Source organism: Eleutherodactylus coqui, chromosome 2, assembly GCF_035609145.1.
Source record: "Eleutherodactylus coqui strain aEleCoq1 chromosome 2, aEleCoq1.hap1, whole genome shotgun sequence".
NCBI lineage: Eukaryota > Metazoa > Chordata > Amphibia > Anura > Eleutherodactylidae > Eleutherodactylus > Eleutherodactylus coqui.
In genome coordinates, this window is record NC_089838.1 from 47,979,416 (window position 1) to 48,095,983 (window position 116,568).

Genomic DNA, 116,568 nt, shown 5'->3' on the forward strand with positions numbered 1-116,568 from the left:
ACAAGAATGTAAATACTATAATACTGCCCCCTATGTACAAGAATATAATAACTATAATACTGCTCCCCTATGTACGAGAATATAACTACTATAATACTGCCCCCTATGTACAAGAATGTTAATACTTATAATACTGCCCCCTATGTACAAGAATAGAACTATTATAATACTGCCCCCTATGTACCAGAATAACACTACTATAATACTGCCCCTATGTACCAGAATATAACTACTATAATGCTGCCTCCTATGTACAAGAACATAACTACTATAATATTGCTCCTACAAACAAGAATATAACTACTATAACACTTCCCCTATGTACAAGAATATAACTACTATAACACTTCCCCTATGTACAAAAATATAACTACTATAATACTGCTCCATATGTACAAGAATATAAATACTATAATGCTACTCCTATGTACAAGAATATAACTACTATAATACTGCCCACTATGTACAAGAATATATCTAATATAATACTGCCCTCTACCTATAACTATATAACTACTATAATAGTGCCCCCCTATGTACCAGAATATAACTACTATAATACTGCTCCCTGTTTACAAGAAGATAACTACTATAATACTTTAGTATTATTATTATATTAATAATAATATTAATATTATATTAAAGGGGTTGTCCCACGCCGAAACAGGTTTTTTTTTTATTCAATAGGCCCCCCGTTCGGCGCGAGACAAACCCAAGGGATGGGTTAAAAAAAAAAAAGGTTTAGTACTTACCCGAATCCCCGCGCTGCGGCGACTTCTTACTTACCTTACCAAGATGGCCGCCAGGATCTTCACCCACGATGCACCGCGGGTCTTCTCCCATGGTGCACCGTGGACTCCGTGTGGTCCATTGCCGATTCCAGCCTCCTGATTGGCTGGAATCGGCACACGTGACGGGGCGGAGCTACGAGGACCAGCTCTCCGGCAATAGCGGCCCCATTCACCAGGGAGAAGACCGGACTGCGCAAGCGCGTCTAATCGGGAGATTAGACGCTGAAATTAGACGGCACCATGGCGACGAGGACGCTAGCAACGGAGCAGGTAAGTGAATAACTTCTGTATGGCTCATAATTAATGGACGATGTATATTACAAAGTGCATTAATATGGCCATACAGAAGTGTATAACCCCACTTGCTATCGCGGGACAACCCCTTTAATATTATAGTAGTAATATTTTTGTACAAAGGGGCAGTATTATAGTAGTTATATTCATGTACATAGGGGAGCAGTATTATAGCGGTTATTGTCTTGTACATAGGAGCATTATTATAGAAGTTATATTCTCGAACACAGGAGCAGTATTATAGTAGTAATATTTTTGTACAAAGGGGCAGTATTGTAAGAGTTATATTCATGTACATAGGGGAGCAGTATTATAGCGGTTATTTTCTTGGACATAGGGAGCAGCATTATAGTTTTTATATTATTGTACATAGGGGGCAGTATTATACCAGTTATATTCTTCTACATAGGGGGCAGTATTATAGTAATTCTTTTCTTGTACATAAGAGCAGTATTATGGTAGTTATATTCTTGTACATATGGGGAGTAGTAGGGAGCAGTATTATAGTAGTTATCTTTTTGTACACATGGGGCAGTATTCTAGTAGCTATATTCCGGTACATAGGGGGCAGGTGTTATAATAATTATATTCTGGTACATAGGGGGGCAGTATTATAGTAGTTATATTCTTGTACAAAGGAGCAGTATTATAGTAGTAATATTTTTGTACAAAGGGGCAGTATTATAGTAGTTATATTCATGTAAATAGTGGAGCAGTATTATAGTGGTTATTTTCTTGTAGATAGGAGCAGTATTATAGAAGTTGTATTCTTGAACATAGGAGCAGTGTTATAGTAGTAATATTTTTGTACAAAGGGGCAGTATTATAGTGGTTATATTCATGTACATAGGGGAGCAGTATTATAGTGGTTATTTTCTTGGACATAGGGAGCAGCATTATAGTTTTTATATTCTTGTACATAGGGGCAGTATTATAGTAGTTCTTTTCTTGTACATAAGAGCAGTGTTGTGGTAGTTATATTTTTGTACATAGGGGCAGTAGTACAGTAGGGAGCAGTATTATAGTAGTTAATGGTCTTGTACATAGTGGCAATATTATAGTAGTTATATTCTTGCACATAGGGGGCAGTGTTTTAGTGGTTATATTCTTGTACATAGGGGCAGTATTATAGTAGTTATATTTTTGTACATAGGGGGCAGTAGTACAGTAGTTATATTCTTGTACAAAGAAGCAGTATTATAGAAGTTATCTTCTTGTACATAGGAGCAGCATTATAGTAGTTATATTTTTGTATATAGTGAGCAGTATTATAGTATTTACATTCTTGTACATAGGGTGCAGTATTATAATAGTTATATTCTAGTACATAGGGGGCAGTATTGCAGTAGTTATATTCTTGTACATAGAAGCAGTATTATAATAGTTATATTCTGGTATATAGGGGAGTAGTAGTATTGAAGTTATATTCTTGTACCTAGGAGGCAGTACTATAGTAGCTATCTTCTTGTACACAGGGAGCAGTATTATAGTAGTTATATTCTGGTACATAGGGGGGCAGATGTTATAGTAATTATATTCTTGTACATAGGGGGTAGTATTATAGTAGTTATATTTCTGTACATAGGGGGCAGTATTGTAGTAGTTATATTCTTGTACCTAGGGGTCAGTATTATATTAGTTTTAATCTTGTACTTAGGAGCAGCATTATAGTAGTTATTTTTTGTACATAGGGGAGCTGTATTATACTGGTTATTATCTTCAACATATGGAGCAGTATTATAATAGTTATATTCTTGTACATAGTGGCAGTATTATAGTAGTTATATTCTTGTACATAGTGGCAGTATTATAGTAGTTATATTCTTGTACATAGGGGGCAGTGATTTAGAATTTATATTCTTGTACATAGCAGGCCGTATTATAGTAGTTATATTCTTGTACATCGGAGGCAGTATTATAATAGGTATATTCTTGTACATAGAAGCAGCATTATACTATTTATATTCTGGTACATAGGAAGTAGTAGTATTGTACTTATATTCTTGTACCTAGGAGGTAGTACTATAGTAGTTAGCTTCTTGTCTACAAAGAGCAGTATTATAGTAGTTATATTCTTGTACATAGGGGGCAGATGTTATAATAATTATATTCCTGTACATAGAGAGCAGTATTATAGTAGTTATATACTTGTAAATAGGGAGCAATATTATAGTAGATATATTCTTGCACATGGGAGCAGTATTATAGTAGATATATTCTTGCACATGGGGGCAGTATTATAGTAGTTTTCTTCTTGTACATAGGGGGCAGTATTATAGTAGTTATATTCTTGTACATAGGGGGCAATATTATAGTAGTTATATTCTTGTACGTAGGGGGCAGAATTATAGTAGTTATATTTTTGTACATAGGGAGCAGTATTATAGTAGTTATATTCTTGTTCATAGGGTGCAGTATTATAGTAGTTATATTCTTGTAAATAAGAGCAGCATTATAGTAGTTATATTCTTGTACATAGGGAGAAGTATTATAGTAGTTATATTCTTGTACATAGGAGCAGTATTATAGTAGTTACATTCTTGTACATAGGAGCAGCATTATGGTAGTTATATTCTTATGCATAGGGGGCAGTATTATAGTAATTATATTCTTGTACATAAGGGAACACTGTTATCATGGTTATTTTCTTGGACATAGGGAGCAGCACTATAATAGTTATATTCTTGCACATAGCATGCAGTATTATACTAGTTATTGCCTTGTACATAGTGGCAGTATTATAGTAGTTATGTTCTTGCACACAGGGGGCAGTATTATAATAGTTATTTTCTGGTAGATAGGGGGGTAGTAGTATTGTAGTTATATTCTTGTACTTAGGAGGCAGTATAATAGTAGTTATACTCTTGTACATGGGAGCAGTATTATAGTAGTTATATTCTTGTACATAGGGAGCAGTATTATACTAGTTATATTCTTGTACATAGGAGCAGTATTATAGTAGTTATATTTTGGTACATAGGGGGGAATGTGTTATAGTAATTATATTCTGGTACATAGTGGGGCAGTACTATAGTATTTATATAGTTATAGGTAGTGGGCAGTATTATAGTAGATATAGTCTTGTACATAGAAGCAGTATTATACTAGTTATATTCTGGTAGATAGGGGCTAGTAGTATTGTAGTTATATCCTTGTACCTTAGAGGCAGTATTATAGTAGTTATATAGTTATAAATACGGGGCAGTATTATAGTAGATATATTCTTGTACATGGGGGCAGTATTATACTAGTTATATTCTTGTAGAAAGGAGGAGCATTATAGTAGTTATATTCTTCTACATAGGAGCGGTATCGTAGTAGTTATAATCTTGTACATAGGAGTACTGTCATAGTAGTTAACAGTAGGAACAGTATTATAGTGGTTATATTCTTGTACATAGTGGAGCTATATTGTAGTGGTTATATTCCTGTACATAGGAAAGAGTATTATAGTAGTTATATTCGTGTACATAGGGGAACAGTAATTTAGTGGTTATATTCTTGTACATAGAATGCAGTATTATAGTAGTTATTTTTTGTACATAGGGGGCAGTATTATAGGTTTTATATTATTGTACATAGGGGGCAGTATTATACCAGTTATATTCTTCTACATAGGGGGCAGTATTATAGTAATTCTTTTCTTGTACATAAGAGCAGTATTATGGTAGTTATATTCTTGTACATATGGGGAGTAGTAGGGAGCAGTATTATAGTAGTTATCTTTTTGTACACATGGGGCAGTATTCTAGTAGCTATATTCCGGTACATAGGGGGCAGGTGTTATAATAATTATATTCTGGTACTTAGGGGGGCAGTATTATAGTAGTTATATTCTTGTAGATAGGAGCAGTATTATAGAAGTTATATTCTTGAACATAGGAGCAGTATTATAGTAGTAATATTTTTGTACAAAGGGGGCAGTATTATAGTAGTTATATTCATGTACATAGGGGAGCAGCATTATAGTTTTTATATTCTTGTACATAGGGGGCAGTATTATAGTAGTTCTTTTCTTGTACATAAGAGCAGTGTTATGGTAGTTATATTTTTATACATAGGGGCAGTAGTACAGTAGTTTTATTGTTGTACATAGGGAGCAGTATTAGAGTAGTAATATACTTGTACGTAGGAGCAGTATTATAGTAGTTAATGGTCTTGTACATAGTGGCAATATTATAGTAGTTATATTCTTGCACATAGGGGGCAGTGTTTTAGTGGTTATATTCTTGTACATAGGGGCAGTATTATAGTAGTTATATTTTTGTACATAGGGGCAGTAGTACAGTAGTTATATTCTTGTACAAAGAAGCAGTATTATAGCAGTTATCTTCTTGTACATAGGAGCAGCATTATAGTAGTTATATTTTTGTATATAGTGAGTAGTATTATAGTAGTTATATTCTTCTACATAGGAGCGGTGTCGTAGTAGTTATAATCTTGTACATAGGAGTAGCGTCATAGTAGTTATATATTTTTTTACATAGGAACAGTATTATAGTGGTTATATTCTTGTACATAGTGGAGCTATATTGTATTGGTTATATTCCTGTACATAAGGAAGAGTATTATAGTAGTTATATTCGTGTACATAGGGGAACAGTAATTTAGTGATTATATTCTTGTACATAGAATGCAGTATTATAGTAGTTATTTTTTGTACATAGGGGGCAGTATTATAGTAGTTATATTGTTGTACATAGGGGAGCAGTATTATAGTAGTTATTTTCTTGGACATAGGGGGCAGTATTATAGTTCTTATATTTTTGTACATAAAGGCAGTATTGTAGTAGTTATATTCTTGTACATAGGGCAGCATGCTAGTAGTATTATTCTTGTACATAGGGGGGGATACTATAGTAGTTACATTCTTGTACATAGGGGGCAGTATTATAGTAGTTGTATTCTTGTACATAGGGGGCAGTACTATAGTAGTTACATTCTTGAACATAGGGAGCAGTATTATATTGATACTATACTCGTACATAGGGGGCTGTATTATTGTACTAATATTCCTGTACATAGGGGGGCAGTATTATAGTAGTTGTACTCTTGTACATAGGGGGCAGTATTATAGTAGTTGTACTCTTGTACATAGGGGGCAGTATTATAGTAGTTATATTCTTGTACATAGGGGGCAGTATTATATTAGTTATATTCTCGTACATAGGGGGCAGTATTATAGTACTTATATTCTTGTACATAGGGGGGCAGTATTATAGTACAGGTGTCATGTTCATCTGTTTTTAGTGTGTGTGCATTGTCAGTCTTGTTTTTGTATATATGGTCCATAATTCCCTCCCCCTCCAGGTAATGTATATATTCTATAGGATGCTCCTTATTTCTGACCCCTTTATTGTATTTACAGCCCAGGATTTTTCTATAGGTTCAAAATTTCCTTTAGTTCGGAGTCGTGGCTGCGTCTCTTACCTGTCCGCTGCTGGCTGTGATGTTGTGGGTCGTACAGTCAGTGTCTCTCTGTGCGCTACATCTGCTCTGAGGTTTCTGGTGAGGTTATCTCAGGTACCTGCAGAGGCCACACCCCCTATACTCACCTTCTTAAAGGAGAAGGAACTGTAAAATGAAGATTCTGACAGGATGGAGAGGTGGTAGTGATGCAGGTGTAAAGCTAAAGGCTCAGCCAAAGTAATGGCAGCTGTGTTTCCATTTCTGTGTCACACCCCATATGCATCTGCACTATATACCATAAATATGGTATGCTCTATATAAGATGGTGGATTAGACTCCAGTCTCCACCCTCAATACCCCCAATATGTGACCCCAATCTCTGCACACCCAGTAGGTGAATCCATGGGGCTATAAATTTACCGCTTGTTTACCATTTATTTCGAATTGACTGCAAAACAGATTTCATAATCAGACAATGTTCTTGGTTTTGGTCGTCTGATGCAGCGTCACTTTATATACCCCCCACATTGTCGCAGTAAGACCATCTGCATGACAAACAACACTGGCAGCAGAAAACTATCATTATCATTGAGATGTGCTAGTAAAGGAGTAACTGTCCACAAGCAACACGTAAAAGAGACCCAGATTACAGACCTGGGGAGGGGGGAGAAGAGAAGGAGCAGGGAAGGGGGTCGTTACTGCCCCCTGTGTACAGATAAACTCCCCAGACTGCAAAACCTCATGGAACGGAAACAAAATATTCACAATTTATATGACACTAGTACAATTCTTTAGAGCAACTGGAAGCCATTCATGAGAAAATTCTGTCTGTCTGCAGCCACCACTAGGGAGAGCTCACTACATAACCATATATACAACCACTACTAGGGGGCGCTCACTACATAAACATGTACACAACCACCACTAGGGGGAGCTCAATACATACATATATATATATAGCCACCCCTAGGCAGAGCTCAGAATATATACGGATATATACAGCCACCACTAGGGCGAGCTCCATACATACAGATATGTAGGGTGGTTGTATATATCTGTTCATCATGAGCTCCGTTTATTGGTGGCTGTATATATCTGTATATACAATGAGCTCCTGAAGTAGTGGCAGTATATATCCTTATGCATCGAGCTCCACCTAGTAATGGCTGTATATATCTGTAAGTAGTGATCTCCCTCTGGTGGTGGCTGTATATAGCTGTATGTACTGAACTCCATCTAGCGGTGGCTGTCTATATCTGTATATACAATAAGCACCCTAAGTAGTGACAATATATATCCTTAGGTAGGGAGCTCCCCCTAGTAATGGCTGCATATATCTGGATGTAGTGAGCTCCCTCTGGTGGCTATATATATATATATATCTGTGCACAGTGAGCTTTCTCTAGTGATGCTGTTGTATATGTCTGTATGCAGTGAGTTTCTCTAGTGGTAGCTGTATATATCTGTATACAGCAAACTCCACTAGTGGTGCCTGTGTATATCTGTATGTCGGGAGCTCCTCCTAGTGTTGGCTGTATATATCTATGTACAGTGACCTCCCCCTTGTGATAGCTGTATATATCTGTATGTAGTGAGTTTCTCTACTGGTAGCTACATATATCTGTATACTGTAAGCTTCCCTAGTGGTACCTGTGTATATCTATGTGTAGTGAGCTCCCCCTAGTGGTGGTAGTATATATCCCACTACAGGGAGCTCACATGTAGTGAGCTCCCTCTAGTGATGGCAGTATATATCTGTATGTAGTGAGCTCCCTCTAGTGATGGCAGTATATATCTGTATATAGTGAGCTCCTCCTAATGGTGGTGTATTTATCTCTATATAGTGATCTTCTCCTAGTGGTGGATGTATATATCTGTATGTAGTGAGCTCTCCCTAGTATTGGCTGTATATACTTGTATATAATCAGCTCCCTCTATTGGAGGCTGCAGGTAGCTGTATAAAGGTATAGTGAATATTGACTAGAATTAGAAATTGCAAGGAATCTTTTGCACAGAAGTTATGGTGCATCTTCATGACTTTGTGGGGAATTGTTTTTACAAAATGTACGTACAGCTGTCGCAGCCGCCATTTTCTTCTTTTTCACGAATCTCTGCTGGAGATTTTGGTCCACTAGTTGGGAGAGTCTCACGTGTTCAGTGTAAATGGAATTTACCGTCTCCACCTGAGACTGAACAATGGGGCGATTTATCCGAGGAGACTTTATATTTTAATCTGCAGAAAGTGGTGGTTATTATGTTACAGGACATTTATATAACCGCGGATCAGAGGCAGGAAGACAACACCACACGGTCGTCTTTTCACCGCTCCATACAGTCAGATCCCCGCGGCACAAGGAGTCCGTACAGCCCATGTCTGGGGGTTTATGCGAATAAAGTTTAAACTCTGTAGAAATGAAAAATTTTATGACCTTCCAGTAGACTTTATGTCTCAATTCTTCACCATTTTCAAAATCTCTGTTTGCTGTCAGTGAATGAGAACATTCCTGTTTGCACTCAGAGGCAGCAAGCCTGCATGTGCATTGCTAGTCCTGCTGTCAGCTGAGGGTTTGTTGACTAGACATCTGTCTGTGAGCTAAACACCCTGGACTCCAAACTGATACATTGTAGCAAACAGTCAGACAGAGTTGTGCAACTGCTGATGTGTGCAGCTTACAGAGTATTGTCCTGACTGGATTGTGTGTATTCACTGCTCAGCTAAGAGCAGGACAAGCTGTATACTGGGTTACTGCCTCTGAATGGAAACATGAGTGCTCTCATTCACTGACAGATAGCAGGTATATTGAGAATGGTGAGGAATTGAAACAAAGTCTATTAGAAAATGACAGAACTTCTCATTTATACAGAAATTAAACCTCATTCCTACAAAATACTGCTAGAGTGGCTTCAGGGTTTACATCTACAGTATGTAGATTTGTTGCTCTCTGGAAACCGTCAGCAATTTGCTGCTCATAAACTGCTATTAGATGAATGATGTGTCGGATGTTATGCTCTGCTAAAAGTTCTTCCACCCAAGTTCAGCAGCTCTGAAATCTACTTTTCATATGGCAAATCATTATGATAATATCATAATGTTCTGTTTACTCACTTTTTACTAGAGCTACATCTAGCTTTATGCTTCAGTTGCATCCAGAGCTGTGCTCATAATTCTGCTGTTACAGTGCCTCTAACACTCGGTCACATACACTACTGCACTTGATAATCTGTTGTTGCATCATCTTCTACTCTGGTTACATCCAGAGTTGTACTTACAATTCTGCGGTTACAGCCTTCTATATACTCCAATCACATCAAGAGCTGCACTTAGCATGCCACGGTTAGATCACATAATTCATTGTATGTTACCTATTTCTGCCACATCCAGAGCTGTGCTCACAATTCATGTCACAGCCTTTTTTATACTGCAGTCACATCCAGAGATATGGTTGCAATTCTGACTCACAATTCTGTCATTACACCACATCTTATACTACAGTTACATCCAGAGTTGTTCTTATAATTCTGCTGTAGCAGCCTCTCATATGCTCCAGTCACATCCAGAGCTGAACTAAGCATTCTTGTTACATGATATATTTCATTTTATGTTTACATATTTTTGCCACATGCAGAGCTGCACTCACAATTCTGTTGTTACTGCATGTAACAACATGAGACTCAAAATACCCTCTCTTATACTCCTGCTACATTCAGAGCTGCACTTAGCATTCCCCTGTTACATATTATATTTATGCCACATGCAGTGCTGTACTCATAATTCTGCTACTTCCGTTACATCTAGAGCTGCATTCACTATTCTGCTGCTTAATTATGTCCTGCACTCCAGTTTCATCCAAAGCTGCATTTACAACACTGCAGTCTACTGCTCGCATTGTGCTGACATACACATGTGTAAAATCTGCACTGCACCTTATGTGAATATTATATCCTCACAGTAGGTTTTATACAGACACCGAACAAGCAGGAGAGGCAATAAGATGGGAATTTCTGCAGCTTGAGAGCTAACAGGAAAGCAGCAGCATTATGAATTCAGATTGGCATGTGATTGGAGAATAAGACATCATTTAATTCTAGATGAGAATGAACAAACACTGCAGGAAAAGAGGCGAATGAGACAAATGAGGATATAAAGGATTTATTATAAGGACCAAACACTTAAAAAACATGGCGTCCAGCGCGGCATCTCTTGAGCATTCAGAGTTCTTCAGTCCTGTCTAATCATCTACAGTCCCCTCCAAAATGCGCTGGAAAGCGAACGGACTGAAAATGTATCCAGCGCCAGAGTAAAATTTGTTCTGGAACTCCACCCTGAAAAGAGATAGGAGGTGAGCGGAGGGAAGGCCATTATTACTGTGTTCCCCCCAAAATAAGACACGGTCTTATATTATTTTTTCCCCAAAAAGGGCACAATGTCATATTTTCGGGAGGGGGGGGGGGGGGCTTATACTCACCTGGTCCATGGCATCCCGATGCCTCCCGATGGTCTTCGGCAGCAGCGCTGCGGTAAGCTGTGTACTCCTCGTCTCACAGAGGAGCTTCTGCTGGTGACAAGGCTTTGAATACCCTGCCTCCATCAAAGCGAGCGCTGTGATTGGCTAATTGAGTGCCAGCAGCCAATCACAGCCAGCGCTCGATGAGCCAATCACAGTCATTCACTAAATGGTTGTGATTGGCTCATTGAGCGCCGGCTGTGATTGGCTGCAAGCACTCAATTAGCCAATCACAGCGCTCACTTTGCTGGAGGCGGGGTATTCAAAGCCCCATCACCAGCAGAAGCTGCGCTGCGAGACGAGGATGACGCAGCTTACCATAGCACCACCAAAGACCACAGGGACGCCGCGGAGCAGGTGAGTATTATGGGGGGTTTTTTTGTGGGGCACCTGAGCTAGGTCCTATTTTCAGGAGAGGCCTTATATTTCAAGCCACTCCCGAAAACCCAATAGGTCTTACTATCAGGGTAGGACCTATTTTCGGGGAAACACGGTACATCACAAAAAGCAAAACTAGGATAATTTTGTTGTGATTACTGAACCACAAAATCAGTAACAATATGTATCTCCTGCATGAGGAGCACAGGCTCCGCCCCTGAGGATCTGCCAGGCTGTTCACTGGTAAGTGTGAGACATTATGGACCCTCCAGATCACCATGTGAGGTCATCGAGATACATTCTTTACATTGACCTGACACAAGTCTACACAATAATACGGACCCCTATGTACTTACCAGTGGAGACGCAGGGCATGGAGGAAGGCGGACAGACCTTCCATGACCAGCAATATGGCTATCGTGAGGACGGCAAAGATAGCAAAAATTATAAAAACGCCGATGAGGCCACCCCAACCGCTATTGGAGAGACCAATGTGCATCACCATGGTCCACAAGACTTCAGAGAGCTCTGCAGGGGAAGAACAAAAAGTGGGACAGTGCCAAGCAACCAATCAGAAAGTCAAAATAGAGGAACATGAGAGGAAGGAGAATGTACAGAATAAAATAAATAAATAAATCTTGGTATTTGTATAGCGCCAACTTATTACGCAGCGCTTTCAGGTAATTATTACTTAATTACCCCCCACCAAGCTGGGTTCTCATTTTACCGACCTCGGAAGGATGGAAGGCTGAGTCAACCTTGAGCCGGCTACCTGACGCAACAGAAACATTACACTGTTTATTATGTACACGCAGGGAGGGGAACCTTACGGCAGATCTTCCAACTATCTTGGATTCAACAAGACAGTCCCAAATTTGGGAGTCTGTCCCACCATCCTGGGAGGAATTCTGTATGTCTTGCCCCCTACCACTGGGTCCCACCACTAGAAACACTCTTCATCAGTCACTGCATTGATCGCTATATACCTCACACTCTGGTGCCAGCCACTGATAACATTCCACTCTATACACGGACTAACTCCTCCCACCTGACTCCTGTCTAAATCCAATGTGTTCAGAGTCAGGCGGAGGAGTCAGGCAGTAGTACTATGGGTGATACTGAGAGGAGAGGTGCATTGAGAGTAGCAACAAGATGGGGAGAGTACAGAGATGAGTAGTGGTGGGAAAAAGTCTTTATAGTAATCAGCGCCTGGATCAGAGGAGATGCCACCTGTGATCACTAGAGGTAACTGCACTGTAATCACTATAATTAGAAGCAAATGCACTGTAGTCACTATCACTGTGTAGAGCTGGTATCTGACCATTATTTACAGGCATACTTGTACTGTGTGGGTGTCACTGAGGAGCAGGATTACTGAAAGGGGATCAATGAGGGGCACTATTACTGCGAGGGGGACATAAAGAGTATGCCTTAGAATAAAAAATTGCGGCGTATTGTAAAAAAAAAAAACCTGAGCAGCGCGCTATCCTAGAGTTGTCCCTTTATTCGTTTTTCTGAAGTTGGGAGGTACGGTTATGGGTATCAGGTGAACGAATTCCAACTTCTTCTCAAGATCAGCTGTACTCTGTTGGGACACCTGGCAGCAAGTGTTTGATTTCCCTGCAGCGCCTCTACAGGTGAAACTAAGTATTACAATGTATATATTCAAATCCATGGGCTGCATGTGAAATATACAGAGGTGTCGGGTCCTCCAGAGAAAGAGAGGCGCTTTTTATATCCACTTTCCCTGACGGATTGGGATGCTGAATGGCGCCCCATGCAGTCTATTATTTTAAAAATGTTCTATGAAGCCAGCGAATTGGGTGGTGTATTAGTAAGAGGCAGTGAATGGGGGAAGGGTGAGAGGTGGACATCACAGGTTGGTCTTACGTGCATGCGCCAGACTGAGGGCCCAGAGGCGCAGGTAGGAGGCTGTATTGGAGATGCAGCCCAGGCAGTACTCAATGGTGTGGATGGCCTGGTGGACAAACACGTCCCCAAAATTGAACTGTAAAGACAAAGGAGGAAACATTGCGTCACCTTCTGCTGACTGGGAAATGATAATCTTGTTACTAAGCGGCTCCTGCGATTTTACCCATAATTGCTTCTCACGGCCGCCACTGTTATCATATTTCTACTTAAAGGGGAGGAGTTTGCAAGTTGGCACAAAGAGAAGTTTTCCTTTTCAGTTGGGAACATTTCATTAATCATGTGACCTGCTGTCTGGATGCTTTTCTGCAGAGGGTGGAGTGCAGGATTTATCTATCCTCAGATGGGGTCAGGCCATAAAACATTAGATACAAACCCATGAATGACAAAAACTTGCATCATGGTGGCTCAGTGGTCAGCACGGCTGCTTTGTAGAGTTCTCAGTTTGTATATTTCACCGTATCTGCTAGGAATATAGGACCAAAGTTCTGCTGCCACCAGCCCACTAGGACTAAACTACTACAACTCTGCTTCCCCCAGCCCACTTGGGCTATAATGCTACAACTCTGCTGCTACCAGCCTGCTAGGACTTAAGTATCAAAATTCTTCCGCCACCAGCCTGCTAGAACTATAGTACTCTAACTCTACTGCCACCAGCCCACTAGGCCAATAGTACTACAAGTCTGCTGCCACCAGCCCACTATGACTAAAGTAATACAATTCTGTTGCCACCAGCCCTCTAAGACTATGGTACTCCAATTCTGTTGCCACCAGCCCACTAGAACTATAGTACTACAACTCTACTGCTACCAGCCTGCCAGGACTTTAGTATCAAAAGTCTATTGCCACTAGTCTGCTACGACTATAGTACTGTAACTCTACTGCTACCAGCCCGCTAGGCCAATAGTACTAGGACTCTGCTGCCACCAGCCCACTAGCACTAAAGTACTACAATTCTATTGCCACCAGCCCGCTAGGACTATAGTACTACAACTCTTGCTTCCACTAGCCCACTAGTGCTATAATGCCAAAACTCTGCTGCTACCAGCCTGCTGGGACTTTAGTATAAAAAGTCAGCTTCCACCAGTCTGCTAGGACTAAAGTACTGTAACTCTACCGCCATTGGCCCGCTAGGACTATAGTACTGTAACTCAGTCACTACCAGCCCACTAGGGCAATAGTACTACAACTTTGCTGCCACCAACTCACTAGGACTATAGTACTACAACTCTGTTGCCACCAACTCACTAGCACTCCAGTATTGTAACTCTGTCACCATTAGCCAACTATAACTACAGTACTGCAACTCAGCCACCACCAGCCCACAGGGACTATAGTACTGTAACTGTGCTGCCTCTAGCCTGGTAGAAATATATTACTGTAACTCAGCCACTACCAGCCCAATAGGGCAATAGTACTACAACTCTGCTGCCACTAACACACTAGTTCTATAGTACTACAACTCTGTTGCCACCAACTCACTAGCACTACAGTACTGTAACTCTGCCACCATCAGTCCACTGGTTGGAGCTAAGCTATGGACAAAAGGATAGTCTGGTGGTTTGGTTTAGTTATCTTAAATTTCTGCCCTAGAATGTTATGGGTGCAGTACAATAAAGTTTGTTTCCTATTGAATAATCTCCGCCCCCGCGGAGCAGACATTTGTACCTCACCACCGTGTCCTCCATGATCATCGTGTCCTCCATGTCCAGCCCCGTGTTCACTCTTTTTGTCCTCCTTCTTGGAATGATTTGCATTTTCCAAGTCTGAAATCTCAATCTGTTCTTCTGGAGAGGATGTGGAGTGCAGCTGTGGAGGACACACAAAGCAGGTGAATGCTATCTACTGCTTCCTGTTATCAGCCATTTCAGATTTCAGTGCATTCCTATGGGAAAAAAAATTCCAAGCTACTGCAAAATATCTGACTTGTGGGCAGCGCTGTGTCACCATCGCCGGACACATACGAGCCCTTAATACTTAGTAAATACTCACCCATAATAAGGTTCAGTGACCCCCCCCCCCCACGCACTCACCATTCGCTGCTGCTTGCGGTGATTGGCGCGTAGAATAAAGGGTTTTATCAGAAGCATCCAGGGAACTGCGATTAGCGCGAATATGACCAGGAAACTCTGAACTTCTTTCTGAAACCATGAAGATGTTATATAATATTAAAGTCAGCAATAAACCACGAGGAAGGGGGAGGGGGGTTGCTACAGGGAATAAAAACTGAGACCAGACAACAGGGGGCAAACAGAACTACAGGTCACAGCAGGCTGGTGTATAGACATCTGCCCTCTGCTGGACAGAAGAAGCTATTACATTGCAGTTCAGACTTGCACAGATCCCACTATAAATGGGGTCCTAATGCGTCTAGACCCCCCAGAACTGGTACTTGTGCAGCACCAATGTGGATTCTCCAGGTCACCTGGTGCTTGTAGAGTGGAGCGTTGGACGGGTCGTTGTAGTTAAACAGGAACATGTTGATGAAGTGGATGAGGATGCTGGGGGCTTCCTGCGAGTTGGACACATTGTACACGCACCACTTGAAGATGACCATAAACACCAGATAACCGAAAAGGCACAAGATGAAGATCATCTCCGGGACAAACTGCAGGATGATGTTAATGTAACGCCGGAAATTTCTGGGGAGAAGTAATAAAACGTAACAGCGAATGTCTGAGGAACGAAACGCAAGTGACATAAAGCGGATTATCCGGAATGAAAGCGACTTCTGAGAATATTTCCACTCTCACAGCATAAACGTACATGTGGTTCACCAGGCCGAGGACCACCCCGAACACCATCTGCGTGATGCCCATAACCACAGACATCTTCATCTTGTAGGAGTTCAGGAACGTCAGCTTGTTCTTCGCTAAATTCCAGATCTGGGGGAACACAGCAAAGAACTGGGGTGAAACCCCTGAGGAAGGAAACAATGGAAAACAATATGGAAAAAAACTTACCGGGTCGATACCAAACGGGTAGGGGTTCCCAGAAAACACGCCGGGGACCTTCGGATCGAGTTGTAAATCAAGTCCCTGATGTAATAACTGATCACTGAGAAGAAAGGAAACAAAATGCAACAATAAATATATCCAAATGTAAACTCCAACCAAGTAATTACTATCCACTGCTATAATACCGCCCCCTATGTACCAGAATGTAACTTCACTCGTTGTCAGTAACATCCCTCCCCCAGAAGGAGTATATATATCTACACTTACTTGCTTGGATGCAAGATGTGATACAGGTGGGTATGGAGGCTCTAGTACACTGTTGGGCCGCCTCCAGCTAGGACGTCAAGAACATATCGCTGAGCTGTCATTGTCCCTCGTACCACTACTACAGGGGACCGACTGTCGTATGCGATGGCCCCCCAGATCATTACACCAGCAGCAGGCAGGATTGAGGTGCTCACCCCGAGGTTTCCAGACAAACCTGGATTTGTCACTGAAGACAACCTGGTTCCCCTCCGTAGCGTCGAGTTTCATCATTTATGACATCACTGCAAACGGAGGCCGTACCTCTAATGGGGGCTGAGAGACCAAATGTCCTTCATCCAAGTGCCTGGAAATGGTTCCGACAGACACCAGGGTGTAAGGATGGCACCCCCTGTCTCTAGATGGCGGACAATGAAACAGTTGGAGCTGCCAGTGCTTGTCGGACAATCAGACGCTCCTCTATACTGGTGGTCTGTAAGGGGCATCCTGAGCCCAGTCACGTTTTGTGCTCCCATCCACTGGTCCCAACACCCCCTAACAGTCTTGGCAGAACGGCCTGGTGGGGGACATTTCATCGATACGACCATCCGGCTTCTCACATCCCAATAATGTGCCCGCTCACAGACTCTGGTAATGGGGTGAAATCTCTTCTCTGTGTTGTTGAGAGGTTTAGTGGCCAACAAGCTCTACACAAGCGGAAGAATCATAGAATGGTAGAGTTGGAAGGGACCTCCAGGGTCATCGGGTCCAACCCCCTGCTCAGTGCAGGATTTACTAAATCATCCCAGACAGATATTTATCCAGCCTTTGTTTGAACACTTCCATTGAAGGAGAACTCACCACCTCCCGTGGCAACCTGTTCCAGTCATTGATCACCCTCACTGTCTAATATCTAATCTGTGTCTCCTCCCTTTCAGTTTCATGCCATTGCTTCTAGTCTTTCCTTGTGCAGATGAGAATATGGCTGATCCCTCTGCACTGTGACAGCCCTTCAGATATTTGTAGACAGCTATTAAGTCTCCTCTCAGCCTTCTATTCTGCAAGCTAAACATTCCCAGATCCTTTTACCGTTCTCAATAGGATATGATTTGCAGAATGCTCACCATCTTGGTAGCTCTCCTCTGAACTTGCTCCTGTTTGTCTATGTCTTTTTTAAAGTGCGGTGCCCAGAACTGGACACAGTATTCCAGATGAGGTCTGACTAAGAAAGTAGAGGGGGATAATTACCTCATGCGATCTAGCCTCTATGCTTCTCTTAATACATCCCAGTATTGTGTTTGCCTTTTTGGCTGCTGCATCACATTGTTGACTCATGTTCAGTCTATGATCTAATAAGAGGTCACTACACACAAGGAGCCTTTGAGAGCCTTTTATAGGCCAAGGGGGAACCACTTTTAGGATCTTCAGTGACAAGACTGTTCATCTAATCACCACAACTCTCATCATTTACATATCTGCCTAAGATGGAAATGCAGGCCGGGTTCTGCAGCAACAGGACAACTTCTTCTGGGGCCGGAGTGTTTCTGACAGAGTGTAATATAATACTGCCACATATGGACATAAATCATAACAGTATATGACAGGGGGGGTCACTTACTTCCAGGTGCTGTTGGTAAACATGGGGCGCACTCTCCATGAAGACCCAAATATGTTAAATGACTTGGCGAAACAATCATTGTAGATGAATCCGGTGTAGATGGAGAATATCGACATGAGGAAGATGAGATATCGCCCCCCGAAGAACGTGTTCCAGATCTGGAGAAGGAAGAGGACAGCTTAGTTCTGGTTTCAGGGGCCACGCAGCGCCTCCTGCTGTGGCCCCTGGTCTATTATAAAACTCTAGGCAATGAGTCGATAAATTCTGGATCATAGATCGTTATAATCTCTGGTATTTTCCCATCCCCCGCCCGCCTCTCACCTCGTTGTCAGTCTTGGTAGCTAGAAGCTTTTTTTCATTGAGGAGCATCCAGGCCACGAACCCCAACATGACGACGCCGTGACCGCAATCGCCAAACATCACCGCAAAGAGGAAGGGGAAGGTGATGATGGTGTACGGGGCTGGACAAGGAGATAAGATTCATCATGAAGACGTCTTGGCTTGTAACTTCCCTCCCCCACCCATAGAAGGTGACTTACTGGGGTTCATCTCTCTGTAGTTTCCCACGCCGTAGGAGTCTATGATGTTCTGGAAGCCGGCGGTGAACTTATTGGTCCGATTGAAGGTTGGAGGTTCCATATTGGTTGGTATATCAGTCAGAATGGGAGCGATGATGGAACCGCTGCGCTCCTGCGATGGAAGAGAAATACATTGTATTACATGGTTCAGAGGGTGACTAGGGGCCCTGATGAGGTTTAGGGCCCCAGCAGTCATCGTCTATGGTGGGCAGCAGTGCAGCACTCACCATACCGCAGTGCAGCGAGCGCTTGATGTGCTCCTTGTCGTCCACGGGGCACCAGATCTCAGCAATGACGCACTGCTGGGTGACGTCAATGTTGCACAGGTTCAGCACGTGGTAGACGGCCTTCATCTTCTTCACCTTAATCATCCAGTTGGCCAGATTCTGTGCCGCCTCCAACAACACGCGCTGGCGGTGCGACTCGGTTTGTGTTATGACCTGGAATGGACAAGAGGGGGGGGGAAGAGCGGCGATAAAATGATGGCCATCCTAGTCTGATAGGAATAGAACAACAGAAGGGCAGCGATGACTGACACAGAGGGAGGGACAGCACAAAACACGTCAGTTGTGCGGACAGAGTGTGCTGATGGCCACTGATAAGTTACTGAGTGCCCCTCACCGCGTTCAGATCCTCAATCCTGGTGTTCACATCTGCGGCCATGTCACGGCGCTCAGTGGCGGACTCTGGACACGGGTACACTGTCGCTTTAAATCTGTAAAATAAGAATATTGCAACCCATCAGTGGGAGGGCACTGCTGGGGAGACAATATCCCCCCCCCCCCCCCCCACACACTCTCCACCAGTCTCTCCCCCTCCCTCACATTCTCTCCTTTTCCCTACTCCCCGCTCTCTCTCCATCACTGTTCTCATCCCTCTCTTCTCATCCTCTCTCACTCAGTCTCTCCCTCTCTCATTTCCTCTCTCCTTCCCTCTCCCTGCTCTTTTCCCCCATCCTTTTTTCCTTCCTTCTCTGCCCTTCATTCTCATTTCCTCTCCTTCCCTCTCTTTCTCTCCCTCAGTCTCTGCTTCCCTCTCCCCCAGCTCTTTCTCCCCATCCCTCTATTTCCTTTCTTCTCTCCCTTCTGATTTTCTCTTGCCTTCCCTCCCCCCTCCTTTCTATACCCTCCTCTCATTTCCTCTCCTTCCGTCCTACTCTCTCTCTGTCCCTCCTTCCTTCTCCCCCTACTCTTTCTTCCTATCCCCTCTCTTTCCTTCCTCTTCTCTCTGTATTCCCTCTCATTTCCTCTTCTTCCTCTCTCCTCTCTTCCCACTCTCTACCTATGCCTCTCCTTCCTTCTCCCCCTGCTCTTTCTCCCCATTCCTCTTTCCTCCCCCCTTCTCTCTGTCCCCTCCCCCTTCTCTCTGCCCCCCCCTCATTTCCTCTCTCCTTCCTTCCTACTCTCTCTCTGTCTCTCCTTACTTCTCCCTCCTGCTCTTTCTCCCCATCCCTTTCTTTCCTCCCCCTCCTCTCTGTCCCCCCTCTCATTTCCTCTCCTTCCCCTTCTCCTTCCTTCCTTCTCTCTCTCTCAGTCCTTTATTCCTTCTCCCCCTGCTCTTCTTCCCTATTCCTCTCTTTTCTTCCTCCTCTCTGCCCCCCCTCATTCCCTCTCCTTCCTTCTCTTCCTCTCTCCCTCAGTCTCTCCTTCCTTCTCCCCCCTGCTCTTTCTCCCCCCCCCCCCCCCCCCCCCACACACACACACACATTCCATATATGTATTATGGACATACATGGACACACAGGTTGTATTACAGAGTGTACGCCCAGACTGCGGTGGGCAGCTTCATGGTTCTCCAGTCAGTTGAAGCTCACAAAGATGATGTCTGTTACATTATATCCATTTCCTCTCCTTCCCCTTCTCCTTCCTTCCTTCTCTCTCTCTCTCTCTCTCTCTCTCTCTCTCAGTCCCTTAATCCTTCTCCCCCTGCTCTTTCTCCCTATCCCTCTCTTTCCTTCCTCCTCTCTGCCCCCCCCCCTCTCATTTCCTCTCCTTCCCTCTCTTTCACTCTCCTTCCTTCCTACTATCTCTCTTGGTCTCTCCTTCCTTCTCCCCCTGCTCTTTCTCCCCATCCCTCTCTTTGCTTCCTCCTCTCTGCCCCCGCTCTCATTCCCTCTCCTTCCTTCTCTTCCTCTCTCCCTCAGTCTCTCCTTCCTTCTCCCCCCTGCTCTTTCTCCCTATCCCTCTCCCCCCTCTTCCATATATGTATTATGGACATACATGGACATACAGGGTGTATTACAGAGTGTACGCCTAGACTGCGGTGGGCAGCTTCATGGTTCTCCGGTCAGTTGCAGCTCACAAAGATGACGTCTGTTACATTATATCCATGCACATAATCCTCTACCATACACTGATACATTGTAACAAACCCTCAGCACTGACAAGCATTATGTCAGGCCAGGTCCCAGCCTCTGGAAGGATACAATTTTTCCCTTCATTGACATCAAGTAGAACTTGAATATGGTGAACTGAAAGAATAAGGCTTATTTTAGACAGTCCCAGATGCGCCAAATCTATTGAGCCACGCCCCTTTAAATAAATCCAACACAAAATACTCAATCTTTTTTTCTGGGACTGTTGTAAGAAAACTGCGCCAAAGTCAGTTAGAGGGGTGAGAACTCTTCCATCTACATATGAGTCACAGGCAGATTGCGAGTTGTTTTTGTGGGGGTCTTTGCTGCATTTTTCTGTCACAGTTTTCATAACCAATGCGAGACCGCAGGGATCTTTATTAAATGGCACATTTTTGCAATGATTTTAAAAAGTGCTGCAAAAAAACGCAACAATAACCTCCACAAAAATGACTTACGGATGAGCGCTTCAACATGCTTTTTGTTTCACTGTGTGAGTGTAAAAAGTCTGCCCATAATTCAGGGCGCGTGGCACCTCTATTCCATAGTGGATTTTATCTGTGGATTTCACAGTTTCCAGTGAAAGCCACAGCAAATTCCACAGGTGATACAAAGAAGGTGGCAGTGTGAAGTTCTGTTGCAATGCATAAAAGTGACCAGCAGAGGCCCCCAGCGCACCCTTCGCAGATCTTCCTGGTCTTCTGCTTGAGCTGCTCGCCCTGGTAGAAGATGATGAAGACGTTCTTTTTCACCTCTTCTTTCTGGAGGAGAAGGGAGACGAATCATGTGACCAAGGAGTATTAAAATGTGTCAGTGTGCCCATGGCAACTCTGCAAATCACAGATACCAGTGTTGCTGTGTTGTCAGAGGGTCTCAGTAGTGTAGATGGCGGATCAGTGTGTGGTGCTGCTTATCCAACCCTTTTCACCCCCTACAGCATTAGGCTGGCACTACAGGTGTGTGTGGGCCCCCAGGAGCCACATTCTTACAGTGACGGGGTCCTCCAGCGACGTGTCCAGCTCGCTGTACTTCAGGTAGATGTTCCCCCTACAGACCCTCCACAGCAGCCGCTCGAATGACGCCATGCGCTCCCTGCCGATCACCCCGGCCGTGAACCTGAAAACAGAGACCGAGTGGGTCAGAACCAGACATTGAGCCTCTGTTCTCAGGGGACACCGGAGACTGCCGTCCGCACACAGGTTACACAGAGCAGTGCATTATGGGAGAGGAGTGTGTGACAGCTGAATTGTGACTGCAGCTCTGGAGGTGACTAGAGTGCTGGTACACTTGTGAATGCAGTTTGTAATGCAAGCATGATGTAAGAGAAGAGTGACTGCAGCTTTAGATGTGACTTGAGCATAAGACATGATGTAACAGCAGGCTAGTGACTGCAAGCTCTGGAGGTGACTAGAGGATAAGACATGATATAACAGCAGAATAGTGATTGCAGCTCTGGATATGACTTGAAGTTAAGACAGGATGCAAAAGCAGAATAGTGAGTGCAGCTCCTAGGTGTGATAGGAGTTCTCAGGATATCGGTCACTAGATGAATATGACCCACAATGCAACACTCACCCCAGTTTGCCGGCGGCAGCGGCTGATGGCACGGTGCGGAGCTCCAGGAGGCTGCTGGTGTCTTCATTGAAGAATTCATCTGGAAGATTCGCTTCAGCCTAGAGTAGAAATCCGGATCAGTATAAACCGAGCAAAGATACCCAGAGGATGCTCTATGTGTGTATATCAAAGGTCATGTGACCAGCGATTATATGAACCTCAAAAAAATCCTGCGTCTTCTTCAGCAGATGCTTCAGCTCCGTCAGCTCCAGAAAGTTCTGCTTCAGGGTCTGCTGGTTCTGGTTCACCTCCTGCAGCTCCCCCTCCAGCTTCTCCAGCCCTGTCTGTTACACCACAGTGATAAGAGAAGTAGTCAGATCTCCGCCCCATCTATTACTACTGACAACCAGCCTGTATATCCTGTCTGAGAGATAGTCACAGCCCCGCCCCATCTATTACTACTGACAACCAGCCTGTATATCCTGTCTGAGAGGTAGTCACAGCCCTGCCCCCATCTATTACTGCTGAACCCAGTCTGTATATCATGTCTGAGAGATAGTCACAGCCCCGCCCCGATCTATTACTGCTGACACCCAGTCTGTATATCATGGCTGACAGGTAGTCACAGCCCTGCCCCCATCTATTACTGCTGACACCCAGCCTGTATATCCTGTCTGAGAGGTAGTCACAGCCCTGCCCCCATCTATTACTGCTGACAACCAGCCTGTATATCCTGTCTGAGAGGTAGTCACAGCCCTGCCCCCATCTATTACTGCTGAACCCAGTCTGTATATCATGTCTGAGAGATAGTCACAGCCCCGCCCCGATCTATTACTGCTGACACCCAGTCTGTATATCATGGCTGACAGGTAGTCACAGCCCTGCCCCCATCTATTACTGCTGACACCCAGCCTGTATATCCTGTCTGAGAGGTAGTCACAGCCCTGCCCCCATCTATTACTGCTGACAACCAGCCTGTATATCCTGTCTGAGAGGTAGTCACAGCCCTGCCCCCATCTATTACTGCTGACACCCAGTCTGTATATCATGTCTGAGAGGTAGTCACAGCCCTGCCCCCATATATTACTGCTGACACCCAGTCTGTATATCATGTCTGAGAGGTAGTCGCAGTCCCACCCCCACCTATTACTGCTGACAACCAGCCTGTATATCATGTCTGAGAGGTAGTCACAGCCCTGCCCCCATCTATTACTGCTGACACCCAGTCTGTATATCATGTCTGAGAGGTAGTCACAGCCCCGCCCCTGGCTGTACATTCTATGCAGTGCTCACCTCTAGATCAATCATCTCTCTTGGCAGCGGCGTCTGCGGCGGTTTTTCAGGGTTTCTTACAGTTATCTTATCGTTTTGCATCTCACTCTCCAAAAATCCTAACAAACAGATGGGAATCGCTCATCATCGGGTTCAGTACAGACTTTGTGTTTCAATTCCTCCCCATTTTTCAAAATCTCTGCTTGCTGTCATCGAATAGATGCATTCAGGGACATTTATTAGGGTTCAGAATACTAACGTAGAAAAGTTGCAAAGTTTTGACACACTTGTTCAAAAATTTTGTGAAGTTTTTTCTTACTGCGCCGGCCTCACCACTTTTAGGAAAAGTGGGTGGGGCTTGTTAGGAGGGGCCAATAGATGTATGTGTTACACCAGAAACTGGCCTCAGACGTGGGCGCTGGGCTGGAAATGTTGGTCTTAGTCCGCAATTACACGGGTGAGCGTGATATCGGTCCAATATCTTGCTTGTGAGAAGAATACATCACATCGCCGTATCGGCGCTTTTCATGTTTGTGAAAAAAATTGTATGCTGCTCTAGTACTTATAATGGCGAAAATTGCATCGCAGTAGTACAAACAGGCGCCATACGAGCATGATGTGATTTTTGCCTCCTGTAGAAAATAATGGGTGATATTGCCCAAAAATAGAACATTGCTGCCAGAGAAGAATCGCTCACAAAAAACTCACACGATAAAATCAACCGTGAAAACAACCTTAGTAAATTTTTCCCATTATGTTTTATCGTCGGCCTCCTGTGACTTCCTCCAGCTGAGGGTTTGTTACAATGTATCCACTGTAGACCCTTCTGAACTCCTGATTGATGCAGGACAGGAGAGATATTTGTACTGCTGCGCTTACATTACGAGGACTGCCTGCACTGATACGCTGTCTCAGACCCTCAGCTATGAGATGTATGAGGTCAGGATGGTTTGTGGATTTACAAGTTAACCAAAATGTTTCCACCCACTGACACGAAGCAGAGATCTGAAACAGAAGAGCCAATCCGAAAATAGCGGCACCTGGCATGATTTCCAGCGGACATCGGCCAGGATGCGGTCGCACAAGGCGGGGGCGCTCCAGAGCATCCATACGGATGACGCACAGGGCGGATTGTTAATCTGCAGCATCTCACCTACAGCTCTGGATTTTCACAGCAGCCCCCCCCCCCCCCCCCCCAAGCAATGCAGTGGGAAAATTGCGCAACATCCACATCATGTGTACAATAACAAGCGCACCACTAGGTGTGATTTGCGTGCCGTCGGATTTGCAGCAGATCTACCTTGTGTGGCTGCAGCGCTAATGTCCTGTAAGACTGTAAGATCAGACTGCGCTCTGCAGCGCCTCCTCTGGGCAGGAGTACTCTGTAATTTAATATGTACATACATGTGGTCATATGACCCCTCATATAACACCACCGCAGTCATCGGTACTCACGCAGGATGCGCTCCATCCCCTCGCAGCGCCGAACCTCATTCACAAACCGCCGCTGGAAATTGTTCACATTGGCGTTCAGCTGGAAAAGCAAGAAAGTGTTAAAACATACAGTATGAAGCGCGCTAGAGATCTGCAGAACATCACTCCTCTCTACCTCCTGATACATAGTGATATATGCTGCAGATTATTACACCACTGACCTCTAGAGATCTGCAGAACATCACTCCTCTCTACCTCCTGATACATAGTGATATATGCTGCAGATTATTACACCACTGACCTCTAGAGATCTGCAGAACATCACTCCTCTCTACCTCCTGATACATAGTGATATATGCTCTTTCACAGTGGTGACTTGAATTAAAAAATATAATTTTTATTTTGAACTTTTTAAAAATGCACATATAGGGGCACAACACATAAAACAACAAAAACAAAAAAAGTAAGTAAGGGGCGTGGTAAATACCATCCAACCACACCGTCACTAAAGATGGGCATCCAATTGTGCTGTGTGTGTGGGTGTTTGTGTGATCTTGTCACCGGCGACCACGAAGTTTTTTTGTCCTGCTTAAAGCCGGTAATGTATGAGGCAGGGGTATATTGGTACTTGGGGTTTGTAAGATTATCCCCAGTTGTTTTGGTCTTTTTTATTTATAAAGCCCACACACCGTAGATGGATGCAATTTTTAGTGATTTGAACGTTCGTTTCTTCACAATTCTTTTTTGCCCCCCCCCCCCCTTTTTTTCAAAGGAGGGTAGAGGTACCTGACCAATTCCTAAATGGATAGTCGGAATTGGCCTTGGCCGTAGGGATCATCTCCCGAGGTTGCTAGATATGTATGATGCCAACCTCCAGAAAGAGTCTCCCGGTTAGTATAGGACGGCCTCGCCTCAATTGAAGTGGTGAAACGCGTCGAGCAATTAAATACGAGAATCAGCATACTAAAAAGGGAAATTCGAATACGCTTGGGTCAAGTATTTACACTACGACCCTTATCTATAGAGGCGAGGCCGTCCTATACTAACCGGGAGACTCTCTCTGGAGGTTGGCATCATACATATCTAGCAACCTCGGGAGATGATCCCTACGGCCAAGGCCAATTCCGACTATCCATTTAGGAATTGGTCAGGTACCTCTACCCTCCTTTGAAAAAAAGGGGGGGGGGGGCAAAAAAGAATTGTGAAGAAACGAACGTTCAAATCACTAAAAATTGCATCCATCTACGGTGTGTGGGCTTTATAAATAAAAAAGACCAAAACAACTGGGGATAATCTTACAAACCCCAAGTACCAATATACCCCTGCCTCATACATTACCGGCTTTAAGCAGGACAAAAAAACTTCGTGGTCGCCGGTGACCAGATCACACAAACACCCACACACACAGCACAATTGGATGCCCATCTTTAGTGACGGTGTGGTTGGATGGTATTTACCACGCCCCTTACTTACTTTTTTTGTTTTTGTTGTTTTATGTGTTGTGCCCCTATATGTGCATTTTTAAAAAGTTCAAAATAAAAATTATATTTTTTAATTCAAGTCACCACTGTGAAAGGGCTACTCAAGTTAAATTTGGAGACTTTTTGCTCTGCCTACTCTGTGAAATATAGTGATATATGCTGCAGATTATTACACCACTGACCTCTAGAGATCTGCAGAACATCACTCCATCCTCTCTACCTCTTGATACATAATGATGTATCCTGCAGATTATTACACCACTGACCCCCTGAGAGATCTGCAGATTATTGCTCCCTGTAACTGCTCACACATGGTGATTTACGCTGCAGATCATTGCACTTGGTACTTACATCTCTGAACTGTACGAGGCCCAGTTCTCCCAGCTCAGCGATGCAGCAATATCCGGCTTCTACCTGCAGGATCATTTGGGTCAGGCACATCTCCTCGCTCCGGAATAGGGACCCCATTGTGTGACCTTTAAGAGATGATGGGGGTTATTTTCACATTCAAAGGGGAACTCCAGCGTTTAGCGGAGCCGCAATTTGCAGCTGTTCTCCCACAGCTACTTTTCATAGACGCTGTTTTCACATTTTCCCAACATTTTCAAGATCTCCGCTGGCAGGCAATAAATGGAACAAACTGGAAACTAGTCCTGCTCACACAGCTAAGGGTCTGTTACAGTGTATCAGTGCAGACGAACCTGTGTAAGAGTTCATGTGCAGGGGTGAATTTGCATTGCGGAATCCGGAGTGGGCGTCCACCTCTGCATTCCACAGCAAATACCGCCACTAGCATGCTATGGAAAGGTGATTCTTCAAGCACACGATCTAAAACCAACTGCGGTTTCCGCTCGTAGATGAAAAAATGCAGAATGCTCCATTTTTGCATGGATTCCACACCAACGGCTTCCATTGAAGCACACATGAAAAACACATTGAATATTATGCAACACGGATGTAAAAACACGCATACGCACTATAACCGTATACACACATGCAGCGAAAATGGTGCATTTTTCATGTATCTAAATTGCATACACCAGTGTGAATGTGGCTTTAAGTATAACAGTGCAGGATAGTGTATCAGTCTAGAGGCCACAAAGGATTGTCTAGACTGGATACATTGCAACAAACCCTCAGCTGTGATTCGTATTAGTTTAGCGTGAGTTTCCATTCACTGACAGCAAGTAGAAGTCTTTAAAATAATTACGAAACGGAATTCAAAGTTGCCTAGAAAGTCACAGAACTTTTCATTGTACAACGATGACGCTTTACATAGATGCGGCCTGGGCGGTATTTGCTGCGGGATTTGCGGTGCAGTCGCGAACGCGGATTCCGCAGCAAATAGACACCCATGTGAGGGAGGCCAATGGTGACATCTGACACGACTCCTGTCACCAGGAATCAGCGCTGCTACTAATCATCATTGGTCCTATCATCTCATTGCCATATTAGTGATAACGTGCGGACATGTTCCGATGGGAGTTGCAGTCTGTGATGCTAGTCCAATATTGCAGGCAGGATGAGGCCCCTCCAGATTATAATCCCACAATCTCCATAGAAAAATACAATGTCATCTGGAACAGTTTGCTGCAGAAATTGGCAGATTATGGGAATTTGGGCGTTTACGTAAAAGTACACAAGTGATGCTTGGTTGCAAATGGGGAGAGCAGCAGAAATGCGCCGCGTTCGGTCTGCACTCACCTGCTGTCAGTGTGGCTTCTCTCCTGCGCCCTGTCCTCTGCTCAGCTTTTGTGGCGCCCTGTGTGGCCGCTGTGCCCCCTCCTCCTGGGATCTGCACTGAGCAGCATCCGACCGGCTCCCCTCCAGCCCTGCAGAGCGTGTGTGTTGTGGCATCACAGGTGGAGTTATAGGTAATAACACAGCAGGTATGCGGAGCGGCACAGCCCCCCCTGGCCGCCACTCGCCATCTATTAACCCTTACAGATCCAGAAGGGGGATGGAAATAAAAATATAGTTTAACCTTTATGCCACCGGAATTCTACCGAATTTCGTAGATTTTCATTGTGGATTTTCATGTGACGATGCCGCGGTTCTGCATGAGGATTTTCCAACATGGAATCCAAGTCCAGAATTAACTTGTCAATTAATTTTAGCTCACACTGCGTATTTTTACGTGAAACCAATACCGATTCTGCACAGACTCCGCATCTAACTCGCGCTAAATCTGCAACACTTATGTTCACACGGAGGAATTCACCACAGAAGTTTCCACATGAGTTCCGCCTTTAAAAACCGCAGCAAGATCAGTGGCTTTCTGCTTCCGTTTTTAGGGGGGGATTCAGCACTGTCAATGGGCAAAATCCGCGTGTGGAAATTAGCATCTCTGCTTCAAGTAGTAATATATCGCTTCTTGACGTGAAAACTCGCTGGAATTCAACATGCAGTTTTTGCCCACTGACAGCGCTGAATCCCACACCAAAACCGTAGCAGAAAGCCTCGGCTTTTGCAGTGGTTTTTAGCAGCAGAATTCACGCGGAAAATACCTTGCGAGAATGTGTAGATGGTGGAATTTCGCTTAAATTCATCATCTAAAATCCATGTCAAAACCCACATTTTATAGTTGCCAATGGGCAAAATTCTTGTGCGGATTCCGGAAAAGTGCTCCTGTGTGAAGAAGTGACAAGTGACTCGCAGAAATGCCTTATAATTCTGTGTGTGTATTTTGCCCATTGCAAGGGCTAAGCCAATGCGCCAAAAACTGCGGCAAAAAGACGCAGATTTTTCTGTGGTTTTTAGAAGTGGAATACACATGCCGCAAGGCTCTATCCACATGGGATGAATTTGCTACAGAATGTCCACAGCGAACTATCTGCAGCAGATCCACAACTGAAAATTAGCGCCAAATCCGTCACGTGTGGACATAGCTTAATGGGTTGTCTGGGACTTTACCGGCTGCGGACGGTACTGGTAGCAGGTAGCGCTGTCTGTATTGCAGGTTGGTATTGCATTGAATACAAGGGGAGCTGCGTCTGCAATATCAAACTGTGCTGCTGTAATACGGACAGCGGGATCAGCTTCCAGCGCTGCCCGCACTGACTCAGTTACTTAAATTGGAAAACCGTGTCATAGTCTACACTGCGTGGATCCTTTCTGCATGCAGAAAGGAAAACAAGTAACATGACGCTTCTTGAGACACAATCCGTGTTTTCTGGACGCGGATTATTCGCATTGAATGAGGCTCATCTGTGGCAGATGTTTCCAATGCAGATTTCAAATGATGCAAATTTGGGCACGGATGTTGGCATGGTGTTGGAAATTGCGCAAATAAAACTGCATGTTTTAGCATAAATTGGCTCCTGCAGTTAGTTATGACCATTGCCTTCCATGAAGACTACAACTTCCAGCATTCTGCTCTGACAAGTGTAAATACAGTCCGTGCCGCCTATTCCATCCCCCCCCCCCCCCCCCCATTGGATTTGTTTATACAGCAGCGGTCACCTTCACCGCCCTATGTTTAGGAAACACAGAACTGGAGTGTGGTGGCCCCGGGCCCTCGCAGCTGGCTCTGGGCACAGAGAACAATATCCCAGTGTAACCAGCGCTCCCAGTACAGAATCTGCTCCTGTCGACTTACTAATAAACTTTGTTTCATTTTTTCCACTATTTTCAAGATCTCTGCTTGCTGTCAGTGAACATGAACATTCTTGCCTACATCCAGAGACCCATCATAAGCTGATTCTTCTCATAGTGGAGGGTTTGTTACAGTGTATCTCTGCGGACAATGCCCTATGGGGTAAGGGCTCATTCACACGGGTGTTTTATCAGTGTATACTCTTTTTTGGTTATGTTCGCCTATTCTGCGCCAAAATACACTTACCTTAGGCATCTTATTGATTTGCAATGTGAAATCGTGACGCTGTCCTGACGTTGCATTTTTTTCCTGCCGCATATTTTATTTTCCACATCGGATTTAGGCTTTGCAATGATATGGGACTTCAAAATATTCATCACCAGGTAGGGACGCGTATTTTCCGGCGTATTTGCGCCTAAAAATCGAGAGCTCACAGGAGCGTATTTTGACATGGTTTTTTTCACCACATCAATTCCGTCTCGCGAACGTGCTCCGATACGGACAGTAAAATCCCCATTCATCTGAATTGATATTCGTTTTTTCCACGTATATTTTACTACAGAATGCTCTATTTTGGTCCACGAACCGAAATAGCCCATTAAAGTCTATGGGATTGTGTAAAAATGTAGCAAATTCACAGCTGAATGCGTATTGACTGCGCTTTAATGCACGTTAGCAGGAGACGGTGGTTAAAAAAATAGTACCATTAATTAGGCCTTATTGCTTTTTTATTGAGCTCATGAAAAAACGCAGTGAATAGGTGCGCAAAGATATTTCACGGATCGAATACGTCCGTGTGAAAGAGCCCTAATCGCATCAATTGTACAAATCTCCCTCCTGCCCTGATAGTTTGTTACAATGTGTCAGTCTGCCGTGGAGATAATAGAGAATTATCTAGACTGGATATATTGTAACAAACCCTCAGCTGTGAGAACTGTCAGGTCTGTACAGGTTACGAGGACGTTTCTATTCTCTGACAGCAAGCTGAGGAACTGAAACACACCAAAAGCCAAGCAACTGATCACATATGTGCGCAGCGAGCAGCGACGGGAAAAGATCACAATTCTCATTCCTGGAGACAGAACAGGTGAGGAGGGGGCGGGCTATGATGCTAGAATCTCAGGTAGCTCCTCCCCCAGCAGGCAGCTTGTAACTCCGCAGTCAGTGCAGGGAATCCCGTCTGATCCTCAGTATGAAGCGCAAGGATCTCCTCATCGTCCTCCTCCAGCTCTGCTACATCCAGGAGTCCTGGGCAGGTGAGTCACTGATATCACAGGTACACAGGGGTCTCTGCGCCTGCTGTGCTCTTACTTAGCTCTGCTCGTAGGAACAACGAAAACAGAAAGCCAGATCCGTCCTATGACCAAGTGAACGGCGCTGAACGACCACCAATGGCTATAATGGGGTCCATCTGGCTTCAATTATGGCGCCTGATATTTTCCCTGACAAAATAGCGCAGCACGCTTACGTGTTTTAGCAAACAGTCGCTACCATTGCGATGTATAAAGCTGTTTGCGAAGCGCGTCAGCGGCCATTTATTGCTGGATGGGTATTTTATGGAAGTAAAATAAAAGTTAGTGTTTCTTCCGTCCCGCATCTGTTCCTGAAGTCTGCGATAATGTTCCCCTTACACTCCAACATCATGCACCCTAATCTGATATCATGTACCCCATAATCTGAGAGGTGTACCCCTGTAAAGTGATATAATGGACCTTTAAATGAGTCCTTGTAATCTGCTATAATGTATCCGGACACTCTAAAATAATGCACCAATATGCTATATCTCCCCAGTGTAGCCAGTATACCAGTCTCCCTCTAGTCCTATATAACGAACCAATCTACCATATTCATAATCTGTGTCCATAATCCCATTATGCTGCTAATCCTTTATTCTGTAAAGAACATAATGCCAACTGATAAAACCTTTCCAATATCAACATATGTGATGTACCTATCTAATCTGTTAATGTATGCATTACTATATGTACAGTTAGGGCCAGAAATATTTGGACAGTAACACAATTTTCGCGAGTTGGGCTCTGCATGCCACCGCATTGGATTTGAAATGAAGCCTCTACAACAGAATTCAAGTGCAGATTGTAACGTTTAATTTAAAGGGTTGAACAAAAATATCTGATAGAAAATGTAGGAATTGTACACATTTCTTTACAAACACTCCACATTTTAGGAGCTCAAAAGTAATTGGACAAATAAACATAACCCAAACAAAATATTTTTTTTTCAATATTTTGTTGCGAATCCTTTGGAGGCAATCACTGCTTTAAGTCTGGAACCCATGGACATCACCAAACGCTCAGTTTCCTCCTTCTTAAGGCTTTGCCAGGCCTTTACAGCCGCAGCCTTCAGGTCTTGCTTGTTTGTGGGTCTTTCCGTCTGAAGTCTGGATTTGAGCAAGTGAAATGCATGCTCAATTGGGTTAAGATCTGGTGATTGACTTGGCCATTGCAGAATGTTCCACTTTTTTGCACTCATGAACTCCTGGGTAGCTTTGGCTGTATGCTTGGGGTCATTGTCCATCTGTACTGTGAAGCGCCGTCCGATCAACTTTGCAGCATTTGGCTGAATCTGGGCTGAAAGTATATCCCGGTACACTTCAGAATTCATCCAGCTACTCTTGTCTGCTGTTATGTCATCAATAAACACAAGTGACCCAGTGCCATTGAAAGCCATGCATGCCCATGCCATCACGTTGCCTCCACCATGTTTTACAGAGGATGTGGTGTGCCTTGGATCATGTGCCGTTCCCTTTCTTCTCCAAACTTTTTTCTTCCCATCATTCTGGTACAGGTTGATCTTTGTCTCATCTGTCCATAGAATACTTTTCCAGAACTGGGCTAGCTTCTTGAGGTGTTTTTCGGCAAATTTAACTGTGGCCTGTCTATTTTTGGAATTGATGAATGGTTTGCATCTAGATGTGAACCCTTTGTATTTACTTTCATGGAGTCTTCTCTTTACTGTTGACTTAGAGACAGATACACCTACTTCCCTGAGAGTGTTCTGGACTTCAGTTGATGTTGTGAACGGGTTCTTCTTCACCAAAGAAAGTATGCGGCGATCATCCACCACCGTTGTCTTCCGTGGACGCCCAGGCCTTTTTGAGTTCCCAAGCTCACCAGTGAATTCCTTTTTTCTCAGAATGTACCCGACTGTTGATTTTGCTACTCCAAGCATGTCTGCTATCTCTCTGATGGATTTTTTCTTTTTTTTTTCAGCCTCAGGATGTTCTGCTTCACCTCAATTGAGACTTCCTTTGACCGCATGTTGTCTGGTCACAGCAACAGCTTCCAAATGCAAACCCACACACCTGGAATCAACCCCAGACCTTTTAACTACTTAATTGATTACAGGTTAACGAGGGAGACGCCTTCTGAGTTAATTGCAGCCCTTAGAGTCCATTGTCCAATTACTTTTGGTCCCTTGAAAAAGAGGAGGCTATGCATTACAGAGCTATGATTCCTAAACCCTTTCTCCGATTTGGATGTGGAAACTCTCATATTGCAGCTGGGAGTGTGCACTTTCAGCCCATATTATATATATAATTGTATTTCTGAACATGTTTTTGTAAACAGCTAAAATAACAAAACTTGTGTCACTGTCCAAATATTTCTGGCCCTAACTGTATATAATCCCTCATCTGCATCCTTTTTAATCCAATATACACAATCCCTAATCAATGTATTTCCTTAATCCAATAAATATAATCCTTCATCTGTATCCCCCTAATCCCACACACTATATTCTGTAGATCTCATCTGTGTAGCTCAGCATCATATTCCTGACCGTAGTGGGTACCTATAATGTATCCCTCTAATCCAATATAAACACCTGTCAGGGTATGCTGGGAGTTGTAGTTCCACAACAGCTGGAGAGCCATAGGTTGTATCCTCATCACGTAGCCATGAATAACAGTCACTCCTTCTCTTCTCATTTCAGTGTCCAACAGCACAGTGGAGGGTCTGCTGCAGTGTCCAGGTGAGAGGCTCCGTCCTGTGCCAGACTTGGCTGCAGCTGCTGCAGAACATGCTTCTTCCCAATCAGGAGATCTTTTCTCAGGGATGATATCTGAGTAAGGTTAACATCATATGGGCGAGCGCGCTATGGGGCCCTGAATCCCGCCCCCATAACACGCTCGCCAACATGTGAATTCCCCATGGATGCAATACTTTTTTTTTTTTTTCAAAACAGCCTCGCGGAGTTTCTCCCATTGTTTGCAATGGGAGACCTCGAATCGCATCGCGTGGACCGAGCATGTGGTGCGATGCTGCCGCCAGCCCCATTGAAGACGCTGAGCGCTGTGATGTGAGAGCGCACAGAAAGGTAGAACATGCCGCAATGGCTTCCTGCATTGTTTTGTGGTGCCATGCGGGAAAACATCACTCGTGTGTATGACCCTATTCGAAAGAATGGGCTTCAAATTTGAGCGTCTCGCAACGCACAAATCTCGCACGATTTTCTACCAGTGTGCAGGCGGCCTAATGGACAACGTGCGGCTAGGATCCGCGGGCACTTTGTGCGTGGAGCTGCTTTTACAGTAGGAGAGCCACCAATAGGGGTAGCAGCTCTCTACATAGATATATACAGTCACCGCTAGGGGGAGTTCACCGTATGCAGATATACCCAGACACCGCTCGGGGAAGTTTACCGTATACAGATATATCCAGACACCGCTAGTGGGAGTTTACCGTATGCAGATACATACAGCCACCGCTAGGGGGAGTTTACCGTATACAGTTATATACAGCCACCGCTTGGGGGAGCTCACTGCATACAGATATATACTGCCACCACTAGGAGGGGGAGCTCACTACATCGATATGTACACTCACTACTAGGGGGTACTCACTACACAAAGATGAATACTCACTAGAGTGAGCTCACTATATACAGCCAGCACTAGATGCAACACTCTGTGAGCCACTCCGTACGTACAAATATATACAGCCACCACTAAGGGAGCTACTCCGTACGTACAAATATATACAGCCAGCACTAGGGGTGCCACACCGTACGTACAAATATATACAGCCACCAATAAGGGAGCCACACCGTACGTACAAATATATACAGCCAGCACTAGGGGAGCCACTCCGTACGTACAAATATATACAGCCACCACTAGCCGGAGCTCACTACATATAGAAATATACAGTCACAGCAAAGAGAAGCTCATTGCGTACACATTAACACATTCACAACAAGGGCTAGCTCCCCCTACTGGTGGCTGTATATATCAGTATATTGGGATCTCCCACTAGCGGGGCTGTATATCTAAAATATCTAAAAATAAAATAAATGAATCTTATTTGTATGGCGACATCTTATTCCACAGCACTTTCTGGTAATTTATTACCCCCCAGCAAGCTGGGTACTCCTTTTACTGACCTCAGAAGGATGGAAGGCTAAGTCAACCTTGAGTCGGCTACCTGAACCATGCAGAGATTGAATTCGCAACCTTCAGGTCGTGAGCGAGAGTTTAGGACTGCATACTGCTGCTTGCGCCAAACGGGGCTCTGTGTATGTAATCAGCTCCTCCTACAGTTGACTGTATATATTTATATAGCTGGCACTTCCACCCCCTTTCCCAGTGGTGGCTATATAATTGTGTGTAGGGAGCTCCTCCTGCTTGTGGCTATATACAAGCTGCTTCCACTAGTGTCGGCTATATAACTCTGCTTGTAGCGAGTTCCCCCTAGTGGTGGCTGTATATATTGGCATACTGGGTCCTCCCCCTTGTGGTGGCTGTATAACTGAGTGTAGAAAGCTCCTCCTACTGATGGCTGTATGTATCTGTTTTCAGGACGCACTCCTGCCATGGTGGCTCATAGCTCTTTATGTAGAGAGCTCCACCTAGTGGTGGCTGCAGGAACAGACTTTTATCCTGTTCTAGAACTGTCGGATGTGCAGTCCTGCCCCCTATGATAATAAATGTAATAGTAATCCGCATGTACTGGAGCTGGGACAATTACCTTCTTGGCATTTTGCGGGTTCAGCATCTGTACAGGAAGTATTTTCTGCTATATTCATCAGAGAGTAGCGATCAATCCGAAGGATGCCGTGGATCCCGGGCGGGTTCCACAACGCACATCTGCAGAAAGGTACGCTACAACACGTGCGGATGGCGTTCTGAAAACCCAACTCGTAGCAGAGCACGGAAAAACGAATATACTGTAGCTATTAGTCCTTCAATGAATGGGGGATCTGGTGAGAACCAACAGCACCCCCCGCAGGCAAGGTAGGGCATCATATCTCCTTAGGGAAAGCACCTGGAATGTGTGAGGAGACTTATAAAGCCATGCATGCTTCTCTGGGAAATATGCAAATGAGAAGATGGAACAATACCTCTGCAGCACCACCTGATGGAAGGCAGCATTACTGCAAGGCCTGTTAGAAGGTCTGACACTGACTACCTTCCAACAGGGGGCGCTGTAGGTGCATTGATCCATCCTTCCATTTGCATAGTCGCCGTGGATGTCGCCCGCGGTGTACCGGCTACCGCCACGTTCTGCACATGACACGATGTTTCCTCTCACCCCACAGCGAACAATGATTTCTGCGACGTGGCGAACCGCTGCTGTGTGCCTGGGATGGACAGTTACGGATGGATCGCGGCCGCTGTCGGCTGGAGCTTGTGGTTCTTCACACTCATCCTCCTGTGCATCTGTAAAGTCATGGACCTGAGACCGAACGAGGCCAAATACATGCCAGCGTGAGACGAGGAGACGCTCCATCCCCGCACAGGCAGAATATACAAATCTACCGCCACTGATACGCAGAAAATGATGACTCCGCCCATTATATCAGCCTATGAAATGTGACCTTTATCTGGACACAGAAGACGCCGGCGCAGCGGCAATTTTATCACGGACACTCTAGAACCAAAATGGCCGACCATATCTCATGTAATATACGGATTCATGTATAAAACCTACCTGAGAGATCAGGCCTCGTTGCCCTAGTGGCCGGGCTCCACAGTGTTACCTGAACTACAGGGTAATGACCAATCACAGCGCAGCTGTATAAGAAATGAGAGCTGCGCTGTGAATGGTTGCTATGGGCAACAAATATAGATTTTCTTTCAGACAGCTTTTATAATAGCGTGGCCCCTGTAAATGAGATGTCCTCAGCAACCAATCAACTTCCAGCTTTCCTGTGCTGGTTAGGAAATAATAGCTGTGATCTGATTGGCTCATTTCAGCTGCTCCTCCTAAGTCATGCTTGGAAGGTCTTCTCTGACTGGTTGCTAGGGGCAACAAGGTCACTTCTCTCAGTATTCAAACATGGGGGCTCCTGTATTTTTCCTAAGCTTTGGCCATTTTACCCCTTTAGTGACCGGCCTATTTTGTGCCTTACGGGCCAAGCGATTTTCATCATTGCATTGCAGGAGCCGTAACTCCTCGACAGCTGTATGAGGGCTCGCTGTCTTGTTGTGGGAGGAGGCGTATATCGAACCGGCCGCTCTCCGGGGGCCATAGAACATTCATTATATATTTTTGATGTGAGTGTTGGGGAGAGACACATCCCCACTTTAGAAATTCCACCATTGTTTTGGGGTTTTGTTTTCAGGGCGTAACCTGATGACTTCATCAGATCAGTGCGATTCCAGCGACAGCGAGTTTATGGAGATTTTCTTAATTTTTATTTATTTTTTACCATTTTTCCACAATGAAAACACATTTTTAAAGAAAAACAACCGACTGCATCGCTGCGTTCTACGACCCAGAACCTTGTTATGTCCCTTGTTATGTCCCGGCAGCGCCGCTCTGTGGGGGCTTCGTTCGTTGTGGGGAGAGATGTAGTTTATATTGGTACCAGTTCGGGGTACGAGTGACTGCTGGGTTGGTTTTTATTACGTTTTTTGGGAGGCAAACAATAAAAAAATAATTCTGCTTTTACGCTAAGCGGCGCCCTTTGTGTTCTTTCATAGTGCTCACTAGCGCCCCTCTGATGATATTACTGCCCCTGTACCCCCACAGTAATTAATGCTTGATGCACTTAAGAACAGGCTATGTCACATCTTTCGCTCCCTGCGCCAATCCGGTCCCGTGTCACTTCGAAGAAGCACAACCGAGTGATCACGGCAGCCATTCCTTGGTCTCAGCGTTCACTTACACGCTTGACGCACATGATCACACTACCTGGAAGTGAGCGAGGAGCAGAGCGGCGGGAGAGCAAGAGGCCCGAGAATAGACATTTGGTTTTGTTTACCCCGGTGGGAGACGCCTCCCAAGACGAGGTGACAGTCCCAAAATCCAGGGTGGTCCTACCAAATGCAGGACGGGTGGCAGACAAGGATAATATGAATGGACTATACTGATGCTCAGATTATTGGCCACACCCACAAAATGGCTGCCAGCAACTCCATAAAGGCGCTTAGTAAAAATAGTGAATGCAAAAATGGTAATACCGACTGCTAGCGAACGCAGTTGTGTTATAAACCCCCTCGCTACTGCGCCGCACTTTGCCATTCTTCACAATGAAATAAACACTTTGCCACTATTTTGTACAAAAATAAATAAAACCTGAAGGCGCAAATAAATAATTTCATCTTTATTACTTTATTGATTTATAACATGCGCCAGTGACACAACCACCAAACACCATCCCAGAGCCCCTCGTGGACCCCCAACGCTACGTGCACATAGTAAAAAAGAAAAGACTATTACAAAAGGAAAATAAAAAAAAAAAAGATCCCAAAAAACTGAGGTCACCACAAATCCCCCCTCCCACCCTCACGGACCGGACCCGCCGGCCCCCCACAAAGAAAAAAAAAAATACAAAGATGTTCATAGACAGCTGTGTTTATGGGAATACAGAGCTGGGGGCCCCGGCGACACACGAATACTCCAGGGGCCCCAACACAAAATAGTCCAGAGGTTAACCCCTTCACGGCCGCACGGGCCCGCACACAGAGCCGTGAAGAGCTAAAGGGGAACGATAGAAACGGTGCAGAAATGATTATTATTAGCCGTTGTTGTTCGTTTGGTTCATTGGGGGAAAAAAAAAAGTCCATTTCAGTTTTTAATTTTAAAATCGAGTTTTGCAAAAAAGTTTTTGTGATTTTCCTCAAAATCTCCCAAAACAGTCCAGTACAGAGCTGCAGATTGTAACCCCTTTACGATGACGCAGAGGGCCGCTGTCAAGTCGCCGGACAGTCGTCGGCGGGTTGTGTATTGCTGTGTTGAATTAGCACCTTATATTAACTCCTTCCCAGCCCGATGGGTCAGCAACATCAGAGAACCAATCAGTGGGATCATGTGGTAGGATGGGATTACCCATACTGCCCTGCGGTTATAGGATCAAGCACAGGCCTTACCAGGCTAGTCACAGGGGAATACCATGGAAAACGGTAGTAGGTAGCTATACATCACCCCAATAACCTAAACTGGAGTCCAGAAGTGGACCTAGTAGCCTCCTACAGGCAGTAAGTAGTCACAACACCCATGACTTCCTCTTTGGCTCATGCAGAGGTAGTAAGTAGGTACTACACCCCATGATCAAGTATTATAATCCCTCTACTGGCAGTGAGTGGGTACTACACTCTGTATTTGCTCTTTGGGACACCTCCAGACAGTTAGTAGGTACTACATCCCATGCTCTGTATTATAATCCACCTATAGGCAGTACACTCCAATTTGCTTCTTGGGACACCTACAGGTAAGTAAGTAGGTACCACACTCAATGATCATATAATAATATTATAATTCACCTATAGGAAGTCCTACACCCCATGATGTATATTATAATCCACCTACAGCAAGAAAACACTACACCCTCGATTTGCTCTTTGGGTCACCTACAGGAATTATGTAGGTACTGCACGCCATGGTGTGTATTATAATCCGCCTACAGGCAGTGAGTGGGTACTACGCCCGATTTTCACTTTGGGTCACCTACAGACAGTGAGTGGAAACTACGTCCAATAACTGCAGCTGGCTCTATGTACATACAGTCAGTAGGTACTGACCCATAATTTCCATCTGTAAGTAGGTGCTGCATTCTATAAGTAGTGGGTCACACAGACTAAGTGGGTGCTGAACCCCACAATATGTTCTTCTAGCAGGTACTACAGCTCAGCACTCTCATTACAAGCCACGTCCATCATGTAGGCTATCCACTGATCCCCTACCCCACGTGGTTCATCCATTAGGACATAACATAATCATCCTGCATCGTCCACCGGGCAAAATCTATAACTATACCTCATTCAGAAGAACACAATCCATAAACTTTCCTCCCAATCACTCGGCACCGCATCTTGTTTATGGATGAAACATCCAAACCACAAACAAGTCCCTCCCGAACCGGCGCAACCTGCTCCGGGGTTCCCCCCCCCGGCCCCGGCCCCAACCTGCTCCGGGATCCCCCCGGCCCCAACCTGCTCCGGGATTCCCCACTTCTGACTCCTTCTCTGCTAAATCCTTGTCTCGCATCATGCATCAGTATTACCGTCCTGAATCTGAAGACCTGTTCCAGTGCCCCTCTCCTGCCTGTGGACCCTACAGAACGTCCAACTGCCTCCCCTGCTACGGTTACCCTCCGAACTTGTGATGCTGACTCATTTAGGCGACGTACGTTTATGGGATTCTCTCCTCCTTGCCTTCCCCCGTGGCTTCCATAGGAAGCGGACACTAAACTAGCGGCGGCGAAGCCCCCATCAGCTGTGGTAAGCAGGGACTACAGCCTGTTTCTGGGAGAGTCGCAGTAGTTCTTCCCGAATGGCCTTGATGAGGGAGGCAGAGGAGTGACCGGGGTGGACATCCTCCGCGGAGCTAGAGGGGTAACAGATGGAAGGGGGCATGTGGGAGCTGGGCTGGCGATTAGGGCCCCTGGTCACTGGGAACATCTGGGGACCGCCATAGTCCTGGGCTCCATGTGTGTGACCCTGCAAAACAGAGAGGCTTCAGTAAGTGGTTCCTGGATTAAAGCAGTGTTACCATTCACTGACAGCATGCACGCACATTGGTGACCACCCAATGTTTGCAGGCGGCTATAGAACGTGCAGTGCAGGCAGCAGCGGCTCCCGCACGGACACTTACTGCATCTCTGTGCGGCGCATTTCTCGACGTCTCTTCTTCATGATTGTAGTACGAGGGCCAACCGTGGCCGGAAGAGGGCTGAACAGATCTGCCAGGTGCCATCTCAGTGGACTGTGCCCCCATGCGACTTGCGATGCCCACCTGTGTCAACTGCTGGATCTGGGCGGAGCCTGAAAAGTGATTTATTGTTATGTGATACAGATAATATTAAAGGGGACATTACACTTATAGCCAACATATAATAGGGCGGAGCATTATAACACTACAGTCACCCTCTAATGGCTCATAACAGGGAGTAATAGACTGGGTCCACACGGGGCGGATTCCCGGCGGAAATCTCGCGGTTTGGCCGCAGCGAAAAACCGCAAGATTTCCGCTGGGAGCACCGCTGCTTCAAAACCCACGGTGGTTTTGAAGCAGCCCGGCCGCTCGCTCTTCCGCTGCAGCCGGTGCTCCCATAGAAGAGAGCGCGGCCGCAGCGGAAAAAAAAAAAAATGAACATGCTGCAGTCGGCAAATCCGCATGGCTGGCTAATTCCGGGATTAGCGGCCGCATGCGGATTTGCCGCGGCAAAATTCCGCACGGAATTTCCGCGGCAAATCTGCCCCGTGTGAACCCAGCCATAGACTGTACTCACATCTACTACAGTCAGTTTCCCCAGCCTGACATGGCTGATAACAGGGAGTAATGAACTGTAATCACCTATCCTACAGTCCCCTCCCCCGTCCTAATATGGCTAATAACTGCAAGTAATAGACTGTACTCACCTGTTCTACAGTCACTTACCCAGCCTGACATGGCTGATAACAGGGAGCAGTAGTTTGTGAAGTAGCACCCATTTGTATTTACTCACCAGAGTTGCTCCCGAGCGGCCGCGGTCTCGCAACGGAGGGGGGTTCCTCGGGGTACATCCGGCCAGGATACTGCCCTTCTGCCTGCTGAGTCTCAGTCGTGGCCGTGTCAGACGGTGGCAGGAAGCCGGAGCCAAATCCTGGGCTTCTACAAAAATAAGACTAGCGCATGCATCAGTCTGTACACGCTGGAAAAATGGCGCAATTATATAGGAAAACACAATGCTTCAAAAATACGTGTGAGATTTATCACCATGTTGCACCATTTTCAGGTCAAGCCTATAAACCCCCCCCCCCCCCACATGGAGGTATGAGGCGCAGAATCAGGGAGGGTGAGCGGTCCGGCTGTGATCAATCTGTTTTCCATCTCGCTGCTCCGGAGTCAATGGGCCGTGAATGCCGCATCATTAATCCCAGCAGAAAATTTCCAGCTCCAGTTCCAACCTCAGCAGCATTCTGGGTAATTGCTGACCCGGGCTGGGGTGTTGTTCCAATGTATCAGTGCAGGGGAGTCTGTGCTCATCTCACAGAGGGTTGTCGGCACTGATACACTGTAACAAGATGATCAGCTATGTCAGCAGGATGGGTTTTATTCACGGATAGAAAGCAAGAATTAAAACTCAAACTACATCAGAGTGTTGGTGCAAATCACAATACAAAAGACTAGATGAGCCCTGCGTGCTGCCCTCTGCTGGCCGTATGCATAACAGCTGTTACCTTGTCAGAAGGCTGGGCGCTGAGCTCTGTGGCCCCCCGAAGTCCGAAAATCTCTAAACGGGAAGGAAAAAGACGAGTTATGAAAGCTGACATTACAGATTGTCAAGTGATTCAGAGTTATATACTTCATTCACATCCTGAGTTGCACTCACTACTGTCCAGTAACCTCCAGAGCTGCAATCACTATTCTGCTGTTCCATCATGCCTCATCCTCCAGAGCTGCACTCCCTATTCTGCTGTTACATCATGCCTCATCCTCCAGAGCTGCACTCACTATTCTGCTGTTACATCATGCCTCATCCTCCAGTCACCTCCAGAGCTGCAGTTACTATTCTCCAGTCACATCCAGAGCTGCATTAAAAGTATACATGGTGGGAAACATTAGGTCATACAGCCTGACAGGGATGAAGCAGAATTGTGAATGCAGCTCTCCAGAAGTGATATAGGGAGAGCTCCAGCTACTCCTATTCCGTCAGTCATGTGACCATTTAAGGCCAATGACATAAGAGTACGGACAGTGGTGGTGATGTCACAGCGTTACTCACATTGTAGTGGGAGGACTGATGGGAGTTGTACTGCCCCCGCCATGGTGCTGACCCTTGACCGGTCCGTGCTGACGAGCTGTTCCCCTGCTGTCCTGATGGCAGCGCCCCGGGCCCCTGGCTGCTCGGGGCCACCAGTGCAAAGGCATCATCCAGCAGAGACTGCATGGTCTGACGCACCTCTTCAATGGAAGGCTGCGGGGCCACATATTGAGCTGGGAGGCGCGGAGGTGGAGAACCGGGATACTTGCCGAGGTCCGACACCGGGGTCGGGTTATCGGAGGGGATGTCGGGGTCAGACTGATGAGAGAGAAGGAGAATACAACAGGACCACGTAATGCAAGGGTAATCTGTTATCAGCCAGTGTAGAAGTCCATTTAAACAGGACGAATGTCGGGCAAATGATGCCCGACACTGGTCCCTGTGTGTTCTCGCTCCCATGCTACTGCACGGGAGCAAGAATCGCTAGCTCATTTACAGAGCGGCCAGCAGGGGGGATTTCTCTCCTCTTGCTCCCCTCCATTGACATAATACAGCGACCGTTCACTACTGAACGGCTGCTATTTACACTGAGCGATCAGCTCGTCATCCAGGATGTTATGCTGCATAAACGATGGATGATGAGCTGATCGCTCAGTGTAAATAGCGGCCGTTCAGCACTGAACGGCCCATGTGTTATGTCAATGGAGAGGGGCGGGGGAGCGAGAGGACAGAAATCTCCTGCAGCCTCCCCGCTGTGATCCAGCGATACTAGTTCCCATGCAGCAGCACGAGAACTAGCATGTACGGGGACGAGTGTTGGGCATCGTTTGCCCGACATTCGTCCCGTCTAAATGGGCCTTAATACTGTTCTCGGTTATCAGCCAGCTCCATGACAACAGAACGAGGCGTGTCATTGTGTGATAACAGAGAGAAATAGGTAACATTCAGCACTACATTCTATGCTGAAACTAATATTCGCTTACGCACCACGTAGGCGGAGTTACTGACGCCCGGCGGTCTCTTGTAGGTTCCATCGCTGTCCGTTGTAATCAGGCGATCTCGATCCGCATCTGGCGGGCTTGAGGAACCTTGTTGCTTGCGGCGTTGTTTTGGAGAGCGTCTCGCTCGCGAACTGCAATTAATGGTTGTGGTTAATTAATGCAAAATAACACAATAGGCCTAAAATAATATATTTAGGTTCCTCCTCCATGAAAGAGGATGACCTGATGCTGCTCTGCTTTGCCGTGCAGTTGTGCTCCATTATTAGGTTCCTCCTTCTTCACAGATGAGGATCACCAAAAGCTACTCTGTTCCTTCATTATGCTCTACACTGCAGCTCTGCTCCAATATTAGGCTCCTCCTCCCTGGGTGAGATGCTGCATTGTCCCTTTACCCATGCTTTACACTACAGCTCTGCTCCATTATTAGGGTCCTCCTTCTCCAAGCATGAGGATCACCAGAAGCTGCTCTCTTTCTTCCATGTGCTTTACACTGCGGCTTGGCTCCAGTATTAGGCTCCTCCTCTACAAAAGAGGATTACCTGATGCTGCTATGCTTTGCAGTGCAGCTGTGCATTAATAGGCTCCTCCTCCTTCATAGATGAGGATCAGCAAAAGCTGCTCTGTTCCTTTCTTTATACTGCATTTCTGCTCCAGTATTAGGCTCTTCCTACTAGGGCGAGCATAACAAGATGCTGCTCTGCCCCTTTACCCATGCTTTACACCAGTGTTTCTTGACTCCAACAGGTCATGTTTTCAGGATTTCCTCAGTATGGCACAGGTGATGTAATTATTGTCAGTGCCTCAGACATTGCCACAGGTGTTCTTACTATAGGACATCCTGAAAACATAACCTGTTGGGGGTCCCTGAGGACTGGAGTTGAGAAACAATGCTTAACACTGCAGCTCTGCTCCAGTATTAGGCTCCTTCTCCCTAGGTGAGAATCACTAGATGCTGGTCTGCCTCTTTTCTCTTGCTTTACATGCAGCTCTGCTCTATTAATTGGCTCCTCCGTGGATGAGGATCATCAAATGCTGCACCGTCCCTTCCCTTATGCTTTACACTGCAGCTCTACTCTATTATAAGGCTCCTCCCTGTAAGAAGGTCACTAAATGTTGCACCGCCCTTTTATCCATGCTTTACACTGCAGCTCTGCTCCACTAATTGGCTCCTCCTTCACGAATGAGAAATCACAGTGGTATAGAAATCTATATATAAATTTTGAAACCCTTCACAGATATAGATAAAAATTAATAACGTTTATTGAGTTATTTAAAAGAACGTGGGTTTACACTGACACGAACACACACACAAATAGGAGACAAAAACAAGAAAGAAACCAAAGAATAAGACCCTGGTTTAGGGTAAACTGGGAGATTCAGCTCTTTGATGATGGAGAGGTAAGTATATTTATCCCTTTATGGTGTACGAATGGATAACCTTACGGGATTAATATGGACATAGTTTGTTGAGGGGTAGGTGATATCCAATATATCAGATCTGGATATATCGTTCGTACTAGGATATCCTCAAACCAAGTGTGTATATGTCCTTATTGAGAAAGAAATATCAATCTAGACCTCTATTTATATATTGGATCCCCAGTAGTGCCACATTAATTTGAAGGTTGTTTTTAGCTAGGGTCTGGTCATGGTGCACTATGATAGTATTGTTGACCAGATCCCACAAAAAACATACTCTTACAATGCCAAAATTGGCTTTGGCGTACGGTAGAAGTAGGTCTACCGATTAAGCGTTCGCCAAAAGGTAATATAGTGGCGTAGAAAGTAGACTTATGCTCAGAGATAGACTCAAAAGCCAAGATTAGTTTTTGCGTTTGGCAGGTGTAGGTCTACCAGTTAGTCGTTCGCCAAAAAGTTATATATTGGCGTTTAAAGAGTAGACTTATGCTCGAAGATGAGCCCATCTTCGAGCATAAGTCTACTCTTTAAACGCCAATATATAACTTTTTGGCGAACGACTAACTGGTAGACCTACACCTGCCAAACGCAAAAACTAATCTTGGCTTTTGAGTCTATCTCTGAGCATAAGTCTACTTTCTACGCCACTATATTACCTTTTGGCGAACGCTTAATCGGTAGACCTACTTCTACCGTACGCCAAAGCCAATTTTGGCATTGTAAGAGTATGTTTTTTGTGGGATCTGGTCAACAATACTATCATAGTGCACCATGACCAGACCCTAGCTAAAAACAACCTTCAAATTAATGTGGCACTACTGGGGATCCAATATATAAATAGAGGTCTAGATTGATATTTCTTTCTCAATAAGGACATATACACACTTGGTTTGAGGATATCCTAGTACGAACGATATATCCAGATCTGATATATTGGATATCACCTACCCCTCAACAAACTATGTCCATATTAATCCCGTAAGGTTATCCATTCGTACACCATAAAGGGATAAATATACTTACCTCTCCATCATCAAAGAGCTGAATCTCCCAGTTTACCCTAAACCAGGGTCTTATTCTTTGGTTTCTTTCTTGTTTTTGTCTCCTATTTGTGTGTGTGTTCGTGTCAGTGTAAACCCACGTTCTTTTAAATAACTCAATAAACGTTATTAATTTTTATCTATATCTGTGAAGGGTTCCTTCACGAATGAGGATTACCAGATGCTGCTCTGTCCATTCCTCATGCTTTACACTGAAGCTCTACTCCATTATTAGGCTCCCCTTGTCCCTTCTCCATGCTTTACACTGGAGCCTTGCTCCATTAAGGCTTAGTTATGGTCAGTGACTACATCTAAGCTATATTGTTTATTGGAGGGAGCTTGAAATTTGATCAGTGGCTCAGGCAGCTGCTATATTCCTCCCTCATGCTTTACACTGCAGCTCCACTTGTTGTGCTTAGTTGCGGTGTACAATCACAATCTCAGCAGGAGTTCAGGAGCGAGAATACAAGATTACATATAAACAACCAGAACCTATTCAAGGAAAAAGCTTCAACGGGAGGCACAATCAGGGAAGGGGTCTCAAGGGAGGGGACTCAGTCAAAGGAGAAGTTGGGGAGGAGCTTCAATTATGGGAGGAGTCTAAACAATGCAAAGAAGTACAATTATGGGAGGAGTATAAACCAAGAGACGTATCAATCAGGGGGAAAAGCCTCAATGGGGGCTCAATCAGAGGCGACATCAGGGAAGGAGCCTCAATACGAGAGAGGCCTGGAGATATACCTTATATCTCTCACTTCTGCCAGGTTCTGCACAGTGATATTATAACCTCAACCATACGGTCTGCAGGTAGAGGGTTCTTTAGCGTCTCACCTTTTGCGCGGCTCTATGAACACAGTTGGGACGCCCAACACAGGATCCAGGATCTTATCGAACTGCATTTGCGCCCTGCGGTACATGCGCTGCCGCTCCTTGGTGTCCGCCATTGCCACCACATCCACCAGGGGGAACTCATAGTGCCCCTTCCTCTTGGCTCGCAGGCGTATTTTATTGCGGTGGTGCTCGATCTCCGACTTGTGCCGTAAAGTGGTCTGAATCTGCACAGGGATAAGAGGACACATGTCACATGACCACATGCAATCAACTTGTGCAATTTTTCAAAGGTGTGTTACATTTTCATTCCACTGTATCCTATGGGAGCGAGGAAAGTGTTGCTGCCCGCTCGTCACCATAGAATGTCGCTCCTCTCCTCATACCTACCTCTCTGTTTACCTTATTCGCCTCCACTTCCCGCTCGGCAGCGGACAGACCGTGCATGGGTGGAGCCGCCATTGGCTGCATGGCGATGAGCTGAATCTTGCTGGGCAGCCGCCGACTGGCTTCGGAAGACCGCGACATCCGATCCACGTGTTCAAAGATGGAAGCTGACGAATGTTGTTCAGCTCCGCTGCTCAATATAGGCATCTCTGCTGAAAATAACACAAAACGTGCCATATATTAAAACACTTATCAGCCAGTAGTCGTAGTCACTGAAGAAATCTACCTCCCTTACCGGTCGGTCGTAGCTTGGTTTCCCGCGGTGGAGCTGAGGGTCGCAGAGACCCTTCTTCTCCCGACTCCTTCCCACTGGACGGGTCGCTGGCGGTGGATCCTGCGTCAGACGGCGTGACCCTACTGTCGGGATAGGAAGAGGGGAATAAAATCAGAACGACTGATAACCTCGCCACACGGTTCCGTTGCATTACCGGATGTTCCAATAGTTATGACACAATAGCTGCTCCAACCTCACCTGCTCCGATGGCGGCCGACCTTGTGGGGTTTGGTGGAGCACTTAGACCTCGGCGTTGGAATGTCACCATTTTCGGAGGGGGTAGAGTCCTTGAGTGGTCCGTGCAGCACCGAAGGGGGAGGTTCGTGGATCACGAGGACATCATCTTTATTGTGCTGACCCAGGTGCTGCTTGGCGAAGTCAAAGCCTTTGACGTTGGGAGCCTGGAGCTGCGGAAAGCCAGGTAACTGGTCAGCGGAATGATCGCCCTCATAAGATGTGGCATGACCCTGCCCCCCCTCCCCTAGTCCCAGGGCATCTTCTCACCTTCTGCCGCTGCTGCAAGTTACTGATAGTATCAGGCTGGAAGTCCAGCTTGTCCGTGCGGCACAACTTCCAGTACAGGATGACTATAATGACAGTTACCACCAGCACCGGCACCGCCACGCCCACGATGATCCACAGGTTCTGCGCCTGCCGGTCCGATTCTGGGGGCTGATTAAGAGCTGCAAAAACAAACAGAAGTCAGTACCGACCGCTGAATGTTCAATGCCAACTCCTCCGTCAACTACGCATCACTCACGTTGCGCCACCACGCCCTGCAGGCGATACCCAAGGATGATGGCGGCACGCTGGATGTTCACCTCGTTAATCAAACTTGAGGCCTTGTCCGCAGCCAGACGGCCGCCATACTGGTCCTCGATGAAGTAGACCAGCTGAACCGGATCATCCTGACCGTCCAGACGCGAGACGTTCACCACCTGACCAGAGAGGATAATTCATGACACCATCACTGAAAGCAGTCACAGCCCCGCCCCCTGCTGATGACATCACCGAGCCCCTTCTTACCTGCACTGTGTTGCTCCCAGCGTTGCTGGCTCTCTTCCACCTGCGTTTCTGTAACGTGGCCTCACCAAGCAGCTGCGCAAGTTTGCGCTCCATCTCCATGTGAAACGCGTCATCCCTCAGATGCAACTCCTGGACGCCCAGCAGAACTGACAAAGGGATCAGGACATGCGAATGGTAGAGAAGATACAGAGTTATGTGTGATGTATACACTGAGGACGATACACTGCAACTCTGGGCAGCACAGAGTATTTCAGGAGGGGCTGACAGCGGTTACTCACTTGTGCGGAGCCAGGAGTCCTTCAGAAGCGGAGAGACGTTAAGCTGCGGGTAGGTGGATGCTGGAAGAGAATACGATGAGATGTGAATCCGGCTCTCTGACTAACACGATGGAGGGTTCGGAGCTCCGCCCATTCTCCTATACGGTCATGTTGGATTTTTGGCTGGATGGGATTAAAGATTCTGACGCTTTCTAATAGACTGCTTCAATTTCTCATCACTTCCAGGATCTCTGCTTAGAGTCAGTGAATGGAAGCACGCAGTGTCCACATGCAGGAGCTAAAAACTAATCCTCATCTTACTTTCGAGATTTTGTTACAATGTGTCAGTGCAGGAAATTCTCTGTGAGGTGAGCACATCACAGCAGCACTCACTCCCTTGTTCTGATGGTTTATTACAGTGTATCAGTGCAGGTATCCTGGATGCATACCTTACAGAGGATGGTCTAGACTGGCTACAATGTAACAAACCCCCAGCTGTGAGCAGTATGAGGTCTGTACAGATTTCAGATCACTGACAGCAAACAGAGATTTTGAAATAGTAATAAAGCAAGTCTGTTAGAAAGCTGCAGAACGTTCGGGATACGTCTGAGACTTGTGATTGCCTGACTGACATGTACCTGTGAAGGTGACACAAACCCCACCTCCGGTCACATGACTAAAGCTGTCAGAAATTTCTTCTGACCTAAGGCTAGCTTCACGCAGGCAAGCGTGATATCGGCCGTGAATCCCGCCCTCCTATTGTGTTCCCCACCATGCGAAAGACCCGTGGATGCGAGGAGTTTTCATGGGAAGACAGCCTCATATCATGTTGGGGATGCAGGGATCCTCCGGCGCGGCAGTCACAGCCCAGCAGAGGATCGCCGAGTTCTCCCATTGCTTTCAATAGGGCCACGCTGCGAGATCACGCAGATAGGACGTGCTGCGATGTGTTTCTCGCACAGCATCGTATCACAGTGCCACGTGGGAAAGCATCACTCGTGTGTGGGACCTCTTTCAAAAGAATGGGGTTAATATTTGTGCGTCTCAAAACGCATAAATCTCGCTTGGTTTTATCACCCCATGTGAAGGCGGCCTGAGGAATAGGGAAATAACGGTCCTGGAGGAGAAGAACGGGGAATTCTTCTAGAAGAGGAGGTTGAGATAGTCATGGAAGAGAAGGAGAAGTGGAGACTCCTGGAGGCAGAAGAAGAGATGGGAGATATAGTCCCGGAGTAGGAAATGAGATAGCTGTGGAGGAGATGGAGGGGGGCGATATACTCCTGGAAGAGAAGGAAAGGGGAAAGCTCCTGGAAGGAGTAAGAGGTTGGTCAAGGAGGGGGATATGCTCCTGGAGGAGTGAGGGGTTAGTCGAGGAAGGGGATACTCCTGGAGGAAGAGGGGGGGAAAAGTAGTCCTGGAGGAGGAAGAGGAGGCGGAGTAGTCCTAGAGGAGGAGGGGAGGGGGAGTCCTGGAAGAGGGGAAAAGGGGGATAGTCGTGGAGGAGGAAATGAGGAGGGGGGTGGTAGTCCTGGAGGAAAAAGAGGGGGGGTGAAATAGTCCTAGAGGAGAAAGAGGGGGGGTGAAATAGTCCTAGAGGAGGAAGGGGGGGGGGAAAGGGGGAGTCCTGGAGGAGGAAGGGTGGGGGGGAAAGGGAGAGTCCTGGAGGAGGAAGGGGGGGGGAAGGGGGAGTCCTGGAGGAGGAAGGGGGGGGGGGGGGGAGTCCTGGAGGAGGAAGGGGGGGGGGGGGGAGTCCTGGAGGAGGAAGGGTGGGGAGGAGGGAGTCCTGGAGGAGGAAGGGTGGGGGTGGGGGTGGGGGGGGAGTCCTGGAGGAGGAAGGGTGGGGGTGGGGAGTCCTGGAGGAGGAAGGGGGGGGAAGGGGGAGTCCTGGAGGAGGAAGGGTGGGGGGGGGGGGTAGTCCTAGAGGAGGAAGGGGGGGAGGGGAGTCCTGGAGGAGGAAGAGGGGGGGGGGGGGGAGTCCTGGAGGAGGAAGAGGGGGGGGGGGAGTCCTGGAGGAGGAAGGGTGGGGGGGGGGGGGAGTCCTGGAGGAGGAAGGGTGGGGAGGAGGGAGTCCTGGAGGAGGAAGGGTGGGGGTGGGGGGGGAGTCCTGGAGGAGGAAGGGTGGGGGTGGGGAGTCCTGGAGGAGGAAGGGGGGGGGAAGTCCTGGAGGAGGAAGGGTGGGGGTGGGGAGTCCTGGAGGAGGAAGGGTGGGGGTGGGGAGTCCTGGAGGAGGAAGGGTGGGGGGGGTAGTCCTAGAGGAGGAAGGGGGGGGGGGGGTAGTCCTAGAGGAGGAAGGGGGGGAGGGGAGTCCTGGAGGAGGAAGAGGGGGGGGGGGAGTCCTGGAGGAGGAAGGGTGGGGGTGGGGGGGGAGTCCTGGAGGAGGAAGGGGGGGGGGAAGGGGGAGTCCTGGAGGAGGAAGGGGGGGGGGGTAGTCCTAGAGGAGGAAGAGGGGGGGGGAGTCCTAGAGGAGGAAGAGGGGGGGGGGGGAGTCCTAGAGGAGGAAGAGGGGGGGGGGGAGTCCTGGAGGAGGAAGAGGGGGGGGGGAGTCCTGGAGGAGGAAGAGGGGGGGGGAGTCCTGGAGGAGGAAGAGGGGGGGGGGGGAGTCCTGGAGGAGGAAAAGGGTGGGGGGGGAGTCCTGGAGGAGGAAGAGGGGGGAGGGGGGGGGGGAGTCCTGGAGGAGGAAAAGGGTGGGGAGTCCTGGAGGAGGAAGAGGGGGGGGGGGGAGTCCTGGAGGAGGAAGGGTGGGGGTGGGGGTGGGGGGGAGTCCTGGAGGAGGAAGGGTGGGGGTGGGGAGTCCTGGAGGAGGAAGGGGGGGGGGGAGTCCTGGAGGAGGAAGGGGGGGGGAGTCCTGGAGGAGGAAAAGGGTGGGGAGTCCTGGAGGAGGAAAAGGGTGGGGAGTCCTGGAGGAGGAAGAGGGGGGGGGGGGGGGAGTCCTGGAGGAGGAAGGGTGGGGGTGGGGGGGAGTCCTGGAGGAGGAAGGGTGGGGGTGGGGAGTCCTGGAGGAGGAAGGGGGGGGGGAAGTCCTGGAGGAGGAAGGGTGGGGGTGGGGAGTCCTGGAGGAGGAAGGGGGGGGGAAGGGGGAGTCCTGGAGGAGGAAGGGTGGGGGGGGGTAGTCCTAGAGGAGGAAGGGGGGGAGGGGAGTCCTGGAGGAGGAAGAGGGGGGGGGAGTCCTGGAGGAGGAAGAGGGGGGGGGGGAGTCCTGGAGGAGGAAGAAGGGGGGGGGAGTCCTGGAGGAGGAAGAGGGGGGTGGGGAGTCCTGGAGGAGGAAGAGGGGGGGGGGAGTCCTGGAGGAGGAAGGGGGGGGGGGAAGTCCTGGAGGAGGAAGGGTGGGGGTGGGGAGTCCTGGAGGAGGAAGGGTGGGGGTGGGGAGTCCTGGAGGAGGAAGGGTGGGGGTGGGGGGGGAGTCCTGGAGGAGGAAGGGTGGGGGTGGGGAGTCCTGGAGGAGGAAGGGGGGGGGGAAGTCCTGGAGGAGGAAGGGTGGGGGTGGGGAGTCCTGGAGGAGGAAGGGGGGGGGAAGGGGGAGTCCTGGAGGAGGAAGGGGGGGGAAGGGGGAGTCCTGGAGGAGGAAGGGTGGGGGGGGTAGTCCTAGAGGAGGAAGGGTGGGGGGGGTAGTCCTAGAGGAGGAAGGGGGGGAGGGGAGTCCTGGAGGAGGAAGAGGGGGGAGGGGAGTCCTGGAGGAGGAAGAGGGGGGGGAGTCCTGGAGGAGGAAGGGTGGGGGTGGGGGGGGAGTCCTGGAGGAGGAAGGGGGGGGGGAAGGGGGAGTCCTGGAGGAGGAAGGGGGGGGGGTAGTCCTAGAGGAGGAAGAGGGGGGGGGGAGTCCTAGAGGAGGAAGAGGGGGGGGGAGTCCTAGAGGAGGAAGAGGGGGGGGGGGGGAGTCCTGGAGGAGGAAGAGGGGGGGGGGGAGTCCTGGAGGAGGAAGAGGGGGGGGGGGGGAGTCCTGGAGGAGGAAGAGGGGGGGGGAGTCCTGGAGGAGGAAGAGGGGGGGGGGGAGTCCTGGAGGAGGAAAAGGGTGGGGAGTCCTGGAGGAGGAAGAGGGGGGGGGGGGGGAGTCCTGGAGGAGGAAGAGGGGGGAGGGGGGGGGGGAGTCCTGGAGGAGGAAAAGGGTGGGGAGTCCTGGAGGAGGAAGAGGGGGGGGGGGGGAGTCCTGGAGGAGGAAGGGTGGGGGTGGGGGTGGGGGGGAGTCCTGGAGGAGGAAGGGTGGGGGTGGGGAGTCCTGGAGGAGGAAGGGGGGGGGGGGAGTCCTGGAGGAGGAAGGGGGGGGGGGGGAGTCCTGGAGGAGGAAAAGGGTGGGGAGTCCTGGAGGAGGAAAAGGGTGGGGAGTCCTGGAGGAGGAAGAGGGGGGGGGGGAGTCCTGGAGGAGGAAGGGTGGGGGTGGGGGGGAGTCCTGGAGGAGGAAGGGTGGGGGTGGGGAGTCCTGGAGGAGGAAGGGGGGGGGAAGTCCTGGAGGAGGAAGGGTGGGGGTGGGGAGTCCTGGAGGAGGAAGGGGGGGGAAGGGGGAGTCCTGGAGGAGGAAGGGTGGGGGGGGGTAGTCCTAGAGGAGGAAGGGGGGGAGGGGAGTCCTGGAGGAGGAAGAGGGGGGGGAGTCCTGGAGGAGGAAGAGGGGGGGGGGGGAGTCCTGGAGGAGGAAGAAGGGGGGGGGGGAGTCCTGGAGGAGGAAGAGGGGGGTGGGGAGTCCTGGAGGAGGAAGAGGGGGGGGGGGAGTCCTGGAGGAGGAAGAGGGGGGGGGGGAGTCCTGGAGGAGGAAGAGGGGGGGGGAGTCCTGGAGGAGGAAAAGGGTGGGGAGTCCTGGAGGAGGAAGAGGGGGGGGGGGGAGTCCTGGAGGAGGAAGAGGGGGGGAGGGGGGGGGTCCTGGAGGAGGAAAAGGGTGGGGAGTCCTGGAGGAGGAAGAGGGTGGGGAGTCCTGGAGGAGGAAGAGGGTGGGGAGTCCTGGAGGAGGAAGAGGGTGGGGGGGGGGAGTCCTGGAGGAGGAAGGGGGGGGGGGGGAGTCCTGGAGTAGGAAGAGGGGGGTGGGGGAGTCCTGGAGGAGGTGGGGGAGATGTGGAGACTCCTAGGGGAGGAGTGGGATATACTCTTGGAGGAGGTGGGTTTTAGTCCTGGAGTAGAAGGTTACATCACAGAAGGGGTAATATAAAAACAATTACAGAAAATGGCCACATACTTACTGACTAAGTTGGGCAGATAGCTGCATTATCTCACCATGCAGGTAGCAAACTACCAAATGAGGGAGCTAATTACACCTGTGAGGGACACCGATGAAACAGCCACTCACACAACCTAATATAGAGGGGGTGGCTGCTTGGTGTAGACTCCCACACAGAGTGGATACAAAGTGGCAGACCTTCTGATATATGTAGTCCACCATGCAGACCAGCAACCTATTAATGACGCCATAATAGTTCGGCAGGTTGCCCTGCACCTTGAAAAGTGAACCACATTGGTACTGCCACCCTGGGCTCCCCCTGGCGTTTTAAAGCGACACTGCATGTGAATAATAGATAATAAGAGTAAATTAATGGATAATGGAGTAGAAGGTTGGATATTCCTGGTGTATGAGGGCGGACAGTCCTGGAGGAAGAGGACATGGGATACTCCTAAAGTAGGAGGGGAATTACTCCTTGTGGAGGAGAGGGGGTTTGTCCTGATTGGGGTTTACTACTTTTGGAGGGGGTGGGGGGTGTAGACTTAAAGGAAGAGGTTGGTAAGTCCTGGAATAACGTTAGTCCTGGAGGCAAGGAAAAATTAGTCCTTTGGGAGGAGGAGTGTTAGTTCTGGTGGAGGGGTATTAGTTCTAGGGGTACTGGAGCACCTCCCATTCCCCTCCACCCCTGTGTTTGCCCCTTCTCAGTTTCTGGGACTGTGGGAACGTCTCGGTGAGGATGAAGCCGTGTTTGCTCAAGTCCTTTATTACTCTGAGTCAGCGGAGCGGTCAGGCTTTGTCTGATTTCACATCCACTGTGCGCACAATGACATCAGCTGCCCTGGCCGGCGTGGAACCCCCGAGAGGATTAATCAGCGCCTCCAAAATAATGAGCAAGGATGACTTCACAGATCACAGTCCGGTCCTGAAGACTCGCATCTCCGCTGTCAGCGCAACACACAGAGCGCTTCATACCACATCTTATCCTCCAGTCACCTCCACAGCTGCAGTCCCTATTCTGCTGTTACATCCTGTTTTATCCTTCAGTCACATCCAGAGCTGCATTAACTATACAGGTGTAACATTATTTTTTATCCTCCAGTCACTTTCAGAGCTGCAGTCACTATTCTGCTGATACATCATGTCTTATCCTCCAGTCACATGCAGAGCTGCAGTCACTATCCTGCTGTAACATTTCTTATTCTCCAGTCACAACCAGAGCTGCAGTCACTATTCTGCTGTTACATTGTGTCTAATTTAGACAGTATTTTAGCAGGATTGTGAATGCAGCTCTGGATGTGCATGCAGTATAAGTCATGATCTAACATCAGGATTGAGTACAGCTTTGGATGTGACTGGAGGCCAGGAAGTTAGGATTGATAGATGATGTTCAAAGTCCAAGCTTTTATGTTCACTTGAGTTGATACTACATAACACGGTGTCCGTATGCGTCACGTGACCCTTCTAAGCCCCACCCCCATGCCATGGCCCTGCCCCCTTCCCTACAGTAGAAATTTTTGATACTTACGTTCTGCAATTTGCTTCACTGGAAACCCCAAGAAGAAGCTGAACTCCACGAGGCTGAGATTCCGCAGCTGATCGCTGACATCAGAACCGTTCAGAAAGCCGTGGCGTTCCCTGACCACGTATGAGACGGTGACTGGCACTTTCCAATATCCCCCCCGCGGCGGGCTGAAGCTGATGTTCACTATCTGCAAGGAATTGGGAAGATCTGATTGAGCAAAATCTATAAACCCCTCCCCCTTATTGAAGCACTCTAAAGAAGCAGAGCTGCAATGTAAAGCATCAGAAAGGACTGAACGCTCCTAAGACTGCACCATACTGCAGTGATGATGCAGGAGCGCCCTGATATTTACCTGGACAGTGAAGTTCTCGCTCTCCTGACGCAGTCTCCGAACTTCATACAACGCCATTGTTAACCCCTTCTGTATCTGTTCGCTGAACGTGCAGAGTCTGATGTCCACTGACTGCGGCACAAACTGCAGCACTACGCACAGAAGGGCAGAGGAGCAAAACGTCAGCAGAATAAGTGGATACAATAAAAACCTGTCACATTACACAGGAATGATAGTGATATCAGAAGGTATGGGGAGTAGGGCATGCTGGGAGTTGTAGTTCCGCAACAGGTGACTTGCAGCAAGCCCAGCAGTGCATCTCACCTGTCTGCACGTGGAACCTCAGGTCTAAGCCCATATATGGCATCTGCAGGGAGAGGATGGGGGCGAATCTTCTTGCAACCAGACGGCTCCTTCTCAAGATGTGACCAACAGCGACGGCGGTGTAGACAACAGGACCCGATGTCACCATGAACGAGTAGGTGTCAGACATGGAATAGACCTGTCAGCAAGAGAAAAACACGATGGGGGGCACAAACTTTACACTTCACCATAGTACCAGACAGCACCAGCAGGTGTCAGCATGGAACCCCTTAACACGGACAGAAAGTAAGGAGAACTGCAATCCGTCTTCACGCAGCCGCCGCCATCCTCTGCGCCGCTTCTCTCTGGTGGCTGCGGGTTTCCACAGCGCTATTTGAGTTTATATTATAGCTCTATGGAAAAGCAGTTGCTAGTCATGGGCATTAGGGCGCCGCGTGCGTAAGTGATGGCACAGGGCCCACGGGGCGAGAAAAGAAGCCCGAGGGAAATCGGATACATATCATCACACACATACCACACATCATCACACACCTCTGCTGACATCTTTTGTGCTGCTGGAGACTCTGCACCTACCACACATCATCACATTCCTCTCCTGACATCCTCTGTGCTGCTAGAGACTCTGCACCTACCACACATCATCACACTTCTCTCTGGACATCCTCTGTGGTGCTGAAGACTCTGCTCCTACCACACATCACCACAATCCTCTCCTGACATCCTCTGTGCTGCTATAGACCATGTTCCTACTACAAATTATCACACTTCTCTGCTGACATCCTCTGTGCTGCTGGAACTCTGCTCCTACCACACATCATCACACTCCTCTCCTGACATCCTCTGCACTGCTACAGACTCTGCTTGTACCACAGATTATCACACTCCACTCCTGATATCCTCTGTGCTGCTGGAGACTCTGCTCCTACCACACATCATCACACTCCTCTCCTGACATCCTCTGTGCTGCTAGAGACTCTGCACCTACCACACATCATCACACTTCTCTCTGGACATCCTCTGTGCTGCTGAAGACTCTGCTCCTACCACACATTACCACAATCCTCTCCTGACATCCTCTGTGCTGCTAGAAACTCTGCTTCTACCACACATCACACTCTTCTCCTGACATCCTCTGTGCTGCTATAGACCATGTTCCTATTACAAATTATCACACTTCTCTGCTGACATCCTCTGTGCTGCTGGAGACTCTGCACCTACCACACATCATCACACTCCTGTCCTGACATCCTCTGTGCTGCTGGAGACTCTGCTCCTACCACACATCATCACACTCCTCTCCCGACATCCTCTGTGCTGCTGGAGACTCTGCACCTACCACACATCATCACACTCCTGTCCTGACATCCTCTGTGCTGCTGGAGACTCTGCTCCTACCACACATCATCACACTCCTCTCCCGACATCCTCTGTGCTGCTGGAGACTCTGCTCTTACCACACATCATCACACTCCTCTCCCGACATCCTCTGTGCTGCTGGAACTCTTCTTCTACCACACATCATCACACTCCCCTCCTGACCTCCTCTGTGCTGCTACAGACTCTGCTTGTACCACACATTATTACACTCCACTCCTGACCTCCTCTGTGCTGCTACAGACTCTGCTTGTACCACACATTATTACACTCCACTCCTGATATCCTCTGTGCTGCTGGAGACTCTGCTCCTACCACACATCATTACACCCCTATCCTGACATCCTCCGCGCTGCTGGAGGCTCTGCTCCTATTACACATCATCACACTCCCCTCCTGACCTCCTCTATGCTGCTATAGACTCTGTTCCTACTACACATCACACTCCTCTCCTGACATCCTCTGTGCTGCTGGAGAGACTGATCCTACCACACATCATCACACTGCTGTCTTGACATCCTCTGTGCTCCCGGAGACTCTGCTCCTACTACAGATCATCACACTCCTCTGCTGACATCCTCTGTGCTGCTGGAGACTGCTCCTACCACACATCATCACACTCCTCTGCTGACATCCTCTGTGCTGCTATAGACTCTGTTCCTACTACACATCATCACACTCCTCTCCTGACACCCTTTGTGCTCCTGGAGACTCTGCTGCTACCACACATTATCACACTCCACTCCTGACATTCTCTGTGCTGCTGGAGACTCTGCTCCTGCCACACATCACCACATTTCTCTCCAGACATCCTTTGAGCTGCTGGAGACTCTGCCCCTACCACACATCACACTCCTCTCTTGACATCCTCTGTGCTGCTGTGAACAGTCTGGCGGTTGGCTTAGCTAGGTTTTCACACTTCCAAGCGTTTAGGGCTTCCTCGCGGAGACTGCTGCGGTTCCCACGCTGCGGATGTGGCGGAGATTCTGCCACTTATCTATAATGTATCAGACGGTTTCTATATTTGTCTTCCAATAAATAATGTATGTGAGATCTTCTAAGGTTATTCAGGGGGGGAGCGACTCAGTGGGACATCGAGATGTGATCACTGTGATCTGTGAGGACGGACCACCGCAGGCCTGAGGCCTACACGTGTTCTGAGGATGAACGACGAGAGCGCGGGACGCACAAAAAGCAGTATAAACATTAATGATACAGTTTCTGCTGTGCAATCTAATCCTCCTCCTACCACTTCCCATAATGACACCACTGTCACAAGCTGCAGCTCAGGTGCCCTGCTGGGAGTTGTAGTTCTACTGCAAGATGCACCTTGTCCGCAGAATCCCAGGTTGTCTACACTGATGCACTATAGGAAACCCTCAGCTGTGCTGCTGCTGCTCACTATTCATATATGTCAGGAGAATGATACGTGTTCGCTGGAGGGCGCTGCGGGACACTTCCGGTAATTAATAATTGGAAATACTGGCAAAGAGGGGAATAAATCAGCCGATATGACGTACACAACACGGGAGCGATGACGATGGAATGTACGCTACATATAGCTGATCCGACCCGACATGAGCGATACACTATTATGATAGCAATATCCTTACTGACAATGATCCTAAACCCCCTTCACCATTATCCTCCAGAGCTAAACTCGCTATTCTGCTAGTGGAGTCACTGTGTACCTACATTACTTATCCCGTACTAATCCTGGGTTACATCCTGTATTATGCTCCAGAGCTGCACTCACTATTCTGCTAGTAGATTTACTGTGTATATACATTACTTATCCTGTACTGATCCTGAGTTACATCCTGTATTATCCTCCTGAGTTGCGCTCACTATTCTGTTGGTGGATCACTGTGTACATAGATTACTTATCCTGTACTGACCTTGAATTAAATCTTGTTTTATACTCCAGAGCTGCGCTCACTATTTGGGATGTGTTATCTTTACACCAGGCTCTGTACACTTTCTCTGCCCCCTGCATTACAAGAGTAGAACTAGTCTGTTAGCTGTCCAGCAGCTTGCTGCCTCAGTACTGCTCTCTAGCCTTGGGGCTGAAGAACTCCATTATATTTCAGTACACTCACCTCCAGTTCCACAGATCGATTAAAATGTACTGTCAGCGTTTCCTTGATTAATTGGGTGACATTCACAATATTCGATCCTCGGGCCAGAACTGAAATAGAAATACACAAGATGGTCAATGCAGCATACAGCACAGATGGAGACGACCACTGGGTCATATAATGACCTCCACAATCTAGTGGCATGTTGTGACCTCCATTGCTGATGGGTTTGGCACTAAGTGGATGTCTATCCACAGCAGAACTGTGATTGCATCTCTGTAGGATCAGTATAACCCCGGAGTATGGCACACTGGACTACTCACCAACAGTGACCAGATAAGGTTCTGGATTAGAGACGTCACACACGAAACTTGGCCTGGTTGTGGTCGCAGTTGTTTTAGCCGTGAGTCCAGAAGGAGGAGTGACTGGTGCAGACAGGGTGGATGTAGCTGTTGTTCCTCCAGGAGTGACAATGTTGGTTGTAGTCACCTGTGAAGTGGTTGTATCTGGTGTTTTATGGGTGACAGCTGCCGGCGTGGAAAAGCTTGGCATAGAAGTGACAGGTTGGGTTGAGGAAGGGCGGACATCTGGAGTGTTTGGAGTAATCGGAGGAAAGACCAGACTTGTGGCTGGCTGTGAACTTAAGGGCGCTGGCACACTTAGTGTAAAGGCTGGATTTATAGATGGTTGGCCCAACGTGGCTGGAAAGTCTATGGTAGATATAAAACTGCCTGTAAATGGTAAACTGATGGCAGATGTGGGTGGCATGTTGGGGGCAGAGGTAAAACTGGGTGGCATCAAAGTAGTAAGTGAAAACAGTGAGGTATAGACCCTCGAGGCATCTGACTCCGGAGGTAATGTCATCGTTGGAAGCAGGGTAGGTAAAGAGGTTGATAGTGCTTCCTCAACCCAAGAACTGCTGCCATGATCAAAACCAAAGGATGAGGTGGGCAAGGCAGATGTGGTGGGATTTAGTGCAGGTGATGACAGTAAAGGCAGCAGAGAGGTAGCACCAGTGAAAGTACTTGAGGTATAGAGGATGCTCGATGCCATTATGGTGGACGTCATCTCCCACATCTCCGAGAACTCGGGTGAGATATATGAACTGCTCTCAGTCCAGTCAATGCTCAATGATGGAGTGAAAGACAATAGTGCAGTGGAATTCAAGGTGCCCCAAGGCGTGGTCTCCATGCCCATTGTTTCCAGTATGGATGTAGCGGAAATCTGCAACATGGAATTACCGAGTACGGATTCAGACATTGCAATTAGAGTCGTCGAGTCCTGACGTTCGAATACTGACACGTGACTGGACGCCAATGACGGAGAGGAGGAAACTTCTGCTACCAATGAAGTAAAAAGCCCACTAAGCCCAGGTGTGGAAACTAACGAAAAGTAAGTGGAGTCCACAGCAAACACCTCCGTGGACTCCACAGGAGGGGATATGGTTTGGGTAAAGTACATGCCAGATTCAATCGGCACAAATGCAGGAGCTTCAGCTGTGTTCACAGTTTCATAAATCGAACCGTCTAGAAGAAAAGGGGTGGATATTGGTAGAGTAGAGAACGTGGACTCAAGATCGACAGATGGCATAGATGGGATGAGCAGTGAAGGCATTAGAGTTGACTCTACTGAAGAAACCCAAAGAGTCTCCATCTCTGAACTCTGTGAAGGAGACACAGAAGTTGCATGGACTTCAGTAGAGTCTATGATGTTGGTGAAGTCCATAGAAAAGTCTGTAAGATCTGGATAACGTGAAGACACGGGGGGAATCTGTTGAGATGACAAAACTTCAACAGTAGAAGCCTTTTGATCGGTGACGATACTGGTAGGAAGTAGATCTTCAGGAAAGCCTGAGGTTTTAATGCTGATGGTTTCTATATAATCCTCAGACGACCACCACTGAGTGTACATGACATCGGTGGTCGTAGCGTACAATGTCTCAGGAATGGCTGCAGGCACTGAACTTTGGAGAAAGCTAAAAGTGCTCGCCAGAATTGATGTCACTGGACTTTCGGCAACATCTGGAGTGTTAATGTAGGAGGTTTCATATGATAGAGATGTGATGGATGAGGACTCGGTAGGGCTGGTGGTGGAATCATGCACAGCAACAAGCCCTAAATTCGAGAAGACACTATACAAAGGATATATGGTTGCAGTGCTAGTATCCTCCAAGGTTACAGACATACTTGGCATATATACACTACCCACAAGGGTATATGGCCAATAAGTAGGAGAGGTCTCTGGTGTGTTAGATGGAGCCATTGAACTTTCTATCGAATCCCTAAGATGAGAACTGGTAGAAAGTTGCCCAGATTTGGAACTCTCCACAGCAAAACTCGAGGTGACAACTTCCCCATATTGACCGGACGATGGAAACATTTGTGTTGTCCACGAAATTTGGTTGATGCTACTAAAAGACTCTGGTGGTGGAACAGTCATAAGTTCTATACTTCCCTCCACAACAGCGAGGGACCGCTGAGACGCTTCATTTATGCTGGTTTCCAGGGGAACAGGAGTAGACATGACATAGACATAAGAAGACAACCCCACAACATCAGAGTGAACGTCACGCATCTCAGGCAATTGAATTGTCAAGGAGTCTTGTAGAATGGGAGTTGTGGATAACAGTGGGAATATCTGAGTCGGAAGACTTGGAGTTAAAAGGACGTCATCTTGTCGGGCGGTTTCACTGGGGAGAGACCAGGTGGACTGTGTGGGTTCCATGGTGAAGACTGAATTGGTGTGCTGAAAAGCGATGGTTTCTGAAGGAACCGCCTCTTGTAAGGAAAATGTTACTGGGAAGACGTCTTCAACTGTTTTCTCAGGGACTGATGCATTTTTGGTTGAGTTCTCCACTTTCAAGATCAGGGGACCAAAATGAACAACTGCAAGAGAAAAAAAAAACACAATAACAGCATAGTATATAATATAGTGCTGACAAATAACGTTAGTTCTAATTAAAGAAACCCGCCAGTTTTGTGGGACAAATTTATCCAGCGTTCGAGAGGGGAGTTCTATTACCGGGTGCCCTTTTATCTCCCTATTCCGCTGCAGATCCAGCTGTTCCTTGGGGCCCACTTCATTCTTCTAAGATGGTGCTCCCGTCACTACTCGATGCACACTGTCTCAGTAGTCAGACACTGCATGCTGCCTTTGGATTGGCCACGCTGCTCACAAAAGCAGTATTAGCCAATCAGAGAACAGTATTGAGTCTTAGACCAGTGTTTCTCAACTCCAGTTCTCAGGGACCCCCAACAGGTCATGTTTTCAGGATATTCTATGGTAAGAACAGCTGTGGCAATGTCTGAGGCACCGACAATAATTACATCACCTGTGCAATACTAAGAAAACCCTGAAAATATGACCTGTTGGGGGTCCCTGAGGACTGGAGATGATAAACACTGCCTTAGACTACAAAACAGGTGATAGAACAGAGGGAATGGAGGGCTTCAGGTAAGATAAGACCCTTTTCCGGTCTGTGGAATGTGACTCAGAACTGGGACGTCACATTTTTGTTATCTTTATACATATATTATATATTCATTAATTTTTGTTGTCTGCTCTTTTTGTACGGGCAAACAACTGAACAAATCCGCACCAAACTTGCTACATAGGTAAATCAGGTGCTTGTGAAGGTTTTAGACCGGGTTTCAGCTCTCAAGGACTGACGTCAGCAGAGTTCCAAATAATCAGAATAAAAAGGTTAAAAGGGGTGGTTCAGTTACTGGAGACCCCCACTTCAACAAATCCCATCCCGTCCACTAGAAGGAGTGTGTACATGTATGTATGTGTATATATATAAAAATACACACATACATAACATCCCTCCCCTGCTGGGTTCACACAGGGCAGATTTACCGCGAAAATTCCGTGCGGAATTTCGCTGTGGCCGCTAATCCTGGGATTAGCCAGCCATGTGGACGAGATTTGTCAAAAATCTCATCCACACGGGACGGCCAATCTCTGGCCGCAGCATTTCTATTTTTTTTCCCATTGAGGCCACACTCCTCTCTATGGGAGCGCTGGCAGCAATGGGCCAAGCTGCCCCAAACCCGTGGCTAAGTGCTGCGGGTTTTGAAGGTGCGCTTTCCTGGCAGAAATCTCTTGTTTTTTTGCTGCGGCAAAACCGCAAGCGTTTCGGCGGGATTCCACCCAGTGTTAACCCAGCCTAGAAGTTGTCGGATGGATTTAAATAAACGACCACTTTTAAGGCCTCTGGTGACAAGACCGTTCATCTAATTACCACAACTCTTAGCATTTGCATATCTGCCTGAGATGGAACCGCATGCCAGGATCTGCAGCAACACGATAACGTTTTCTGGGACCACTAGGTGGTGGATTGCTTTTTGACAGACTGTAATAAACTAAACTGTAATAATCTATACTTGCCCCTCCATGGCTGCCAGGATCCAGCACTGCAGCCCCACTGTGGTCCCAGTGATTGCTATGACAGATGATGTCACAGGAAATCAGGTACCAGCTACAGCCAATGAAAGGTGGCAGCGTCGACTTCCTCAACTTCTAGCATGGTACTTAATCCCCTCAATGACGTGGCCCCTTTTTTCCCCCCATTTTCGTTTTTTCCTCCCCCTCTTAAAAAAATCATAACTCCTTTATTTATTCATCGACGTCGCTGTTTGAGGGCTTGTTTTTTGCGGGACGAGTTGTATTTTTCAATGGTGCCATTTACTGTACCATATAATGTACTGAAAAACATTTAAAAAATTCTAAGTGGAGTAAAATGAAAAAAAAAACAACATTCCGCCATCTTTCAGTGCGTCCTGTTTCTACGGCGCACAAACTGCAACAAAAATGACACGATAACTGTATTCAATGGATCAGTACGATTACTACGATACCAAACGTGTATAGTTTTTTTTTTTACTATACTACTATTTTTTTTTTCAAAAACATTAAATTTTTTTCAATTATTTTCTGCGGTCATCTTGTGCGCGCAAAAACGTTTTTATTTTTCTGTCGACGTAGTTCAGCGATGGCTCATTTTTTGAGGAATGTCCTGTAGTTTTCGTTAGTACTAATTTGGAATACATGCGACTTTTTGATCGCTTTTTATTGCATTTCTTCTAGGAGACAGGGTGACTGAAAAAGTGCATTTCTGGCGTAATTTTTTTTTTCCAGACGACGTTCACCGTGCAGGGTAAATAATGTGCTACTTTGATAGATCGGACTTTTACGGACGCGGCGATACCAAATATGTATTTTTATTTTAATATTTAGACTTTTTAATTATAGATTTGGCAAAAGGGGGGTGATTTAAACTTTTGTTACTTTTTTTTTTTTGTTTACAATTAAAAAAAACTTTATTGCTCTTTTTTTCACTTTACTTTTAAGTCCCCCTGGGGGACTACAGTATGCAATACTTTGATCACTCCTGCAGTATGACGTAATGCCATAGCATTACGTCATACTGCATTCTGACAGGCAGCCTATCAAGCCACCCTACGGGGATGGCTTGATAGGCAGTCTCTCAAGGCAGCCCTGGGGCCTTTCACCGCGGGGAGGGGCCATGCGGGACCCCCGAGCAGCGTTCGGGGGCTTTAAATGCCGCTGTCAGAATTCGCAACGGCATTTAAAGGGTTAATAGCCGTAATCGGCCGATCGCGGCTATTGCCCGCGGGTGTCAGCTGTACTAAACATCTGACGCCCTCTCTGCATGCATACCCCGACGCTCCAGGACGTAAATGTACGTCCTGGAGCGGGAAGGGGTTAAAGGCCCATTTAGGCACAACGATTATCGCTCAAAATCCATCTTTTGAGCGATAATCGTTGTGTCTAAATGCGCTGCTATCGTGCACTGTTAATTCATCGGTGATTTCTAGCAAGCTAAAAATTACCGATGACTTATCAGCGCCGCACACTGATTTTCTCAGGGGGTGGTGCTGATAGTATTCTTTCAGCTGGTATTCCGCTGGCAGTTCTCAGCGGGACACCAGCTGAAAGCGCCGAGAACAATGCAGATGTTTGCATATACAAAACAGCTGCTTTATTCTCAGAGCTATCGCGGCGGTATCCCGCTCCGCCTGCATTAACTCTTAAGTAGCTACTTAGAGTTAAGCAGAGAGGATCGCTCAAAACTGTCACTCAAACTGTAGTTTGAGCGATTATCTTTCAGTGTAAATGGGCCTTAAGATGTGAGCACCGATGCCAGAAGAACAGATGGTGACGCTACCACCTCTCATTATCTGCAGCGGTAACATTATCTGCCACAGCAATCACCGGGACCACAGCAGGCTGAAGTGTTGCATCCCGGCGGCAATAATCACCGGGACCACAGCGGGCTGAAGTGTTGCATCCCGGCGGCAATAATCACCGGGACCACAGCGGGCTGAAGTGTTGCATCCCGGCGGCAATAATCACCGGGACCACAGCGGGCTGAAGTGTTGCATCCCGGCGGCAATAATCACCAGGACCACAGCGGGCTGAAGTGTTGCATCCCGGCGGCAATAATCACCGGGACCACAGCGGGCTGAAGTGTTGCATCCCGGCGGCAATAATCACCAGGACCACAGCGGGATGAAGTGTTGCATCCCGGCGGCAATAATCACCGGGACCACAGCGGGCTGAAGTGTTGCATCCCGGCGGCAATAATCACCGGGACCACAGCGGGCTGAAGTGTTGCATCCCGGCGGCAATAATCACCGGGGCCACAGCGGGCTGAAGTGTTGCATCCCGGCGGCAATAATCACCGGGACCACAGCGGGCTGAAGTGTTGCATCCCGGCGGCAATAATCACCGGGACCACAGCGGGCTGAAATGTTGCATCCCGGCGGCAATAATCACCGGGACCACAGCGGGCTGAAGTGTTGAATCCCGGCAGCAATAATCACCGGGACCACAGCTGGCTGAAGTGTTGCATCCCGGCGGCAATAATCCCCGGGACCACAGCGGGCTGAAGTGTTGCATCCCGGTGGCAGCAATCACACAATGGGCACAAATGCAGCGCGTAATATGCAGTGAATAGAACACACCGATTTCAACAGGCCATAGAATTGACTGGGCGGGCACATGTGTGCAGTGCATGGAATCTGAGTAATAAGTCATCAAAACAAAAGATTTTTGGGCGCATAAATATGCTGCGTATTTAGATGAATAGAAGGGCTGCAGTATGCAGAGAACAGGCGAATATGCTGTCGTAAAACCTCTTACGCCCATGTGAATGAGCGCTTACTGTAGATTTCAGATGTTGGTTTCATTGCATGACGACGCGGATCTGTTCAATAGCGCTAATTCGCACATGGAATTCTCAGCATATATTTCACACATTTCATGCATAATTTCTCTCAAGAACAGACAGGCAAATCTTTTTTTCCACAACGCAGATTTCAAATCTGCAAAACACGTGCAAATCCCGTTAAAAGTCAGTAGTTGCTAAATTAATAATTCAGAAGCGGTTTTTGAGTCAAAAAAACCTCCATGTAAATCAGGCCATGAAGGTAATTTTTTACTGAAATAAAAATTAAAGCAACCAACCGAGCAATCGTCTGCGCACTCAGAGCAGGTGCGGAGATACCGGCGCGTTTCACACATCCATTGCTTCTTACTGACTATTTTGGGTCACCTAAAGTTAATTTTATCTCAGTGACTTCTGGGCGCAGCAGCCGCACCCCGATGCCTATAGCGCAGTGTTTACATATATTATATGCTCCTGGAATTTCCTGCGCTTATTTCTAGGAGAGCTCAATGTCGGTCGGACACGGCTGCAGCGCAGCTGTCCGCGACACGTGAACATTTGGGGTCTTCAGTAGACGACATTGTATTCATGGAAATTGATCTGCCCTAAGTGATCGGCATGCAACAGTAAACCGCAGAAGAGGAGGGGGTATCCATTAATATCCAGCCCGACCGTCTCCTGGAAACCATGCTCTCACCCCACAGGTCCCTCCCCAGGGTCTGATATGGCGCAGAAGCAGCAAGCGAAGCGTCACCTTGAACTGAAAAAAATACTAATGAAGAACTCTCCAAACTGCGGAGTATTTTAGGAGGCCGCAAGTGCAGTTTGGCTTCTTAGTTAATGCGATTGAATATTTGTGCCGGCCCGAAAATTATAATCTTATATATTTTATTTCCGCCGCTACAAAGTGGTAATAAAATGCGGGCGGTCAGACGAGGTTCACACATGCGGCCTCATTGATCAAAAGTGTCTGACAGGAAAACCTTCCTTGTTGCCCATAGCAACAAGTCAGCTTTCATTTCTTACAGTCTGTATGAGGCCTTAAACGTTAGTAGAGGCCTCACTGTCCAATCAGAGCGCAGCCTTCTCGCCTGCAGAGCAGTGTGAAAAATGAAAGCTGTGCTCTGATTGGTTGCTCTGTGCAACGAGAAGGGTTTTCTTGTCAGTGAGGCCCGCAGTCTGAATGAGGCCACGCTCACACAGGGCAGATTCGCCACACACTACAGCATCAGCAATGTGAATACGATTTTTACCATTTCGGCCACGCCCTGCGGTAGAAAATATGCACCAAGGTGCAGAATTTAGATGCACAGCACGTCTATTTTGGCAGCGGGTTTGGTGCCGGAAATGTGTGGATTTCAATTGAGAAGCTGAAACCTGCAGCAAATCCGCCGCAGTCGCTGTAGGTTTGGAGAGCAAATTGTCGCAGCAGATTTTTCGCACACACAAAAAACCCAAAAAAAACGCAGGTAGTCCGCAGAAAAATCTGCAACAACAACAACTGTAGATTATTATCCTCACAGAAACGCTACAGATTTTCCGTGCGGAAAATAAGTGCCAAATTCACAGAGTGTCAATGCGCCTAAATCTGGAACGTTACCGACAATCCTTAGAAGAGTGGTTGCACTTTTTCTGCAGCGCGCCTGCGCCGGCGGCCATTTTTCACTCCTCCTGGCAGCTGAAGACGGCCGTCTTCAGCCGCTAGGAGGAGACGAAAACAACCGACGCAGCAGGAGCGCTCTTAACCTCTTACATGTCGCGATCAATGCACATTGTGGCATGGAAAGGGTACACAGCATACTCCCTCTGTGACGTCATGGGAACTCCACGATGTGATCGCAGAGGACTGATGGGTTGCTATGGCAACCTGGCACCAATTACTGGTGTCCAGGCCTGCTATCGGTAGCAATAATACATTGCAGTACAGGAGTACTGCAATGCATTATCATGACGATCAGAGATTTTATGGTTCAAGTCCCCTACAGGGACATTAAAAATGTAAATGAAAACAAAAAACCTCTTTTGCATACCTTATCCAGTTGGTATAAAAATTAAAATGAAAAAATATTTAAAAACCCACAAATTTGGTATCAGCGTATTGATAACAACCTGTGCTATAAACTGAACACGCAATATATCTTGCATGGCAAAAACCATTTAAAAAAAAACAAAAAACAAAACCTAAAAAACGGAGGCAAAATCCTTATTTTGTTCATTTTACCTCCCCCCCAAAAAAACGCAATAAAAGTGATCAAAAGAAGCTGTATGTTCCCCCAAATTGGTACAAATAAAAACTACAGCTCATCATGCAAGAAACAAGCCCTCACACGGTCAAGTGGGACGAAAAATAAAGTTACGACTTTTGAAAAGTTGAGCTGAAAATCCCCCAAAATCCACGTCACTAAGGGTTAAATCCCACCATATTCATCTCTGAATCCTATCAAGATACTACAACCCCCACCATTCAGCGATACTCCTTCGTTGTAAGCCAGCAATGTCCGACGGCTGCCAACTATCACAGACTGACCACGCTTCTTCTGAAGAAGGCCCCCAGACAGCGTCACGCCGCTTTCCAAGCGCTACTTCTACTTCGTCCTAGCAATCGATCACATTGGCCGAATCCCCATCGATCGGATGGCATATCCTAGTGATGTGAACATGCTGCGGTGGAATCGCATTTTCGTGCTGCGATTGCGTCGCTTTGGCGCCACTTTGAGAAAATCTAAGCAACAAAGCACAACATAGTTTAGACACACACATTGCGCTAACGGCAACCAGAATTGGATTGTTTTGTTATTACATTTTTTTCTTGGACACAGGGTGACCAAAAGAAACGCACTATTCTGGCATTGTGCTTTTTTTTTTGCTGAAGTTCACCATGCGGGATTAATACGCACAAGCACAGTACAGAGGAAAGAAGACATGGACAGGTACACAGGGTCACCGGCTGCGGGCACGAGCAGATTCCGTGTGCATTCGGCCTTAGTCTCCAAAGGGGACTTGAACATGTAATTGTTTGATCGCTCATAGAGTATAATGCATTACACGGTGTTCTAGCAGGCGGTCTATCACGCCACATAACAGGCACACCTTGATAGGCATTTATTCATGGCAACCCTGGGGGCCTTCACAAAGCCCCTGGCTGCCATGGCAACCAAACAGCACCCCCACGATCCCAATGTGGGGGTGTGGGGGACCCCAAACTCTTATTAGGGCATTTAAATGCAGATGTCAGAATTGACAGCAGCATTTAAAGTGTCAATAGCCACGATCAGCTTTGGCACTGATCGCGGCTGTTGCCCAAAAGCGTCAAAAGACATAAGCCAAAGAAAGCACCCATAAAAGGGTCACATGGTCGCGTGCAAAAAAAAATAAATAAAAAACTGTGCGGACATGCATGCCATGCAAGTACATTCCGTTTTTTTCCCATGCACTCATTTACTTTAATGGACGATTCCGATGCATAAAACCTATAAAAATAGGACATGCCACAATGTGTGACGGCGATCACTTTACTGGGTCTAAGTCCTGGTGGCTAATTGTTACACTTCAGTGGGGGCCATTGTAAGGCCTACGGACTTCTGTGCAAGTATTACTTTACCGGCAGCGACAGGCGGCAGATGAGAGGATTGTGGCTTCCAACAGAAGAGGCGAGGAGCGCGACTATTGTGTCTGCGACAAAGATCCTGAGGAGGGGGGACATGAGGGATGTTACCCTATAGCTGGCTGAAGACAGGAACATCTTTCCCCTGCATCCGACCGGTGTTCTATGATCTCTCTAATTTATTAAGGCCAATACACTGCAGAAAAGAAACATAATCTGCATGTGCACTCAGACCGCAGACCGCGCGGGTTACCGGCCCTTTAAATCAGCTTCCACTCCCCCTAAACGATATTCTACAGGATCTGATGTTCAGCAGATGAGATTCGTGACGTCGGCGTAATAATCCTATTATTTATGAAGCGAAGTCTTCAGTTTATAAGATAAAGTCATCGCTTCGGTGGTTTCCTGATTTTAATTTCAATCTCGCCATCGTCCGTCTCGCGGAGGGCGGTCAGGCTTCATAGCGAAGTGCGTCTGATTAAAGCTGATAGAGGCAGCAAAATGTGGAGATTTCACTGCCCGGATTTATGGAACACTGCGGCACAACTGTGAGAGAGGAGATGACAAATTTCTTAAAGGCACAGTACACCCTGCTATAGACCGATGAGGGTCATCCTCTGCACACATTACCGGGACAAAACTATTTCACCAGACAACCGTAAAGAACTACGCAAAATAAACTCTGCAAAACCAAAGCCGATATTGAGTCATTCCATGTCAAGTGGTCTAATGCTCCCCACCTTCATATCTCAGATTTTGTTCAAAATTTGTATATTACACGCCCATGGTATTAAAAGAAATTTCCCAAAGTTTTAGGTCTAAAACTTTGGGAAATTTCTTTTGATACCATGGGCGTGTAATATATAAATTGTGAGCAAAATCTGAGATGTGAAAGTGGGGACTTTTTTCTTGTTTCAGACCACTTGACATGGAATGACTCTATTCTATAGAGCACTAACTCCTTAGAAATGTTATGCCGTTACTCAAAACTCTGTGTCTCCAGGCACCTCCAGAGCTGCACTCATAACTCTGCCGTTCTCATGTAGGCCCAGACCCCCAGCCCTGCTGCACTCCGCACTTTGCCTGAGAGGTAAACGCATTTTGTCGCATTATCTGCTCTTTGTATCACAAATAAAAGACGTTTCATCAAGATTTGCGCCTGAACTCCTCAGTAAGAAGCCCCCACCCCCCACACGCAGAGCGGCGGACGAACGACCCCTGCAGCTCATCACAATGTCTCATCCGGTTTGTATGAAGAGTCACGGAGCGAAGAGAACAGCCCGGCTCTCTGCATTAGGTTGGAAGATTCCCTGGAGCCACGGCGCAGCTCGTGTACACGGCCTCCATCTGCACGTGCGCCGAGGGGACCGCTCATTCCTACGCACATCACATCCTCAGCGTCTCCCACACACGGATACAAGACGCTCGCTACATGACACCTTCTATTAAAGATTACGCAGCGCAATATATACAACACGGAAATCTGAGAAATGGAATCAAGACCAATTATTACAGAGTACTGCATATGGAAAACCCAAAGTACTACTACTCCCATCATGTATCCTAAGAGCCACTCAGGAGCCACTATATATACAAAAAACCACCAGCAGAACAGTGAGCGCAGCTCTTGAGTATAATACAGGATGTAACTCAGGAGCAGTACAGGATAAGTAATGTATGTACACAGTGACTCCACCAGCAGAATAGTGAGTGCATCTCTGGAGAAGGTTGGGTGTGTGAGAGCTCTGCAGGATCCAGGGTATGGTGACCAGTGAGAGGAATCTTACCCAGCAAAGTCTACAGGTGCTGGGCTTGCTCCAGCCATGGAGTCCCGAACCTCCTCCCTCCAGCTTCGGTCGGGGGGAGGGAGGACTGCACCCCAGGAGGGGAGAAGATCAGGTCAGAGTGGCAGCAATGTCACCCTGACTTCCCTGGAGGAGCCCAAGATGACTCGGAGCCAGAGGAAGAGAGTGGAGGACCATGCGGAAAAACATCATACGCAGGTAAGTTGGGCTGATCCCAGGGAGGGCGAGTCTGTAACGGATGTGGCAACCCGTATTGCCAAGTACATGAAGGACTTTGGGCATGTCGGGAGGCAGCTTAATAAATATAGGCAGGAGCTGCACGCTGCCCGCTATGATGCGGAGCGGGCCAGATCCCGCACCAGGAAATTGGCCATATCGCGGCAGATTAAAGCCTGTGAGAAGGCTATTGACTTTTATGAGGAGGAGAGGGAAAGGATTCTGCAAAGAAGTAGACCTTTCAAAGAAAAACTGTTAAATGATGAAAGGTTTACCAAAATGGCGTCTGTGAGCAGCGTTGCTATTAAAGAGTGTTCTGCCAGGCGCTCAAGCAGCAGTTCGGTGAAATCTGATGGTGCTCAGGATGGTCGAGCTGGGTGCTCTGGTGAGCAGCAATCATCACTGCCAGGTGGGACTACTGGGCCCAGCATCCCAGCTGAACAGGTCAGCCTGCCCCCCACGTCGGGCGAGTCGGATTCAGAGGACACTGATCACAGTTGCAGCAGCAGTGGAGAGGGGGCACTGATAATGCGGCAGATTCAGCTGCAAGAGTCCCCAGAGAGGCTGCAGTCCTGCTATTTTGGAAAGGATTTGCCCCCAGACACCTCAAGCAAGAAGAGGAGGAAAAAGGAAAAACGTATATTCAAGAAAAGTTCGTTTATGTCACCAAGCACTCTGGTTTGGCTGCAAAGTCAAACCAGGGTGGTAACCCTGAGCTCCTAGTCCCGGGCTCTGTGGTAAGTCCGGTGCAGGGGACTGGGGAAGAGAGGGTTAATGCGGCCCAAAACTCCAAGCCCGCTTGTGCTAGTAGTGGGAATGGAGGAGTAAAGGAGGTGGAGAAGAGCATTGGGAAAGCGAAGAGTCACGTCCCAATGGGAGGGGGGCGTGATCCGGCGCCAGGTCCCACCCGTGGTGGCTTAGCTGTCCCCCGTGTCCCTAAAGCGCCTTTCCAGTGCTGAGGAGGCGCAGTGGGTGGTGGCTGGGTCTGACGATCCTCCCACACATGGTAAACATCCTTCTTCTGCTGCTGAAAGGAAAGTTGGAGGAACTACAACTCCTAGAGTGGCTAAGGTGGGCGGAGCTACAGCCACCAATGTCAAGAGAAATGTTAAAGTGCATCTTCAGCCACCCACCGGAAGTGCCATGGACTTGCCCTCAGGGCATAAAGGGAAAGTTAACAGTAAAGGTAACATGGGTCCTGGTCCAGCAGCTAATGGAGAAGGGAGTGAGGTAATGGATGCGGCTGTTGGTACCCCTGCTGCCCCTGTTCCTGCAGGAACAGGTGTCCCTGGTTCCCCGGCTAGTATGCCACCTTTTCTATGGGAGGGTGGGTCAAGATCCAGTCGCCCCTCCAGCGGCGACAACATCTGGTAGGTTATGCCAGTGTCGCCGCTGGAGGGAGGGGAGAGGCGTCCTCCTTGTCTTTGGGCTCTGGGGACGGCGTTTTGCAGCAGCGCCTCCTGGAGGCCTTAAGGAGGGGGGAGAGCTCGATGAATGTAGGGGGCAGAGTAGTGGATTTGTCTCTATGGATAGAGAGACATGGACTCAGTGCCTTCCGAGAGCAAAGGGGAGAGACCGTATGGTCCCTGCCGACAACCGGGCAGGACATTGGCCGTAGGAATGTGGCTCGTCTTCAGTGGAGAGGCGATGATGCATGCCCCTCAAGGAGTAAGGTGGTAGAGCTGCTGCTGAAGATGGGGTTCAGGGCGAATGACATCTATGCCCTGATCCATCCTTATGGCACGTCCGAGTTCGACATCAGCTTTGTTCGCCAAGAGGGCCTCGAGCTCTTTTGGGGGAACTACGATTTGATGAAGGACGAGCCCGGCTGGCGCGGTTTCGCTGCACAAGTGGTAACCCGCCAGACTGGAGTCAAGACAGTGACCATTTTGACTCGTAACGAGTCCCTCTCTTGTTACGATATTATGACTTGGCTAAGTCGTTATGGCGAGGTGGTAGACATGCCCAGTAAGAACCGGGATGAACACGGCATCTAGTCTGGAGCCTGGACGTTTATGGTGAAACTAAAGCGTTCGGGGAACTCGGTGGCCCACATACCATCTGTGGACTTCCTCGGTCGGGATCGTATCTTGGCCTTCCACCAGGGGCAACCAAAGCTTTGTCACAAGTGCAGCGACCCCACACATTTGAGTGCCGCCTATAAAGTAATCAAGTGTGCTCTGTGTGGCGAGGTAGGTCATCTTGCGGCATCTTGTGCAGATATTAGGTGTCACCTGTGTGGTGACCTCGGTCACCCATTCAGTCGCTGTCCACGCTCTTTCGCCAATGCGGTTGTCGTCCCAGCGGAGGAGAGCCGTGAGGTTGCCTCTGCAGGAGAGGGGACCAGCAGAGGCGATGGAGCCCAGGAGCCAAGGAGGAACAAGCATGCTGGAGCTGCCAAGCTGAGGCGCTAAGAAAAGCGCAGAAGGAGCAGGGAGCTGGTGGAAACCCAGGTGGCAGGTGGGTCAATGCTGGCCCCTGCTCCGGATGCAAGTCATGTAGCTGAGGCTCCAGGGGACAGGGAATTGGATGAGGAGGTCAGGAGGATCCAAAGGGAGGAGGCTGCCACTTCTTCAGATTCCTCCCACTATACAAGTGTGGGTGAGGATGACAAGGAGTGGTGAAAGAAAAAATGCAAGCAGGGCACTGGGAAAGGAAAAACGAGGGAAAGGAAAATTTTTCCTACAAGAGGCCAGAGGCAGGAAGGTAATCCCAACTCTCCTCCTGTCGAGCTCTCCAATAGGTTCCAAACTCTCTCCTCTTCTGAGGGGGCAGACAGTGAGGTGCCTAGGACAAAGGTGAGGCCAACAGGGGGCGCTGAGTCTTCCTCTTGTGAGGGTTCAGGAACCTCCAAGGGGAGGGCTGGACTGGAGCCCGGCGGCAAGGAGGACAGGGTCGAGGAGCCCCTTGCTATGGACCTTTCAATTAGCAAAAGATGTGGCAAGGGGTCATCCTCAGACCCTGAGGAGAAGGGGGGTGGGAAGAAGAAAGCCATCCAACTTGATCACCAATGATGGCGGCACCCACTCCGTTGACGCTGGCATCCATTAATGTTGCCAGCATTAAGTCTGATATGGCTAGATTTGCGGCCTTTGATTTTCTCTGCCGCGTTGAAGCCGTTGTTTTGTTTTTGCAAGAGACCAGGCTGCCAAATTTGGCAGCTGTGCATAAGGCAAGGAGAGAATGGAGGTCTGGTCCATCTTACTGGTCTCTTGCGGCTGAGCCATATAGCGGAGTGGCGGTACTTTTTACCGCAGCGGTTGAATGCCGACGGGTTATCGAGTTAGAAATAGGGAGGTGCCTGATCCTGGATGTTCTCATGAAGGGACAAGAGCTTCGGCTAATCAACATCTACGGTCCCCAAACCAAGCGGGACCGCAAGGATCTTTTTATGAGGATCAAGCCGTACCTTTTTACCAGTCGGCAGGTGATCTTTGGGGGGTGACTTTAATGCAGTCACGAGGACCCATGACAGGAGAGGCTCCCTAGGCAAGCTGACTTATGATAGCGTCGCGCTTAATAGCATAGCTAGCGAAGCTCGCCTGGTGGATGTCCACATCCGGCACACCCCAGGCCACGCGGGTTTCACCTATTATAGACGCGAGTGCAGGTATAGAATAAATAGGTTTTATTTGAAGGAGGAAGCCATCTCTTCACCAGTTTCTGTTGTTGAGGTGGAATTCTCCGACCACTGTCTGATTTTGTTTTCCCTGAATGTTGCAGAGACCCCCCCGGATGGGTAGAGGCTTATGGAGGCTGAATTCGTCACTCCTGGAGGAAGCAGAGATAAGACAGTCCTTTGAGGATTTTCTGCAGAGCCAGGTACCATTACTGGATCTTTGTAGCAGTAAGTCAGAGTGCTGGGAGATGTTCAAGATCAGGGTGGCGAGGTTCTTCCGCCAGCTCTCTAGCCTTAGGAGCCGGAGTAAGTACCGTCTTTATCAGGGCCTGAGGAGGAAATTCAAACATCTCGTCTCGACTGAGAGGATATCTCCACATTGAAGTCTTTGCTTAAAGGGTTCCAGTATAATAGGCACGCATCTTTGCTTTTTGAGAGGGACTTCGGGAAGTACCACTCGCCCGACCCTTACAGAAACTGCAAGATGTCAGTGAATTGTAAAGTTGTCACTGGACTGATCGACGGTACGGGATCTCTGAACAGGTCCAGATCAGGGATTGTGGAAGTCATCAGATCCTTCTACTCGCACCTTTTGAGAAAGAGGGAGCTAGATCGAGATGTGATGTCGGCTTTCCTTGCTGAAGCTGTTCCTGAGCCAAGGGATGACATCTCCCTTAATGTTTTGACAAAGGAGATCAGCATAGAGGAAGTTAAACTGGCGATTGATGGGCTTGCGCTCAAAAAAAAAAATCGCCAGGGCCGGATGGCCTAACATCCGAGTATTATAAGACCTTCAAGGACCTCTTGAGTCCCCTCTTGACTGAGGCACTCTGCCTAGGTCAATGAGGAGGTCGGCTTTGATCCTTCTGTCAAAGGGTAAAGACTCGAGCCGTATTGAGAACTGGCGTCCCATAGTGCTTCTCAATACGGACAGGAAGGTTCTGGCAAAAGTGCTGTTTAATCGGCTGGTCAAGTTTGCACCCCGGACCCCCCCCGGACGCCCAGCATTGCTCTGTTCCTGGCCTTAGCACCTTTGGTGCTGTTCTAGGTGTCCGGGAGGCAGTGGAGCAGGGTAGGGCTGGTCACTGGGAGGGGTACATGCTGTCCTTGGATCAGGCCAAAGCGTTTGATCGGGTTAATCACGAGTACCTCTGGTCTGTTCTTCTGAGGTATGGCCTGCCAGTGGGGTTTGTCAATTGGCTCAGGACATTGTACATGGGGGCTGAGACTTTCCCGCTAGTGAACGGTTGGGTCGGCCACCCATTTGAGGTTGGGTCTGGCGTCCGTCAGGGTTGTCCTCTGAGCCCCTTGCTGTACATGTTTGCCATTGATCCTTTCCTTAGGAGGATTGATGGTGGGCCTATGGCGGGGGTCGGGATGGATCGGTCGGTGCTGGAAGCCACCCTCAGGGTGGCAGCGTACGCTGATGACGTCACCGTCTTTGTGGGCTCGAGGGGGGAGGCAGAGTACGTGATGGCAGAGGTGGATCGCTACTCGGAAGCATCCGGGTCCGGCATCAACTGGGATAAGTGCGAAAGTCTCTGGTTAGGAAGGGGAGATCCTACATTTGGTCTCCCGGACACCCTTCCAGTGCCCCAGGACTCGGCTAAAGTTCTCGGCATCAAATTTGGCCGGGGAGATTACCCCATGCAAAATTGGGTGGTCAGGCTCGATGGTGCCACTCAGAAGGTGGCCCAGTGGAAGGGTTGGTCTTTGACCCTTCGGGAAAGGGTTAACCTGATCAAAACATACCTGCTCCCTTTATTCATCTACCTGGGCAGCGTATGCATTTTACCAGAGCCTCTCTGGACCCGGGTCTACAACCTGTTCTTCCTAATGTTGTGGGGGAACAGGTTGAACCTAATTAGGAGAGATGTCACATATCGCACGAGGAGACTAGGGGGGTTATCTATGGTCAACCCCGTGGTGTTTCTCGTAAACACCTTTGTTAAGATCAATATAGGCAACCTCTGGCAAGAGAGGGCTCCTCCGTGGGTATTCTCCTGTTGGGGATGGCTTCGGCCTTTCTTCCAGGAATGGGAGACAGGAGGGCGAGTGAAGGATCTTCGCACGCCGCACGGGCATCTTCCGGCTTACGCTACCGTGGTTCTGAAGATGATACGTCAGTGGGGTCTGGGGATGTGGGAGATCAGAACTCTGTCGAGGAGACTCCTCGATAAGAGGGTTCTGTTGACCCATTTCCAGAAGCCCCTGGCGCTCAAGGACTGCCCAAGTCGGGACCTGGAGGGAGGGTTACGTTTATTGAATTCTGACAGAATCCCCTTGAAGTTTTGGGACTTGACTTGGCGCTGTTTCCACGGGAGACTGTATGTAAGGGGCAACTTGAAGAGCAGGCCACTGGTGGATAGGGGCTGCCCCCGTCAGGAGTGCTGCAAAGCATGGAGCATTTGCTGCTTCAGTGTCCCTTTAATACAGAGGTGTACAATCGGGTGGGAGCCTCCATTGGTTGGCACGCCTCTCGTATGCGGAATGGGTCTATGGGGCATTCAGGGACCTTGGTGGCAGGGACCGGTGCACTTTATTCTTAGTCAGCCTAGTGGTCAGGTTTCACATTTGGAATGCACGGTGTTTAGTTTCGACGGAAGAGAAAATCTTGGGTGACCTGGTGAAGGTGCGCTCTCTGGATTATGAGAGACTGGGCACGACTAAGGCCTCTCTCCTATGGAGAGGGTTTGTCTTTCGTTAGGGACAGTTTTCTTATTGTTAGGGTCTTTTTAGGGACAGAATAGGGAGAGGTAGGGACAGTTTCTATGAGGGTAATTTTTAGGGAAGGAGTAGGGACATTGCAGGAACAGATTAACTATAGGGATAGTTTTTCTCTATTTGGTCGGTGCCCGGCTTATCATATCCAGTCCTTGTGGAGGGCTGTGTGTGACACTAGTAGAGTTTTTGTTTTCGGTCAAAGATAAACTATGTACGGCTGCAGGTAACTGAACCTTAGGCTTTCGGGTATTAATATGTAGTGTTGGTTTGTAGTTATGTAGTATAAAGAGATGTTATATGTTTTGTTTTGTATATAGGGTTAGGGGTTATAGATAGGTTGGGTGGGGGCTTATTGGGGGGGGGGGGGATTTATGCCTCAGCCGTAGCTTGACACGTCCTGGAAAATGAACATTGGGCACGGACTGTTGGTGCGGGCGTGGCCCTCAGGCTGCGGTGGGCAGGGCGTGTATTCTGGTGCAGCTTGGCTCGTCCTGGACATAGACATTGAGCACGGACTTGGGATGCAGGCGTGGCTCCCAGGCAGCACCATAGGGGTCTTGTTTGGGGTGTGTGGTGATTTGGTCTGGTTATAGGGTTAGTTTAGGATTATGTAAGGTTCTATTCTTTAGGTGGTGGGCATCACAAAAAAAAACTAAAAAATTTTAAATAAAAAAAAAAATTAAAAAAAATACCAAAAAAAAGGGTATTCCGTTGTTCTTATAATTATTATTACTATTACTTTTTGTTGTTAGTATTATTGTTATTATATAATTGTTTTGGTTGGATTTTCGGTTATTAGTCAAGTTTTCTTTCTTCTTTTTTCGGGATTTCAGGCTGGATCCTGTGAGTTAGGGATATGTTTTCTTACATGTGGGTTTATTGTTATATGTAGTATGTAGCGTATATGTATTGGTGAGTATGAGTGAGTGTAGTTTTGGAGTGCAGGTTGGTGTAGTGTGCTGTATATATTATTTGGACCAGATGGGCCTTTTGCTTTTGTTTCTTTGTCCTGAAGTAAGGCAAAGTCCAGTTAACATAAGTGATCATTTGTTTTTGTTTTATGTTTACGTCTTATGCCAAATGAGCAATATTTATGTTCTGTTTATTGTTATGTTTTTCACTTTTATAATAAAAAGATCTACAGGATGTAACTCAGGATCAGTACAGGATAAGTAATGTACATACACAGTGACTCCAGCAGCAGAATAGTGAGTGCAGCTCTGGAATATAATATAGGATATGTAATGCATAGATCCTCTTGCATGGACATTATGGTTTTCCTTCCACATTTTTCGGCAAGCTTGAAATAACATTTTAAGATATACGAGCAGACACAACAGTCTGTGGAGAATTTTACAGCTATTCAGAGAAGGCAAATGTTGCGGCGTTCTGCTGACGGTCACGTCCTGAGACAGAAGATTAACCCCGAGAATAACACCAGAGTCCGGCTGCTATACTACATGTGCTGAGAATCAGATTACAGCGTTAATAATGAAAGGACTAGAACATAAGAGAAAGTATGTGACTACCGGAAAAAATGGGTGACTTGACCGGTTTGCCTAAGACAAAAGAAGAGATTGGATGGAGGCCAATGATAAAATAACCAACATGGGCCTCGTTTATGAAAAGTATCCGACATTGTCATCCTTAACAACCAATCACAGCGCAGCTTTAAATTAACCATAGCAGTTTAACAAATGAAAGCTGGGCGATGATTGGTTGCTAGGTGAAACAAGTGCTTACTGTCAGTCAGTTTAGGTAAATGACGTCCATTATTCACTATCTTACCCATCATCTCCGCTACAGAACCTAAAATAAAATCATATTCAAAGGTAGATAGAGGGGCGGGGCTGTGACTACCTCTCAGACAAGATATACAGGCTGGTTGTTAGTAGTAATAGATGGGGACGGGGCTGTGACTACCTCTCACACAGGATATACAGGCTGGTTGTCAGCAGTAATAGATGGGGGCGGGGCTTTGACAACCTCTCAGACAGGATATACAGGCTGGTTGTCAGCAGTTGACATCTTGTAAGTTTTGATGAACTGAAACTAGAAGCCGCAGAACTTTTCCCATTATGGTCTGTTTCTATATAGTGCACAGATTGCAAGCTCCTCAGGTGAACCCCCCCCTTCACTCGTGCACAGGAGGACGACAGACACTGCCAGCTCTGTGAATGCAAGCACTTGGCACTCACGGTCAGCAGCTGCTGCCCTATTAGTCGCATCAAGAGCTCCAGTGAAAACTACTGCGGCCGCCATCGTGGCTCCTACAAGTGCGGTCGGTCAGTGACTATTCTACCCGGCCGGACCCCTTACCTTTCAGGGTTAATCATAGTTAATAAGCAGCCGGTGTCAGATATTCTTGTCTCATCACTTATTTACATGTACAAGCTGTGGGGGAAGGGAGTATTTGGGGGTACTGGCCGTCTAACCTGCGGGCACCAGACCTCAGAGCAGACGCAGCTCCCCCGGCGCAGTGCAGAGAGCACTAATTACGGAGCTTTGTCAGGCGTCATGTTGGTAAATATACAGTAATAGCCGCTTGCCCTGGGGACCGCCACGCACATCAGCTCGCACGTAACAAGGGCCGCGGGAACCTGCAGAGCATCACATCCTCAAATGGAAAGGCTGACAACAGAGAATAAATCGCTGACACTCAGCCGTGGCAGGTTAACGATATACTGTGTGTGTAGGAAAGAGGTGGGGGAGATTTGTGTAGGGGAAAGTGTTATAGGGGGTGAGGGGGAATCTGCTTAGAACACCATTTTGGGGGGACTTGCAGTGGCCGCACCGTCACGGGGGAAGGGGGGGTGGGGAGGACACACCGTTACGGGGAAGGGGGGGGGGAGAGGACACACCGTTACGAAGAAGGGGGGGGGGAGGACACACCGTTACGGAGAAGGGGGGGGGGGGGAGGACACACCGTTACGGAGAAGGGGGGGGGGGGGGACACCGTTACGGAGAAGGGGGGGGGGGACACACCGTTACGGAGAAGGGGGGGGGGGGGGGGAGGACACACCGTTACGGAGAAGGGGGGGGGGGAGGACACACCGTTACGGAGAAGGGGGGGGGGGGAGGACACACCGTTACGGAGAAGGGGGGGGGGGGAGGACACACCGTTACGGAGAAGGGGGGGGGGGGAGGACACACCGTTACGGAGAAGGGGGGGGGGGGGGGAGGACACACCGTTACGGGGAAGGGGGGGGGAGAGGACACACCGTTACGGGGAAGGGGGGGGGGAGGAGAGGACACACCGTTACGGGGAAGGGGGGGGGGAGGAGAGGACACACCGTTACGGGGAAGGGGGGGGGGAGGAGATGACACACCGTTACGGGGAAGGGGGGGGGAGGGGAGGACACACCGTTACGGGGAAGGGGGGGGGGGGAGGAGGAGGACACACCGTTACGAAGGGGGGGGGGAGGAGGACACACCGTTACGAAGGGGGGGGGGGAGGACACACCGTTACGGAGAAGGGGGGGGGAGGGACACACCGTTACGGAGCAGGGGGGGGGAAGGACACACCGTTACGGAGAAGGGGGGGGGGGGGACACACCGTTACGGAGAAGGGGGGGGAGGGACACACCGTTACGGAGAAGGGGGGGGGGACACCGTTACGGAGAAGGGGGGGGAAGGACACACCGTTACGGAGAAGGGGGGAGAAGGACACACCGTTACGGAGAAGGGGGGGGAAGGACACACCGTTACGGAGAAGGGGGGGGAAGGACACACCGTTACGGAGAAGGGGGGGGAAGGACACACCGTTACGGAGAAGGGGGGGGAAGGACACACCGTTACGGAGAAGGGGGGGGGGAGGACACAGCGTTACGGAGAAGGGGGGGGGAGGACACACCGTTACGGAGAAGGGGGGGGGAGGACACACCGTTACAGGGAAGGGGGGGGGGAGAGGGCACACCGTTACAGGGAAGGGGGGGGGGGAGAGGGCACACCGTTACAGGGAAGGGGGGGGGAGGGCACACCGTTACAGGGAAGGGGGGGGGGATGGCACACCGTTACAGGGAAGGGGGGGGGAGAGGGCACACCGTTACAGGGAAGGGGGGGGGGGGAGGGCACACCGTTACAGGGAAGGGGGGGGGAGAGGGCACACCGTTACAGGGAAGGGGGGGGGGGAGAGGGCACACCGTTACAGGGAAGGGGGGGGGGGGAGAGGGCACACCGTTACAGGGAAGGGGGGGGGGGGGAGAGGGCACACCGTTACAGGGAAGGGGGGGGGGGAGAGGGCACACCGTTACAGGGAAGGGGGGGGGGGGGAGAGGGCACACCGTTACAGGGAAGGGGGGGGGGGGGGGAGAGGGCACACCGTTACAGGGAAGGGGGGGGGGGGAGAGGGCACACCGTTACAGGGAAGGGGGGGGGGGGAGAGGGCACACCGTTACAGGGAAGGGGGGGGGGGAGAGGGCACACCGTTACAGGGAAGGGGGGGGGGGAGAGGGCACACCGTTACAGGGAAGGGGGGGGGGAGAGGGCACACCGTTACAGGGAAGGGGGGGGGAGAGGGCACACCGTTACAGGGAAGGGGGGGGGAGAGGGCACACCGTTACAGGGAAGGGGGTGGAGAGGGCACACCGTTACAGGGAAGGGGGGGGGAGAGGGCACACCGTTACAGGGAAGGGGGGGGGGAGAGGGTACACCGTTACAGGGAAGGGGGGGGGAGAGGGCACACCGTTACAGGGAAGGGGGGGGGGAGAGGGCACACCGTTACAGGGAAGGGGGGGGGAGAGGGCACACCGTTACAGGGAAGGGGGGGGGGAGAGGGCACACCGTTACAGGGAAGGGGGGGGGGGGGGAGAGGGCACACCGTTACGGGGAAGGGGGGGGGGGAGAGGGCACACCGTTACGGGGAAGGGGGGGGGGGGAGAGGGCACACCGTTACGGGGAAGGGGGGGCACACCGTTACAGGGAAGGGGGGGCACACCGTTACAGGGAAGGGGGGGCACACCGTTACAGGGAAGGGGGGGGGGAGAGGGCACACCGTTACAGGGAAGGGGGGGGGGGAGGGCACACCGTTACAGGGAAGGGGGGGGGGGGGAGGGCACACCGTTACGGGGAAGGGGGGGAGGGGGAGGGCACACCGTTACGGGGAAGGGGGGGGGGGGAGGGCACACCGTTACGGGGAGGGGGGGGGAGGGCACACCGTTACGGGGAAGGGGGGGGGGAGGGCACACCGTTACGGGGAAGGGGGGGGGGGAGGGCACACCGTTACGGGGAAGGGGGGGGGGAGGGCACACCGTTACGGGGAAGGGGGGGGCACACCGTTACGGGGAAGGGGGGGGCACACCGTTACGGGGAAGGGGGGGGGGAGAGAGGGCACACCGTTACGGGGAAGGGGGGGGGAGAGAGGACACACCGTTACGGGGAAGGGGGGGGGGAGACAGGACACACCGTTACGGGGAAGGGGGGGGGGGGAGAGAGGACACACCGTTACGGGGAAGGGGGGGGGGAGAGAGGACACACCGTTACGGGGGGGGAGGGGAGAGGACACACCGTTACAGGGGGGGGAGGGGAGAGGACACACCGTTGGGGGGGAGGGGAGAGGACACACCGTTACAGGGGGGGGAAGAGGACACACCGTTACAGGGGGGGGGGGGGAAGAGGACACACCGTTACAGGGGGGGGGGAAGAGGACACACCGTTACAGGGGGGGGGGAAAGAGGACACACCGTTACAGGGGGGGGGGGAAGAGGACACACCGTTACAGGGGGGGGGGAAGAGGACACACCGTTACAGGGGGGGGGGGGAAGAGGACACACCGTTACAGGGGGGGGGGGGGAGAGGACACACCGTTACAGGGGGGGGGGAGAGGGCACACCGTTACAGGGAAGGGGGGGGGGGGAGAGGGCACACCGTTACAGGGAAGGGGGGGGGGGAGAGGGCACACCGTTACAGGGAAGGGGGGGGGGGGGAGAGGGCACACCGTTACAGGGAAGGGGGGGGGGGGGAGAGGGCACACCGTTACAGGGAAGGGGGGGGGGGGGGAGAGGGCACACCGTTACAGGGAAGGGGGGGGGGGGGAGAGGGCACACCGTTACAGGGAAGGGGGGGGGGGAGAGGGCACACCGTTACAGGGAAGGGGGGGGGGGAGAGGGCACACCGTTACAGGGAAGGGGGGGGGGAGAGGGCACACCGTTACAGGGAAGGGGGGGGGAGAGGGCACACCGTTACAGGGAAGGGGGGGGGGAGAGGGCACACCGTTACAGGGAAGGGGGGGGGGAGAGGGCACACCGTTACAGGGAAGGGGGTGGAGAGGGCACACCGTTACAGGGAAGGGGGGGGGAGAGGGCACACCGTTACAGGGAAGGGGGGGGGAGAGGGTACACCGTTACAGGGAAGGGGGGGGGAGAGGGCACACCGTTACAGGGAAGGGGGGGGGAGAGGGCACACCGTTACAGGGAAGGGGGGGGGGGAGAGGGCACACCGTTACAGGGAAGGGGGGGGGGAGAGGGCACACCGTTACAGGGAAGGGGGGGGGGGGGAGAGGGCACACCGTTACGGGGAAGGGGGGGGGGAGAGGGCACACCGTTACGGGGAAGGGGGGGGGGGGAGAGGGCACACCGTTACGGGGAAGGGGGGGGCACACCGTTACAGGGAAGGGGGGGGCACACCGTTACAGGGAAGGGGGGGGGAGAGGGCACACCGTTACAGGGAAGGGGGGGGGGGGAGGGCACACCGTTACAGGGAAGGGGGGGGGGGGGAGGGCACACCGTTACGGGGAAGGGGGGGAGGGGGAGGGCACACCGTTACGGGGAAGGGGGGGGGGGAGGGCACACCGTTACGGGGAGGGGGGGGGGAGGGCACACCGTTACGGGGAAGGGGGGGGGGAGGGCACACCGTTACGGGGAAGGGGGGGGGGAGGGCACACCGTTACGGGGAAGGGGGGGGCACACCGTTACGGGGAAGGGGGGGGCACACCGTTACGGGGAAGGGGGGGGGAGAGAGGGCACACCGTTACGGGGAAGGGGGGGGGAGAGAGGACACACCGTTACGGGGAAGGGGGGGGGGAGAGAGAGGACACACCGTTACGGGGAAGGGGGGGGGGGAGAGAGGACACACCGTTACGGGGAAGGGGGGGGGGAGAGAGGACACACCGTTACGGGGGGGGAGGGGAGAGGACACACCGTTACAGGGGGGGGAGGGGAGAGGACACACCGTTACAGGGGGGGGAGGGGAGAGGACACACCGTTACAGGGGGGGGAAGAGGACACACCGTTACAGGGGGGGGGGGGGGAAGAGGACACACCGTTACAGGGGGGGGGGGGGAAGAGGACACACCGTTACAGGGGGGGGGGGGAAGAGGACACACCGTTACAGGGGGGGGGGGGAGAGGACACACCGTTACGGGGGGGGGGGAAGAGGACACACCGTTACAGGGGGGGGGGGAAGAGGACACACCGTTACAGGGGGGGGGGGAAGAGGACACACCGTTACAGGGGGGGGGGGAAGAGGACACACCGTTACAGGGGGGGGGGGAAGAGGACACACCGTTACAGGGGGGGGGGAAGAGGACACACCGTTACAGGGGGGGGGGGAAGAGGACACACCGTTACAGGGGGGGGGGGAAGAGGACACACCGTTACAGGGGGGGGGGGGGAGAGGACACACCGTTACAGGGGGGGGGAGAGGACACACCGTTACAGGGGGGGGGGGGAAGAGGACACACCGTTACAGGGGGGGGGGGAAGAGGACACACCGTTACAGGGGGGGGGGGGAAGAGGACACACCGTTACGGGGGGGGGGGGGAAGAGGACACACCGTTACGGGGGGGGGGGGGAGAAGAGGACACACCGTTACGGGGGGGGGGAGAAGAGGACACACCGTTACGGGGGGGGGGGGGGGAGAGGACACACCGTTACGGGGGGGGGGGGGGGGAGAGGACACACCGTTTCGGGGGGGGGCACCGTTATGGGGGGGAGGAGGGGCACCGTTATGGGGGGGCACTGAGGACGGGGCACCTTTGCGGGGGAGAGAGAGAGGACGGGGCACCGTTATGGGGGGGGGGGGGGAGGACTGGGCACCGTTATGGGGGGGGGGGGAGAAGACGGGGCACCGTCGTGGGGGGGGAGCACCGTCATGGGGGGGGGAGAAGACGGGGCACCGTCGTGGGGGGGGGTGCACCGTTATGGGGGGGGAGAAGACGGGGCACCGTCGTGGGGGGGGAGAAGACGGGGCACCGTTATGGGGGGGGGAGAAGACGGGGCACCGTTATGGGGGGGGGGAGAAGACGGGGCACCGTTATGGGGGGGGGGAGAAGACGGGGCACCGTTATGGGGGGGGGGGGGAGACGGGGCACCGTTATGGGGGGGGGGGGAGGAGACGGGGCACCGTTATGGGGGGGGGAGAAGACGGGGCACCGTTATGGGGGGGGAGAAGACGGGGCACCGTTATGGGGGGGGGAGAAGACGGGGCACCGTTATGGGGGGGGGGAGAAGACGGGGCACCGTTATGGGGGGGGGGAGAAGACGGGGCACCGTTATGGGGGGGGGGAGAAGACGGGGCACCGTTATGGGGGGGGGGAGAAGACGGGGCACCGTTATGGGGGGGGAGAAGACGGGGCACCGTTATGGGGGGGGGGGAGAAGACGGGGCACCGTTATGGGGGGGGGGGAGAAGACGGGGCACCGTTATGGGGGGGGGGAGAAGACGGGGCACCGTTATGGGGGGGGGGAGAAGACGGGGCACCGTTATGGGGGGGAGGGGGAAGAAGGGGCACTGTTATGGGGGGGCACCGTTATGGGGGCCGGGGAGAAGGACGGGGCACCGTTATGGGGGGGGGGGGGGGGAGAACCGTTATGGGGGGCACCCTGTTATGGAAGGGGGGGAGGACACACCGTTATGGAAGGGGGGGGGACACACCATTATGGAGGGGGGGGGGACGACACACCGTTATGGAGGGGGGGGGGGGCGACACACCGTTATGGAGGGGGGGGGGGACGACACACCGTTATGGAGGGGGGGGGGGACGACACACCGTTATGGAGGGGGGGGGGGACGACACACCGTTATGGAGGGGGGGGGGGGCGACACACCGTTATGGAGGGGGGGGGGGACGACACACCGTTATGGAGGGGGGGGGGACGACACACCGTTATGGAGGGGGGGGGACGACACACCGTTATGGAGGGGGGGGGGACGACACACCGTTATGGAGGGGGACGACACACCGTTATGCAGGGGGGGGGGGCGACGACACACCGTTATGGAGGGGGGGGGGGGGACGACACACCGTGTTGGAAGGGGGGAGGACACACCGTGATGGAAACTGGCGGAGGGAGGTGGGCACACCGTTATGGAAGCTGGCGGAGGGAGGTGGGCACACCGTTATGGGGAAGGGGGGGGGGGGAGGACACACCGTTATGGAAGGGGGCGGAGGGAGGACACACCGTTATGGAAGGGGGCGGAGGGAGGAGGACACACCGTTATGGAAGGGGGCGGAGGGAGGAGGACACACCGTTATGGAAGGGGGCGGAGGGAGGAGGACACACCGTTATGGAAGGGGGGGGGGGGGGACGACACACCGTTATGGAGGGGGGGGGGGACGACACACCGTTATGGAGGGGGGGGGGGACGACACACCGTTATGGAGGGGGGGGGACGACACACCGTTATGGAAGGGGGCGGAGGGAGGAGGGCACACCGTTATGGAAGGGGGCGGAGGGCACACCGTTATGGAAGGGGGCGGAGGGCACACCGTTATGGAAGGGGGCGGAGGGCACACCGTTATGGAAGGGGGCGGAGGGCACACCGTTATGGAAGGGGGCGGAGGGCACACCGTTATGGAAGGGGGCGGAGGGCACACCGTTATGGAAGGGGGCGGAGGGCACACCGCTATGGAAGGGGGCGGAGGGCACACCGCTATGGAAGGGGGCGGAGGGCACACCGCTATGGAAGGGGGCGGAGGGCACACCGCTATGGAAGGGGGCGGAGGGCACACCGCTATGGAAGGGGGCGGAGGGCACACCGCTATGGAAGGGGGGGGGGAGGAGGACACACCGTTATGGAAGCTGGCGGAGGGAGGTGGGCACACCGTTATGGGGAAGGGGGGGGGAAGGAGGACACACCGTTATGGAAGGGGGCGGAGGGAGGAGGACGCACCGTTATGGGGAAGGGGGGGGGAGTGAGGAGAACGCACCGTTATGGGGAAGGGGGGGGGGGAGTGAGGAGGACGCACCGTTATGGGGAAGGGGGGGGGGGAGTGAGGAGGACGCACCGTTATGGGGAAGGGGGGGGGGGAGTGAGGAGGACGCACCGTTATGGGGAAGGGGAGTGAGGAGGACGCACCGTTATGGGGAAGGGGAGTGAGGAGGACGCACCGTTATGGGGAAGGGGGGGGGGAGTGAGGAGGACGCACCGTTATGGGGAAGGGGGGGGGGGAGTGAGGAGGACGCACCGTTATGGGGAAGGGGGGGGGGAGTGAGGAGGACGCACCGTTATGGGGAAGGGGGGGGGGAGTGAGGAGGACGCACCGTTATGGGGAAGGGGGGGGGGGGAGTGAGGAGGACGCACCGTTATGGGGAAGGGGGCGGGAGGGAGGAGGCCGCACCGTTATGGGGGAGGGGCGGGAGGGAGGAGGCCGCACCGTTATGGGGGAGGGGCGGGAGGGCGGAGGCCGCACCGTTATGGAAGGGGGCGGAGGCCGCACCGTTATGGAAGGGGGCGGAGGCCGCACCGTTATGGAAGGGGGCGGAGGCCGCACCGTTATGGAAGGGGGCGGAGGCCGCACCGTTATGGAAGGGGGCGGAGGCCGCACCGTTATGGAAGGGGGCGGAGGCCGCACCGTTATGGAAGGGGGCGGAGGCCGCACCGTTATGGAAGGGGGCGGAGGCCGCACCGCTATGGAAGGGGGCGGAGGCCGCACCGTTATGGAAGGGGGCGGAGGCCGCACCGTTATGGAAGGGGGCGGAGGGCGGAGGCCGCACCGTTATGGAAGGGGGCGGAGGCCGCACCGTTATGGAAGGGGGCGGAGGCCGCACCGTTATGGAAGGGGGCGGAGGGCGGAGGCCGCACCGTTATGGAAGGGGGCGGAGGGCGGAGGCCGCACCGTTATGGAAGGGGGCGGAGGGCGGAGGCCGCACCGTTATGGAAGGGGGCGGAGGGCGGAGGCCGCACCGTTATGGAAGGGGGCGGAGGGCGGAGGACACACCGTTATGGAAGGGGGCGGAGGGCGGAGGACACACCGTTATGGAAGGGGGCGGAGGGCGGAGGACACACCGTTATGGAAGGGGGCGGAGGGCGGAGGACACACCGTTATGGAAGGGGGCGGAGGGCGGAGGACACACCGTTATGGAAGGGGGCGGAGGGCGGAGGACACACCGTTATGGAAGGGGGCGGAGGGCGGAGGACACACCGTTATGGAAGGGGGCGGAGGGCGGAGGACACACCGTTATGGAAGGGGGCGGAGGGCGGAGGACACACCGTTATGGAAGGGGGCGGAGGGCGGAGGACACACCGTTATGGAAGGGGGCGGAGGGCGGAGGACACACCGTTAAGGAAGGGGGCGGAGGGCGGAGGACACACCGTTAAGGAAGGGGGCGGAGGGCGGAGGACACACCGTTAAGGAAGGGGGCGGAGGGCGGAGGACACACCGTTAAGGAAGGGGGCGGAGGGCGGAGGACACACCGTTAAGGAAGGGGGCGGAGGGCGGAGGACACACCGTTAAGGAAGGGGGCGGAGGGCGGAGGACACACCGTTAAGGAAGGGGGCGGAGGGCGGAGGACACACCGTTAAGGAAGGGGGCGGAGGGCGGAGGACACACCGTTAAGGAAGGGGGCGGAGGGCACACCGTTAAGGAAGGGGGCGGAGGGCGGAGGGCACACCGTTAAGGAAGGGGGCGGAGGGCGGAGGACACACCGTTATGGAAGGGGGCGGAGGGCGGAGGACACACCGTTATGGAAGGGGGCGGAGGGCGGAGGACACACCGTTATGGAAGGGGGCGGAGGGCGGAGGACACACCGTTATGGAAGGGGGCGGAGGGCGGAGGACACACCGTTATGGAAGGGGGCGGAGGGCGGAGGACACACCGTTATGGAAGGGGGCGGAGGGCGGAGGACACACCGTTATGGAAGGGGGCGGAGGGCGGAGGACACACCGTTATGGAAGGGGGCGGAGGGCGGAGGACACACCGTTATGGAAGGGGGCGGAGGGCGGAGGACACACCGTTATGGAAGGGGGCGGAGGGCGGAGGACACACCGTTATGGAAGGGGGCGGAGGGCGGAGGACACACCGTTATGGAAGGGGGCGGAGGACACACCGTTATGGAAGGGGGCGGAGGACACACCGTTATGGAAGGGGGCGGAGGGCGGAGGACACACCGTTATGGAAGGGGGCGGAGGGCGGAGGACACACCGTTATGGAAGGGGGCGGAGGGCGGAGGACACACCGTTATGGAAGGGGGCGGAGGGCGGAGGACACACCGTTATGGAAGGGGGCGGAGGGCGGAGGACACACCGTTATGGAAGGGGGCGGAGGGCGGAGGACACACCGTTATGGAAGGGGGCGGAGGGCGGAGGACACACCGTTATGGAAGGGGGCGGAGGGCGGAGGACACACCGTTATGGAAGGGGGCGGAGGGCGGAGGACACACCGTTATGGAAGGGGGCGGAGGGCGGAGGACACACCGTTATGGAAGGGGGCGGAGGGCGGAGGACACACCGTTATGGAAGGGGGCGGAGGGCGGAGGACACACCGTTATGGAAGGGGGCGGAGGGCGGAGGACACACCGTTATGGAAGGGGGCGGAGGGCGGAGGACACACCGTTATGGAAGGGGGCGGAGGGCGGAGGACACACCGTTATGGAAGGGGGCGGAGGGCGGAGGACACACCGTTATGGAAGGGGGCGGAGGGCGGAGGACACACCGTTATGGAAGGGGGCGGAGGGCACAGGACACACCGTTATGGAAGGGGGCGGAGGGCACAGGACACACCGTTATGGAAGGGGGCGGAGGGCAGAGGACACACCGTTATGGAAGGGGGCGGAGGGCAGAGGACACACCGTTATGGAAGGGGGCGGAGGGCAGAGGACACACCGTTATGGAAGGGGGCGGAGGGCAGAGGACACACCGTTATGGAAGGGGGCGGAGGGAGGAGGACACACCGTTATGGAAGGGGGCGGAGGGAGGAGGACACACCGTTATGGAAGGGGGCGGAGGGAGGAGGACACACCGTTATGGAAGGGGGCGGAGGGTGGAGGACACACCGTTATGGAAGGGGGCGGAGGGAGGAGGACACACCGTTATGGAAGGGGGCGGAGGGAGGAGGACACACCGTTATGGAAGGGGGCGGAGGGAGGAGGACACACCGTTATGGAAGGGGGCGGAGGGAGGAGGACACACCGTTATGGAAGGGGGCGGAGGGAGGAGGACACACCGTTATGGAAGGGGGCGGAGGGAGGAGGACACACTGTTATGGAAGGGGGCGGAGGGAGGAGGACACATTGTTATGGGGGGGGAGAGGGGGATGGGAGGAGGACACACCGTCGTGGGGGAGGGGGGGTGCGGAGGCCACACCGTCATGGGGCACCGTCATAGTTGCAGGGGGCGAGGACAGAGCCTATGGTATTGCATATAAGGGTATCCGGTACTGGAATCACCATACAGACAGCCCTCCGGTTGACACAATCATTAGCGGCAGATTTTCCTCCCCGTATTTCTGGCACTTAATTAGCTGATTACTGTCAGTCCCTCTCACGCCGGCAGCCATGTTGTTCTGGTACTCAGGAGCGCAAGGAAGGCCTTGATTACCGAAGAAAAGGTTCGGCTGCCGGCACGGGTGAGAGGTGAGTTGCAGCAGTGAGCAGGGAGGAGCGGGGGGGGGGGGGGGGTGGGTTTGGGAGAGCGAGATCTCTCCTCCATTCCTCCCCGCTCTCTCCCGCCGCCGGCAGGTACTCGCTTTTCTTCCGAGCCGGCAGGTACTCGCTAAGGGCAATGCTTGATCGAGTAATTGCCCTTAGTGAGTATGCTCGCTCATCTCTAATTACCGCCATCATCACAGGACAACCACGACGGAGGGGTAAGAAGTTGTGCTGCCATAATGAAAATTACCTGATTGAAGACAACTTTCATCCTATCACATACACGTTGCACGCACACGGCGGTTATTACTCATCAACGTATCATGCGCAGAATCGACACATGGTATATCAGGTGTAATGTGATACAAGTAAGCACCACCTGAACCAGTAATACTAGGGGCCCAACAACACCTGAACCAAAGTACTAGGGGCAACAATAGCTGGAGCATAATACTAGGGGCAACAACACCTGAAGCACAGTACTAAAGGCAACACACACCCTATAGCTCCAAAACCTGTAGAACAGTACTCGGAGCAGGAACACCTAAAACAGTATACTAGGGGCAACAACAACAACCTTGGAACCACCACCAGAACCACAGTACAAGGTGCAACACCACCAGAACCACAGTACAAGGTGCAACAACACCCAACCCATGGCGCTAACATCTGTAATACAGTACTCGTGGCACCGACACCTGAACCCGTACACCAGGGGCACAGACACCACAGCACTAGGGGGCCACAGCAGCTAAACCACAGCACTAGGGGGCCACAGCAGCTAAACCACAGCACTAGGGGGCCACAGCAGCTAAACCACAGCACTAGGGGGCCACAGCAGCTAAACCACAGCACTAGGGGACCACACCAGCTGAACCACTGTACTAGGGGGGGCAACACCACCTAAACCACTGTACTAGGGGGGGCAACACCACCTAAACCACTGTACTAGGGGGAGGCAACACCACCTAAACCACTGTACTAGGGGGAGGCAACACCACCTAAACCACTGTACTAGGGGGAGGCAACACCACCTAAACCACTGTACTAGGGGGGGCAATACCAGCTAAACCACTGTACTAGGGGGAAACACCAGCTAAACCACTGTACTAGGGGGCAACACCAGCTAAACCACTGTACTAGGGGGCAACACCAGCTAAACCACTGTACTAGGGGGCAACACCAGCTAGAAAACCACTGTACTAGGGGCAATAAAACCCACCCAAGGGCACCAACACCTGAACCACAGTACTAGAGGCGCCAACACCTAAACCACAGTACTAGGGGCAGCAAGATCTGAACCACAGTACTAGGGGCACCAACACCTCCACCAGTATAGTAGTGGCAACAACACCACCCCAGGACACCAACAAGTAAACCAGTATACTAGAGGCAACAACACATGAGCCAGTATATTAGGGGCAACAACACGTGAGCCAGTATATTAGGGGCAACAACACCTGAACTACAATAATAGGGGTAACAACACCTGAACCAAAGTACTAGGGGCAACAACAGCTGAAGCTAGTACTAGGGGCACCAACACCATACCTGAACCACAGTACTAGGGGCACCAACACCTAAACCACAGTACTAGGGGCACCAACACGTGAACCAGTATACTAGGGACACCAACACGTGAACCAGTATACTAGGGGCAACAACAACGTGAACCAGTATACTAGGGGCAACAACAACGTGAACCAGTATACTAGGGGCAACAACAACGTGAACCAGTATACTAGGGGCAACAACAACGTGAACCAGTATACTAGGGGCAACAACAACGTGAACCAGTATACTAGGGGCAACAACAACGTGAACCAGTATACTAGGGGCAACAACAACGTGAACCAGTATACTAGGGGCAACAACAACGTGAACCAGTATACTAGGGGCAACAACAACGTGAACCAGTATACTAGGGGCAACAACAACGTGAACCAGTATACTAGGGGCAACAACAACGTGAACCAGTATACTAGGGGCAACAACAACGTGAACCAGTATACTAGGGGCAACAACAACGTAAACCAGTATACTAGGGGCAACAACAACGTAAACCAGTATACTAGGGGCAACAACAACGTAAACCAGTATACTAGGGGCAACAACAACGTAAACCAGTATACTAGGGGCAACAACAACGTAAACCAGTATACTAGGGGCAACAACAACGTAAACCAGTATACTAGGGGCAACAACACGTGAACCAGTATACTAGGGGCAACAACACCTGAACCAGTATACTAGGGGCAACAACACCTGAACCAGTATACTAGGGGCAACAACACCTGAACTACAGTAATGGGGGGCATCAACACCTGAACCATAGTACTAGGGGCAAAAACAGCTGAAGCTAGTACTAGTGGCAACAACACCATACCTGAACCACCGTACTAGGGGCACCAACGTCGCAACCACCAGACAAGGGGCACCAACGTCGCAACCACCGGACTAGGGGCACCAACGTCGCAACCACCGGACTAGGGGCACCAACGTCGCAACCACCAGACAAGGGGCACCAACGTCGCAACCACCAGACAAGGGGCACCAACACCTGCACCACCGGACTAGGGGCACCAACACCTGCACCACCGGACTAGGGGCACCAACACCTGCACCACCGGACTAGGGGCACCAACACCTGCACCACCGGACTAGGGGCACCAACACCTGCACCACCGGACTAGGGGCACCAACACCTGCACCACCGGACTAGGGGCACCAACACCTGCACCACCGGACTAGGGGCACCAACACCTGCACCACCAGACTAGGGGCACCAACACCTGCACCACAGGACTAAGGGCACCAACAGCTGCACCACAGGACCCGAGGCGCCAACCCCTGAACCACAGGACCCGAGGCGCCAACCCCTGAACCACAGGACCCGGGGCGCCAACCCCTGAACCACAGGACCCGGGGCGCCAACCCCTGAACCACAGGACCCGGGGCGCCAACCCCTGAACCACAGGACCCGGGGCGCCAACCCCTGAACCACAGGACCCGGGGCGCCAACCCCTGAACCACAGGACCCGGGGCGCCAACCCCTGAACCACAGGACCCGGGGCGCCAACCCCTGAACCACAGGACCCGGGGCGCCAACCCCTGAACCACAGGACCCGGGGCGCCAACCCCTGAACCACAGGACCCGGGGCGCCAACCCCTGAACCACAGGACCCGGGGCGCCAACCCCTGAACCACAGGACCCGGGGCGCCAACCCCTGAACCACAGGACCCGGGGCGCCAACCCCTGAACCACAGGACCCGGGGCGCCAACCCCTGAACCACAGGACCCGGGGCGCCAACCCCTGAACCACAGGACCCGGGGCGCCAACCCCTGAACCACAGGACCCGGGGCGCCAACCCCTGAACCACAGGACCCGGGGCGCCAACCCCTGAACCACAGGACCCGGGGCGCCAACCCCTGAACCACAGGACCCGGGGCGCCAACCCCTGAACCACAGGACCCGGGGCGCCAACCCCTGAACCACAGGACCCGGGGCGCCAACCCCTGAACCACAGGACCCGGGGCGCCAACCCCTGAACCACAGGACCCGGGGCGCCAACCCCTGAACCACAGGACCCGGGGCGCCAACCCCTGAACCACAGGACCCGGGGCGCCAACCCCTGAACCACAGGACCCGGGGCGCCAACCCCTGAACCACAGGACCCGGGGCGCCAACCCCTGAACCACAGGACCCGGGGCGCCAACCCCTGAACCACAGGACCCGGGGCGCCAACCCCTGAACCACAGGACCCGGGGCGCCAACCCCTGAACCACAGGACCCGGGGCGCCAACCCCTGAACCACAGGACCCGGGGCGCCAACCCCTGAACCACAGGACCCGGGGCGCCAACCCCTGAACCACAGGACCCGGGGCGCCAACCCCTGAACCACAGGACCCGGGGCGCCAACCCCTGAACCACAGGACCCGGGGCGCCAACCCCTGAACCACAGGACCCGGGGCGCCAACCCCTGAACCACAGGACCCGGGGCGCCAACCCCTGAACCACAGGACCCGGGGCGCCAACCCCTGAACCACAGGACCCGGGGCGCCAACCCCTGAACCACAGGACCCGGGGCGCCAACCCCTGAACCACAGTACTAGAGGCGCCAACCCCTGAACCACAGTACTAGAGGCGCCAACACTTGAACCACAGTACTAGAGGCGCCAACACCTGAACCACCGGACTAGGGGCGCCAACACCTGAACCACCGGACTAGGGGCGCCAACACCTGAACCACCGGACTAGGGGCGCCAACACCTGAACCACCGGACTAGGGGCGCCAACACCTGAACCACCGGACTAGGGGCGCCAACACCTGAACCACCGGACTAGGGGCGCCAACACCTGAACCACCGGACTAGGGGCGCCAACACCTGAACCACCGGACTAGGGGCGCCAACACCTGAACCACCGGACTAGGGGCGCCAACACCTGAAACACAGTACTAGGGGCGCCAACACCTGACCACAGTACTAGGGGCGCCAACAACTGAACCACAGTACTAGGGGCACCAACAACTGAACCACAGTACTAGGGGCACCAACAACTGAACCACAGTACTAGGGGCACCAACACCTGGACCAATATAGTAGTGACAACAACACCCACCTCAGGACACCAACACCTGAACCAGTATACTAAAGGCAACAACACGTGAACCAATATACAAGGGGGAACAACATGTGAACCACAGTACTAGGGGCAACAACAGACATTCCTGGGCACCCACACCTTAAGCATGGTATTAGGAGCAACGACATCTGAACCTCAGAAGTAGGGGCAACAATACCTGAACCAGTATACTAAGGGCAACCACATCTGAACCACAGTACTAGGGGCAACAACAGCCATCCCAGGGTGCCAACAACTGAACCACGGTACTAGGAACAACGACACATCAAGCAGTATACCAGAGTCAACAGCACCCACCCAGTATACTAGGGGCAACAACACCTGAACCAGTATACTAGGGGCAACAACACCTGAACCAGTATACTAGGGGCAACAACACCTGAACCAGTATACTAGGAGCAACACCACCCACCTGGGCACCAACACCTGTACCACAGTACTAGGGGCAACAACACCTGAACCACAGTACTAGGGGCAACAACAACTAAACCACAGTACTAGGCGCAACAACAACTAAACCAGTATACTACAGGTAACACCACCCACCTGGAAACCAACACCTTAACCACAGTACTAGGAGCAACACCACCCATCCCATGGTGCCAACACCTGTAATACAGTACTTGGGGCAGCAACACCTGAACCACACTACTAGGGGCACCAACACCTGAACCACACTACTAGGGGCGCCAACACCTGAACTACAGTAATAAGGGCAACACCCATCCCAGGACACCAACACCTGAACCAGTATTCTAGGGGAACAACACCTAACTCATGGCACCAACACTTGAACCATAGTACTAGCGGCACCACCACCTAAACCACTACACTGGGGGCACCACCACCTAAACCGGTACGCTGGGGGCACCACCACCTAAACCGGTACGCTGGGGGCACCACCACCTAAACCGGTACGCTGGGGGCACCACTACCCACCTGGGCACAAACACCTGTACCACAGTACTAGGGGCACAAACACCTGAGCCACAGTACTAGGGGCAACAACACCCACCCAATGGCGGTAACACTTGTAATACAGTACTAGGGGCAACAACACCTGAACCAGTATAGTAGGGGCAACAACACCCTCCTGGGCACCAACACCTGAACGACAGTACTAGGGGCAACAACATCCACCCCATGGCGGTAAGACTTGTAATACAGTACTAGGGCAACAACACCTGAACCAGTATAGTAGGGGCAACAACACCCTCCTGGGCACCAACACCTGAACCACAGTACTAGGGGCAACAACATCCACCCCATGGCGGTAAGACTTGTAATACAGTACTAGGGGCAACAATCTCTGAACCAGTATACTAGGGGCAACAACACCTGAACCAGTATACTAGGGGCAACACCACCCTCCTGGGCACCAACACTTGAACCACAGTACTAGGGGCAACACCACCCACCCCATGGTGCCAATACCTGTAATACAGTACTAGGGGCAGCAACACGTGAACCAGTATACTAGGGGCAACAACACCCGAACCACAGTACTAGGGGGCAACAACACCCACCACAAGGCGCCAACACTTGTAATACAGTACTAGGGGCAACACCGCCTGAACCGGTATACTAGGGGCAACACCGCCTGAACCGGTATACTAGGGGCAACACCACCCACCTGGGCACCAACACCTGAACCACGGTACTAGGGGCAACAACACCCACCCCAAGGCGCCAACACTTGTAATACAGTACTAGGGGCAACACCACCTGAACCGGTATACTAGGGGCAACACCGCCTGAACCGGTATATTAGGGGCAACACCACCCACCTGGGCACCAACACCTGAACCACGGTACTAGGGGCAACAACACCCACCCCAAGGCGCCAACACTTGTAATACAGTACTAGGGGCAACACCACCTGAACCAGTATACCAGGGGTAACAACACCCACCTGGGCACCGACACCTTAACCACAGTACTAGGGGCACCGACACCTGAACCACAGAACTAGGGGCTCTGACACCCACCCCATGGCGCCAACACCTGTAATACAGTACTAGGGGCACCAACGCCTGAACCAGTATACTAGGGTCAACAACACCCTCCTAGGCACCAACACCTGAACCACAGTACTAGGGGCAACAACACCCACCCCATGGCGCCATCACCTGAACCAGTATACTAGGGGCAACAACACCTGAACCAATATACTAGGGGCAACAACACCTGAACCAATATACTAGGGGCAACAACACCTGAACCAATATACTAGGGGCAACAACACCTGAACCAGTATACTAGGGGCAACAACACCTGAACCAGTATACTAGGCGCAACAACACCTGAACCAGTATACTAGGGGCAACACCACCCTCCTGGGCACCAACACTTGAACCACAGTACTAGGGGCAACACCACCCACCCCATGGTGCCAATACCTGTAATACAGTACTAGGGGCAGCAACACGTGAACCAGTATACTAGGGGCAACAACACCCGAACCACAGTACTAGGGGGCAACAACACCCACCGCAAGGCGCCAACACTTGTAATACAGTACTAGGGGCAACACCGCCTGAACCGGTATACTAGGGGCAACACCACCCACCTGGGCACCAACACCTGAACCACGGTACTAGGGGCAACAACACCCACCCCAAGGCGCCAACACTTGTAATACAGTACTAGGGGCAACACCACCTGAACCGGTATACTAGGGGCAACACCGCCTGAACCGGTATACTAGGGGCAACACCACCCACCTGGGCACCAACACCTGAACCACGGTACTAGGGGCAACAACACCCACCCCAAGGCGCCAACACTTGTAATACAGTACTAGGGGCAACACCACCTGAACCAGTATACTAGGGGTAACAACACCCACCTGGGCACCGACACCTTAACCACAGTACTAGGGGCACCGACACCTGAACCACAGAACTAGGGGCTCTGACACCCACCCCATGGCGCCAACACCTGTAATACAGTACTAGGGGCACCAACGCCTGAACCAGTATACTAGGGGCAACAACACCCTCCTAGGCACCAACACCTGAACCACAGTACTAGGGGCAACAACACCCACCCCATGGCGCCCCCACCTGAACCAGTATACTAGGGGCAACAACACCTGAACCAGTATACTAGGGGCAACAACACCTGAACCAATATACTAGGGGCAACAACACCTGAACCAATATACTAGGGGCAACAACACCTGAACCAATATACTAGGGGCAACAACACCTGAACCAGTATACTAGGGGCAACAACACCTGAACCAGTATACTAGGGGCAACAACACCTGAACCAGTATACTAGGGGCAACAACACCTGAACCAGTATACTAGGGGCAACAACACCTGAACCAGTATACTAGGGGCAACAACACCTGAACCAGTATACTAGGGGCAACAACACCTGAACCAGTATACTAGGCGCAACAACACCTGAACCAGTATACTAGGCGCAACAACACCTGAACCAGTATACTAGGCGCAACAACAGTCTCCTGGGCACCAACACCTGAACCACAGTACTACGGGCAACACCACCCTCCCCATGGCGCCAACACCTGTAATACAATACTATGGGCAGCAACACGTGAACCAGTATACTACGGGCAACAACACCCTCGTGGGCACCAACACCTGAACCACAGTACTAGAGGCGCCAACACTTGAACCACAGTACTAGAGGCGCCAACACCTGAACCACCGGACTAGGGGCGCCAACACCTGAACCACCGGACTAGGGGCGCCAACACCTGAACCACCGGACTAGGGGCGCCAACACCTGAACCACCGGACTAGGGGCGCCAACACCTGAACCACCGGACTAGGGGCGCCAACACCTGAACCACCGGACTAGGGGCGCCAACACCTGAACCACCGGACTAGGGGCGCCAACACCTGAACCACCGGACTAGGGGCGCCAACACCTGAACCACCGGACTAGGGGCGCCAACACCTGAAACACAGTACTAGGAGCGCCAACACCTGACCACAGTACTAGGGGCGCCAACAACTGAACCACAGTACTAGGGGCACCAACAACTGAACCACAGTACTAGGGGCACCAACAACTGAACCACAGTACTAGGGGCACCAACACCTGGACCAATATAGTAGTGACAACAACACCCACCTCAGGACACCAACACCTGAACCAGTATACTAAAGGCAACAACACGTGAACCAATATACAAGGGGGAACAACATGTGAACCACAGTACTAGGGGCAACAACAGACATTCCTGGGCACCCACACCTTAAGCATGGTATTAGGAGCAACGACATCTGAACCTCAGAAGTAGGGGCAACAATACCTGAACCAGTATACTAAGGGCAACCACATCTGAACCACAGTACTAGGGGCAACAACAGCCATCCCAGGGTGCCAACAACTGAACCACGGTACTAGGAACAACGACACATCAAGCAGTATACCAGAGTCAACAGCACCCACCCAGTATACTAGGGGCAACAACACCTGAACCAGTATACTAGGGGCAACAACACCTGAACCAGTATACTAGGGGCAACAACACCTGAACCAGTATACTAGGAGCAACACCACCCACCTGGGCACCAACACCTGTACCACAGTACTAGGGGCAACAACACCTGAACCACAGTACTAGGGGCAACAACAACTAAACCACAGTACTAGGCGCAACAACAACTAAACCAGTATACTACAGGTAACACCACCCACCTGGAAACCAACACCTTAACCACAGTACTAGGAGCAACACCACCCATCCCATGGTGCCAACACCTGTAATACAGTACTTGGGGCAGCAACACCTGAACCACACTACTAGGGGCACCAACACCTGAACCACACTACTAGGGGCGCCAACACCTGAACTACAGTAATAAGGGCAACACCCATCCCAGGACACCAACACCTGAACCAGTATTCTAGGGGAACAACACCTAACTCATGGCACCAACACTTGAACCATAGTACTAGCGGCACCACCACCTAAACCACTACACTGGGGGCACCACCACCTAAACCGGTACGCTGGGGGCACCACCACCTAAACCGGTACGCTGGGGGCACCACCACCTAAACCGGTACGCTGGGGGCACCACTACCCACCTGGGCACAAACACCTGTACCACAGTACTAGGGGCACAAACACCTGAGCCACAGTACTAGGGGCAACAACACCCACCCAATGGCGGTAACACTTGTAATACAGTACTAGGGGCAACAACACCTGAACCAGTATAGTAGGGGCAACAACACCCTCCTGGGCACCAACACCTGAACGACAGTACTAGGGGCAACAACATCCACCCCATGGCGGTAAGACTTGTAATACAGTACTAGGGCAACAACACCTGAACCAGTATAGTAGGGGCAACAACACCCTCCTGGGCACCAACACCTGAACCACAGTACTAGGGGCAACAACATCCACCCCATGGCGGTAAGACTTGTAATACAGTACTAGGGGCAACAATCTCTGAACCAGTATACTAGGGGCAACAACACCTGAACCAGTATACTAGGGGCAACACCACCCTCCTGGGCACCAACACTTGAACCACAGTACTAGGGGCAACACCACCCACCCCATGGTGCCAATACCTGTAATACAGTACTAGGGGCAGCAACACGTGAACCAGTATACTAGGGGCAACAACACCCGAACCACAGTACTAGGGGGCAACAACACCCACCACAAGGCGCCAACACTTGTAATACAGTACTAGGGGCAACACCGCCTGAACCGGTATACTAGGGGCAACACCGCCTGAACCGGTATACTAGGGGCAACACCACCCACCTGGGCACCAACACCTGAACCACGGTACTAGGGGCAACAACACCCACCCCAAGGCGCCAACACTTGTAATACAGTACTAGGGGCAACACCACCTGAACCGGTATACTAGGGGCAACACCGCCTGAACCGGTATATTAGGGGCAACACCACCCACCTGGGCACCAACACCTGAACCACGGTACTAGGGGCAACAACACCCACCCCAAGGCGCCAACACTTGTAATACAGTACTAGGGGCAACACCACCTGAACCAGTATACCAGGGGTAACAACACCCACCTGGGCACCGACACCTTAACCACAGTACTAGGGGCACCGACACCTGAACCACAGAACTAGGGGCTCTGACACCCACCCCATGGCGCCAACACCTGTAATACAGTACTAGGGGCACCAACGCCTGAACCAGTATACTAGGGTCAACAACACCCTCCTAGGCACCAACACCTGAACCACAGTACTAGGGGCAACAACACCCACCCCATGGCGCCATCACCTGAACCAGTATACTAGGGGCAACAACACCTGAACCAATATACTAGGGGCAACAACACCTGAACCAATATACTAGGGGCAACAACACCTGAACCAATATACTAGGGGCAACAACACCTGAACCAGTATACTAGGGGCAACAACACCTGAACCAGTATACTAGGCGCAACAACACCTGAACCAGTATACTAGGGGCAACACCACCCTCCTGGGCACCAACACTTGAACCACAGTACTAGGGGCAACACCACCCACCCCATGGTGCCAATACCTGTAATACAGTACTAGGGGCAGCAACACGTGAACCAGTATACTAGGGGCAACAACACCCGAACCACAGTACTAGGGGGCAACAACACCCACCGCAAGGCGCCAACACTTGTAATACAGTACTAGGGGCAACACCGCCTGAACCGGTATACTAGGGGCAACACCACCCACCTGGGCACCAACACCTGAACCACGGTACTAGGGGCAACAACACCCACCCCAAGGCGCCAACACTTGTAATACAGTACTAGGGGCAACACCACCTGAACCGGTATACTAGGGGCAACACCGCCTGAACCGGTATACTAGGGGCAACACCACCCACCTGGGCACCAACACCTGAACCACGGTACTAGGGGCAACAACACCCACCCCAAGGCGCCAACACTTGTAATACAGTACTAGGGGCAACACCACCTGAACCAGTATACTAGGGGTAACAACACCCACCTGGGCACCGACACCTTAACCACAGTACTAGGGGCACCGACACCTGAACCACAGAACTAGGGGCTCTGACACCCACCCCATGGCGCCAACACCTGTAATACAGTACTAGGGGCACCAACGCCTGAACCAGTATACTAGGGGCAACAACACCCTCCTAGGCACCAACACCTGAACCACAGTACTAGGGGCAACAACACCCACCCCATGGCGCCCCCACCTGAACCAGTATACTAGGGGCAACAACACCTGAACCAGTATACTAGGGGCAACAACACCTGAACCAATATACTAGGGGCAACAACACCTGAACCAATATACTAGGGGCAACAACACCTGAACCAATATACTAGGGGCAACAACACCTGAACCAGTATACTAGGGGCAACAACACCTGAACCAGTATACTAGGGGCAACAACACCTGAACCAGTATACTAGGGGCAACAACACCTGAACCAGTATACTAGGGGCAACAACACCTGAACCAGTATACTAGGGGCAACAACACCTGAACCAGTATACTAGGCGCAACAACACCTGAACCAGTATACTAGGCGCAACAACACCTGAACCAGTATACTAGGCGCAACAACAGTCTCCTGGGCACCAACACCTGAACCACAGTACTACGGGCAACACCACCCTCCCCATGGCGCCAACACCTGTAATACAATACTATGGGCAGCAACACGTGAACCAGTATACTACGGGCAACAACACCCTCGTGGGCACCAACACCTGAACCACAGTACTAGGGGCAACAACACCCACCCCATGGCGCCAACACCTGTAATACAGTACTAGGGGCAGCAACACGTGAACCAGTATACTACGGGCAACAACACCCTCCTGGGCACCAACACCTGAACCACAGTACTAGGGGCAACAACACCCTCCTGGGCACCAACACCTGCACCACAGTACTAGGGGCAATAACACCCTCCTGGGCACCAACACATGAACCACAGTACTAGGGGCAACAACACCCACCCCATGGCGCCAACACTTGTAATACAGTACTCGGGACAGCAACACCTGAACCATTAAACTAGGGGCACCAAGACCCCCCTGGGCACCAACACCTGTACCACAGTACAAGGGGCAATAACTCTGCCCCAGGGGCAATACTACCCATCACAGGGCACTATCACTTAACCTGTCACATAAACATCTGCCTAAGAGTATCAGGGGCAATTAATGGCAGTAAGCGTGAGCAGCCAATCTTGCCCCCCCTGGACAGCACCAGGGGCCACCAGTGCCACCTAGCCTGCAGCATCGGGGCACTTAGCGCTGACATTGGCATCTCGGGTAACAACCGCATGAAGGGCAATTAGTGGCATCTGGAGGCAGTTCCTGTCACCCGCACTGGGGTGGATGGGGTTTGGGGCTCCTCCCGCAGCGCCCCCCGCATGCACAGAGCGTTCTGCACTCACCTTCCGCCGCCCCCCGGTGCAGCCGCAGCCCGATCCCCAGGAGGAGGAAGGTGCAGGCGGCTGCAGCTCCACGCACTCCCCGCTCCATCTCCCTGTCCTGCAGTTACCGGGGAGCAGAGAGCGGCAGCATCCCGGGGCGGCCCTGCACACCGACCGCACCGCGTCCCTCTATCCGCCGCTCGGTCCCCGGGGGTGAGAGGGGGCGCCTAGCGGCCGGCTGCGGCACTGCAGCAGCGGGAGGAGACAAAGCGGGGCGCGAGAGAGACACCTTGCGGCCAAGACAGGAACGACAGCTCCTTGAGGAGGACGGGAGACACCTAGCGGCCAAGACGAGAAGGACAGCGGCAGGAGGGGACAGGGCTCTGAGGGCACAGAAGACCACCAACATACATGTACAGGGGCTGAAGATTAACAGGTCCCCCAATATACATTATACAGAAGGACCGAGGACACACATGACCCCCCTGCCGTACATTATGCAATAGGGCCAAGGACACACGGGATCCGCCACTGTACATTAAACAGAAGGACCAAGGACACACGGTATCCCCCGCCGTAGATTATACAGAAGAACCAAGGACACACAGGTTCCCCCCCACTGTACATTATACAGAAGGCCCGAGGACACACGGGATCCCCCGCCTTACATTACACAGAAGGACCAAGGACATGCGGGATCCCCCGCCGTACATTACACAGAAGGACCAAGAACATGCGGGATCCCCCGCCGTACATTACACAGAAGGACCAAGAACATGCGGGATCCCCCGCCGTACATTACACAGAAGGACTGAGGACACTCAGGATTCCCCGCCGTACATTATACAGAAGGACTGAGGACACTCAGGATCCCCCGCCGTACATTATACAGAAGGACCGAGGACACACAGAATTCCCCCACTGTACATTATACAGAAGAACCGAGGGCACGCAGGATCCCCCGCCGTGCCTTATACAGAAGGACCAGGGACACACAGGATCCCCCGCCATACATTATACAGGACCAGGGACACACAGGATTCCCCGCCGTATGTTATATAGAAATGGCCCGAGGACACAAAGCATCCCCCCGACGTACGTTATACAGGGAGGCCAAGAACATAGACGATGTCTTTACCGCACCATACCCAGGGGCTGAGGACACACGGGATAGATGCCCCACCATACATCATACAGAGGGGCCGAAGACACATGGGATTCCCAACCGTACATTATATAGAGGGGCCAAGGACATCTAGGATCCTCCCGCCATACATTAAATAGAGATGGGCTGAGGACAAATGGGATTCTTCGGCTGTATATTATACAGAGGGGCCAAGCAGACACAGGATCTCCCGCTATAGATTATATAGAGAGAGTCTGAGGACACATTAGATCGTGCCGCTGTACGGGGCCGAGGACACGTGGGATTCCCCATCGTACATTATACAGATAGGAGCAGAGGACACACAGCATCCCCTGCTGTACATTATACAGGGAGAGGGCAGACGCAAGATCTCCTTGCTGTACATTATACAAAGGTGCTGGGATGTCCACTGTGTATTATACAGAGAGGGGCCATGGACACACGGGATCTCCCCGGAATGTTATACATAGGAGCTAAAGACACACAGAATTCCCAGCCATACATTATATATTGGTAGCTGAGGACACATCAGATCCCACCACCGTAAATTATACAGCGTGGCCAAGGATACATGGGAACTTCTCACTGTAGAGTATACAGAGGATCCAAGGACACACTGGATGCCCTCGCCACACGATACATACGTGCTAAAAACACACGGGACACCCCCCCCCCTCCTCCCCCTCCACTGCGTAAATTCTAAACAGGGACCAAGAACACTCGGGACCCTCCTTGCAGAACATTATACAGAGGCCTGGGACACCGGATCATCCCGTCATAGGTAATATACAGAGGGGCTGAGTACACACGGTATCTCCATGCTGTACAGACTTGTGGCATATCCTGGGACTGCCCCTTTAAGAGCATAGCTGCCTGTGATTCAATGCCATCTGTGCTCTCCGGATTTCGGGAGGATGGCGGTGTGCATTTTGAGTGCCACTTTTGACAGCTTCCTTGCGCCATTTGTACAAATATGAGAGAGGTCAATATTTTTCTCGTAGGTATGAAGCTGCAGAGTTGGATGATGCGCCCCTCCCGCACTGCACGATAAACTGCACGTCAGCCGCCCTGCTAATGTTTCATTATACCGTTATATTATATTACCACGGCCGGCCGAGCCTGAAATATTAATGAGCAATGTGAGAGCCGTGTCATTCAGCTTCACCCAGAAGTCACCCCAGGGAACCTGTCAGTGAATGGAAACATCCCGTACACAGGTGTGTGGCTCGTGTGAGCAAGACTAGGTTTGGATATACAGAATGTTTCCATTCACTGACATGCTCCCACTAATGATTTCACAGCTTTGTTATTGTGTCTGTGCAGCAATAGTAACAATGAAACGAGTCTGCAGCTCCTCTCACCTCCCGCCGTTCTGCGTCCGCAGCTCCTCCGCAGACCAATGTGTCTCTAGGGTTACAGACTACAAACCGTTCATGGCAGGGCAAGATTGCAACTGAGCAACAACTGTGGGGCTGGGAGCAGCAACAGCAGCCAAACATTGTCAATTTTCAAATAGATTTTGTGTGAAGAGCTCCGCTTGCTGTCATTGAACGCAAAGATTTCACTGCTCACTCCGAGAGGCAGAAAACACTTCATGGTCGATTTGTGCTGAGGGTGTTACAATGGATCAGTTGAGGTAAACCTCTCACAGAGTTGAGGCTTTGCTATACTGTAGGCAACCTTCTAAGATAGCTGAGGGTTTGTTATAAAGTATCAGTTTAGCTAATCCTTTGAGGTTTGTTAAAATGTATCAGCATAGGTAAATCTCTGACACACGTGAGGATGCGGTACAGTGTATCAGCATAGGTTATCCTTTGACACAGCTAAGGGTTTGTTACAATGTACCTACCCTGTTTCCCTAAAAATAAGACGTACCCTGAAAATAAGCCCTACCCTGATTTTTCAGGATTTTCTAGGCTTAAAATATAAGCCCTACCCCGAAAATAAGACCTATCTGCATTACATCAAAAAAGAAATACATTACCAGGAAAGCTGGGTCCAGGTCCCTTCTGCTGCTCTCCAGAGCTCCGACGCACTTCTTATTACAGTCCTCGGCCACCCACAAAAGATCACTACCTGGTTACGGGAAGCAATAGCTCTGATTTGGTTCTTGAGTGCTGCTCAACCAATCAATGCAGCGCTCGATGAACCAATGCGATGGTTGTGATTGGTTTATTGAGCGCTGCATTGATTCGCTGAGTAGAGAACTAATCACAGCCATCATGTTGTGGAGGCAGGATTTATAAATTGGCCAATCAGTGGCGTGACTCAGCGCATCAGAACTCCAGAGAGCAGCAGGAGGGACCTGAACTGAGCCTGCTATGTAAGTATAATAAGACCTAGCACCTATTTTTGGGCAACAATTAATATAAGACAGGGTCTTATTTTTGGGGAAACACGGTATATAGTTCATCCTCTAATACAGCTGAGGGTTTGTTACAGTGTATCAGTGCAGATCTTCCGATACATACAATGTAGGTATTCCTCTAATTTAGCTGGGTGGGGGGTTGTTAAAATGCATCAATATAAGTAGGCTTCTAACACAAGATTTAGTACAGTGTATCAGTATAAGTAATCCCAACTCAGTTGAGGCTTTGGTACAATCATCTGTCACAGTTGAGGGTTTGTTACAATAGAGATAATCATCTGTCACAGCTGAAGGTTTGTTACATCGGCAATCTCTTGCTGCAGTTAAGGGTTTGTTACAATGTTTCAGTGTAGACAATCCCCGAATTTAACCACAGCAGCAGAACACACCTCTGTCCTCCGGCGGCTGCGCTAATCTGCGGTCTCTGCCGGTAACAGATGATGAACGAGCTGCAGAATGATTGTTCTGCTCACTCAAAGGGAACATTAAAATTCCAATCACGTCCAGAGAAGGAAACCGTTCCTGAATGTGGAGGATGCTACCGAGCAAAGGGAAGACGACCGAATAACCTGCGCAGAGCACGGGCGAACGGTGGCTGCGGGGTCGGGATACGCTATCCCATATATTATTGGGAACATATAGAAATAGACATATTATATACACAGTGAACTGTTCTATGCGGGCTGATGGATGGCTGGGCACATGGCTCCCTCTGCTGGTATAAGCTTATAATACACTGTGATTACAGATCTAATTAGGTGATCACAGGAGTTAATTAAATGGAAGCTCCAGGCGAACTCACACAAGCCTGGTGCAAAAATAGTGACGTGAACACACCCAAAATGAGCAGCTGCCCACGACCTACAGCACCAGATCTACTGCTGTGGGGTCTAGCAACATAGAGCTCGAGTGCTTGTTCACACCAAGGTGGTGCGGGTCCAACATTCTGCACTGATCGTTATGACATCATTGTTATGGCCTCAGTTCTCTGAAGGGTGGCTTCAGACGACCGTATATCGGCTCGGTATCCACGCCGAGCCGATATACTGTGTCCTCATCTGCAGGGGGGAGGGAGGATATAAGAGCCAGGAGCAGGAACTGAGCTCCCGCCCCCTCTCCGTCCCTCTGCACTAATTGCAGTGAAAGGAGGCGGGACAGGGGCGGGGCTAAGTTCCCGGAATTAGCCCTGCCCTCGTCTCGCCTCTCCTTATTGCAAATAGTGCAGAGGGGCGGAGAGGGGGCGGGAGCTCAGAGCACTGCTCCTGGCTCTTCCAGCCTCCCCCCTACAGAGAGAGCCGTATATCGGCTGGGCGTGAAAACCCAGCTGATATACATTCCTCTGAATCCAGCCTAATACAGAGTTCCAAAGTCCTTGAATTATCATATTCAAATAAGAAAGATGGAATAATACCTACACAGTGCCACCTATTGGAAGGCAGCTTTCCTTCATGCCAAAGGCAGACTCTCTTTATTCAAGCCTTGTATCAATGACTGGGAATTAAAAGCAAAGCCACACCCCATCTACAGATAGCTGTTTCCCTGTATTTACCCTAATCAGTGTAGAGTAGGAGTCTGGCTTTGCTAGAGAGAGGCCTGTTGACATGCTACTGCCTGCAGCCAGCACTAGAGGGAGCTCACTGCAAACAGGTACTGTTGTATCTTGTCTCCACCAAAACAGTGGGTGGAGACAAGGGGTTGTGCTGCTGGAGTGACATGGAATGCCCACAGCTGGCTATTGGTCCCTGACTCCCAGGTAATTTGTCGCCCCCACCCGCCATCTCACCTAGCCCCTGCTGTCACTGTCCATGCCGCTTGGATTTATCTGCTCCCCGCTCCGGACAAGCACTCTCCACCGGTAAACTCACTTCCTCGCTGGTGTCAGTGTCCCTGCTGCTTGGATCTGCTATCCACTCCGGGCAAGCACTCTCCCACGATAATCTCACCTACCCGCTGCTGTCACTGTCCCTGCAACTTGGAGTTATTGGCTCCGCGCTCTTGCGCTGTCCATTGTGAGTGTCCCCGGCGGCCTGGCATCAGCACTGCAAGATTTGGCAGCGCTGATGCGAGTTCGGCACGGAGAATGACAGCGGGACTGGACAGAGGCGGAGCAGAGAGGGGAGAAGACACAGCGCCGGGGACAGTGATAGGTAACAGGAGGGGAGCCTGAACGCGCTAGACATATTGCAGCTCTGATGGCAGCCCGGCGGGGAGAGTCACTACGGACAGCGCTGGAGCAGAGAGCTGATAACTGCAAGCGCCAGTGGCAGCAGCGGCGAGGTGAGCTCACCGGAGGACATAAGTTGTCCCAAGCAGGGAGCAGATAAATCCAAGCGGCAGGAGGAGTGACAGCAGTGGGGAGGGGAGATGAGGGGGTGAAAATTAACTAGGGGGGGGGGGGGGGGGGGGGGCTTACTGCATACAGACACACACATACAGCTACCAGTAGGTAGAATTCACTACATCCAGATATATACAGCCACCACTAGGGGAGGCTCATTGCATACAGACATAAACAGCCCCTTCTAGGGGGGAAGTCACTGTATACAGACATATACATAGCCTCCGTTAGGGGGATCTCTTTGAGCACAAATACATACAGACACCTCTAGGAGGAGCTCATTGCATACAGAGATATACAGCCACCACTAGGAGGAGCTCATTGCATACACATATATACAGCCACCACTAGGAGGAGCTCATTGCATACACATATATACAGCCACCACTAGGAGGAGCTCATTGCATACACATATATACAGCCACCACTAGGAGGAGCTCACTGTAAACAGACTTATACATAGCTTCCACTAGGGGGAGCTCATTGCATACAGATACATACAACCAGCACTAGGGGGAACTCGCTGGAAACAGACCTATACATAGCCTCCGCTAGTGGGAGCTCTTTGCACACAGATGCATGCAGCCACCACTAGGATGAGCTCATTGCATACAGATACATACAGCCATCACAAGGGGGAGCTCATTGCATAAACAGCCACCAGCAGGGTAGAGCACTGCCTGTCGTATGAGAACCTGCGACACTCCTTTCCCCTTGCTTTATACTACATCTCTGCTTGTTCAGATTGGCTGCTGTAAAGGAGCACAAGGGCAGCAGGAAGTCACAGTCTAGGTAGGTTTATTAAACATCTACTTCAGGAGGTCTGTGCTTTCGGTACTGTTGTATGTTGACGCCACCAGAAGTAGTGGTGGAGGCAAGATACAGTGTGTTTGACAGGGGGTTGATGCCCCCTGTCCGTCATTGGCTGGCCGTCTGTGTTCCTGTCATTGGGCTCACAGGTCCTGTAGTGGCCTCCCTGCAGTGCAGAAGCTCATGGACGAGGCTCCCTTGTAGTAGTGGGAAGGTGGCAGCCGTTGGACTCCAGTTGTGAGCGAGGGTCAGCCGTGGTGAACAGAGTGGGGAGCCCAGCAATGGTGAGCAGAGCGGAAAGCACAGCGTGGGGGGGAGCCGGCAGCGCAGTGTGATGATCGCCTAAATGTGGCAGCGCTGTTCTGCGGGGTGAGACCAGCAGGGAGCGACGAGAGCAGAGAGGGGAGCTTTGAGGGCGTGGGAGGAAACGGGAGCACAGTGCCATGACCAGGGGGAGGCCAGGAGCGCAGTGTCAGGGCGTGGCGGGCCGAGAGCGCATTGTCAGGAGCAGGGGTTAGCGGACACAGTGTCATGAGCCGAGCACTCTGTCAGGAGCTGGGCACACACGGCTCCTAGGACCTGCTTGCATTTAGCCAATCCAGAGCTAGGGGTGTGAGAGGGGCATTCCTGCATGGAAGCCCTGTCAAACCCCTAGCTTCCTGGTGGCGTCAAGATACACTAGTACTCTGTGCTTTCACGTGGCAGTTTTAACCCACTTCTTAAACATTTTTAATGTGCATTTTATGTGCCTGAGAGGTAGTCACTGCCTTGCCCACTGGTGATTACATCACTGATATAATTCCACGGGGTCAGACATGAGATCCACACAGCTGCTATAACACCAGCAGTAGGGCTCAGTTCAGGGCTTCTCTCTGCTGCGGTTTTGCGGGAGAAGCTGAAATCAAACTGAAATAAGTGGATCCGTCTGAGAGGTAGTCACAGCCCCGCTCCCATATATTACTGACAACCAGCCTGTATATCATTGTTTGAGAGGTAGTCAGACTCCCCCCCCCTCATCTATTACTGCTGACAACCAGCCTGTGTATCCTGTTTGAGAAGTAGTCAGAGTTCCGCCCCATGTATTACTGCTGAAAAGCAGGCCGTGTATCATGTCTGAGAGGTAGTCACAGCCCTTCCCCTATCTATTATTGCTGACAACCAGCCTGTACAGAATGTCTGAGAGGTAGTCATAGCCCCGCCCATCTTTCTACCTTTGAATCGGATTTCATTTTAGGTTCTAGAGTGGATATATTTTTCACCGTGACAGAAGTATCAAGTAACCTGGGTTCACACAGGGCAGATTTGCTGCGGTTTTGCCGCGGAATGCCGTTGCATATCCGCACTGCGGCAAAGCCGCTGCGTTTGCAGTGCAATGCAGCACAAATGAGTTTTGCAAAAAAAGCTGTTCTCACAGGGCGGATTTTTCCACACAGCCGTAATGCGGAAATGCAACTGCGGCGCAGTTTTCAAAGATGCAGCATGTCCATTCTTCTGTCTTTTCCGCAGCACTTTTTTGTCCATAGACCTCTATGGACGCAGCCAAAACCGCACCAAAATACACGGCAAAAAGTAAAAAAACACTGCGAAAAAAGACGCTTGCGGATTTTCTTGCGGGAAAATCCGCAAGCCAAAATGAACCTTTGAAGCGGTTTTGCCGCAGAAGCATTTCTTCTACGGCAAAACCGCAACGGAAAAACCGCTGCAAAACCGCAGCAAATCCGCCCTGTGTGAACCCAGCCATAGAGTTACCAAATGCCTTCACAGATATGATTCTAAAATGTAACTTTTATTCGCTATGTTTAAAAATAGGAAGGATAAAGACAAACAAACAAACAAATGTATGGCTGAATCTATAAACCACCCTTGGATACCCTTTAATATATGTAATATATGTATTTAAGGGTATCCAAGGGTGGTTTATAGATACAGCCATACATTTGTTTGCTTGTCTTTTAGCCTTCCTATTTTTAAACATCGAGAATAAGGGCTTCTGTCCACGGGCGTGATTCCGCCAGCGGTAAATCGCCGGCGAATCACACTATCTGAAGCTTTCCATAGGGTTGGTATGGAAAGTGCCGGCCTCCTGTCCATGAGCGGAGAATCATTGGGACTCTCCGCCCGTGTCCGGCAGTTCGCAGCATGCTGCGAATTGCCGCGATTCTCTGCTATCAGGCTGACAGCGGAGATCCGTCTGCCGGCTCCTGCTCCCGGGCAGCAGCTCCCACGGCAGAGATTCGCCGCGAGATACCGCAACGCTCGTGGGAAGGCAGCCTTAAAGTTACATTTTAGAATCATATCTGTGACGGCATTAGGTTCTGGAGTGGAGATGATGGGTGAGATAGTGAATAATGGACCTCATTTATCAAAACTGTCTGACAGTATGCCCTCGTTTTCTCTAGCAACCAATCATCGCTCAGCTTTCATTTTTTAAACTGCTATGGTAAATTGAAAGCTGCGCTGTGATTGGTTGTTAAGGATGACCATGTCTGATACTTTTCATAAACAAGGCCTCAAGTCTCTTATTTATTATTTGCCTGATTTCTTCTTTTGTCTTAGACATCACCTTTGGGCAAACCGGTCATGTCACCTATTTTTTTCCAGAAGACACCCGTCCGCCGATCTCCTGCCTTGCCCCATTGTTAAGGCTACGTTGGGGGTTGTAGTTTCACATGGTGAAAATTTCTATAACAGATGTAGGACTGCCAGTAACACTTTGGTGTAGTAAATACTGCCAACCCAACGATACCAGAGAACATGAGGGCGCAAACTTTTGGTTAGCCAGGCCCATCACCCTGTGAAAGGCTCTTCCAGGTTGACTTCCCGGCTTTAAAACCTGGAGATCTTAGGCTGAGGTTCACACAGGACGAATTTCCAGCAAAATTCTTGTGGATTGGCCACACTGAAAATTCAACTGGAAATCCGAAGCTGCGGGTTTTGGGGCAGCGGCCGCCTGCATTTCCACTGTGGCCATCTCTCCCTATAGACAGGAAAGAGGCTGCTGCGGAGAAAAAAAAAAAAAAAAAAAAGAAGTGACATGCTGCGTATTTGATTTCCCTGCTGCATGGCAGTTTCCGCACCGTTTGTCCACAACGGATTGGCTGCAGCTTGTGGACGAGATTTTTGCAATATCTCATCCACTTTGCTGGCTTAGCCCGGGATTAGGAGCCGCGTGTGGAATTTCCGAGCGAACGATCCGCATGGAAATTCCACAGCAAGTCCGTCGCGTGTAAACCCAACCGTCTAGTAACTCAATGAGTCTTATTTCTTGGTGAACCACCTCCCGCATCCAGTGACATCATTGACC

At 50.7% G+C, this 116,568-nt stretch overlaps 3 protein-coding genes across 7 annotated transcripts; 1 reads left to right on the forward strand and 2 right to left on the reverse strand.

The window, feature by feature from the left end:
* Positions 1 to 10,628: 10,628 nt before the first annotated feature.
* Positions 10,629 to 28,630, reverse strand: ATP6V0A4 (ATPase H+ transporting V0 subunit a4). Its single transcript, XM_066590797.1, has 21 exons — positions 28,501 to 28,630; positions 27,148 to 27,272; positions 25,337 to 25,415; positions 23,903 to 24,000; positions 22,828 to 22,953; positions 22,631 to 22,728; positions 22,045 to 22,171; positions 21,734 to 21,816; positions 19,324 to 19,417; positions 18,930 to 19,142; positions 18,664 to 18,814; positions 18,446 to 18,585; positions 18,125 to 18,282; positions 16,270 to 16,363; positions 16,073 to 16,191; positions 15,732 to 15,948; positions 15,340 to 15,447; positions 14,975 to 15,115; positions 13,268 to 13,385; positions 11,734 to 11,905; positions 10,629 to 10,817 (listed from the first exon to the last, which is right to left on the reverse strand). The coding sequence occupies exons 2-21, from the start codon at positions 27,262 to 27,264 to the stop codon at positions 10,724 to 10,726; spliced, it is 2,547 nt and encodes an 848-aa protein (XP_066446894.1). The 5' UTR covers positions 27,265 to 27,272; positions 28,501 to 28,630; the 3' UTR covers positions 10,629 to 10,723.
* A 2,879-nt stretch (positions 28,631 to 31,509) lies between these two features.
* On the forward strand, positions 31,510 to 38,310 carry TMEM213 (transmembrane protein 213). The gene is made up of 3 exons (XM_066590804.1): positions 31,510 to 31,647; positions 34,346 to 34,384; positions 36,950 to 38,310. The coding sequence occupies exons 1-3, from the start codon at positions 31,584 to 31,586 to the stop codon at positions 37,120 to 37,122; spliced, it is 276 nt and encodes a 91-aa protein (XP_066446901.1). The 5' UTR covers positions 31,510 to 31,583; the 3' UTR covers positions 37,123 to 38,310.
* Positions 38,311 to 39,140: 830 nt separating this feature from the next.
* Positions 39,141 to 106,795, reverse strand: KIAA1549 (KIAA1549 ortholog). 5 transcript variants are annotated; one of them, XM_066590803.1, is made up of 21 exons: positions 106,623 to 106,795; positions 60,922 to 63,483; positions 60,620 to 60,708; positions 57,147 to 57,324; positions 56,844 to 56,974; positions 56,495 to 56,678; positions 49,854 to 49,913; positions 49,576 to 49,721; positions 49,310 to 49,487; positions 49,054 to 49,232; positions 48,748 to 48,956; positions 48,511 to 48,632; positions 48,219 to 48,424; positions 47,832 to 48,055; positions 44,528 to 44,672; positions 43,562 to 43,858; positions 43,017 to 43,069; positions 42,302 to 42,447; positions 41,449 to 41,618; positions 40,761 to 41,294; positions 39,141 to 40,723 (listed from the first exon to the last, which is right to left on the reverse strand). In XM_066590803.1, the coding sequence occupies exons 1-20, from the start codon at positions 106,708 to 106,710 to the stop codon at positions 41,067 to 41,069; spliced, it is 5,595 nt and encodes a 1,864-aa protein (XP_066446900.1). In that variant the 5' UTR covers positions 106,711 to 106,795; the 3' UTR covers positions 39,141 to 40,723; positions 40,761 to 41,066. The 5 variants fall into 5 exon arrangements, with proteins under 5 accessions (XP_066446900.1, XP_066446899.1, XP_066446896.1 ...); XM_066590802.1 differs by having other exon boundaries at positions 48,219 to 48,427; XM_066590799.1 differs by having other exon boundaries at positions 48,748 to 48,974.
* Positions 106,796 to 116,568: the final 9,773 nt, after the last annotated feature.

Excerpts from the sequence above, each read along its gene's own strand:
- ATP6V0A4 (XM_066590797.1), bottom strand. The coding sequence starts at position 27,264 with ATGGGGTCCCTATTCCGGAGCGAGGAGATGTGCCTGACCCAAATGATC. Across the intron at positions 19,143-19,323 it reads GGATTGAGGATCTGAACGCG|GTCATAACACAAACCGAGTC; the intron begins GTGAGGGGCACT and ends TGTCCATTCCAG. Across the intron at positions 15,949-16,072 it reads CTCGGCCTGGTGAACCACAT|AAATTTCCGGCGTTACATTA; the intron begins GTACGTTTATGC and ends ACTTCTCCCCAG.
- KIAA1549 (XM_066590798.1), bottom strand. The coding sequence starts at position 106,710 with ATGGAGCGGGGAGTGCGTGGAGCTGCAGCCGCCTGCACCTTCCTCCTC. Across the intron at positions 49,488-49,575 it reads CTGGGAGCAACACAGTGCAG|GTGGTGAACGTCTCGCGTCT; the intron begins GTAAGAAGGGGC and ends CTCTCTGGTCAG. Across the intron at positions 48,428-48,510 it reads AACCAAGCTACGACCGACCG|CAGAGATGCCTATATTGAGC; the intron begins GTAAGGGAGGTA and ends TGTTATTTTCAG.
- TMEM213 (XM_066590804.1), top strand. The coding sequence starts at position 31,584 with ATGAAGCGCAAGGATCTCCTCATCGTCCTCCTCCAGCTCTGCTACATC. Across the intron at positions 31,648-34,345 it reads CATCCAGGAGTCCTGGGCAG|TGTCCAACAGCACAGTGGAG; the intron begins GTGAGTCACTGA and ends TTCTCATTTCAG. Across the intron at positions 34,385-36,949 it reads GGGTCTGCTGCAGTGTCCAG|CGAACAATGATTTCTGCGAC; the intron begins GTGAGAGGCTCC and ends CTCACCCCACAG.